At 34.7% G+C, this 144,179-nt stretch overlaps 1 protein-coding gene across 1 annotated transcript; it reads left to right on the top strand.

Annotated features, from left to right (window-relative positions):
• The first annotated feature begins 80,088 nt into the window (after positions 1-80,088).
• Positions 80,089-82,461, top strand: LOC131039255 (G-type lectin S-receptor-like serine/threonine-protein kinase At2g19130). The gene is made up of 2 exons (XM_059212844.1): positions 80,089-81,610; positions 81,755-82,461. The coding sequence occupies exons 1-2, from the start codon at positions 80,089-80,091 to the stop codon at positions 82,459-82,461; spliced, it is 2,229 nt and encodes a 742-aa protein (XP_059068827.1).
• Positions 82,462-144,179: the final 61,718 nt, after the last annotated feature.

Genomic DNA, 144,179 nt, shown 5'->3' with positions numbered 1-144,179 from the left:
TTAGAAAAAGAGGAATTAGGAAAATTAGGAATTAATAAATGATGAAATTAGGAATTAGGTAAATTAATTAATAATCTTTCATTTATTAATTAATTCACAAAGAGGAATAATTAGCCAATTAAATGAACATTTAATTGTGACACAAAGACTTAGGATAAATAATTAATTATTTAATCCTAGAGGAAGAAATGACAGACAAGGTTAAATGATTAAATCATGAAACCCTAGAAGATGAATTAGCAATGAGAATGACAATTAGGTCTTGATTGAAGATAATTGATTCGATCATGATTTTGATTAAATGATTTGATTGATAAATATGCCAATTGACGAGGAACAATGACAAATTGATCCAAATTGACATAATTGAGACAGACAATGATCGATGACAAATCGATCGCAAAAATGACAAGATTGACAAAAGGACAAGGATCGATGACAAAATAGATTGCAAGATGACAAGAGTAAAAATGACCATGATCGATGACAAATCGATCGCAAAATGACAAGATCGAACATGACAACGATCGATGACAAATCGATCGCAAAACGACAAGATTGAAAAATGATAAGGATTAATGACAAATCGATCGCCAGATGATAAGATTGATAAGAGGACAACGATCAATGACAAATTGATTGCAAGATTGATAGGAGGACAAAACCCTAATTAGGATTGACGATGTCCAAAATGATGACAAATGAGCACGCACATTGATGCGATAGGATAAAATCGATCAAAATCATGACTGGATAATGTTGTCGACAAGACCAAATTTGAGAGCAAGACGAATGAGGAATACAGAAGAATGACTCGATGCTTGCAAATGATAAAGATCAAGTGCAAATCATAGGAGAAAATGTTAATGCGACGCAAAAACCTAAAATGAGGCAATGCGCAAATGTTAAAGTATGACTCCGCAAGCGTTGACCATTTTTAGGTGTCTACATTTTGCCCCTCTTTGAGACAATGCGATTTTGTGATTTTAAGCGTTGTTTCAAAGAACAATAATGAAAATGCCCCAGACAATGACAATGACATATGAAAATTCCCCAGACAATAACAATGACATATGCATGCCCCCTCGAGGAATTGGCTGGAAACATGCAGAAAAGAGGCCAATTGATCGATAAGAATGATAGGAGCGAACGGACTGACAATCGGGGATCGGATGCACAAAGGACAAGCAATTGAAGACACAAAAGACCATGACCAACATAAGATGAAGAGGGTGCATGTCCATCTATGCACTGACAAAGAGCTATAAATGAGACCAAGAGGTTGAAAATGGCTCATTTGCACTAGACAAAGAGGAGAAATTGTTGCTCTGGACAAGGACACTTGCAGAGAGATGGTGAACATTCCAATGGCAGATAACCTTGGGGAATGCGTATGCACATTCAGATGGCCGGATGATGCAAGAGCAGCGGTATGGATCTCAAAAACCCATTGCGAGGCCCACAGAGGATGCAGAAACTGACTTATGCGCTTGTGTAGGGTGAATCTTGTGCTTGTGTGAGGTCTTCTGCACTTGTGTAGGGAGACATAGGTGCAGGTTACCTGAGACAGGTGCAGGTTCCTTGACACAGATGCAAGAGTGCATGGAAAACCCTAATTTTGGTCAAAATGACATGCAAATGATCCGAAATAGAGGGAAAAGGGTAGGATAGATCAGATTAGATGAAAAAAACCTTGATTTGAACAAGAAAATGAGGAAATGCAACCCGTAGGAGCAAACCCTAAAACTGACAAAAATGTGCCCCAATTGTGATGCAGAGTCGACAGTATCCATTGATCACGCGGGAGAACCGACCAGATTGCTTCATGCTACGACATAGACTCAGGAGCACAGAGAGAGATACATTAGCAGGACTTGGGATACACTATATCACATTCATGCCTGAGATTAGGGCAATCACAGGACTGCTTACCGCACTAGCTGAGCGATGGCATTCGGAGACTTCCTCATTCCATCTGGCAATTGGAGAGGCGACGGTGACACTGGAGGACGTATGGCGTATCCTCTGCATTCCGATTCATGGAGAGATGATAGAGTATGACCCAGTGACAGGGAGAGACACATTGTGCAGATTGTTTGAGTGCGATGCAGATGCTCTGGATATCATCGAGAGGGAGATTGGCTGGGAGACGATGGCATCAGAGTATGATCGACGATATGTGGTGATAGCTGTGGTGATAGCATGTCTACTAGTAGGAGATAGACGAGGTCATCGATTCCCTATTGGATGGAGAAGAGTGCTAGAGCGGATGGCAACAGAGGGGACAGTGTATGCATGGGGACCATGTGTACTGGCTATGCTGTATTTCTAGCTGCATCAGATAGCATATCAGGGAGTTCAGACTTTGAGCTGTGGAGTCACATTACTAGAGGTATAGGCATTTGAGCACATAGCTATATGTCGACCGATTACAGATAGACAGGTAGTACCACACTGACCATATGTGTATTGCTATGGTGGAGCACTGAGACAGGGTCCTTTTGGATACATATTATATTGGCGACATGAGCTAGACAGACTGAGAGAGTTCATATGGAGGCCATATTGTGATTGCCCTGGATGGTCAGATGATAGTGAGGAGCTACCATATTGCAGACAGGAGAGGTACTTGATAGGGCAACCAGTGAATCACCAAAGAGTGATTGAGATGTACCTACCAGAGAGAGTCAGACGATAGTTTGGAGAGAGGCAGGATGTACCTAGGAGGACTGCACACTTTGCCCGATCTCATAGAGAGATGAGTCAGTGGGGTAGTATGATTTAGCCACATATAGCATATGCTGACTTTGCACAGCTACACCAGAGACTGTGGGAGTGGGGATCAGATGTGCAGGATGCTGGGATGACAGATGAGTATGATAGATGGTTTGCACAATGACGACCAGTGCCATTGATAGATCCGGATATTCCAATACCGAGGTGACAGGAGGACTTCCCACTCACAGGAGAGGAGGAGGGAGATGATGAGGACGGGGAGGATGAGGGTGAGGATGAGGACGATGGTGATGATGAGGACAGAGATGAGGATGGTGGGGATGATGAGGATGAAGATGAGGATGATGGCGAGGATGGAGATGAGGATGGGGAGCAGGAGGCATTACAGGACATACCCATAGAGCCAGAGACAGCTAGGACAGAGGAGATGGACATGTGCAGGGCTACCATAGCGAGTCAGCAGGATTATATTGCGACTTTAGAGAGACAGAATGAGCAGTTCAGAGTGGAGATAGCCAGACTCACAGCGGCTCGAGACACAGTAGTAGCTCAGGCATAGCGAGAAGGACAAAGAGTCACTGAGTATATTGGGTCGATTCAGGATGCCAGTGTACGGGAGCTAGGACAGATGCTGGTAGAGACCGGAGAGGAGATACACCATTGGAGGACACTATATGAGAGTGCAGTTCCACCAGAGCAGAGAGCACCTTCATATCGGGCACTATCGAGGATGGAGAGCAGGGCACGCTCTCGAAGGTCATTGAGCAGCATGGGGGTGAGTGGACCTATGAGACCACCACAGCCAGGACCAGGGGCAGGAGGGACATCATCCATGAGACATGGCAGGAATGAGGAGGATAGAGGGAGCACCCAGTGATAGAGGCACGTGCTCCTTAGGATAGATAGATGACATATGTAGTTTGACATTATGTAGTCAGCCTGCGGGCCACACTTAGGACAGACAGTCCAATTTTGTACTCTGATATTATGTGGATATATGATATGATGGGATGCAATATGTTATGACTTATGTTATTTTGCATGTATGGATGACTTATGCATTGTTTATGTACCATTGTGGAACATGTATGGATGTATTTTTTGATGTGTTTTTGATGCATTTATAATATGAAATGGATAAAATGCTTGATATGATGCTTGATATAATGCAGATGTACTAACCAAATGGATGCAGGATGTAGCATGTATGTTTGGAGATCGGAGCACTAGACTGAACTGACTATCCGACCGGACGGAAGAAGTGTTAGTAAGAAGAAAATGAAACAAAGGACAATTAGAGATGAAGAAAAACTTGCTTTTAGTAATGCACTTTGTAGGTGAGAACCTTTATTTTTATGTAGCAAAATGGATGCATAGCATCATGGCATTGAAGGCCAGAGCTGAAATGCAACCCGATTTGCGAAAGACAGACACATCATAGACAAGCAACAATCACAATCAAAAAAGAAAAGGATCATGACCATCCCAGCCACTCTAAATCACTCAGTGACATCATCGAGGAACATAGGAACATGATCAAAGCCAAACATAAATCAATAAAAAGATAAGATGCACAAATTCCAACAAATCAAACAAACATCTTGATCTTCATTGTCAAAAGTTGAAAGCGTTGATTGGACGATCATGCTATCTAGTTTCAGGGAATGCGGTTCCCCGTCTAAGACAGGACACAGTCTGGTTTCGAGTATACCACACCCTGTATAAGACCCATGATAGTAGAAACAAGGACAAATGATTTTGAGGTTGATTGATATGACAACTTTTGATCAGTTTGAATGTTTGAGTGAAAAAGTTCATCTATTTAAGCGTGATTTCATTAAAGCACAGCGTGTGATTGCGAGTCATTGGATGTATACTCAGTGATCTATCTATGCATAGAGGATATTTATTGCAGAATGCGTGTTTTTGGATTTTAATGTTTTTGAAATGTTTTTACAATTTTTTTGTTTTCATTTTTTCAGGACTTTATATGACTTTTTTGGATTACTTCAGGATGTTATATGATTTTTATTTTTATTTTTAATTTTTTCAGGACATTTTTCAATTTCTTTGACTTATTTCAAGACATTTTTCAATTTTTATGATTTTTTCAGGACATTTTTCAAAAAAATTTTTTTTACGATTTTTGCCCCCAGTGTCTAGCAAGGCAAGGAATATGATAGGGGAATAAATGGGCTTGCTGAAATGATGGTGGATAGAGGGAAGACAAAGGCCTTTTAGTATGGAGACAATACGAATGCAATTTTCAAGGGCTATTGCATGATGGGACAAGAGACTGGATATGACAATGTCAAGTAGTGACATGGCATGAGGGACATGTCAAGAGGTTTTTGAAACCATGTTTAAATTTTGCGTCCTTATGTCAAATCAAGATCAAGGAATGAAAAAGAGTGTATGGATAGTGATAAGATATGGATAGAATAAGCGAGACCAAGAATGGATAAGGGACATGGACTGAAGGTTGGGATTGGCTAAGGGATAGTGGCAAAAAGTTGCAATAAGACAGGGAATATGGATAAAAGGATGTAATAAGCAAATGGATAAATGACCAAAAGCTATGATAGACTAAAAGCTGCAAACAAGATGCATGATGCCCATGATGATCCTTAGCCTTGTCAAGATCAAAGGTGGAAAGGGAAACTAGACATGAGGGAAAATAGGATAATGGAGGGTAATGACAGGGGTTTGATAGGATAATGGAACAATGAAGGACACAAGGATATGAAGGAGGAAACCTGCCCCCATGTGTGGTGTGCAAGAAGTTCATAAATTACGCATGATGCCTATTTGCCAGGTTTTCATCACGGTACTTGCCCAAGGCACCTGTTTGCCAGGTTTTCACCAGAGGGTGAATCATTTTTTTTTTACTTTTTTTTTTTTTTGCCTTTTTTTTTGGCACTTTTTTTTTTTTTTTTTTTTGTATTTTTGACATTTTCAATAGAAGATGGACAGATGATAGGGGATCGAAGAAGGAATCAAGCGTCTTTTTTTTTGGATAGTAGCTTTGAAAAAAAAATGGACCATGACCTTTAAAAGTATGCTCAAAGATGTTGGTAGGATAAGGACATGGAAAATGACATGAAACTAAGGCAAGGATTTATGCAAAGGATGGGATCAAAGGGATCGAAGGATGGAAAATATGCATTGGATAATGGATAGGGTATTGGAAGAATTGGGCTTCAGTGGATGGAAATGAAGGAAAGATCAACATTGGCACACACCTTGAGGGGTGATGGACTGATGGAGAAAAGACGTATTTTGGATATTGAGATTTGGATGGAGGAATAGCTATGGATTTTGGGACATAAGGGCCCAAAATGGAAGAAGGAGGTGATGGAGGAACAAATTTGAGAGGTTTGGATGGAGGAATAGCAACTTTGGATGCCAAGTTGGATGTTTCTTTAGGCTTTTGTGCTTCAAGGAGCTGCTTAGGGATCCACATGGTTTTTGATTTTTCATGCTTTTGTGGTTCCTTGGAGTGCATTGCTTGCACAAGGGATTTAGGAACCCATATATATTTTGACTTTGCTTTATTTTGCTCAGTGGGCCTTTGTGGCCTTTTGGATATTTCTTATTCTTTATAGATCATATTGTTCTTTGTTTTGACATGTCGATTATATTGGACATGTTGATCCTTGAATACATGTGGATTGCTAGACTTATGACTTTTATACTTGGCATCCAAATTGCTTGGAGGGGGAAAGGAATGCATGGATGGACATGGATGAAATGGAGTTCTTTTGAATGACTGAAATTTACTCAAGGATGTGTGCCTTTGCTGACCTTGCATAGAGAACGAAGGAATATAAGGAACTAAGATGGATGGAAAGTATGATGGGGAAGGTGTATGTTTTGATTTTGAAGGGGTGTTGGATTTAGTAGGGGTACTCACATCTTGAGGAATTTCACTGAGGCCATGACCCTTAATATTTTCTTTAATATGGAGGGGTTCTTTCTCATGAAGGTCTACTCCTTTGCCTTTATGAATATATTGACTTGTAGGATACTCTTTTCTTTCAGAAGAAGACGCGAGTCCATTATGAGGTGGATATGATATGAGAGAAATAATGAGATCTTGAAGTGGATCAGATTGGACCAAAGAGGAAGAACCCATTATGCATGTCGAGGGTTCATGAACATCTTGCACTGACATGTTAGAATCATGAGGGGGATTAGGATCATGAAGGGCACTAGGATTGTGTAGTGGACATGGTTCAATGACAGGCTCTTTAAGAGATGGAATGGGAGAAATAATGGGATCATCAAAAGAAATGCGATCTTGGAGTGTATATGGAGCATTAGGACATGGAGATGGAGGAACAAGTGGATCTTGTGGAGGATCTGAAGGAATAATTTGATCTTGACAAGGAGGAAGATCATTGGAATCCTCTTTAAAGGTGCTTTTCTCTTGACTTTCAATGGGATCATCGGAAAGGATGGAAGGGATATCTTGAATGTCAATGGGATTTGAAAGGACATTTTTTTCATGAAATGGAAGGGGATCGTTTGGGATTGGATGAACTGGGATATCTTGATCTTGCCCAGGGAATGGAGTGTCAATAAGACTTTGTATAGGATGGACAAGAATATGGGAATCATCATGAGTGTCTGGGAACATGGGGTCCTGGTCAACAATTGGATGGGATGATAAGGTTTTAGGATCTTGATCTATTTTAAGACACGTTTCTTCATGCTCTAAATTATCCTCTTGACATGGGGTTGGACTTTGGATATGCATGGGGGATTCTGACAAGGAATCAATGTTTTGGCATGAAGGAGATGCACTTTGAACATTTGTGATGGATTCTGGCAAGGAATCAATGCTTGAACATGAGGAAGAAGGACTTTGAATGGGGTCCTCTAAAACAGGTAATGGCAATAAAGTGCATGGTGGCATTGGGTCTTGTATTTCTGAAACATGACAAGGATGTGCATCATGAATTGGATTATCATGGCAATCAATTATGGATAGCTCTTGGATAATTGCATCCTTGGGTGTATTGTTTCATGAGGACAATATGGAAGGTTCTTGTGAAACTTCTAGAGGTGTAGGGATAGATGCCATTGGAGAGTCAATTTGCTTGTGGGGGGATGAGGCATTACTAGACATAATTGTATTATCTTGATCTTTCTCAAAGAACTCACTTGGTAATTTCCTTAAGATCATTGCAATAAAGCCACCTTTCTTTCGAGGTTTTGACATAGTTGAATCTGGAATTTGAACTTGTTTGGCAAGGATTTGGCTTGATTTCATGTTTTGATATTGGACTTGGTTCAATTGTTTCGACATGTTTGAAACTTGGCTTGGTGTGGGTTGCAACCTTTGTTTTTGAATGTTTGGTTGTTGTTGTTGACATTGATATTCCATCATTGGTTGAACCATTTGTTGACATTGTATAGCTGGTTGGACATATTGTTGAAATTGGACCATTGGTTGTGTCTGTTGGAAATGTTGGAGCTGTTGAACAATTGGTTGTGATGGTTGAAAATCTGATTGATAGTAAACACCTTCTTGTTCTTGTTGTGGAGGCACATAATGTTGAAACTGTTGTTGTCTCCTTTCTTGAAATTGTTTCATCATCTCTAGTTGGGAGAGGAGAGCTGGTATGTCTGATCGTTCAAGAAGAGATCTTACATCAATTGGCTCAATCTTTGGATTTCGACTTGGAATTTTTCAAAACATTTTGGACATTTGTGATCTATTCTTCTAAATGTTTCTCACTCTTTGTTCCAATATCTCTTGTTCTTGAGCTAGCTTCTCCTCTAGTTTTTGTATTTGGAGACTTGTTTCATCATAAAGAGTTTGATCAATATAGCCTTGTTGTTGGGTTGGATAGAAGTGTGATTGCATTGTCGGTTGATATGTCAAACTTTGTTCCATCATTGGTGCTTGGAACCTTGTTTCAATAGACATGTCACTATGCAAATGCAATATTTTTTTGGAATTTTTTCAAGGATAATATATGATATGCAACTAAATGCAAACTAAATAGGTGAAAATGCAATCTATGGCAGGAATGCAACCTATGTTTTTGTTGTTTTTGAAGATTTTGACAAACTTTTGAATGCAAATCTAAAAGAGAGACCCTTAGGAAATTGAAATGATGTCTAGACCTCAAAGGACAAAAGGACCAAGTGACGGAAGGACAAAATGACAGTGTCTCCCCTATATGCTTGGATACTAAGCTAGGTTTGACCAAATGACATTGATGACAAAAAGACAAAAGTTTGACAAGGTCTAGACTTCCTAACAATGACTTAGGGTTTATCAAAGATTTGAATTACTCAAGTATGACAAAACCTAGTTTTGACTATATATGCAAAGGGACAATTGCTATGATATGATAATGACATAAGCTTAATGAAGAGACTTAGGGTATACAAATGCAAATGTATGACATCGGTATGACTTTAATGCAAAAGGGCATATGCAAATGGATGACTCTTATTGACATGCAAAGGAATATGACCTAAATGAAACTTAACCTTGATAGTTGACAATGAACTTGCAAAATGCAAACCTAAGATGGTCCTAAATCTAAGTGACATGCATGTTGAGACAAGATTTTGAAGAATGTTTGACAACCATGTTTGAAGGTGTTTTGAACTTTGTTGAATGAAATACACTTGGGTTCAACCTTCTTTTGAATCAATTTGTCTTGTTTTTAAATGAGATGCAATTCAACTTTTGACAAGCAAAGAATACAAGATATTTCAACTTAGACTCAAGACAATCATGCTCATTGACACATTTCTTATGATAGGCAAGGACAGTAGGTACTTGAGAGGTAGACTCATTATGGGATTCAAGGAGAATACATAGATTCTTGACCCCACGGGCTCCCCTCCACAACACTCACTTCTCAGGGCAGCCAAGCATCAGTCCCCATGGAAATCTCCCCATGGCGAACTTAGTATCTCTTCCAAGTATCCGAACTTGTCCTTCTCAAGCAACTAGAAGGGTTTTTGGCCTCTAAAAACAAGGTGTTTAGTCAGGATTTCTGTTAAGTGTTACTCCTTGATGTCACGCAAGCGTGATTGAGACATTAAGCCCATCAAGATACCAAACAAATGTAGTCGCGCAAGCACGATTTAGACCATGAGGCCCTACTTAGATGTTGATATGAGAAAGAGTTCAAGGGTCATCACTTCCATAGTAACTGCAATTCCCACGTAACCCTTCCTTCAAAGCTTTGGCTCATCACGTATTTGTTTATAGTGAGTTAGAATGCCAAGGTATTCTAGCCGTACTCACTTTGGGCCATTCCCTTCTCACAATTATCACTTGCTTGCAAAAGCAAAGTGGTCGGGAAGGCAGGCCCTCTAAAGGAGACACACAATCAAAGACACGAGCATGGTATCGAAGATTTGGATTTCTGATCACCCTAAGAAGGATGAGAGCATACTCTCCTACTCCAATATCACACTCAACAATCAAAGTACAAACACGTTTATTCCAACCTATTTAGAAATCACTAAGTGCCTAATTAAAAAACACAAACACAAAGTTTGGTTGTTTCTCCAAGGCAACCTGCAAAACCCAAGTTAGAAGTTTGATTTGTTGTCTTTGACTATCGATTCTGCGAAAAACATGTTAGTAGTTTGATTTATTATCTTTTCCATGTGTATGCCAAGATTCTACATAGATAATTAGTACCAAAATCCAAAGCATAGAAAACAGAATGCAAAAACTAAACAAATTTCAAGTAAAACACTACATTTTAACCCCTGTTCTGGACTTTACACAAGTGCAGAATTCATGACACAGGCATAGAAGTCATGACACAGGCATAGAATGTCTTCAACACAGGCACAAAATTCTCAACACAGGTGCAGGTTGCTTCACACAGGCGCAGAAGTCTCCAGAAAACCCTGCATGACCCTGTTTTTGGGTTTTTTGGCCTGCAAATCAACTTGAAAGAACTCAAAAACATAGTAAAGGGATTAGAAGGTTAGTGTTCACATCGGGTTCACCAATTAATGTAGCATAGGAAATTAGGAATCATCACAAGCATATATAAACGTAATAGCTCAATCACAAATGCATTCATTGCAATGATTTATCCTAAACAACACTCAATAGAGACATGAAATAAAAACATTCAAAAGCAAAGATTATGCAAACCAAAGATGTGATTTGAATGCTCCTTCATGCAGCTCCATTGTTCTTCTTTCCTCTTCAAATGGTTTGGTTGTGGATCTCACCTACAAGTGCACACACATAATTGAAAGCAAGATTGACATTGATTATTGATCAAGAGTACTAGAAGCGTAAATTCGATAGTCTGATTAAGGATTAAGAATCAAGGGGTTTGATTGAATAAATTCATCCAATTTATAGAAGAATTGGAGAGATGACAAGATTAGCATGATTAAATTCAAATGGAAATTGCAAATCAATTATGTCAATTATGACAAATTATGACAAATTATGCACTTTCTATGCAAAATTTGTTGATTGATAATTTATGACAAATTATGACAACTTCTATGTCAAAATTGATTGATTGTCAATTATGACAAATTTATGACAAATTATGACAAATTTCTATGTCATTCCCATGAATTTAGGAGAAAAATAGGAGGAAATTGAAATTAGGAATTAATAAATTAGAAAAATTAGAAAAAGAGGAATTAGGAAAATTAGGAATTAATAAATGATGAAATTAGGAATTAGGTAAATTAATTAATAATCTTTCATTTATTAATTAATTCACAAAGAGGAATAATTAGCCAATTAAATGAACATTTAATTGTGACACAAAGACTTAGGATAAATAATTAATTATTTAATCCTAGAGGAAGAAATGACAGACAAGGTTAAATGATTAAATCATGAAACCCTAGAAGATGAATTAGCAATGAGAATGACAATTAGGTCTTTATTGACGATAATTGATTCGATCATGATTTTGATTAAATGATTTGATTGATAAATATGCCAATTGACGAGGAACAATGACAAATTGATCCAAATTGACATAATTGAGACAGACAACGATCGATGACAAATCGATCGCAAAAATGACAAGATTGACAAAAGGACAAGGATCGATGACAAAATAGATTGCAAGACGACAAGATTAAAAATGACCACGATTGATGACAAATCGATCACAAAATGACAAGATCAAACATGACAATGATCGATGACAAATCGATCGCAAAACGACAAGATTGAAAAATGATAAGGATTAATGACAAATCGATCACCAGATGATAAAATTGATAAGAGGACAACAATCAATGACAAATTGATCACAAGATTGACAGGAGGACAAAACCCTAATTAGGATTGACGATGTCCAAAATGATGACAAATGAGCACGCACATTGATGCGATAGGATAAAATCGATCAAAATCATGACTGGATAATGTTGTCGACAAGACCAAATTTGAGAGCAAGACGAATGAGGAATATAGAAGAATGACTCGATGCTCGCAAATGATAAAGATCAAGTGCAAATCATAGGAGAAAATGTTAATGCGATGCAAAAACCTAAAATGAGGCAATGCGCAAATGTTAAAGTATGACTCCACAAGCGTTGACCATTTTTAGGTGTCTACAAAAGGTACTGATATATTTTCCACTCCTACTGCCAAGATATTCTACGTCTACCAGTAAAGTCTTTTGTGCCGGTGGAGATGGGCATGGTCGGATGAACATGATGAATTCGCAATAGTCCAGTGTTTTCTTAAAAGAGTAACAGCTAATTCTAATGGAAGGAAGATGAAAAGGATTGTCATGCTTAAATGTAATTTCTATTCTGTTGTCTAATTCCTTTAAAAAGTATACCCCGAGTAATTAAGAAAATAGAAAAGAAATCATACGTTTAAGGTAGAGTGCAATATAGAGTTTTCCTTAGCGTTCTCTTGATGTACAATTACATTTGTACTTGCCTATTTTTATCTTGTTTATAATATACATCAAGAGTTACAGTAGAGTTCTTATCCTTTTTTATTGTAGAAAGGTGGTTTTATTGATCTTTGATTCAGTTTGATCTAGTTTATATTATTGATTAGTGTCTATCATTCATATAAAGCAGATGTAGGACTATCATATCTTCTATAATAGAAGTTGAAAGCGGAATCTAAATGATGAAAACAAATTAAGCTGCAAATATGGACATTGATAGTAAGAGAAATATTTTAATATCTTTTGAATGAAAATGAAAGAGAATTCAAAATGAAAATAAAAAAAAATCTTTTACATTATAATTTAAAAATGAATATCACAATCACAATCTATTTTAAAGATTATTTTAGTAACAAAATATGTTGAATCAAATAATGCAAGAATGACGGAATTACAAACTAATATCACTCACACACACTCATACACACTCTTACTCACTCACTTGCGCGCATGCGCACACATACACACACGTTCTTCAATATAACAAATACAAGTACTTTCTATTAGATTTCAATCTACATTCTCAAAGAATAGACATATAGACAAAACAAACAATGCTTTATTTAAAAAAAAAAAAAAACTAAACAAAGACATATAACTAATTTACCTTCAATATAGAAATGTTGAAAACACATTTTTTTCATTAATTTAAATGAATTATATGAAATCTTAAAACCTATGAAAACACATTTATTTTCTGTAAGATCTATTATTTAAGTGAAACATTAAAAAAATGTCATCCCTAAACATAAAAATACAGCTCATGCTCAACAGATTGAAAAATATATATTTTTGAAATATTAATATAATTTTCTTATTGGAAATCCATGTTTATTGTCTACACGTATATACCATTTCTTTTCTTTAATAAATCTTATGTGTACCTTTTGGTGGTAGATATTACATCAATAAATTAGTTTAGATAATAAATAAATATAAATGAAAATAAAAATAAATCTTTTTATAATCCACGATCGCCTTGTTCTTGAAGCATGGGTGCACATCTCAACTGCAACACGGCAGGAAGAAGCTCAAAACAAAATAAGATTCCATAGCTTGAAGACCCCAATCCACCAAATCTGATATTGATGGATAGCTATTGATATTATTGCCTCTCAGACTTTTACCATAAGACAAATGTATGCCTGTAAATAAGTCAAGTCTTTTGTGCATGGTTTGACAAAAGACATGGATATCAATAAGATTCCATAGCGTGCAGAGCCCACCATCAAATCTGCACCTTTTTCTGATATCGATGGATAGCTGCTGATATTATTGGCTCTCAGACTTTTAAGATAGGACAAACGTATGCCTGTAGGTAATTCAAGTCTTTTGTGCATGGCTTGAAAAAAGAAATGGATATCAATCCCAGTGTAAGAGAACCGTCGTGTCGAAGTAAATAAAAAGTCTTCTATGACTGTAATTAAGTCAAGTCTTTTGTGAATGGTTTGACAAAACGCATTTAAGATAGTTACTGATATGTTTTCCACTTACACTGCCAAGACATTCTACGTCTACCAGTAAAGTCTTTTGTGCCGGTGGAGATGGGCATGGCCGAATGAACAATGATGAATTCGCAATAGTCCGGGGTTTTCATAAAAGAGTAACAGATAGTTCCAACGGAAGGAAGAAGAAAAGGATTGTCGTGCTTAAACGTAATTTCTATTCTGTTGTCTAATTTCTTTAAAAAGTATACCCCAAGTAATTAAGAAAATAGAAAAGAAATCATAAGTTTAAGGTAGAGTGCAATATAGAGTCGTCTTTAGTGTTCTCTTGATGTATAATTTCATTTGTTCTTGTCTATTTTTATCTTTTTTATAGTATACATCAAGAGTTACAGTAGAGTTCTTATCTTTTTTATTGTAGAATGGTGGTTTTATTGATCTTTGATTCAGTTTATATTATTGATCAGTGTCTATCATTCATATAAAGCAGATTTAGGACTATCGTATCTTCTATAGTAGAAGTGGAAAGAAAGCGGAAAACAAATTAGGCTGCAAATATGCACATTGATAGCTAAGAGAAATATTTTAATACCTTTTGAATGAAAATGAAAGAGTTTTTAATTTATGTTTTGGGTAAATATCTTGTTTTTTAAATATATTATTTTTTAACATATAAAATCTATTATTAAGATATCAATAATTTAAAATGAATACAAAATTAATTTTTTTATTATAATTTTAAAAGTATGAGTATCAGAATCACAATCTATTTTAATATTTATTTTAGTAACAGGAAATATTGTATCAAACTACACAAGAATAATGGAATTACAAACTAAGATTTAACACATATATGCTTTAATATAGCAAATAAAATTACTCTCTATTAGGTTGCAATCTACATGTTCCCAAAGGGTATACATATAGACAAAACAATCAATGCATCATTTTTTTCTTTAAATTAAAACTAAAAAAAGACATATCCTTTCTTGACATTAGTTAGGATTTCAAATCCTTGAAACAATCTCTAAACATAACAATACATTTCATGTTCAAATGATTGAAAAATATATTTGTTTTAAATATTAATATAATTTTCTTCATAAGACTTAGAAGAAACTGGAAATCCATGTTTATTGTCTACACTTTCTAGCCTTCTAAAATTGCCCCCCCTTACAATTTTTTATCATATTTGGGTCTTCACCTTAGTGTTTCTGCCCCTCAGCTTGATCAGAGACCTGATTATGCTCATACATGTCAAAGACAACATCGTAGCTCAAAGGTGTACCCCAAAGACAACATCGTAGCTCAAAGGTGCACCCCATGCCACCTTGATCCTGCCCCAAGATAGAGAAGGACCAGGGCATGGCACCATGGTCATCCTTAATGGGGACCTATTTTGGAACCCTTGATCCATCTCAAATTTGAGCATGAAAAAACCCCTTCATGTTGACTATGTCGTAAAATTAGTCAATTAACCCAATAGGCAAGTTTATAAGTTGGATTTCCTCTCTCATTTTGATATATGTGCATACAAGGGAAAATTATAATCAAGCATCAATCATTCAAGAGATCAAGCATTCAAGCATTCAAGAGCAATGGAGCATTTTCAGCCTTCCATCAAGCTCTAGAGCAGCAATAGAGTCAAGATTTCAAGAATTGAAGAGGAGATCATCATTCTAAATCATGATGTCCTAATTCCATATGGAGGTAAGAAAAAATTCACAAGGAGGAAATGGGTGCATAGTTGTACCTCTAGAATTAAGCTTTATTTGTAGAGACGAAAATACCCTTTTCGATGCACAAAAAGTTTGGAGGACCAAGATGGTGGGCATCCTAGTCCGAACACACGGTCCCTACTACTTTTGTCAGATTTCGCAGAGCAACTCTAAATCATCTCCTATTTCTCAGATCTAGGTGCACGATGAAATCCCGCATTTACAACTCATTGTTTTCTCATATTTGTCTTCATTTATAGCACTTAGCCTCAATTCAACTAATTTAATTTACAAAAGAGGGTCAAACACTTTCTATCTCAATCAATCTACTTAGTATTCAGTCCTAATTTAATTAGTGACCCAATCTAGTGGATTTACCCCCTCTTTTGGATGTAAAGGATATCTCTCATCCCAAGCGAAAGTAGGTGATTTGGTGATTTCTCCTTCATTGTTGCAATTTGCTAAGTCACCTAATTTTCTCCTTTACATTTTGGTGAACCCGGCATGCCTTATGCTTACTTCTGATTTTCATTTTCAGATGTGATTCATATGTAATTAATTAATTCATATTTGCAATCATTTTTTAATAGTATAGTGTATGCACTTAATTATTACATCACTTTCATAGCTAGTGTTCACCTTTACATTTTGGTGAATCTAACTCCTTACACCCTTAATTGTGATTTTTGTTTTCAGATTTGACTACATGCAATTCAAATTTTCATTTACAAGTTTGGTTTCCCTATAATTTTTTAAAATTTAGAGGTTAAATTCACAACAACCCTAATTTTTAGATTCAAAATTGAGCTTGTGATTTGTCTAAATTGGATTGTTTGTTTTAGATCAGAGAACTCTTCAATTTTAAAATTCAAGTTTTCATTTATATGTCCAATTTCCAAAAAATTTAAAACTAAGTGGTTAGATTTTAAAAACCTAGTTTTTAATTTTCAAATTGAACTTGTGGATTGTGTAGATCTTGAATTAATTTTCAAATTTGAGTCTTTGCTTCAATTTCAAAATTCACTTTCCCACCTTACAACATTCAAATTTTCAAAATTAGGTGGTTTATGCCACAAACCCTAATTTTTAAATTTAAATCAATCTTATGCAATTTCAAATTTTCCTCTAAGCATTTAATCAATTTAAGTGGATCTCAACCTCACAAAAGTTGGCCCTTAACCTTAAGTGTGTCTTTTTGTTTCTTTCTTTCAATTAGTCATTTTATTGAACATCCTAAGCATCAGGGATAACTTTAAGAAACCCCCCCCCCCTTGGGTAAAGGTGTAAAATCCTAGCGAATCTTTCAATATTTTGGGTGAAAATATTAATTTTTTTGGTGATTTTTTTTTTAATAGGGGAAAATTATTAAATTCCGTTGGCAAATTTTTCTCAGTTGCATAAGAATTGTATGAAAATTAAGTCAAATTTTTCATTCTTTTTGGGAAAAAATATTAATTTTATTTGCGAATCTTTTTCTTTTACATGAAATTTTTTGAAAAATTAAGGCGAATATTTCATTATTTTTGGGGAAAAATAATAATTGTATTGGCGATTTTGTTCATATTGCATGAAAAATGTGAAAAAATTAAGGTGAATCATTCATCATTTTTGGGAGAAAATAATAATTACATTGGCGAATGTTTTTCAATCACATAAAAATTGTAGAATAATTAAGTCTAATCTTCCATTACTAATTGGAGAAAAAAACTAATATAGCAAACACATCACATATTAGCTGTAAGTGTCTTGCATATCCATATGAAATCTTTTAGAAAGCTAGTTTTTGGCACTTATGAAATCTTGATCAAGGATTCTGTGTTATCCTTTTGCATAGAAAACTCAAAACACTACATGTGTTAGAGGAAGCAAAATATGGAGGATAGCACTTATTTAATATTCAATGAGAAGCTACTAGTATTGATCTGTGTTGAGGTTTGTGAGTCATGTATAGGTGTCAAGACTATTGGAATGAAAGATTTCTTGTGGAATGAGAGAAAAGTACATCTCACATAGATTAATATAGTATGTGGAATAATCCAAAGTATAGACCTGACACTCAATTGCTGCCACTTTACAAATTAAGAAATAGGGTCATTATTTGCATGTTGCATTTCAGAATGTAGAAGATAATTTTTTAGGAAGTGTTGTTGTTTTTCTTTCAAAGGTTTTAAAATGAAATGCATAGAAGGTGCAGCTAAATCTGGCATAAGGATATATGGCTGAAGGTTTGGAGATGCCATGAAATAAAAAAAACTGATGACTTACTTTGTAGCCAAACGGTTATTAAAATAGCCAAAGATAACCAAAGGGTTATTAAAAGGCTCGAGTGCAACTGAAGGCTTCCCCTGCAGTTGCAAATAATTTCGATCTCTCTGGAAACCACCATGTCCCGCTTATAATGGGTAGAATGCAAAGAGAAAGCTGGGTGAAGACATAGGAGATTTTGTTTTGGAGTCAAGCATCCCTATTTGATCAAAACTCTCAAAGTTTTCCCCTACCAAGAAATGCAATCAAAATCTTGTATCCTAGTATTCTCTAGAGAGCTCATAAGGTAGTTCACATTCATGGAAGCTTTTGTGTCTCTAAACTAAATCTTTCATGAATACTGGCCTGGAGGTTTTACGACATTGGAATACATGTTACACATTCTTGTAAAAATCTGGTAGCTTGTTGCATTCCTTATGATTATAAAAGGAATATCAAGGTCATAAAGAAGGATTCTATAATTTTCTCATCTCCAAGGAGAGCAGAACTAGAAACGGGGCTTTATCTTGTCTAGTGTGTAGGATGGTTTCATCCAGTGAAAGAATGTACACTTTCTTTGAGTAGTTTTTCAATTAGTTGATGAATAGACTACTATATTTATTATTTTTGCTAACACTGTCTTCATTTGTAATTTCAAATATTACGTGAATGGTGAATCATAATATTAAGGATATTTTGATTTGTCTTGGAAATTTCATTGTCAATGTTTGACTATGTAGTGTGAATGTGGATTTCCTTCAAGGAAGGAATTACATTCTATTTGCCAGTTACTGTAAGTCTGGAATAATGTAATGGATCTATAAGAATAATTTGTGCAACTACAAATGAAGTTGTGTTAACGCTAGGCATTAATGCTCAAGTGACTCACTATTATGAGATTATCTGTTGCTTGGGTTTGCATTCTTGATCTTATATTCGACTCCGAGATCTGTTTCAAAAATACATCAAAATCAAAGTGCAATTTTCTTTGTTTCAAAAATACATCAAAATCAAAGTCCAATTAAATGTAGAATAATTAAGGCGCATATTTCACATTTTTTTGGGAAAATAACCCATATAGAAAGTGTACTACATATCCATTAGAATTAGAAATGTACTTTTTAGCACATATGAAATCTTCATCTCAAATTCTAAGTGATATTTTCGCAAAGAAAACACTCCTATCAGAGGACTTTATGCTTGTCATTTTGATAAAGAGTTGTATGGGTATAGATGTTAGCTTGTTCTTGAAGAAAATATTCAATTGGCGGTTAAATGATTATAGCACATTGATGAGGTTTGATCCTTTTATTAGGTAGAGTTCCATTTCTTTGGAAAGGAAAAAAGGTGAAAAGGAATATTTAGAACTTCTAAATTTAGATATTTGAGGTTTTTTATAAATTGGTAGCATTTGAGTTGATCAAGGAGAATTATAAATATTTCTCTCTACACTTGTTCAAGAACAGTATCATAAATGGAATGCCCAAATGTAGATGTTTTTTGTATGTTCATAAGATATAGGTTTAATGACACTGGGTGGAGAATAATTCAAGAAGGCTATGTTTATAGTAGCATAACAGATTTCTTTGTAGCTAAAGGGACTTTCAAATCAGAGGAGGTGGCTAAAGGGGTTTTCAAATGGCATTCGTAGTAGCAGATGGACTTTCTCTGGCTTCCTACATTCGCTCCCTTGTTTCCTAAAGCCTAAGAGAAAGTGGGAGCGGGGAGGAGAACAATGAGGACAGGGATGAGTCGGCTCTAGCAAAGAGCCTATTTAGTTAAAATTGATAAGTAAAGCCAGAATCTCTGGAGCTCATCAAGTAGTTTTTGTGGAGCCCATCCAGTAGTGTTTATAGCTAGAATCTTGCATCTGTAAAACTACTCCTCTAGTTTTTATAGTTAGAATCTTGCATCCATAAAGTTATCTGCAATGCAATGGTGGCACAACTCAAGCAGTTGAATTTCAATAGTATTTTATTCTTCACCGTGGTCCATGATAGTTTCATGATAGTTCTAGTCATATGGTTTGATAAGTTATCTTATTCTATTTTAGGTTTCATATTAATAATATATCATTTCCATGCGTATAAAACAAACATATGTCAAATGAGAACATGGCAATTGTATACTTTGAATTTGAATTTGAACTCAGGATAGGGCGGGAAACCCTGTAATGGAACGACGAACCAAGGAGTGGGTGGAAAGGACGAATCTTAGGACTACCCTGACTCTTCAAAGCCAAATGGAAAGAATTTGGTGGTTGGGGACCCACAAGGTGGTGATAGTCATCTCAATCTCAGTGGGGGTGGGGGGGAGAATTACGTGCTGGAGGTAACCAAAGGCAGGGACCTAGTCGTAGGGACATCGATCGGCCATGGACTTCTCTGTTCGGGGTCATATCGAGTGGAAAATCTTTGCTCCCTATAGTGTGTAATATCTCATAACCGGAAAAGGGTACATTTTCTAATTAAGTTAGAGACCCACTGATTGAGCAAAACATCAACCTTATGGCTTTGACTCTGGTTGGCAAATTTTTGGGCCCTAGACCGAATATTGATGTTCATGTCAAGATGTTTGCTAAATGTAAATGGGCACTCAAAGGCTAGGTGGAGATCACAGCCATGTCCAAAGGTGTACTATCTATGTCCTTTTCATGTCAGGAAGACATGTCGAGGGTGTTATGTGATGGCCCTTGGTTGATTGGAAAATCTGTATTGGCTCTACAAAAATGGTCACCTATGATGGACCTAAATGAATTTTTTTTATTCAAGCTCCAGTTTGGATCAGACTCCCGAGTCTCCCACTGGAGTTCTAGGTTGAAGATGTTTTCAAAGGAATCTCTAGTTCCTTTGAGGAGCTCTTATCTATGGACCCTATCACAATGATTTGAAGAAGACTCACCTTTGCAAGGATTTGTGTGGGAGTCATGCAAGGAACGGATATGCCTTTATCTATTGAGATTAACTCCAGAGTGGGGAAGTGGGTCCAACCATTGCAATATGAATGTGTTCTTTTTGCATGTTTTCACTAAAAAAAAATAAAGGCATATTGCTAAAAAGTGCCCCTACAGGCTCCCAAAGAGAAAGAGAAGAAATACAAGACAACACAATGGAGAGCCAAAAATCCTGTTAAACAACCTGTGGTTGCTGAAGAAAAGAAAATGGTAGAAGAAGCCCAGTGTGTCATCATCCCTGACACTTTTGAGGAATAGGGGAACATCAATATGGAAAACCTAGAAAACCATGTGTCTGAAGGTGGAAAAGAGGATCAAATACGCAAAGGTGAGAGAGGACGATAAGACCTCAATCGGGATGAACAACAAAGTGATAACCTGGAAAATGGAGAAATACAAGTGGTTTTACAAAACAAGGAGGAGGCAGCTTTGAACTACACCATGAAAAAAACTAACAGGGATTGCCCTAGATCTGACTATGAGGATGCCAGGAGGTGTTTGATTCTTGGAGGGATCTCATCATTAGAATCACAACAGTCAGTTAATATGGTGAAATCTACTTTCTAGTTGTCTCCCACAACTTCATTGCTTAACATAAGTTCTAAGTGGGTTGAGGATGATGCTTTCAAGAAGAAGGCATCCACCCAGAACAACCAAGAGGATGATATCCAGAATAATGAAGCTGCAGAATGGAAGAAAGGTGGAAAAAAGGGGTCGAAGTAAACCCTCCAGGCTACCCCCATCAAGAAAAGAAACATGACTAAGGCCGATACGAGATTTAACCCCTCTCCCCTTCGAAGAAGATTATAAATCCAGATCAGAGATTAAGAGGCAAGCAAGAATATAGTAGATGGAACTCAGATGACCATCCTTGAGATATGTTCCCTAAAAAGAACATAAAAATTATTTCATGGAATATTTGTGGATTGAATAGTCCACATAAATAGGATGTTCTAAGAAATTTCGTTAGAGAACATAAACCGGATATTGTTCTTATCCAAGAAACCAAAATGACTAAAGAGAAAGTTGAGAAGATTAAGCTTTTTAAGGATGGTGGGGTTTTAGGAGGTAGCTCAAATGGTGCTTCAGAGGGCAATGCCATTTTCTAGAATATTAGGCATGTCACTGGGGTGCATATTAAGAAGGATAGTAATGTGTCTTTTGTTAGATTTCATCATTTAGGGGATGGTACCTCATGGCTCCTGAGTAATATTTATGCTCCTAATAATAGACTAGGTAGATGCAAATTTTGGAAGAAGCTAGAGGCTATTAGGTCTCCTCTTAAGGATGAATGGTAGTTAGTGATGGGGGACTTCAATACCCCTCTTCGTGACAATGAGAAATTTGGGGGCATCCCATATCAATTAGAAAGTAGAATGGACCTACTGAACTTTATTAATAACCAAGCTCTACATTATATCGATCTTCAAGGAGACAATTTTACCTAGACTAATCGAAGGACAAGGGGGTGGGGGATCTTATTCAAGTTAGATTATATAGGGCCCTAATCTCAAATAATTGGTTTAGCCATTATCAGAACTCCCTATTGGCTATCTCATGGATTGGTTCAAACCACTTTCCAGTGGTTTTTGTTGCAGAGAATATAAGTGGAAAAAGAAATTTCCCTTTTAGATTTGAAAGGATGTGGCTAGATCATCCTAATCTTGAGATGGCCATTGAGGAGTGGTGGTTGATTGATGTCAAAGGTACTGCAATGTATAGAATGGCGAAAAAATTATGGCATGTGAAAGATAATATTAAGAAATCCAAGCCAATGGATATACTGAGTTCTCTATCAGAGAGGAAAATGAAGTGCTTGTAAAGTATCATGAGATCATCAAAAGGGAAGAAGAATTTTGGAAATAACAGTCCTAATCTCTTTGGCTTAAAGCTGGGGACATAAATACCAGGTTCTTCCATATGACTACTATGAAACATAAGGCTACTAACAAGATCTCTAAGTTGATAATTGGTGGAATTGAAACAAGGAAGGACGATGAGATTAGGAATGAAGCCAGGAAATTTTTCAACTCTCTTCTCTCTGTGGATAGCAGGCTGGATGATCATTCTCAGAGGTCCCTCTTGGAGGGCATTCCTTCCCTCATTAATAATGATCGGAACAATGTCCTAGTTTTCATTCCTTCTGAAGGGTAAGTTAAGAAAGCAGTGTTCTCCTTTGATGGCAATAAAGCCCCAAGATCTATTGGGTTCAAGTTGTTCTTCTTTCAAACCTTTTGGAACATTCTCAAAAAAGATTTGGTTAAGGGAGTGCAAGAATTTTTTGGGGCTAGGTTTATCTTAAAGGAACTCAATGCCACTTTTCTAGTTTTGATTACTGAATATCCAATGGCTAACTCGATGGATCAATTCAAACTGATTAGTTTGTGCAATTGCTTCTATAAGATTATCTCGAAGGTGGTTACTGGCAGATTGCTCACGGTTCTCCCTTCCATTATCTCACCCCAACACAGTGGCTTCATGCCTGGTAGATAAATCCTAGACTCTATCATCACTATTCATGAAAATATTCACTCGCTGGCTGGTGGAATCGAAGAAACAAGGTTTCTTGATGAAATCGGATTTGCCTAAAGCCCATGATCGGGTGGACTGGGGGTTTTTGGGCAAGGTGCTTAGAGCTTTTGGTTTTTGTGAAAAGTTTATTCAGCTAGTTGGCCAACTCCTTTCGCCCCTTCATTCTCTGTCATTGTGAATGGTGTGCCCTGCCCTTTCTTTAAAACTTCTAGGGGCATCAAGAATGGGGATCCCATCTCCACTATTCTCTTCATTTCTTGGCAGAATGGCTAGATAGATATACAAGAAAATTTATTTCTCAAGGACTTTTGTTGGGATTTTCTCCCTCTTTTGGATTCAAAGCCTATTCCCACCAACAATTTTTTGATGATACCATTTTAATGGGTACTTCATCAATCGATTAACTAGGAGAAAAGATCTTTATTCTTTGGGACAATCAATTAACTGGGAGAAAATCTCTTTATTCTTCTTCAACACCCCGGAGGACAGATAGACCAGGATGGCCTGGATCTTGAGATGCCAAATTGGCCAGCCTCCTATTTACTTGGGTCTTTCATTAGGTACGAAACCTATGGATATTTTCTGAAACAATATTGTTGATAAATTCTCTCCAGAGTCTTCTGGCTTATGCCTTAAGTCTCTTCAAAATAACTGGTAGATTTGCAGATGCAAAACAGAAAATTCAGAAATCTTTCCTTTGTTCCAAGGTTGCGGAGAAGAAGAGAGTTTCCCTCATTGCTTGGGATAAAGTTTGCAAACCAAAGAAGGTGAGAGGGGCTTGTCCTAAGAAATATTAAAACCTTGAATAAAACCCTCCTGGCCAAACAAATATGGAGAATCTATCAAGGAACACGTGAATGGAATAAAATTTGGAAGGCTAAATACTTACGTGCAAACCCTATAATGGAAGATTTCCTTGCCTCAGATTAGATCTCGAGTGGCTCTACCATATGGAACAGTGTTACTCATGCAAAAGATATTATGAGTCTTGGAAAACTGTGGGCTATTAGCAATGGTAGAAAGGTTGATTTATGGAATGATTCCTAGATTAGAAATGCTCCTCTTAATGATCAATTTGTTTCTCAGTTGATCATCCGAGCTTGCAAGAACAGGTTTGGTATCAAAGTTGCTGATAACTAGAGAGATCAGAAGTGGGTGGACCTGAGCTCTATTGATCCTAACTTAAAGCATGTTAATATAAAACTCAACCAAGTTGTCATTAATCCAAGAAGGCAAGACCACCTGGTGTGGGGAGGTACCCCTTCAGGGATTTATTCAATGGTATTTGTTGTCCTTATTCTAGCTCAGTCTTAAGACTCTATCCCCTACTAGGTCAAAGCCTGGTGTTTAGGTTTGACTCCTATAATTAATACATTTTATGGATTCTTTTGCAAAATAAAATTCTAACCACAAAAAACCTAAGAAAGAGGGGATTCTGCATCCCCAACAAATGCTACTTATGACTCAATGATGAAGAATTCATGAACCATATTTTGATTCACTGTCCTTTTGTCCAACCTATTTGGTCAATGCTTTTCCATCTTTGGGGTTTATATTGGGTGTTCCCTGAGGAGATTCAAGATTGTTTCAAGAGTTGGTCTTGCAGAAAAAAAAATACGAATATAAGGAATTAGTGGGATTTTTCCTTTCCATATATCCTATGGGGAATCTAAAAAGAAAGGACCAACAAAATTTTTAGGAATTCCATTAACTCCCCTGAAGTGGTGTGGGCTAAGATAAAACACAATTTTGTTGAGAATGTGATGGATATTGGATCTCATTATGCAATAATAAGGAAGAGTATGATGTTTTAAGGAGCTAGAATATCCCAGCCTCCATGGACAATAGTACTAATCAACTCAAAAGAAGGATGTGATGTTGGTCTTCTCCTCTTAATGATTGGATTAAGGCTAACTTCAATGGGGCTTCTAAAGGGAACCCAGGGCCTACTGGCTATGGTGGAGTCATCTGAAATAGTGTTGGCTTTTGCATGGGGGTGGTGGCCTTTCCCTTGAGGAACCAAACAAATCACTTGGCTGAAGCAATGGGCACCCTCCAAGCCATAAATTTAGTGCATCAACTAGGAGCCAAATATTTATGGCTGGAGGGTTATTCTAAAAATATAATCAATTGCCTCCTTGGTAAGCGACAACCATTGTGGACGATTAAATAAGTTATTGACATGGCCAAGGAGTTGCTTGAGGGATTCGACCATTATCACATTTCTCATGATTATAGAGAGTCCAACAAGAGTGTTGATTGGGCTACCAATGAGGTAGTACGAAGTGGGCAAATAAATATTTGGTATGGAGAGGGGCAGCTCCCTCAAGTGGCAGGTGACATTTTAAATTATGAAAGATATCATGGAATATAAGGAAGGATTTGATATCATTTCTCGAAATGGTAGGGGTGGTCATGGCATTATGAAATAGTATCATAATCAACCGAGAGGGAGGTACACTATTAATTTCCATAACATCTCGCATGCTTTGTGGGTACTTCTTTCCATTTGGAGTGGAATCTTGAGAAATATCTATTTGCTTCTAGAGGCTACTTCTTTGCTTCTTAAAAAAACAAAGTTTGCAGAGAAGAGCGGTATTTGCTGGAATTTACATTCTTCTAATACTGATAAGAAGATGGGGGGAAATTGTAAGCGCATAGAGGCTACAAAAATTGATAAATGATGGGACCATCCCCAAGTTTGGGTTATGCTGCAAGTAGCAAAAATATCAGATTGCATGGAAAGAATGCAAGAAAGAAGACCTAAAATCACTAGGATTTTCAAAAAGGGGTCGAATAAGGGCACCCTGGCCATTGGCAGTAGGAAGGTTAAGGTTAATGAAACCATGATCACTGAGGCTATTGTTTTGTTGATGAATGGAATCAAATTCTATAGGGGCTGGAAGCTATCGGATGCTATTGTGAAGAAATTCCCCAAGGACGAGGTGGAGAAAGCGAAACTATTAAAGAGAAGCCATACTTACTTCTCCCCTAAGGTAATCAAGTTGCTCTAGTGATGGATTTTGTTTTCTATCATGAAATTCATAACTTTAGATGGTAGATATACCAGAGTTTATAGCTACCACTTTGTTATTCTTAATGATTTCTGACACAAGGAGAAAATTTTCCTACCCTACTACCTATTATGTTCTCTAAATATCGAGATTATGGATGCTATCTCTAATTCCAAGACCAACCCAACTTTACATGAGGGTCGTATGGTGGTTCTATAAAACCATATCAAGAATACCACTGTTCAACAGGCTAAATCAGAGGTTTCCAAGTAAGATGAGGATTTGGGTGATTCAAATGATGAAGATGATGAAGGATATGACACAGAGGCAGATGTTGAGATGAACCCCCATACCACCAAGTCGAGAAAACGTAAAAGGAAAACAAGGCAAGAGGAATAGGGTAAAGGGTCAATTAGTTAGAAACATAAGGGGGAGCCCAATGAGAATTATACAAGGAAGAAGATGAGAGTGGAGATGACATGGAGACAAATAGTGAGGAGGTTCAAATTATCTCAAGCTAGAAGAAAAAGGGGAAGACCCTAAGAGGTGAGGAGTTGGGAGCTAAGAATCGTTCACTTCTTCCTACTGACTCCAAGCATTAGAGTAAGGGCTTGGTTGGGGAGAATACCCCCAATAAAAAAATTAAGAATAGAAAAGTGGAAGAAGATGGGTCTGGAGGTGAACTTGGACCCTGTGGGAGATGAGGCTCAGGATGGCTCCCCTCGGGACTTTGACCTCTGTATCAAAAATGGTATGGACTACTTCAATAAGGTCTTCTTTTGGGTTCAAAAGGAAATAGAAAGAATAAAATCCAAACAAGTCCAGGAAGCTAGCATACTTGAAGCTCTAGAAGCTATTGGCATCGGTAAATTCATCTCTGTATATGACTACTTAACTGAGCTAACTAAAGCTATCAACAATGTGGAGGAAATTACAAATGCCCAGCTCAATAGCTTTCAAACCTTGGAAGATAGAGTTGGGGCAACAAAAAAGAAGATGGAAGGGATAGAGAAGACCCTCAAAAAGATTGGGTAGCAGAGTTACAATATTTTAAAGGCTGCTTCTAATAGTATCAAGGTCCTTATCAGCAAACTTGAACATGTCCATGGGGAAAAGGCCCTTGGGGACACCATTGAGAAGGATGGAACCCCTGAAGATAAGGAACTGGGTCCTCGAAAAAGAACACACGCAAGTACCAGAAAGAAGCAAAACCAAAGCAAGGACATTGAACATATCAAGAAGACTGTAGACACTCAAAATTGTCATGTCTAATTAAATAAATATTTTATTTATTTAATTATCTAAGCCTAATTCTTCTATTAATTAAATAAATTTGTATTTATTTAATTAATTCATTTATCCTCTTCTAGCCTTATTTCTCATTTAAATAAATACATTTATTTATTTAAATTATCCCTTTCTTAAATTAAATAAATATTTTATTTATTTAATTGTCCTACTTCTTCTATTAATTAAATAAATCTTTATTTATTTAATTAATTCATTATCTTTTTCTACACATGACACATGTCATTCATCTCTTAATTCATACACTACCTACCCCTTTCATTATTTTATTATTTCTTTTACCTACCCTCTAATCCTAGCCGACCTCTCTTTTTACACCTCTCAATCTTAACCCTCCATATCTTATTGTGTCTTCTATTTAAGGAGATGCTTTCTTCATTGTCAAACCCTAATGACACATCCTAATGACTGATTTTGGAGTACTTGGCTACACTACAATACCACTTGCAACCACATTCCGTTCTTTGTTGAGCTCTTGTGCATATAAAAATCTGAGAGCAAATATATCAAGCAAGATCAATGGAGATAGGAAGAATGGAGATCAAAACCCTATTGGACATGTGATGGTATAATCTTTGTGATTTTGAGTTATTTGCATTGTCTTAGGTTATCTTCATATGTTATGGTGGATCTTTGTTCATTGTTAGGCTAGGGTTTTGTGGTTGAATTCATTTAGCCTTTCAATATTGTTATCATTGTTATCCATTTTCACCATAAACATTTTTGCCCCTCTTTGAGACAATGTGGCTTGTCACGTTGTTTCAAAGAAGATAAGATGAACTGATACAGAGTTGCCCCAAGATGGGAATTATATGCCCCCTCGAGAGATTGGATGAAAATGTCTGAAAAGATTGCAGACAATCTCTCGATAAGAAAGACAGGATAGAATGGACTGATCAGATAAAGTGACAAAGTCACGGGATAAGGAAGACTGACTCGGGAAATGAGAGCTAGGGCAATCTATAAAATAGACCACGGGGGAAAATACATCCTCATTTTCATCTACACCGTCACAAGAGCTTAGTGCAAAGCAAAAATAAAGCAGCAACAGTCAGGAGCGATGGCTTTTGTTCACAGATTCAACCGTGTTCGCTGATTCTAGAGGCCAACGGAGGTAGGAGAGCCAGTGAGTACCACAAAACCTCCTCGTACTTTGATGCATTTATTATTATCATTAATGCATACTAGGTAATGTAATAAATGCGCATTTATGTCAAGAAAATGTGTTTGTGTCCAAAAATGCGAATTTGTGTCTTCCAGGTCAAATCGGCAGTTCTGTGATGAACATACGCTGTCGATTGGATAAGCTGCTAAGAGGATACACTCAAGAAGGTCCTCTAGGGAAGACTAAGATAGATCAAGGCACTTTGTGATGAACAAAGAGTGCAAATGTGAGTAACACTTTGTGATGAACAGGGAATGTCACACACGTAGTACTTTGTGATGAACAGGGAGTACTACTAGGATAGATAGCAACACTTTGTGATGAACAGTGAGTGTCACTAGGATAGATAACCATATGCATTTAGATAGCAAGTAGCATTTTGTGATAAACAGTGAATGCCACTATAACTGACATGATTGAGTTGCTTGACTGCAGGAGTATTTGCCGATGCTAGAGTCAAGGGAGAGATTATCGTCGACACAGAGATTGCGACCTAAGTTGACACTTGAGGACCGAGCCGCGATTGAGGCTATGGGATTGAGATACATTTTGTATGTGCCTGAGTTTCGGGTGAACATGGGATTGTTGACTGCACTGGCTGAGAGATGGCACTCAGAGACTTGTAGTTTGCATTTGTCGATGGGTGAGATGATAGTCACCTTGGAGGATGTATATAGGATTCTACGGATACCGATCGATGGGGAGTTAGTACCCTATGATCGAGACGGAGATAGGGATGCACTGAGACGAGTGTTCTAGGATCCAGGACTAGGGATGAGGGTGGGACATGTGGCATGGGATACCATGACATGGACAGGATTAGCACTACCAATAGTGTTGACAGGAGTTATCAGTGGGTTCCACTGTCTGGATAGGACGACACGAGGGGTGACTGCAGGGGACACAGGGGCCAGGAGAGTTGATCTTGGGGTGGGTCCTTCTAGGGCTCAAACTCCGTCGAGGCCAGGCGGCTCCGAGGGAGGGAGTTCATCATAGCCTTAGAGGGCTCCCTATGTATCAGTATTGTACCATTTTTGTATTGTAGACACCTGCAGGTGATTTTGTAGCCATATGATTCTTTTAACATCATTGTATCATGACACTTTTGATTATATATGAGAGATGATCCATTTTTGCGGCAGCTATATGCATGCATACCTATGTGATGAAATGTTCTTATGTGATACATGTTTTATGATATGGATGCTTATATGATGCAATGCAATATATTTTTGTTCTTTTATGTTGTATATGTGATGCATGATGCAAATGTGAATGTATGTAATGTAAATGAATATGATAATGCAAATGATTATTTACATAATGAAAATGTGAGATGTGCTAACATGTGTTGTATGCAGGAGGTGATGCAATTGTGATATATATATGTATGTATGAAATGCTTATATGTGGTGATGTAGGTGTAACTATATGAAATGCAAATGTTTTTGGTGTGTCATTATACTCAGTCATGTGATAGCGGGCTACGTGGACTCGAGAAGGACAATGGAAGTCAATCAAGAAAGGGGGATGGAAGACAGAAGATATGAACGTGAAAGAGCTTCTTGTGTGTTATCATCATTGAGCTTTATTATGGCAGAATAGGTTATGACAATCGAGGCATTTGTTCGGCCCAGAAAGTCATTGTACCTGTTTGCATGGAGATAAGATAGTCACAAACAAGGAATGCCCCAGTTCATACTAGACTCACAGTGTCCTCATATCCTTGGACAAGTCATAGCATTACTAAAAGACAATCCACAGATAGCAAATGCAAATAGGTGACGATACCCCATCCTCGCCTTTCTAGTCAAAGACATCCTAGAGATAGAATCTCTAGTCAAAGACATCCTGGAAAAGCTAAAAGACATGTCACCAAAAAGATAAAATCAAAAGAAAACTAAGACTCGACACCAACATCCACTGTAGTCCTCAAGTTTAGTGTCTCTTGTCACTTGTTTAAGTCTTATTCGATTGTGGTCACAATGTTCACTTTCACAAAAAGGATAGATAGCACTGAACCATATGTTGTCTGAGTCTGTTGAAAGATTTGATTTTGTTGAAGCTCATTGTTGCTGCTGTGTCTCATTTGAAACTGACTGAATCCATGAAACTGATACTTTATTGTGGACTAGCGATGCAGATGTTGCTTTATTGCGGATTGTGCGTGGATAGACTTGAAGGAAGCTGAAAGAAACTGTACTCCTCGAAACATGTGATGTTCTCAGTTCCACACCCATCACTAGACGTAGGAATTGCCTTAGTCACAGATAGGATCTGATTTATTATGGATGGAAAGGGAGTGAAAAGGGAGGGTTATGGATGGCTAACCAATCTTAGGTAGATCAATAACAAGCCATAATGGGAATGGGTAAGTTTATTGTGAGTGAATAGGTTGTGAGTGTGTGCAAAGTGAAAGGATGAAGAGAATCCTGAAGGAGGGAGGAGCAATGTCTCTACACATGGCGCTGGTGACCTAGTTTTCACCATGGTACTTGCCCAGGGCACCACCGAAGTGGTTTTCACCGTTGGACGAAATTATTTCTCTTTACTTTTCTTGATTTTCAATTTTTTTGTTGTCACAAGGCGCCTGTTTGCCAGGTTTTCACCAAGTAACGATTTTTTTGTTTTATAATTTTTTTTGTATTTTTGAAAATTTTTGATTTTTTTTGTATTTTTGAATTAGGATGTTCCGAAGAGCTTATGTGTAGAACCTGCGAAGGTGCATGCTATTGATAGGATTCTCCAAGGGTTCACCTTCTGTAGTTGAGAGCTGATATGCCCCAGATCCATATACCGCTGTGATGATGTAAGGACCAAGCCAGTTTGGTTCGAACTTGCCCTTCTTATCTCTGTCTTGCTGATTCTTGGGGTTCTCTCTGAGGACTAAGTCACCTACCTCAAATGTGCAAGGCTTGACCTTGTGATTGTAACTGTGACTCATTCTTTGTTGGTAAGCCTTAATAGTGATTTGGTTTGTAGAATTCACAGCCTTGTCAGAATATCCCAATTGTCTGATGGTGCTCAAGGTACAAATGTTAAGACCTGCTCCTCCATCTATCAAGACTCGCTTTATTCGGTGTTTATGTATGAAGGCTTCAATGTGTAAAGGTGCATTATGAGGCTGACTTATGGAGGCATCATCGGGTTCTGCGAATGTGGAGTGTGGAACGGATAGGTATCCCACCATGGCTTGAAACTGGTCCACGTTCAGATCAGTAGGGACAGCAGTGTCTCTCAAGATTTTGTCAAGGATGGCTTTATGTGCAGGGGATATACGTAAGAGCTCAAGAATGGAGATGAGCACGGGTGTCTTCCCTAACTGTTCTACAAGGTCGTACTCAGGCTTGGTTGATGAAAGATTGGTATTCTTAGTGGAGCATCCTGGCAATGTGATCTTACCTCGACGGGTTGTAACATGACATTCGGAGGTAGCTTCGGATGAAGATCCCACACCCTTTAGGACAATTTTAGGTCACTGAGGAGGATTCTCGGGATTTTTATTTTTGATAGTAATGGTATAGATATGATTGTCCATTGAGATGTGATTGATGGTAGAATCATAATTGTAAGGTGCTTTGGTGTAATTGGCTTGATCATCTGTGACTTTGCCTTTTCCTTTGTCATGTTTTGGGAATGGTTCCTTAAACACCTCATGCTCTTGGTTAGATGAATGTCCCTTAATCTCTATATCTCCTCTGTCAATGAGATCTTGCACAATGTTTTTCAATCGATGGCAATTACCTATCTTGTGACCCTTGCTCTTATGAAACTCACAAAACTCATCATCATTCCACCAATTCGGTTTTACCTTTGGTTCATATGGAGGAAAATCTGGGACTGTGATCACTTTGTTTGCTACAAGCTTTTTGAATACTGATTCAAGTGGTTCTCCCAATGGAGTGTACTTCCTTCGTGGTTTTGAAGTTGTTTGATTGTTCACTTGATTGTTGGTAGAATTTGATCCAGAAAATACGAACTTTGGTCTCACTGTGTTGGCATCAACCACACCATCATTAACTGTATTCTTGTTCTTGTTCCAAAATTTTGGTTTGTCCTTTCCTTTGAAGTCCTCTTTGTTTTCTTTGAATAGTTTGATAACTCCTTGTTCAATTAAGACTCTTTCTGTTGCTAGGCCCTTTTCAATGACATCCTTGAATGTAGACAAACAAGCTTTCCTGAGATCATAGCCAATAGCCTTGTTAACATTTTGTGTGAACATCTCCACCATTTGTTTCTGCGGGATTTCACAAGAGCATCTGCTAGCTAAATTTCTCCATCTTTGTAAAAATGTTGCGAAAGATTCTCCTTCCTTTTGTTTCGTATTGCACAAGGTAGTAACTGAGACATCTGTTTCAATGTTGTAAGAGAAATGCTGAATGAATGCCTCTGCTAAGTCACCCCATGACTTAATACCGGGAGGTAATTGAGAAAACCATTCCATAGCTTGGTCACCTAAGCTCTGTGGGAATAACTTCATCAAGTATGTTTCTTCTGCCGCTACCTCAATGCAAGCTGTGAAGAATTGTCTTATGTGTGCCTTGGGGTCTCCTCTCCCTCTATATTTGTCGAACTTTGGTGTTACAAAGTGTGGAGGAAATGGAGGCATTGGAATGCTCTTATCGAAGGGATAAGGGCATATATCTCTCATAGTGTATGTAGGTTTGGATGTACTCATGTCCTCCACTTTCTTTTGTAGATCTCTAATTTGTTGCTCCAAATTATTTTTGGGAGGAGATTGATTTCTTGTAGCATACCCCATGTTTGTAACACCCATTTGAGGAGGAACTTGTTGCATGTATGGATGATACTGATCGTAGACATGTCCATATGGAGGTCTATATTGATGTGGCATATATGGAGCACTTGGCATAACTTCTTGTTGAGGGACCCCATATCTGTTTTGTGTATATAAACCATATTCAATAGGCCTTTCATTTTCCATTGTGTTGCCCCCAATTTTGACATGAGGTCTCCTTGTGTCAAAATTTTGAGGATGTCCTTGAGTATCCACTTGTCTTGATTGATCCATACCTTGAGCATGTGTTTGAGCATAAGGCCTCCATGATGGTCTTTGAATGTAAGTATCATATGTTTGAGCTTGTGTATGTGGGATTGCTGGTTTTTGAAGCAAAACTGATGGTGACTCGGGCATCATATTCAGTCCTCTATTTCCTCCACTATTTGGTCTCCTTTGATCCATGTTGGATTGAGTTTGTTGTGAGGGTCGACTTTCCATAAGTTGAGATAAGTCAAAATCATGTGGTATTTTAGCTCCACTTTGTGCCATCGTGTTTAAAAAGTATTGACGATCTCTCATTATCTCTTCAACCAATCTATTGAATTGAGGATCCATTATGGATTCTTGTATGTCTACTGATAGTATTGAAGAGTTGTCAACATTGTCATTGTGTGTAGTATTGTTGTTTATAGCGTTTGCGCTTTCCACATTTGGATTGTTTCTATAAACATTCATGTCTGGTAATGTAGTGTGCTCAGGATTGTAGAATAGATCATTGTCATACCCATAAGAACTCATGTTTGCGGATTCTTGAGCTTCTTTAGCTATTCTCCTAGATTTTTGAAGGCGGGTTTCAACCATGAACTAGGTGTTTAGCAATATGTGAGAGACTAGACGAAGAATGAAAAGAGTATGAAAGACCAAGAGTTGTATGGAGTGTAAATGAATCTCGAGGTGTACTTGCAATGTCCAAAGTGTAAGACCAAGTATGTAAGTAGTAGAGTAGGTGTGACTTCCAAAGAGAGGATAGTTTCTCTTGATGAGGTAAGCTGACCTTGACTCTAAGTAAGACCAAATGAGACCCAAAGGTAAGAAACCTTGATGAGGGACCACTTAGCAAAGTGTAGTAGTATGTAGTGTGTTGACAAAGTATGATGAGGACAAGCAAGTGACCTTTTGACTCAAGTTTAGACAAGTATGAATGTAAAATGAGATGTGAAGCAATGATGGACTATGTGAGACCTTAGAACAGGCTAAATGCTAGATGAAATCTGAAGAGAAAACCTAAGAAGCTCAAGTATGCCGAAACTGATTTTCTTTGTTTGTTGGACTGTGAAATTTTTCCAATTTGTGAAGTTTTTGGTTGTGACCAAATCTGAATGTTTGACTATTTTTCATGACAAGAGGACACAATGTTGATGAGGACTCAGTGTTTGCAAGTGTTTAGACTCCAAAATGACTCCAAGAAAAGTGTGTTGTTTGATGTAAAATTGTTTTGCATACACTTGAAGACACAAAAGACACAATGTTTTGCTGTTTGGTCTTGATTGTTTGAATGTTTAACATAAGTCAAGCAAAATTCTTATGGCTGGCCAAGACAATAGTTGTTGATCCCACATGGGGTTTTACCCCCGAGGCTACGCTATTCAGAGCGGATACTTAGATGCTTGACCTCACTGGCTCCACCCTCGGCACTCACTTCTCGGGTTAGCCAAGCATCAGTCCCCATGAAAACTCCCCATGGCGAACTTTGTATCTCTACTAAGAACCGTATGTGTGTGGGCCGCTACCAGAGGTCCGACCTCCTGCCTCAACAACTAGAAGGATTTGGGCTTCTAAAACAAAAAGGTGCTAGTAAGGGCATCCGCTCGTGTGGCCATACATGCGGCACTTTCAGCTCTATAAATACAGAAGGCTCCCAGCCGGTAGGGGTTACGCCCTACAAATGATCAAATAAATTTGATCAAACAGGTTTATGGGGAGACATAGTGTCGGTATGAACTAATCAGCACACGTTATTCATAGTTTTCACCATGAATACATTTGATTATAGTGGTTCGGATGAGGTGGGTTTTCCTCGCTACCACTTGGGTCGTTCTCTTCTCACTAGTAGTCCTAATGACCACATGGGAAGACAGGCCCTCTAAAGATTAAACAAAAAGAGCCTATTGCTCAAGACACAAAAGACAATGATTCAATTTTAGTGCACCAACTGAAGTGTTTGCTAGTCTATGAAAACAAGGCACACAATAAAAATCCAAAAAACCTTGCCAAGGACCTGCAACAAAGATTTATTAGTAGTTTGGATTGTTTCAAATGATCACCCCTTCCTGCAAGCACACAAGTTAGGTAAATTTTAGATCCAAAAGACTTTATGAAATAGGGGCCTTCAATAATGCGTTTTATTGACCAATTCAAAGACCTGATTCATCATAAAAAAAGACCACCTATAAAATTTCAAGATATTTCCAGAAATGTAAGAAAATCCAAAAAAATTGTTAATTTGCTCCAAAAATTAATTTTTTATGAAAAATCATAAAAAATTCATATAAAATGCAAACTCGATCCAAAAAATCTGAAATTTTTATTGGAGATTTTTTATGGTCTTCCAAACTTTCACAAAAAATTTTCTGCAACAAATCTAAGAATTTTGTGAGATATGAGTAAAATAATGCAAAACCCTAATTTTCAAAGATCTAATTTTTGAAGAATGATTTTGCATCAAATTTAAAATCACAAAGAACAGATCCTATGTATAATTCTGAGAGATTTCCAAAAATGTAAGAAAATCCAAAAAATTCACTAATTTTCTCTCAAAATTAATTTTTTATGAAAAATCATAAAAAATTCATATAAAATGCAAAATCGATCCAAAAAATCTGAAATTTTTACTGAATCTTTTTTATACTGTTCCCAACCTACAAAAAAAAAATTTATGGAAAAATGTGAATCCGTTTGTGAGATATGATCAAAATAAATAAAAACCCTAATTTTTAAAGATCTGATTTTTAGGGAAATATTTTGCATCAAAATTAAATTAAAAAAGAACATATCCTGTGTATAATTATGAGAGATTTCCAAAAATGTAAGAAAATCCAAAAAATTCTCTCATTTGCTCTCAAAATAATTTTTTTATGAAAAATCATAAAAAATTCCTAAAAATTGAAAATTTGCTCCAAAAATTCTGAATTTTGGATTGAGATCTCCTGATACTTTCTTCAACCTACAAAAAAAATTTGGTACAAAATTTTTTAGCCGTTTATGAGATATGATCGAATCTCTCCAAGATCTTGATTTTGTGTCCAAAACCCTAGCTGCACAAGGTTATTCTCCAAATTGTTTTACAAAATAGCAATATAGGGTTAGAAAAATATGCAAAAAAAACATAGATCTAAGAAAAATCCATGTCCCATTGGGCGTGCCAATCGACAGCGTATGTTCATCACAGAACTGCCGATTTGACCTAAAAGACTTAAACCATGCATTTTGACACACACGCGCCTGGCACTGACACAGATGCGGTTGCGCGTTTTTGCATTTTTCAACTACCCTATTCCTAGCGCATTTATTGCTACTAAACATGCATTTATGACAAAAACTTGAAATGCGTGAAACTACGAGGAGGTTTTCGGGTACTTACCAGCTCTCCTGCATCTGCTGGTCGCTGGAATCGGCGAACACGGTCAAATCTATGAACCAAAGCCATCGCTGCTGACTGCTGCTGCTCTTTTCTCGCTCTACACTGTGATCTCATAAGGGTGTGGATGACAATGAGGATGTCTTTTGCCTGTGGTCTATCTTATAGACTACCCCTAGCTCTCATTTCCCGAGTCAGTCTTCCTTATCCCGTGACTTTGTCACTTTATCTGCTCAATCCATTCTATCCCGTCTTTCTTATCGAGAGATTGTCTGCAATTTTTTCAGACATTTTCATCCAATCTCTCGAGGGGGCATATAATTCCCATCCTGGGGCAACTCTGTATCAGTTCATCTTATCTTCTTTGAAACAACGCGACAAGCCGCATTGTCTAAAAGAGGGGCAAAATGTAGACACTCAAAATTGTCATGTCTAATTAAATAAATATTTTATTTATTTAATTATCTAAGCCTAATTCTTCTATTAATTAAATAAATTTTTATTTATTTAATTAATTCATTTATCCTCTTCTAGCCTTATTTCTCATTTAAATAAATACATTTATTTATTTAAATTATCCCTTTCCTAAATTAAATAAATATTTTATTTATTTAATTGTCCTATTTCCTCTATTAATTAAATAAATCTTTATTTATTTAATTAATTCATTATCCTTTTCCACCTATGACACATGTCATTCATCTCTTAATTCATACACTACCTACCTCTTTCATTATTTTATTATTTCTTTTACCTACCCTCTAATCCTAGCCGACCTCTCTTTTTACACCTCTCAATCTTAACCCTCCATTTCTCATTGTGTCTTCTATTTAAGGAGATGCTTTCTTCATTGTCAAACCCTAATGACATACCCTAATGACTGATTTTGGAGTACTTGGCTACACTACAATTCCACTTGCAACCACATTCTGTTCTTTGTTGAGCTCTTGTGCATATAAAAATCTGAGAGCAAGTATATCAAGCAAGATCAATGGAGATAGGAATAATGGAGATCAAAACCCTATTGGACATGTGATGGTATAATCTTTGTGATTTTGAGTTATTTGCATTGTCTTAGGTTATCTTCATATGTTATGGTGGATCTTTGTTCATTGTTAGGCTAGGGTTTTGTGGTTGAATTCATTTAGCCTTTCAATATTGTTATCATTGTTATCCATTTTCACCATACACAAAGACTACTGAGACTATGGAGCAATTGGAGCTGGAACTACCGAATTGCTAAAGAACTTCACCTAGGCTTGGTTGTTCTTCTCTTCTTTTTTTGATGTCAGGAGTTTAGTTTCTTTGTGTTGTGTCTTTCTATTGTTGGCTTTTTGTTTTCGGCTAGCTATCTTTTCTATGGCTATTGTCTTTTTCTTTTCTGGTGAAGTCTAATGGCTATCTTTCAAATTTTTGATGTAATGGATTTTAGGGGCCCTTTAAAACTTGTTTTCCCCTAATCAAATAATGGCAGTTGTATACAACCTGAAGCTTGTTGCATTCCTTACTCTTATAAAAGAAATTCCAAGGCTGTAATTAAGAGAATTTTTTGGAGAGAATCTTGGTCTCTTTGGAAAAGGGTATAGTAGTAGTGTCTAAGTTAGAATGTGGATTCTTGCACATTGAAGAATGTATATACTCTTTTAGCAATATTAATTAGTTTATGATATGTCATGACAATTACTACAGATATAGTTTGTAGAATGTACTTCTTGATCTCACATGAATAATAATATCAATGGTTTTGTTATTTGTCTTTACAAATCTCCTGTGAAAGTGAAATTTTATTTGTGGGTTTATATACTTATATCAAAAATTAGAAAAAATTTAAAAAGATATATATGCTATTAATATATATGGCACAAGGCAACTTATGGTAAATGCACATTTAATGAGACATTAATACTGAAGATGATTGAATGCCTTTAAATTGGGAATTGGGGTATTACCGTATTTTCACATTATATGTTTAAGTTGGAAACACTGAGGTGGGAGTGATGGACATGCCAATTATGATTAGGGAAATGAAATCACGGACAATGTTTTTAGGTGAAGTCACAGATAAACGGTTAGGGGGGTCTTGGTGAATGGCCACCTGGACATAATGCATGCGGTCAAGACAGTGCTAGGATTGGAGTTTCTGATGGCATATCATAGGCATAGGGTCAGTTTGGACATTCTGGTCTTTTTTCTTGTCATGTTGTTATATGTCAGGGTTTACAAGGAGTGGGAAAAAAAACTCACACAGATGGTGTTCAAGCATGCATATTTGCGTGACATTGATGCAATAATCAAAAATTTGGATGAGAACCTCCTCATTCCCCTCCCACAAAAATATTACATTGGAAGGGTTTTTAAATTTTTTATCATGCAAATACAAGATGCATAATTCTTGCAGGCACGAAGGAGTGATATACTATGTAGTATCAATTTCCTCATGTATGTAGCCAAAATAAAGGAACTTGAGGAGGAGGATTAGCATTGGGACTAGCTGACCATTGAAGGGTTGGTAGATGAAGATGAAATTGATGAGGAGGATGTGGTTGTGATTGTAGGGGCATTGGAGCTAGGGAGTGGAGAGGAATGGATTGAGGATGATAGATGTCGTGTGGAGGAAATTGCAGCAGGTGAAGCTCATGCTAATTGTGGACAGGATTGCCTGCTCATCTTATAAGCCAAGAAAGTCAGGAAGGAACATGAAGCTACGGAGGCGGCAAGGTAGACTGAGAATGTCTCCTAGCCCTAAAGTATGGTGTAGATGCTTCATTCTATTTTGATGCTTGAATTTTGTATTGTGGGTTATGGGTTGTTATGGGTCAATTGTCTTATGAAAGCAAATAGTTTTCAAGAATAAATTCAAGATAGCTTACAAGATGCCACAATTTTCCTTCTCTAGTTGAGTTCTCCTTGTGGACCATCATTAAGGTTTCTTAAATTACTTGAGAACCTCATACCATATGTCTATTCTATGATTTAGACTTGGGAATTTCCTTGGAATGATTTCTTCACTTTTTATAGGATTTTTAACAAACTTTCAATTCCTTTAGTGGTAGCTCCATCCCATTTAATTCAAGTACCTTGTTTTAAATCAATAGCTTATTTTTCATAGATTTAATCATGGAAATATTTAATCTTCATTCCAATAATTATAAATGGTTAATAATGGTTATTTAATGAATAATACAATTCATTTCATTTTGTCATAAGTGTTGTTTGTATAATGAACAATACAATTCATTTAATGAGCAATACAATTCATGAACAATATAATTCATTTAATGAATAATACAATACAATTTATTTAATGAACAATACTTTATACAATTCATTATTAACCTATGCATGCTCCTATTTTCCCCCCACTCAGTCAAACGCTCAAGGTCATACCCTACCAGCGTCGTCCCTTGAGAACCCTAAGTGCTAAAAAATGTCAAACTTTCACGGGCCCTAACTCAGAATCCATGGCACCTGCAAAAAAACCTATGGGACCATGAGAGGGGTCCCTAAAATATCCTATCTAGGTTTTTCAAGTTTCCCTACATTTTTATTAGGGCAGCATTTTTTTGGTTGGTGAAAAAAACGTCAGCCTCATTCAATCGAATGTTGTCGCGTGGCTAATTTCTCATTCTACTCATCGTGATAACAAACCGTCAGCTTTGAAATATCTAGCTAGGCATTATTACCCTATGCATGCTCCTATTTTTTCCTCCCATTCAATTGAACGCTCAGGGTCATACCCTACCGTCGTCGTTCCTTGAGCACCCTAAGTGCTAAAAATTATCAAACTTTGACGGGCCATAACTTGGAATCCATGTCACCTGCAAACAATTCGTTTGAACCTATGGGTCCATGAGAGGGGTCCCTACAAAATCCTATCTCATTTTTTCAAGTTTCCCTACAGTTTTATTAGGGAAACATTTTTTTGGTTGGCGAAAAAATCGTCAATCTCATTCAATCGAATGTTGTCGCTTGGCCAATTTATCGTTCTTCTTGTCATGATAATGAATCATCAACTCTGACCTATTGAGTTAGGCATTATTACCCTATGCATTCTCCTAGTTTTCCCTCACACTCGGTCAAACACTCAGGGTCATACCCTATTGGTGTCATCCCTTGAGCACCCTAAGTGCTAAAATTTTCAAACTTTGACGGGCCCTAACTCGGAGTCCGTGGCACCTGCAAACAATTCATTTGAACCTATGGGTCCACTAGAGGGGTCCCTAAAAAATCCTATCTCAGTTTTTCAAGTTTCCCTATGGTTTTATTAGGGCAACATTTTTTGGTTGGTGAAAAAATTGGCAGTCTCATTCAATCGAATGTTGTCGCGTGGCCAATTTCTTGTTCTTCTCATCATGATAACAAACTGTCAGCTCTGACATGTCCTGTTAGGCATTATTACCCTATGCATACTCCTATTTTCCCTCCCACTCAGTCGAACGCTCGGGGTCATACCCTATCGGCGTCATCCCTTGAGCACCCTAAGTGCTAAAAATTGTCAAACTTTGACGGGCCCTAACTCAGAATCCATGGCACCTATGAATGATAATCAATAGACCTACATTTTGAACACATCCTTAATATACATGTAACAAACTTGAATATTAAGGTTTAATGATCATTGTTTGAAATGAAATGCATGATAAAAAAAATAAGGCACCATTAAAGACCTGCTACTCAAGTATGCCTGTTAGGGTCATCTCTTTGCTTAAGACTATCCAGTATTAGTCACTGTCCATAGATCTTTGGTCTTTGGTTTTTCTTGATGCTTCAACAACTTGACATTTGTAGCTATAATAAGGTGTGAATACATTAGAATGGTTTTGTGTCTCGCAACCAAGTTCCCACAACAACAACTGAAACTGTAGGATATCTGAACTCGTCATCATTTGTCACCGGTTGTGTTAGCTTTTGTTTTCCCTGTACACATTGTGCCAACCAATATTCTAATCTCTCTTCATTCCCTTGTGGTGCAACAACTGCAAAAACATGTCCTGGTTGTATAAGATCTAATAGACAGTCATGCTCAAGTGAACCTTCCTCTTCGATGATCATGGGTGAAGCATGAGAATCCTATGGATAGTGCAATCTTGAATCACCCAAAAAGCATTTAAATTTTCCACAGGCACAGGTAGGTAGGAGAAAGTGAGTCCTCTTTAATGAAAGATCATGTTGAGCATGAATGAGACAGAGTCAGTCTGAACATGAAAAGAGAAAAATGTAAAGAGTCAACCCATATGTGGAAAGCCAAGAAATAAAGTATTTGAAAAGCAATATTTCAATTGGTTTCGGAATAATGAAAAAGGTGACCTCTTTAAAGGAAAAGACTAGGTAGACTCTTGGTAAGGAAAACAAAGGGGTGGTATTCTTTTTTAGTAGAGCGAGATTCATGGAAAAAAAGGAAAAACTGATTTTAGATTTTGCAAAGAGAGATCAAATGATGGCATGCAACTTTTTGAAGATTTGTAATAAATTTCTCAATCTGTCTTGCTGCTCATGATTTCTATGTTTGCAAATCTAGATTAAAACTATGGGTTTTTGTGTCTTTATCATGCATCAAGGATATGTGTATTAAATCTGGATTTTGGCTGCAAGGTTGAGGCTTCCATTAATTTTTCTCCCTATTTTTCACTACATCATCTGTTGATCAATGTGCTTAAAGGCCTTCAGAACAAGCTTATGTTGCTAATTTTGTAATGTACAAAGGTATATCATTTAACATTCTGTTTGTTCTTTTAATTTCCAAAAGCATGATAAATGTCATAGGCAGTACTGGCCCGCAAGTTGAGATAGAAATTGAGATATTTTGTAAACAATCAGAAACCTTTAATGATAATCGAGTTGAAGCCTTGAGATTTATGCAATGTGGTTCAAGTCCAAAACTATACCCTGAAGCCACACACTCTTCCCTCTCCCAACATACACTAATGAGTCACAAGTTAACATAGCATCTGGTAGGATTTGATGAGAGAATTTTGATTTTACTTATGTCTTGTGTATTATAATAAAGACCAATTTGCCAATGCGACATCTTCATATGAGCGAAAAGCTTCATTTTATCTCAATACAGTTGTACCTATTTCATTATTAGAAAAAATAAATAAGTTCAGCACTATACTGCAGTCTAATTTAATATCTATCAGTTGCCAAAATAACCCAAGGCCATAATAACAACATACTAACAATAATAAATATCAAATCTACTTGTTTGTAAGCAAATTAAAGCTATACTATCCCTATCATCTACATAGGAAGGAAGAATTTGCAAACAAATCTAAAATAAAATGATATTAATTCAATTAGGTTCTTTTCAATCTTTCCAAAAATATGATGGTAGCATCCCCTTGTAATTATTATTTTCAGTCTTCCCTATATCTCTTATTCTTCAGACTAATATGACCTAGATTTTCTTCAAGGAAAACAATTTCGTACTTTCCTGGAAATTCTTAACAACAATTTTTCTTGTTTTTTTTCTTATCTTATTAAATTTAAATTGTTTTTCTATAGATATTGTGCATGAGTAAGTCATGACACATTGTTATAAGTGGATTAAAGTATAATATATGTAATAAAACCATAAAGTCTTACAAAAAAGCCATATAGACGTATAATGTCATATATCTAGAAATATATATGCAAAAATACCATATAGGCATACAACAAAGGACCTTAATCACTTACCGCAAACTAATAATCTCTCTTAATCAATTTTTGCAACAATTCATTTGTAATAGGGGGCACACTCACAATCTGAAGTTGCAAAGCCCTGTGGCAAGCATCAAAATAGAAATTAAACTACAAATGAATATCATTCAATATTTCAATGAATAGATAAATAAGACAAATATAATTTAAAATTTACTAGTCTAACTCATACTACTGTCAAAGGCATCAAAGATGCTACTACTAGAGAACACCATGCTCCGTTGTGGAGCGAATATTAGGTGCATCTGATGTCAGCATCTGAAAATGAAACAATGTTATTCAATTGCCAAAATCTATTTGACTTTATTTTATAAACCATTAATGATTAAAAATAGACAAGGTTACCTGAGTGAAAGTTCGATGACCACCTTGACTAGTAGTTGTTGATGTTGAAGGCCCAACATTAACCTATTCAACATCTAATGTGAATTATAAGTGTAGACACTCAAAATTGTCTAGTCTAATTAAATAAATATTTTATTTATTTAATTATCTAAGCCTAATTCTTCTATTAATTAAATAAATTTTTAATTTATTTAATTAATTCATTTATCCTCTTCTAGCCTTATTTCTCATTTAAATAAATACATTTATTTATTTAAATTATCCCTTTCCTAAATTAAATAAATATTTTATTTATTTAATTGTCCTACTTCTTCTATTAATTAAATAAATCTTTATTTATTTAATTAATTCATTAACCTTTTCCACCTATGACACATGTCATTCATCTCTTAATTCCTACACTACCTACCTCTTTCATTATTTTGGTATTTCTTTTACCTACCCTCTAATCCTAGCCGACCTCTCTTTTTACACCTCTCAATCTTAACCCTACATTTCTTATTGTGTCTTCTATTTAAGGAGATACTTTCTTCATTGTCAAACCCTAACTACTTGATCAATTGACTACACTACGATCCTACTTGCAACCACATTCTGTTCTTTGTTGAGCTCTTGTGCATACAAAAATCTGAGAGCAAATATATCAAGCAAGATCAATGGAGATAGGAAGAATGGAGATCAAAACCCTATTGGAGATGTGATGGTATAATCTTTGTGATTTTGAGTTATTTGCATTGTCTTAGGTTATCTTCATATGTTATGGTCGATCTTTGTTCATTGTTAGGCTAGGGTTTAGTGGTTGAATTCATTTTAGCCTTTCAATATTGTTATTATTGTTATCCATTTTCACCATACACAATAAGATTACCACTCATATAAGGTTAAGCTACTCAGATGTATTATATTTATAATTTCTTTACTAGTTACAAACCTGTGGATTTGACATCATCGTGCAATCAAAAGGCGAAGGGTCGCTAGACTGAGGGTGAACACTCTGACCCTAAAATTTTATTATAATCACTCTAGTAAGTTAGTTAATATTATATTTCAAAATAAAATCATTCTAGTAATTTACTTAATATTATGTTGTAAAATAAAATTTAATAAATTGAATTTGAGCTTGTTCAAATTTAACTGACTATCAATGTCAAATGTTTGATTCAATAGATCATCTGTCATGACAATTTGATCCACTGCAAATGTGTACTAGCCATGTGCATTTGAATCATCTTCATGATCATAAAAACAACGCGACCCACAATTTTGACATAAGTGAGGTCGAACTCGATTCCCAGAAGACTCAACCACATCACCCTGTACTAGAGGCCTAGTGTGATATATAAGACTTTGAGTCAGTGAGTTAATGGACTCTAAGGTCTCTACCTCAACACCATCCTTTACAATAGAAGGGATAGTGATATGTGCAATATTTGGTTTACCTAGGGGTCTTGGTGCTAAATTTTTAGTATGTTGTGCCCCTACTCTATCCTGTGTGAATCCCCCACCTCTATCCTAGAACTCAGACCCTATGTTACTACATGGCGAATAGTTAAATTCACACTAGAGTTTCCTCAAAAATTATTGCGGGACCTCATTGTTACTGCATGGAGGATAGTTAAAAACCATCCACCACCTATCCCAAAAATTATCCCTTATCCCTTGGTGATGGCACCAATGGATAGGTAACCTCTTGGAAGAACCTTGTAGAGGTTGATTAGTTCTTGGGTCAATAAATGGTGCATACAAATCAGATTTCAAATTATTGTTTTGTTCATGAGTGATCATCAACAGAAAATGGAATGTGAAGACTGTGGGCCGTTCGAATCCACAAAATGGCCCACAAGGCTCTTTTTTATTTACAAAAATTGGATATCTAATAAAATCGGATATCCGATAAAATAGGATATCGGATTATATCGGATATCCAATTTTAATGTATAAATTTGTGGTCCCAAAATTTTTTCCCATTGCCACCTCTTTTTTACTGTTACCACATTAATGGCAATGATAGAAATTGAATATCTGATATCTACTTTTATTACTCATATTTTAGAGAGAGAGAGAGAGAGAGATTATGGGAGAGAGAGAGAGAGAGAGAGAGAGAGAGAGAGAGAAATAGACAGATAGAGAGATTAGGGGAGAGGGGGAGAGAGAGATTAGGGGAGAGAGGGAGAGTGGAGAGAGAGAGAGAGTGAGTGAGATAGAGAGAGAGAAGGAGAGGGAGAGAGAGAGAGGGGGGTTGAGAGAGAGAGAGAGAGACCATAAGGGGTCGTATGTTGTCCTTAGGGTTCATATTGTGTCCCATGACCCATTCGCACACAATATGACCCATAACGACACAATTTGGTGTCTTAAGGGGTCATATGGTGTCCTAAGGGGTCGTAGGACACAATATGACCCCATAGGACACCATAGGACCCATAACAACCCAATATTGTGTCTTAAGGGGTCATATGGTGTCCTAAGGGATCGTAGGACACAATGTGACCCCTTAGGACACCATAGGACCCATAATGACCCAATATGGTGTCATAAGGGGTTGTATGTTGTCCTTAGGGGTAATATGGTGTCCCATGACCCCTTAGGGCACAATATGACCCATAACAACACAATTTGGTGTCTTAAGGGGTCATATGGTATCCTAAGGGGTCGTACCCTTTATGACACCATATGACCCATAACGACACAATTTGGTGTCTTAAGGGGTCATATAGTGTCCTAAGGGGTCATAGGACACAATATGACCCCTTAGGACACCATATGACCCCTTAAGACACCAAATTGTGTTGTTAGGGGTCATATAGTGTCCTAAGGGGTTGTAGGACACAATAAGATTCCTTAGGACACCATAAGACCCATAACAACCCAATATGGTGTCATAAGGGGTCGTATATTGTCCTTAGGGGTCATATTATGTCCTACGACCCCTTAGGACACCATATGACCCCTAACGACACAATTTGGTGTCTTAAGGTGTCATATGATTTCCTAAGAGGTCGTAGGACACAATATGACCCCTATGGATACCATAGGACCCATAACGACCCAATATGGTGTCATAAGAGCTTGTATGTTGTCCTTAGGGGTCATATAGTGTCCTACAACCCCTTAGGACACCATATGACCCCTAAGGACACAATTTGGTATCTTAAGGGGTCATATGGTGTCCTAAGGGGTTGTAGGACACAATATGACCCTTTAGGACACCATATGACCCCTAACGACACTATAGTCTGTCATAAGAGGTTGTATGTTGTCCTTAGGGGTCATATGGTGTCCCATGACCCCTTAGGACACCATATGACCCATACCAACACAATTTGGTGTCTTAAGGGGTCATATGGTGTCCTAAAGGGTTGTAGGACATAATATGACCCCTTAGGATACCATATGACCCCGTAAGACACCAAATTGTGTCGTTAGGGGTCATATAGTGTCCTATGGGGTCGTAGGACACAATATGACCCCTTTCGACACCATAGGACCCATAAATACCCAATATGGTGTCATAAGGGGTCATATGTTGTCCTTTGGGGTCATATTGTGTCCTACGACCCCTTAGGACACCATATGACCCCTAAGGACACAATTTGGTGTCTTCAAGGGTTATATGGTGTCCTAAGGGGTTGTAGGACATAATATGACCCCTATGGATAGCATAGGACCCATAACGACCCAATATGGTGTCATAAGAGGTTGTATGTTGTTCTTAGGGGTCATATTATGTCCTATGACCCCTTAGGATACCATATGAGCCCTAACGACACAATTTGGTATCTTAAGGGGTCATATGGTGTCCTAAGGGGTCGTAGGACACAATATGACCCCTATGGACACCATAGGACCCATAACAACCCAATATGGTGTCATAAGAGGTCGTATGTTGTCCTTAGGCGTCATATGGTGTCCCATGATCCCTTAGGACACAATGTGACCCATAATGACACAATTTGGTGTATTAATGGTTCATATGGTGTCCTTAGGGGTCGTAGGACACAATATGACCCCTTAGGACACCATAGGACCCATAACAACCCAATATGGTGTCATAAGGGGTCGTATGTTGTCAATAGGGGTCATATGGAGTCCCATGACCCCTTAGGACACAATATGACCCATAACGACACAATTTGGTGTCTTAAGGGGTCATATGGTGTCCTAAGGGGTCGTAGGACACAATATGACCCCTTAGGACACCATAGGACTCATAACGAGCCAATATGGTGTCTTAAGGGGTCATATGGTGTCCTAAGGGGTTGTAGGACACAATATGACCCTTTAGGACACCATATGACCCCTAACAACACAATATGACCCCTAACGACACTATATGACCCCTAACGACACCATATGGTGTCATAAGGAGTTATATGACCCATAACGACACTGTATAGAGTTGTAAAGGGATCATATTATGTCCTAAGGGGTCATATGTTGTCATAAAGGGGTCATATGACACAATATGACCCCTTAGAATACAATATGAGCCATAACGACATAATTTGGTGTCTTAAGGGGTTATATGGTGTCATAAGGGGTTGTAGGACACAATATGACCCCTTAGGACACCATAGGACCCATAATCTTTCTCTACCTCTCTCTCTCTCTCTCTCTCTCTCTCTCTCTCTCCCCACTCCCCCTTCTCCCTAATATTATATACTAATTTATTTATAAATCAATATATTAAAATATTATATATTAATAAACAATAGATTAATTATGTGCGAATTTAGTTAGTGAATTTACTTATTAAAATCGGATATTCGATTTTTGTTGTACAATTTTCAAATTTCAAATTTTAGCTCGGGAATGCTTTGGGATTTGGCTTGGAAGTGACAAGCTTGGAAAGTCAACTGAAAAAACGTGCTTTTCAGTATTCCTTGATTTTCCAAACTTTACACTGGTGGCTAACGACTTTTTTTGTAGCCAAAATTGATAAAACGAAAAGGATTTTTTAAGGACGTTCTTAGCTTTCCAACAATATAAGGCTTTTCTTATTTCGACTTCAATAAATAATTATTATTTATTTTCTAATTGAATTATGACAATACTCCTGATTGATAGACTGATTGAAAAACACTCATAACTTTCAAACAGTGTAACATTTTTTGAATCCAAAACATGAATCACATCCTATGCTTCATCTACTATAGGGAAAAAAATTTTAAAAAATTAAATTTCATAAGGTTTTGACCAAGTTAAGGTGGTCAGACGTAGGATGAATTTCTGAAAATCTATAGTAAACAATTCATAAATAATTATTTACTTTATAAAAAATTATAAAAAAATATGTGTCACATCCGGACATGAGTCTAATACTCATATTATAAATATTATAAAAAAAATGTTATGATTTTATTGTGATTAGGGTGGTCATACATACGTCTACTTCTTATCTTTTTCCTAAAATTTTAGTACCACTGCATTGAAATTTGAAATTTTCATCAAATAGGATTTTTTTTTTCAAAAAACAACTAGTAGCTTAGAAACTACATTCAATGTTATATAGATTCTCTTCTTACATATTTTAAAAATAATGTTCACAACTTATTCAAATTTTCATGTCAAGTTGCATAACTCTGATTTTTTGAAATTTCATTGCCACTTAAGGGCCTGTTTTGGGACACCATGATCCTGCACATACCCCTATCTTTTCATATTCTAAATTTATTGATCCAAAAAATGTCAATTTTAAAGGCTAATTATTTCCCATCATTATTTATTGTAAACCAATATAGATCTAGCATTTAAGATTTTGTGTTCAATGACAAGTTCAAAAGTCATTGGTAATTATTCAAATTTGATTGAAAAGAAGAATGAACCAATTATTTTTTATTACATCCACGTCAATAGATACAAAATTATCATAAGAATTTATATATATGTCATGTGTATCTTTAATTATATGTATATTAGAAAACAGATTTGGCTTAATGTCAACAATGTGCCATGATTTTTCTACACATAATAAATTCCCAATAAATAGTTGAGTATTCCTTATCTATCGCATTTCCAATTATCATTCTCATCTCTTTTAATAAGTTTAGAGTTTATATTTCATTGTTTGTTCTATTATTTTATTATACAAAATTGATGATATTTATGTGAACATGCAAGATTTAAAACTACCTATCACATTGTTCTAGGTTAACTTTTTCTCCACCCATAGTTAATTGAATTTTATTTCATTTCTATTAAATTTAATAACTATTATATTTTTCATCAACCTATGCTTCTAGTTAATATTACAATTTCTTTTCATAATTAGTAGTTTTATCTTTGACCTTTAATAATGCCATATCATGTACATGTGTGAGCCTCTAGAATGGAATATGATATTGGAGAATATGTGCATGTCATATAATCTTTGTCTTTAATAGTTTAGAATGCCATATCATGTGCATGTGTTAAAAATTTTAGTATGATTATTTTCTACGTAGGATGCATGTGTGAGCCTAGAATGACAACACAACACACAAATGTCTTGTACAAGTAAAGTACAAAAAATTCATACTGGAGGACACCAAATCACATAACAACTGATGATATATATAATCACATAACAAGTCCTGATATCATAATAACAAGGAAATGACATAATAACAACTCCTAGTCCAAATAACTTGTTACTACTTATCAATTTGCCATTAGTTTTATGTCAAAGTTATACTATATACTCCAGTCGGTTACTATTACCAAAATATTCAATCGGTATACACAGTCTAGTCGGTTACAAAAGAAAGTAGTCATAGAACGCAGTATACACCAAGCTGTCTACCGAGTATCTTTTCATGTCTACCGAGCAAAAAAGATGACACACTGAGTTGATATACACTGAGTGAAACATGTTACCAGATTCATTGAACTTGGATATGCATATGAAAATGTGTTACAAGATCGAGGCACATCTAACCATTATCACATTGGAAATTACACTAGAAGATTGTGTATGATTTTGAGGTCATCTAACCAATGAAATCTTTTGTATAATTATTCATTCAATAAATCATGTTTGTAAGATCGAAGTAATGAATTGGATCACCATCATAAGAGATCTATTTATACAGCATGAGTTAAGGGTGTAAGCATGAATAAAAGAAGACTGTTACAAAGACACAGAGGTCACCGAGAAGGTTTTAAGAGAATAGTCAAAGAACAGAGTAAACATAAGGGTTTACTGAGTTACTATATGGGTTACCAAGGTATGCTATAAGCAAGGTAATCTTATTCTGAGCACATAGAATCTGCTATAACATTTCAGATACAAAGTTGCAAATATTTGTAATGATTTTATTGTAATATTGTGATGTTGAAAGAGATACCTTTAATAGGGTAAAAGACTCTAATCAAGTCTATAAATTGTAACACCTCTAACCAGGTGTATCATTTAGATTAAGTGTTGTAAAATCCTTTAGCAAGGTAGATCTAATAGATCTTGTTACTCCTAATAGGGTAAGCTATCAGAAATAGCTAAATATGTAGCTCTAATCGAGCACTCTTTATTATTATAGTAGTGAAGTTGTGGGTGCCATCCCCACCGCAGTTTTTCTCGCTAACCAAGAGTTTTTGTGTAACCAAAATATATGTGTTATGGAATGAATCATGTATGATTTTTATCTATTTGTTTTAGCTTTATTTCATGTTACTACACTATTCGGTTTATGCATAACTATAAAGTTATTATTCAAGAAAAGTTTTGGAGTAATGATTCACCCCTCCCCTCTTAGTACATTAGCTTTCCATATTGGGCCTAACAATTGGTATCAAAGCTCAAATCTTGGAAAAGGGTTTAACTTCTTAAAGGGAAAGATCTTATCAATGGAAGGCTATAAACAATCTCAGAGGATTGTGTATCTACAAGAAGAGCTGGATCATGCTAATGAAGTGATTGCAGACATGCAAAGGCAAATGCAAAAATCTCTGAAAGTGAGAAGAAGATTATCTGATGATTTGCAAGACTCTCAAGAGTTAGTGGAAAAAATTGAGACATCATAGATGAGAATAGTATATCTGAAGAAACTGAAGAAATGATTGGAGTATTGAAAGAAAAGAACAAAGTACTGGCTGATCAACTAAAAGCAATGAAAAGAGAACATGAACATTTCAGCACACAGATGACTGAAAATCTAAATGCATTGAGGACAGTTGAGGATATAGCAAGAGATCTACAAAGAGAGAGACAACAACTTGAAGTCTTTGTATCTGATAAAAATGATGAAATATCAACGTTGACTGGAATTCAACAAAACCTATCAGATCAACTAGGTTATGCACATCATGAAGCAATTTTGAAGAATGATGAGAACCAAGCATTGAGACTTGAAGTATCAAGGTTGACAAATGAACTTGAAATAGAGAAGAAATCCAAAGAAACACTAAAGAAGAGCTATGAAGCATCAAAGATGTTGGATGAGCAACTGAATACAAGAAGACCTAACAAAGATGCAGGACTTGATTACAAAGGAAAAGACTCTACCGAGAAAGGAATTCATACTACCAAGAGAGGAGAATCATCAAAGCAAGCTGGAAATAGGAATAACATCAAAAGAAAGAAGCATATTTGCAGCTACTATGGAAATCAAGGTCACACTACCAACATATGTCAAATCAGAAAAGGTAAGCAACCGAATGTCACTAAGTCCAATGGTTATTGTTACAATTGCAATAAATATGGTCACACATCTAATCAATGTAGGACAAATTCTGTTAACAATTATCAGAAGGCAAAATTCAAAGGGTTTTGTAAAAACTGCAATAGATATGGACATAGTACCAAGAAGTGTTGGTTTAAGCAAAAGAACTACGTGTGGTCTGCACACCGAGCAAACACTAGAGGTTACCGAAATTATACAGATCCTTACCGACAATATGCAGCAGTACCATGGGATTACAATACAAGGATATGGTGTGAATGTTGTGGAAGATATGGACATATTAGTGCTAACTGTTTTATAAGGTTTGGAATGAACAACCGAAGATCATGGAGAAATCCTGGTATGGCATGTTTTCATTGTCACAAACTTGGACACTTGGCTGGAGATTGTAGAGATCAACCTAGAAAAGACACTAAAGAAATAAAAGAAAAATTATAGATGATTTGGAAAAAGAAGGAAATTGTGTCAAATAAAGAAAGCACCTTACCTACCGAGTTAGGTGCACCTATTCCAAATTAATCGATAAAGGTATGAAGGGACTGCATTCTCTGAAGGTTAAAATCATAACAATTCCTACTTCATTATGTACTAATTTAAAATCTGCATAGTTAAGATGCAATAGTAACTTTGAAATTCTATCAAAGTCTTTTGAAGCACTTTACAGGAAACCTATCAAGTCGATGAATGCAGGAAGCCTATCGGTAAATGAAGGAAGCTTGGTTACCCAGTTAAAACAGAAAAAGAGAGTAAATTGGTTAAAGAGGAACTGAGAGCATTTAATGTTTTTGACCTAACCCTCACGGAGCCCGATAATGTATTTTGTGTACTTAAAAGAATTTTCACAGTCATTTACAGTTACCAAGTTTTCGAGAGAGCAGAGCAAGCGATTCCAAGGTGATGAAAACCTCATTCAAAGCAAATCCATGGTATTTACATCAAATCTTAACACATTGTTAAGCTAATTTACCGAGTGTATCAAATTGCCATTATCTGCTAAGTTTAAAGCATTTGTCATTTGAAATTATGAAACCCTAAGGACTCTTTATTAGCTTTTTACCTAAAATCTTAAATGGTGCCCAAGATCCAAGATCCCATAGTTGTCAACAATGTAGAGAAACCCTTGCTAAAATACTCTTTGACTCCCAAAGTTGCTTCTGAACCAGATGACAAAACTGCCTTTTCACTAATCTCGAATAGAGTGTTGTTAGTCGAAGATGTGAGATTCTTCACCAATTGTCATGTCGAAGAACTCGATCATGTTAAAATCAAAGACACCTATGATGAGCTATGTACCAATGGTGTATTGAATAGCAAGTATGAACACATCAAAATTAAAGGATTGACTGAAGCCCTAACCTATCCTCGTGTGTTCAAACCCTAGTGGGTCAAGTTTGTTTTGAGCAGAGTTCATGATGATTTCATGTGGCTAGAAGAGAAACCATTTAAAATCACCAAGGAAATCATTCATGTGATCACCGGTTATCTTATCTATGACCATGCTCGAGCTTAGAAGATGATATCACAAAAGGAATTGATTAGTTTAACTGGAGTAGAATCTGATTACAGAGGACTGAAACTGAACAATGTCACTAATGCAGAACTTAAGTTTTCTATTAGAGTAATTGGTTACTACTTCTTCCAATCAGCAAGGAAAAATAGTGTACCCTATGTAGTAGTTGACATAGCTTATAAAATTGTGAAAAAGGGGATGAAAATTGACTTATGTGAGGTGTTATTGAAGAACCTGTTTGAAAATCTGAACACAATTAGGAAGTTGAAGAGGAACAACTCGGCTAATACTCTAAAGTTTGGATCGCTACTGGTATGCATGTTTTCTACTTTGAAAATTATTTCCATCAATTGGTAAAGTAGTTTGGGAGCTACACCGACCAATCACCCATTAGATTAATGACTTCATCAAGAAGTTAGGAGATAATTTCAATGATATCATGGATGATTACTTCAGTAAATTTCAAGAGAAAATGCATAACAGGTACCAAATTCTACCCCAGCTAGTGGAGAAATATAAAGATGATATATGTTTTGAAGTTGACACCGATTACTGTTATGTGAATGTTGTGGAACCAAGGACTCAATCTTTGCCACCTATGGGTTACGAGATTGACTTTGACATCACAAAATAGTAAATTGATGCATTTCTTACATTACCAAGGCATGCTACCGAGCTAGGATATGGAACCTATGAAGAAGTAAAGGAAAAGGTAAAAATGAGCATTGGAGTACCCAAAGCTACAAGAAAGGAAACAAAGATGATTAAGGCATTCTCAGAAAAAATTGGAGAAGACTCTTCCTCTACACCTATCAAAGGCACTCTTGCCATCACCGAAGAGGAATCAGAAGCTCAAGAGGTAGCTATAACACTGAGCACTGAATTACCTAAGGGTAAAGTGTTAAAAAGAAAGAAACATGACACTTCAATGGCCCTACTGACTCCTCCAACAAAGAGACCCAACACAAGAGCATTTGCAGCATCACCGAGTAAGAAACAAAAGAGTGTTACTGCTCCCAAGGTAACAAAGACATACAAGAAATCTACTCAGAGACTCATTTTGGCAAAAGCGTCTAGTGATATAGAATCTGAGGATGCTAACGAATTCCAGATTGTCAAGAGAAAGAAGGTAAATATACATAGTGTTGAAAACTTATGTGCTAATCTTAAAGAATATGGTGGATTTGGTTCATTTAGATATGTCAAGTGTGAAACTAGAAATAATGATGAGAAGAGACAAATTGAAGAAGCTGTCATCTACACACTTCTAAAGTTTCGGTTAGCTCCATTAGAACTAGTAAAGTCACTTCCAAATGAACTTTACTTGCATATTGATAATAGGTGGAAGTATGCAATGGACTCAGAGAAACAAATCAGAGAAAGAAGTCTAGTCCATCTCTTTCCTGATATGTCAATAGCTGAAATAAAGGAAAATATGACAACCTATAGTTAAAAGTTTCTTGTCAAATAGATAGCCTTAAAACTGATGAATGGGCCATATATTGACATAGAAAATGAGACAAAAGCAAAGTGGCAGAAAATCTTCAAAATCAAAGATGTCAGTGAACAATCTATAGTTGAAATCATTGATGTCACCGAGCACGATCCTGATGTCACCAAGCAAGGTCCTGATGCTACCAAACAAGACCCTACTGACACTATTCAAATAGATGAAGGTGTCGTGGATACAGAGGAACCAGAGCAGGAAATGATAGAAGGCACTACATATGCAAAACTTGTATCTAGTGAATCTATTTTAGAACAAGTTCAGCCTTATCCATTGGTCAATCAACCTATCTCTACCGAAGCTCCTCAAGATACAACACAAGGCACCAAAGGTCATAAGTCTATAGCAGGAGTAGATACTACTCTAGAATAGACCTCACAAGCACCTTCGAGCACTGAAAATGTTGCAGCTGAGACACCCAGTACCGAGACACCCAAAAACACCACAGAGGCTACAAGAATCAACCAAAGTGTTGCCTCTACTTAGCAACCTACCAAGGGTCAGCAAGCCTCCCAAGCTATTGTCTTGGTCCAACCGGACAAAGGTAAAGAAAAGAAAATGAAAAAGCATAGTTTCAAAGTTGATTTTTCTAAACCAATAGTGTTGCCCAATGTGGATATATCAAAATTAAAGGGGTAAGCACTCATTGATTTTGGTGAACTGTGCAAAGCAAAGGCCAAACAAGAAAAATAGATGGCCATACAAAAGAAGAATAAAGTACTTCAGAAGGTGAAGACACTGCTATCAGATATGCTACCTATAGCTACAGTATCAACCGATCTAGCCATCCACATTCAACTGGATGAACTCCTTAATCAAATAGAAACATCTGGAGTTGATGCATCTGAGTATTTGAGCAAGCTAAAAGACAAGGAGCTTACTGCAAAAATGATAGAAGAGGTATAGAAAGCTCTAGCCATTGGCAAAGTCAAACTTGTAAAATTTATTGTTGAGTTGACTCCTTAACTCAAGCACATTCATTATTTATTTTAGAAACTCTGCACATTTTCTTTATTCATTAAAGACATTAAGAATAAAACAGAGACAATTGAGAAAGAGATCACCAATCTCTCAAGCAAGTTGAACACAGAGTCAAATTCAATTCAGAATTTTTATACAAGGTTACAACAGCTCATGGCTCAACAATTGGACTTACAAAATGAAGAACACAAGATCCGGATGGACATAATGACACTTCAGACATTATTCCATCCTCATCTTTTATCTGTCCAAGAATAGATCAACCGCGCTAAATACTTGTCTACTACAGAAGAGGGAAGCACTCTTGATGGCTTAATATCACTATTGGCTGATATTCAAGCGCAAAATTCTTTAATGGACAATGTAAAGGATGCACTCTCTGTCGCTCTCACCGACACCCAAAACAAGTACAAATCCATTTTTGACCAGTTACCGCCCCCGAATGGAAATTAAGTTTTTGATGTTTGTCAAAAAGGGGGAATGATACAATATATTTGGGGAGTGATACAATATATTTGGGGAGTGATACAGTTTTGATACAGTATTGAGAGAATGATATAGTAAACAGAGTATAGTATACAGGGGGAGTATACCGAGCAGAATAAGTAGAGTATCCCAGAGTAGTATATAGGATAGTAGGTAGAACACACAAGAACAGAACCGAGCATGCAAAATCAGAGTTTTGTACAGTATAATGATAAGGGGAGTATATCTAAATATACTATTTCATTGACTATTGTATATACTGTCAGTATAGTCATTTTGCAAAGTATATAGATTTTTGAGTTATAACTTTGAAAGTAGTTTTTGTCAAACATCTCAACTAATGTCAAAAGGGGAGATTGTTACTACTTATCAAATTGCCATTAGTTTTATGTCAAAGTTATACTATATACTCTAGTAGGTTATTGTTACCGAAATATTCAGTCGGTATGCACAGTCTAGTCGGTTACAGAAGAAAGCAGTAACAGAATGTAGTATACACTGAGCTATCTACCGAGTATCTTTGCATTTGTACCGAGCAGCAAAGATGACACACCAAGTTGATATACATCGAGTGAAACGTGTTACCAGATTCATTGAACCTAGACATGCATATTAAAACGTGTTACAAGATCGAGGCACATCTAACCATTATCACATTGGAAATTACACTAGAAGATTATGTATGATTTTGAGGCTATCTATCCAATGAAATCTTTTGTATAATTATTCATTCAATAAATCATGTTTGTAAGATCGAAGCGATGAATTGGATCACCATCATAAGAGATCTATTTATACAGCATGAGTTAAGGGTGTAAGCATTAATAAAAGAAGACTGTTACAGAGACACAGAGGTCACCAAGAAGGTTTTCAGAGAACAGTCAAAGAACAGAATACACAGAAGGGTTTACCGAGTTACTATATGGGTTAACGAGGTATGCTATAAGCAAGGTAGTCTTATTCTGAGCACATAGAATCTGCTATAACATTTCAGATGTAAAGTTGCAAATATTTGTAATGATTTTATTGCAATATTATGAAGTTGAAAGAGAAACCTTTAACAGGGTAAAAGACTCTAATCAAGTCTATAAATTGTAAATCCTCTAACCAGGTGCAACGTTTAGATTAAGCATTGTAAAATCCTTTAGCAAGGTAGATCTAACAGATCTTGTTACTCCTAATAGGGTAAGCTATCAGAAATAGCTAAATATGTAGCTCTAATTGAGCACTCTTTATTATTGCAGTAGTGAAGTTGTGGGTGCCATCCCCACCGCAATTTTTCTCTCTAACCAAGAGTTTTTGCGTAACCAAAATATATGTGTCATGGAGTGAATCATGTATGATTTTTATCTATTTGTTTTAGCTTTATTTCATGTTACTACACTATTCGGTTTATGCATAACTGTAAAGTTATTATTCAAGAAAAGTTTTGGAGTACTGATTCACCCCTCCCCTCTCAGTACATTAGCTTTCCATATTGGGCCTAACAATAACAAGTCCTAATAACATAATAACAAGTCATGATAAAATAATAACAAGGAAATGACACAATAACAAGTCTTGATAACATAACAAGTGTCATCATAAAAAGTCCATAATATAATGACATAACATGTTCTAACATATGTAATCTAAGAGCTCTCGTACATCTAATCTGCAATCCTCTTCACTCCTCATGAAGATGACTGAGGTGCATCATCTTGTTGGGTGTGGTCCTAAGATGCACCATCCCATGTGTCTACAATATCAGTGCTTGCGCCCTCCTATACATTATTAAAAGATAACACGAGAAGAAGTTGTGTGTGTTTAATTCAAATTATTTACATAATTCATTTATAAAGTAACTAAATAATTAATATTTAAAATAAATTACCATACGACCATGCTCTGTAATGCCCTCAATGGTATGAGGAGGTCCACTCTCTTGAACAAAGAAAGTGGTTGCAGTCAAGTCCTATACAAAAAAACATTACATCAATTTCGATAATCCCTATAAAAGACATTTACACAATAGACAAATTTGAATTTATATTTTTAATCATGACCTCAAATGACAATGTCAATGGTTGCATTTGGCCCAATCCCATAGCCATACCAAGAGTGATAGTGGTGTCGACCTGAACAACATTTATAAAGCACGAATCAAACTTGTATATACATAAATTATAAAGTATATAATGAGAAGAATTTTATGGAAGAAAAGCATACATATGGTGTCTGATGTGTAGCCAAAGTCACTGATGGGTGAGGATGTATACGTGATGCATCATCAGACAAACCAAAAGCCTACAATTACAAAAAATAGGCATGAATCAAAGTTGTACATAACTTAGTAAACATATAAACACTCAAAATTAATGGATAAAAAATATACTAGGGGTATATGAGGCTGAGCCTCAGTGATCGATGGGCCAAGGTGAAAAGAACTGCCAACCTCAGTGTTAACCGAAACACCCTACAAAATTGAAAAAAAAATTCTATATGCATTATTAAATTCAAGTTTTAATTGTTTATTTTAAATGTACTGAATGTATCTAGATGAAATTGCATACCATAAATGGGGCACCAACATCTTGAGGTATGGAGGTAAGATGATGAGTCTCCCACCATGACATGGTATGAACCCTCCTCTATTAAGAAAAATTGACTCGTGTTATGGTTCATATGTGTATATATATTGAATTTAATATTGTACTGTAATTATATAAATAAATTTGTACCTTTGTAGGATGATCATCGTCTGCGCACAGGAGATTAACATATGAAGAGATGACATCATCATCTACACCCTCGCTAGCATCATCATATCCACCATGGTCCGCATCATCATCGAGAGAATCACCATCTCCTCCATGGGTAGCATCACTCTAGGGACTTGTACATATACCCTCGCAACTCGTGCAAACCTATGCTATGCTGGGGGAAACCCTCACCTGGTGCAACTGCTTTAACGAATTGCTCAAAAGGGCACTCAATGAACCAAGAGAAGATTCAACTGCTCGATGATGAATGGGTACAGGAGTAATTGGTGCGGGAAGAAGAACAAGGGGATCATCGCGCACATGATTTCTAACTCTATCAATCAATTTGGCCCCTATCATGTCCTATGGCATGCCTCAGCCAATCCCTTGAAATGATCTGATGTTAAAGTAATTGGGTTTTTTACCCAATTCAAATTTTGCCCATAAGTTTTTCAAAAAATACATCGGCACCTCATGATTAGAGTGCAACGCTCCAAAAAGTGTGTAGCTATTTGTGGGTGCCTACACCATCTAATAGATATACGTTACTTTTTTGAGTCTATCTCCTCACCTATTTTCGGGTTCACAAAATAATGTTTCAAATCTTTTTTTGTTATTTTCAACTCATTGGCCTGTTTATAAGACAGGCCATCAAAATGATAATCACACATGGAATCTCTCAATGTGTGATATCTATACAACTCCCCATCCAAATTGTGTACAGAATGGACAACGCCTTGTATACTATCTGCAAGGCATAGTAGATGTGGAGGATGATGAGGATCATGTCTAATGGTACTAATATCTCTCAAGAGAGAAGGAATATTCCTCCTCATTCTCTCCCTCAACTCCTCGGAAGTAGGTGGAGGTGGAGGTGGAGGCAAAGGTGGAGGGGGTCAAGGTGGAGGTGGAGGGGGTCGAGGTGGCATTTGACCTAACAACTCATCTATGTCAAACTCATCCATTATGTGAATATAATCTACATATATATACAAACATGAAAATTTACAATTACTATTTAACTTACATTTCACCTTCAAAATAAAAACTTATAATTAAATACAACATTTAGAAATATAAATTTAAACATTCAAACTTTATAATTAAATACAACATTTACAAATATAAATTTAAACATTCAAACTTTATAATTAAATACAACATTTACAAATATAAATTTAAACATTTAAAATTTTACGCATGATTAAAATAAAGAGAGCTAGAGAGAGAGGGAGAGTAGTAATTTGAGAGACAATTAGTGAGAGAGTGAATGAGGGAGAGAGAAAAGAGGATAGATTTCATAAAGGGAGAGAGAGAGAGAGAGAGAGAGAGAGAGAGAGAGAGAGAGTAGCTAATGAGAGAGAGTGAGTGAGATAGAGAGAGAGTGAGCAAGATAGAGAGAAAGTGTGAGTGAGAGAGAGAGAGAGAGAGAGAGAGTAGCTGATGAGAGAGAGAGTGAGATTGAGAGAGAGTGTGTAGGTAATGAGTGAGAGTGAGTGAGATAGATAGAGAGAGAGAGTATGTGTGTGTGTGAGAGAGAGAGAGTAGCTAATGAGATAGAGTGAGTGAGAGAGAGAGAGAGAGAGAGAGAGTCTACAAGTAATGAGAGAGAGTGATCGAGATAGAGAGAGTGTGAGTGAGAGAGAGATAGAGAGAGGGTAGCTAATGAGAGAGAGTGAGTGAGATAGAGAGAGAGTGAGAGAGATCTAGAGAGAGAGTGAGTGAGATATATATATATATAGAGAGAGAGAGAGAGAGAGAGTTTAACATATAAACATCTAACTATACATGTATAACATTCAAATATATGTAGCATTGTGGTGAAAATGGGTCTAAGGAATCTTATGTCAGAAAAGGTCCTACTAAGGGGTCCTAGGTATCTTAAAAGGTCCTAGGTTATACTAAGTGGTCCTAGGATATCATTTTAACTTCTAACTATACATGTTTAACATTTATACATAACATTAGAAACATATAGAATGTAACATTTCAACATATCAAAAAGAAATTTAAACATCTAAACATCTAACTATACACATGTATAAGATTTAAATATATGTAGCATTTGGGTGAAAAAGGGTCTAAGGTTTTAGTAGGATGTATTAAAAGGTTCTCGGTTTCTTACATGGTCAAAAGATGTCCTAGGATGTATTAAGGCATCCTATAATGTCTTAAGAGGTCCTAAGACATGTACTAAACAAGCCCTAGAGAGAGAGAGAGAAAGAGGGTAATGAGAGAGAGAGAGAGATAGAGAGTATGTAATGTGAGAGAGAGAGAGGGTTATTGTTCATTTTCTATCTATAGTTTATTGTTTGTTTTTTGTCTAGGGTTTATTGTTTAGTTTTTTTAGGGTTTATTGTTCGTTTGTTTTCTATCTAGGGTTTATTGTTCATTTGTTTTCTATCTAGGGTTTATTGTTCATTTGTTTTATGTCTAGGGTTTATTGTTCATTTACGTTTTTTTTTTGTTTTCTACCTAGGGTTTTAAGTTTTAACTATTTTTTTTTTTTCAGGTTCTCTACAATATTTGAAAACTAAAACCAACTATTTTAAACATAAAATTAAATTATTTTTTTACACTACTAAACAAAACATTTTTCAAACTTTAAAATTTTAACCTACTCACTACAAATAAAAAATGGCATAAATTAACATGTTTTTAGAAAAATAATAATAAAAAATTAAATAAAATATTTTAAAATAAAGGTACGTACTTGGAATGAGGAAAAAAATGGTTTGGGGGATTGGCTCGCAAGCTAAAAACGGGCTCCCATGCTTCTTCAAATCACCTACCTGTTTTGTGAATAGTAAAAATGAGGAAAAAACGCATTTAAAAAAATTTAAAAATTTTACAAAACGGGCACCCATTTTTTACAAAAGGGGTGCACGTTTCTAAAAACCTGCACTCATTTATTCATGGCTCGGGTGCTCGATTTGTAAAAATCAGGCACTCGTTTCTAGTCGGTAATTTTCCCAACCCATGGACTTCCGTGGGATTGGGACCCATCTTTGAACTCCAGCCCTGGTGTAAAGACCAATAATAGATAAAGAGTTGAGTGTGGTTTAGAAACAAGGAGTGGGTAGACCCCCAACTCTATTTAATAGAGATAAGCAAAGCAAGGCTGAGGTTGTTGATGGCTTTCAGAGGACCTTACAGGATATGGGGATTAGGTCCCCGAGTAATACTAAATAAATATCATTTCCTAGAATATAAGGGGCTAAACTACCCCCATAAGCATGATCTCCTTTCTAATTTGGTTAGGGATCATACACCTAAGATTTGCCTTGTTCAAGAGACTAAAATGTCGTCTGACAAAGTTTTGAAAACAAAGCTAGTAGTTTTTAAATATTGTGGTGTTTATTGTTGTGATGCAGATGGAGCTTCATGAGGTATTGCTACTTTTTGGAATCCCAAGTTGGTTTAAGAATCGGTTGTGGTTACCAGTTCTGACCATATTGCTACTAGATTTTCCAACATTATGGATGGTTCTTCTTGGATTTTTCTAATATTTATGCTCCTAATAGTAAGAATGTTAGAAAGATTCTTTGGGCTGCTTTGGTGAATTCTAGATGTGAAGTGGATCCTGATGGGGACTTTAACACCCCTGTTTCATGTCAAGAAAAAAATAGGGGGGGCTTTGATTTCTGAAGAGAGAAAACAAGACCTACTAGATATGATTAATTATTTGGTTTACTTGATCTGGATCTGGGTGGTTCCAACTTTACTTGGTCTAATAGATGTAGTGGCTCAGAGCTGATCCAAGTTAGATTGGATAGGGGTCTCCTTTCTCTTGATTGGTTGACTGACTCCTCCTTAATTTATCTTCTTTGTCTAGGATTAATCTCTAACCACTTTCCAATTATTTTGGGTACCTCCTCTTTAGGTAAGAAAAAGGCTTTCCCTTTTAAATTTGAAAAAATGTGGACTCATAACCTTGAGTTTTATGATAAAATTATAGAATGGTGGGATATCAATGTCCAAGGCACAACTATGTACAGAGTGGCCAAAAAATTGGCTAGTGTTAAAGCTAATATTCAAAAATGGAACAAGTTGTCATTTTGGAATATTTTTCAGATGAAAGATACGTTGAAGAGGGAGCTTGATGATATTCAACAATAGATTCAAATCTATGGCTATTGCCCCCAAATCATGGATAGAGAAGTGGAAATTACTACAAAATTTCATGATATTATTTTCAAAGAGGAAGAATACTGAAAACAGAATCTAGACCTATTTGGCTCAAAAATGGGGATCGAAATACCAAATTCTTCCATATGACCACTCTTAAATATGGAGCTTCAAATACAATTAAGAGGATTTCTGTTAATAATCATTGGATTGAAAAGTAAGAGGGGATGAGTTTGGAAGTTGTGCACTTGTTTTATTTTCTCTTGACTGATGAACGCCCCCTAGATTTGGTAGCACGGGATGAGATTCTTCGAAAAATCCTGACTAGAATCTCCCAAGCCATGAAAAAAGATCTCGCTAGAATTCCTTCTATGGAAGGGGTCAAAGAGGCGGTGTTTTCCTTCGAAGGAAATAAAGTCCCAGGATCGGATGGGTTTCCTATGTTTTTCTTCAAATTGTTCTGGAATATTGTGGGGGAGGATGTTTGAATGTGGCTAAGAAATATTTTGGTTCCTTATCCCTCCAGTGAAATTTTTAGTGACTAATATTCACCAATTAGCTATTTTTCAAAATTTAGGAATTAAAATTTGGCTAATAAGTTAAACTTTTAAGGTGACTCAAATTGCCGCATTTTTAAAAAAATTATTTTACTGTCATTTAAATTTCCAGAGAATTTATTTCTATTGGATTCCCCCTCTTCTGAATGTAATGGTCATCCCAAGAAAAAAATATTCGTTTTCTCCTTCTAAAGGTCAAAAACCTGAATTTTTCACCCTTACAAGGACGACTTAGAATTAATAAAAATTGACATAAAGCGAGATTTGAACATTATAATACCACCAAATTAAGCTCTCGAAATTCAAGGAAAAAGGTATAGAACTAGAATACTACCACCATAGTCTTGTTGACATTTTTCCAATTTTCTAGGGATATGAGATATCATGATTATAAAGTCAAATCAACATGGTACGTCAATTCAATATGTGCATATATGTGAAAATGTGCCTTGAAGATTTAAATCAAGATATTATTAGGAATAATTTAAAATAAAATGAAAAGGGGAACACCTAGGGTTAGGGGCCCAATTTTTATGATGTGTGAATTATTGAAAGATGACTTTAGATTTAATTAAATTAATAATTGAATTCCTAAAGAAGCCTTATAAATGCAAGATGCAATGGGACACGCTAGCATTGTTGTTAACCTAAGTTTGCAATTGGACATTCCTAATTAGGGGTGTACAATTTATGATGCTACACAAGTTATATACATTTACATATGTGTGTGGCGAGGCATATGTGAGATAAAAGGGAGAGGATGATAGGTGGAAGATATTTTGATTATCTATATAACTTAAATATCTAAAATTATCATCATAATTTTTTTTATTTGAGATATCATTATTTAATTTAATAGTATAATTATATGAATAGAAATAATTTATATATAAATTAATAATATTTGATAATTTTTACAAATAGATAATATTCAAAAAAATGTTATACAAATTTAATTGATCAACTAACTTGATTGCTCATTAAAACTTTAATTTCTAGGAAAAAAATCAAATCATCAAAAAAAAAACCTTATCATATCTTTATAATAAAATTTAAGTAATTAAAACTAATATCAATTAAATCAAAAATATTTATTGTATTATTGTTATCAAATTTAATAAAATTATTCACATTTAGAAGATAAGTTTTAACTAATATAAAAAACTTAAATTAAAATCTACTGAAAAACTTAAATTAAAACATACTATAAATAATCTTTTATATTTTAACATATTAAAAATAATTAGAACATTTAAAAAAATAAAAATTTAACATTACTAATAAGTAAATTTAAACTAATTATCAATTAATTAAATATATAAAAAATAAAAAATTCTATTTATATAAAATATATTAAATTCAAACCATATAAAAAAAATTAATACTTTTAAACTAGCATAGATATATTAAATGCATCTATTTAAAAATTGTGTAAAGATATCAATTTTAAACAACCTATATTTAAATTGTTATGAAAAAAAATATGTATATTGAGACTTTTAAATAGATGTGTTTATGATATCTATACTAATATATATATATTTAATATTTATATTAAATCATATCATATAAATATTAAATATATAAATTATATTTTGTTTTGGAAGGAATTTATACATTATTAGTGTTATTCAAATGATAGCATAGAAGTTTAGAAGAATATAACCATAAGATCATATGATGAAGCAATAAGAGAAATCCTTAAGCATAAGCTAGCTTATTTTTAAAGTTGGACCAGATATATAAGATACTATGATACATGTTCTTGACCTTGAATTTCCATATAACATCCCATATTTTCACTAATGGATCCATTCCATGCAATCATCACCCTTCACCTATAATTAGTGTATCAATTTTTTACATAATAATATAGAATAAAAATTCCAAGCAAATTTTAATCCCTTTTAATATTGTAGGTTATGGGAAATTTCTTACACCAATTTAGATCATTGTACTAGTGTAAAATTAGACTACCTTGAAACTTTGCATTGCATGCATCTAACAACTTTTGCGTCAACCAAAAAGTTGATGCCTTGGGAAAATTATTCCAAGTCTTGAAAATATAATATAGGTTATTGTACAAGCCCCCCACATGACCTTATAGGTTCAAATAGATTGTTTGTAAGTGCCTTGGATTCCTAGAAACAACTTGTTAAAGTTGGATAGTTTTTTTAACTCAAGACACTTAAGAGACAATGTTGCTATGGTATGACCTTGAACATTTGAGCAAGTTGGGAATTAAAATAGGAGCATGCCTAGCATCAAAATTCTTACTCATATGAATTCATGCTCATGGTGCATGCCCATGACAAACATAAAAAAAATTTGCATGCATTGTATCCCCGTATCTCAACCCAACACCCAACCTACCTGACCTTGGACCTACATATTTCCAAGTTTGGGTTCAAGAAGGATCAAGCTGAGGTGAGACTATTCCCCTAAGGATGCACACCATAATCCATGAACCATGTGCATCGGGTAAGCCTAAGCCTCGCAGTCAATCCCAAAACCAATAGGGAGCAAACCCATGGCCCAAGCCAACTCTGCTACCTGTCAATAAAAAAATTCTTACCCTAGGAAAATGGTTTTAAGTCTTGAAAATATGAGATAGGTTATTGTAGAGGTTCTTCACATGGCCTCTTAGGTTCAAATGGATCATTTGTATGTGCCCCAAATTTCAAGAAATAGCCCATGAAAGTTTGACAATTTTTTAAGCTCTAAACTATGATATGAACTTGAGCATTTGAGCGATTTGGGAAGAAAGATAGGAGCATTGGATGGGTGCAAGAAGTTGGGTCCCAATTCCGCAGAAGTCTGGGAGAAAAAAAGTTTTCCGCTAGAAACAAGTGCCCATTTTTTAAGAAACAAGCACCCGTTTAGCTTCGGCGCCCTGACCCATAAAAAATAAAATGGGTGCACGTTTTGAAAAATGAGTGTCTGTTTAGGATTGGACCACTGTAGAGAAACAGGTGCACAATTTTTAGAAATGGCACATGTTTCTAGAAACGGGCACCCGTTTCTAAAAATGTGCACCCATTTCTAAAAACGGGCACACATTTCTTAAAGTACTATAAATTTCAAAATGGGTGCCTGTTTTTTGAATTTTAAATAACGAGCGCCCGTTTCATAAAAGATGGAGCGGAAAACACACCTATGCCTCAGTTTTGGCTTTGGGTTAGGCTTGGCGAGACCAAGCCTATGCTTGGACCTCCAAAAAAATGGCTAAGGGACTAGAATACCAGATTTCTGTCTTGCCGTAATTTTTTTAAGGTCTTCCTCATCGTATTTTTTGATGAAACAAAAACCCATTAGATTTCTCATTGTCCTAATTTCAAAAATGTAAATTTCATAATGATATTATTATTTTTACTATTTTTGCATTATTTATTAATCAAAAGTGGTACCTAAATGTAAAATAGTGAGGTTTAGTAAAACTTTAATAACTTTTTTGTTTTTACGCTTTTTTGAAAATAAATTATATGTCATCAATCTACATACAACTCTTTTGATGATTAAAAAAAATATGAAATTTTCATCAAAATATGGTGCTCGTACACCAGATGTTTTCAAAATGTACTTTATAGTCAATTAAAAATTAATTAAAAAATATATATTCAATAAAAAAATAAGAAAAATATTCCCATCAATATTTGGTGTATTAGGTATCTTTTCCCAGAAGTATTTGCAAATATTCTTTTATTTACATCAAAATATGGTGGCCATACACATGTGTGGTATGGTCCTGAAACAGTCATTTTGAAAAGGTGGTTTTTAAATATGCCTACCAAAAAGAAATTTCTACCATGTGGGTATTGAAATAAATTACATATGTGAAAATTAGACTCCGAACACTATATTTTCTATTACTTATTTTTTTTCAGATTCAAACTCTAAGTACCTCAAATTTTGATATTAATCGACAAAAAAATTGAAAAATAGGGAAAACACTTCCAGTTTTTGCCCAAAAGTGGGACTCAACTTCTTGCACCCACCCCATTCCTAGCATAAAAATGACTACCTAGATGTGTTCATATTGATAGTTTATTCCCATGATGAACAAAATAAAAATTAGGCTACCTTGCAACTATGCATGCATGTATTTGATAATTTTTGCATCAATAAAAAAAGTGTTTCACTAGTAAAATGGTTCTAAGTATTGAAAAATTGAGATAGGTTATTATAGAGGGTCCTCGTGTGACCTTGTAGGTTCAAGTGGATCATTTGTATGTGCTCTAAATTTTGAGAAACATTCCATCAGATTTCAACAGTTTTTTTAACTCGGGGCACTTAAGAGACAACACCACTATAGTATGGCCCTAAACATTTGAGCGAGTTGGGAAGAAAAATAGGAGTATGTCTAGAATAAACTTGACTATCCAGACATGTATTTTTTATGTCTTATTATTCCCATACATTCTCCAAAGACAATGAGGGCATTCTTTTGACCTAGCAAATGAGAAATATTATAGGGGGAAAGAGAATGCATAGCTCACTTAGAAGAAGATAGTATGAGATGCATGTTCAATAGTTAGGTGATCGTAGGCAAATTAAGTAATCTATTTAATCATAGGCATACTAAGTAATTTGTTTAATAATATCATAAAAAATTAGAAAGAGTTAAGGAAGTAGAACATTAAATTGAATCCAAATTTGATTACTTGTTATTTGTCATTACTAAGAATCCATGTTGTGATTGATAATGTTAGAAAGATAGCCATCAAATTTGGTGAAGTTTCCCAAGGCAATCAAATTTAAAACTTAGAATATACAGATGGATTACCAATTGTAATTCACAAGTTGTATCCAATTGCAATATCATTAAGATTCTATAACAAAGTTATTGTTCATAACTAAACCATTATAAACTGATTATACATTCAAAATATAAGTTTCAAAGTAGGAAGGCTTGCACATGAGGAACAAATTAGATTGAATATCAACTTTTATATATCAAAATGCATAATAATTGTGTATGTATGTATACAAAAATGGTATATATGCCTACTCAATAAAAGTTATTAAAAATATGGCATATCCCATATAGAGAAATAAATACAAAATGTTGCATATGCCATATAGATCCAAAAGTGATGCTATACATCTCTAGCAAATCCTAAATGCTAGTGGATCATCAACTCTTCAAAATACTTTGTGTCTCTATAGATGACTACACAATAACAATACAAACTACAAATAAAACTAATTATGAACTATATAATTTATAATTGGTCCAAATTAACATAAAAATCATTATGTATGTTGAATTATATATTTTCTAAAATTGAATTTTGATTACCTCATATCTTATTATTTTCTCTAAAAGAAGATCAACATATGATGCTCCTCTATGTCTTTCCCTAGAATATATTACTGGTAGATGCTCCACTACAATGTCAACTTGGGTTAAAGACTATAACATGAACAAAATAAAATTTATACAGATTAGTATATAATTTGACTAACAATGAAGCTAAATGTCACAACCCTCCTTTATCACTTTTGATTTGATATAGTTTCTATAATATTTTTCTATTGAAAATGATTGAATAAATATTATAAAAGAATAAATAATTGACCCACATACACACTTGGAGAATATAATATAAATAGGCATTATTTATTTATTCTTTTTCTCATTCACAATTATGGCACGTGTTGTAGGAGAAATTAGAAGCTTCTAGAGGAATCTTCTTTCTTTAATACCTTGCATGTAACTCCCCCACTAGGATATTAATCAATTTTGCATGGGTCCAATATTGGAAAAAGAATCTCATTCTTAATTAATTTCTCTAGATAGTGGAATTAATGGATTTTCCCTATATATTGTATGCAAGTTTTTAAAAGAGGGAGTTGGTTATTCTTTGAAGAAAGTTTTCTCAAATCGTTTGTTTTTAGTAGTCATATTTTTATTTGGAGAATAGTTAAGGTCGTTTTCAAGAAATTTTTTGAAGCTTGCAAGGAAGTATCAAGGAAGGCTAGGCTTGAAGATTTGGAGAGGATTCAACATCAAAAGGCTTCTCGAGGTTCCCTCTTTGCATTTGTTGATTCCTTATGTAAATTTTCATATTTTCAAAGGAAATATCTCCTCTTAGATTATTTAGTTGAATATAACTTTCTGAAGGAAATCATTTCTTAATTTCTAGATAGATTAATTGGAAAGGAAATCTATTTTTCATTAAAGAAATACATTGATAAAAGTTTCTTTTCTTTTTAAAATACAAATGCAGATTTCTCTTTTATTTGTTAATCTATTTATTTAATCTATTTAAAAGAAAGAAATTAGATTCTACTTTTCTATTTTTTTAGAAATCTAGAGAAAATCTCAAATCTAAAAATAAAAATAAATAAATCATGTTTTTTCAACATCTCTACCTGTTTTTTTGAAAAAACTCAAATTCTTTTATCTTTGTAGATAATTTCTCTCTATATGCATAAAATCACCTATATGGAGAAATCTCGCTATGAGAAATAGTATATCGAATATGAATTCTTCTCATTATTGTTTTGTTATTTATTTATTCCAAAAATCTCTCTCTCTATGAATATTAATTTCCTGAAAATCTCTCAAAGAAAGTTTTGTTTATCTCAACATAAGGGCAAAATTGTTGGATATGATCACTGTGAAATCAAAATTTAAACATTTACCTATCTCTGTGATAATTTAGTTATCTGTTATATTGCTGAAACAAATTTCTCTATTTTATTTCATTCTTGTGATTAAATTCATATTCTCACTTTTATAATAACATTATATATATATATATATATATATATATATATATATATAATTAAAATTTATACAAAAAGAATATGTAAAATAGTACGAAGAAGTCCAAAGAATAAATTTTGTCTTTTTTTGTTGCATAGAATAATGGGCCAATGTAGAGGGTGGAGATATTACTACCACCGGGGAGTGGTATCCACCACTACCCTGTGGTCACTGTTACGGCAGTGGCCGCAGGGGAGTGGTACCCTCCACTACCCTGTGGTCATTATTATGGTAGTGGCCGCAGTGAAGTGGAGGGGACCATGGTTGTCCCCTTATCACTGTGGGCCTGTATCCACAGGTCTGCAATGGTGATGGGACCCGTGGCCCCACTCCCACTTGGCTATAAAAGCCACTACATAACATTAAATTCTTGGCAATTGGATTTTGTTAAAAAAAAATTAATTTTAGTTTAATTAAATTGAACTTAGGTAAATTTATAATTAACTTTAGTGAATTTATAATTAATTTATCTTTAATAAATTTATAATTGTAAATTAAATTATATCAATTTTATAATTAAAATATTTCAATCTATTTAAGATTCAATGGGTCACTTAGTTGGCATTTTAGATTCATTAAAAACAATTAATTCATATTAATATGATTTGAACCAAAATTGTTAAATGTCTAAACTAATTGCTATTTTTGAACAAGTGACTCTATAAGTGATTATTCTCATGGTAGAAATAAAACATTTCTTAACCTTGCATGTAACTTACACTATCCTTGCTTCATGCGAATTACTTATACATTAATTGCATTTATCGATGAGCGAGTTACATTTTCATCATCTTCACGCAAGTTACACGTTTTAATATGTGAGTTCATAATTGTCATTATCATGCAATTATATTTCAATATTAAATAGTTTAGTTGTAGAAGGATGGTATTTTTATCAAGTGGTACATGAATGCCATCAAAGTAGTTATTTAAATTAACTAAACTTTGCAATGTCCAATTATGTACATTAATTTCATAATTGTTTCAAGCATGATGTTTTTCATAGCTTCTTAGTTAGAAAAATAAATAAAGGAAGTCGAGAAACCAAAACCTAGTAGCATTCGGTATTTATGGTGCCTCTAGGTCACGCTTACAGATGATTTCATCATGTTGAACTACTGCACTTAACATCTAATAAAGATGCATCAACAACGGCTGTGGCATTGTCCCTATAAATCGTCGGGGAGTAATAAGGGACACTTGGAAGTTAAAATCCAAGGGGCAGGTAATCCCCCTTGGATCGATAATATAATAAGATAATCCTTAAATGATTTTACATCCGTTGAGTTAAACCATGGTAAACCCCCTTTAGGGTTGATTGAGTGAAATGCTTTTATGAAATTGATTTAATCTCAAAGAGTTGTTGACAATTAGTAATTGGGTGAAAGGTGACACTTATGATAGGTATTAGGATCTAGTTGTTTTAGGCCACAAACAATAGGCCATCTTGAGCCTTTGTTTAAGTGCTACCACCGTGGGTAGCAACCATAGAGAAACTATCTGGAACATTGACCCTAGAAAGGGTTGCATACCCACCAAATAGTTTACATCAAACCATAGATTAGAAAATAGAACTACATACTTTACGCCTTGATCCCGTGCCAAAACGAGTATGTAGGCAGTCTAGGGATGGAGTTGTCCCTAGTACTTAGGTGTTCGTGGATGGGGTCTAGGTTTTGGTAAGAAGAAGGATTGCGAAGAATCCTAATTTGAAAGATAAGTGTAAAATAAAGAAAAAAGTAATTCAATGCATACTCAGAAGGAATCCCGTATGGATTCGCTTGACTTCCCGAGGCTTTAAGCCAAATCCTGAGGTGGAATTCAAGCTTGTACTATGTTATTTTGTTTTCTCCTAAGGACAATGGCCTCGGTGCACTCCTATTAGAGGAGTGTAGTACTTAGTGAGTGACTCAAGATCTGGATGGTCCCGATGAGTCTAAGTCTCTGGCTAGAGAACCTCCTATCCCAATTGGATAGATGCCTACCCTATTTGGGTAGATCCCTATCTCGTATTGGATAGCTGAAACCTATTGTTCCGTATGGATAGATGCCTAATCTGTATGGTTAGATGCTCATCCTGGATGGATGAATGCCTAATCCAAATGGATGGATGCCTAGAGTATGCAATTGAATCAAACACAAATGATTAAATTAAGAATTAAACACACACAAAAAAAGAGTGGTCAAGTTTTGTTGGGTTAAGTAAAGTGGGTTATTACACTAAACATATATCTAGACACTTATATCTACACATATCAAGAATATAAAAATAAACACATACCTCTTGCATTCTGAAGTCAACTATGTCAAGAGCATTCAGCAATGTAAAGTCAATTAGTTGTTGTATAAAAATGAGAATAATGTGAGAAAATCAATATATCCACATGTATAATCATTTAATAGAATTGAAAAGTTAAAATCTACATTCAATGCTACAATAAATTATGTAAATTACATGTAAGCTCTTGAAACTAATAATTCAACAAAAGCTATGTTTAATTACCTTTTCTCAGTCAATAACTTTGTTGCTAGAGGATGAGAAATGTAGTAGGTGGTTATGTTTTTCATCTCAATTAAGGTCTTGTCACATGGAGTAGCAATACAAACAACTATATCATTGTCTTCATGTGAAGCATAGTATAGAGTAGCAAAACAGGTAGGAAATGAAGTAGTTTGGAGTCTTAATATTTTCTTTGAGCATTTTTTTCCAAAAAAAAATTATACTACTTTGCATTGTGAAAATAAAATTACTATCAAAGCTATATATAAATAATCCAATTCACCATATCAAAATAAAGCATATTGAGCTTGACATTCACTATCTACAATAACTTTCTCAAGCAACTATTTTTACCATTCAGGTTTTTCCAAGTGAAGAACAAATAGTGGATACATTTACTAAGATTGTGAGAGAAGAAGTTTTTAAATTATAAGGAATTATTGGTATGTTAGCTATGATCATTAAGGGGGAATAGTGGTATAATGTTCCTCTATTCTTTGTATCTTATAGAAACTAGAGTCCTATTGAATGCTAGGATCTTCTAGAAATTGGAAGAAACTTAAAGATGTCCAAGAAAATGAACATTTAAATTTTAGAGGTCTCTAGAATACTAGAATTTTCCAAATTTTAGAAGCTTCAACTACAAATATATGGTTGTTCATCAGAAATAGAACTATTGTAGTACATCATTTAGATTCAATACAATACAAGATAGATATTTCTAATCTTTTTACCTCTATCTGTCCTATTTTATTTTATTGTTGCTATTTTATTTAATTATTATTTATTTGGGAAAATAATTGGGAAAACCTTTGTAGAGGATCTAGAAGATCAAGAGCTCGTGAAAGAAACAAACTATAACTCATTTGAATAGAGGAAGATCATTAAGAAATCTCCAACAAACAAAAAGCATAACCATTTTCAAAGAATAAAATATTACAACTTTAAAAATAATTAATCCTAAACAAAAGAATATCATATAATTTGGTTTAGTGCTACTACAAGGAACCATTGAAGTATAATTTTTCATATTCATAGGGCCAAGGTTACCAGCACAAATCAAAGGGTATCACAATTCATAGAAAATAAAAGGATATTGATTGAGGAAATCATGCCAAAATAAAGTTGTAGCTATTTTGAAAGATGCACTGAAATGCTATCAATTCTCACTTTTGATTAAATCTATGAAAATAAGCTATTGATTTAAAACAAGGTACTCCAATTAAATGGGATGGAGCTACCACTAAAGTAAGGAATTGGAAGTTTGTTAAAAATCCTATAAAAAGTGAAGAAATCATTCCAAGGCAATTGCCCAAGTCTAAATTATAGAATCGACATATGGTATGAGGTTCTCAAGTAATTTAAGGAACCTTAATGATGGTCCACAAGGAGAACTCAACTAGAGAAGGAAAATTGTGGTATCTTGTAAGCTATCTTGAATTTATTCTTGAAAACTATTTGCTTTCATAAGACAATTCAACTTTTCATTTAATTTTTCATTTTTATTTTTTATTTTCATCAAATCTTCTTTCTTTTTCACATACAAAATTGTATTTTATTTCTTGAATTTTTCACTAGTCTTTCCTATTTTATCCTTATGTAATCAAATTTACTTGGTGCTAATACATTGCACTTTAGCTATGATCCTCTTCACTACACCAATCAAATTGCATTATCTTCATTCTAGATAATCATTAAAATAGAAATAAATGTAACAATGCACAAATTTGTTATAAAAATATTTTAAACTCTTATTCAACTGAAGAATTATTTACATAATATTGCACCTCAATATATCGGTTTTGAAAATAATTCTCAACTCTCAATATAGATCATGTTTCAAATAGTAACAGAAACTCTTCATCGATCTTACAACTTCCAAATAAATATTTTTCAACTTTAAAAATATATTAGTACAGAATAATAAGTTTAATTACATTTCCATGTATCTATTCATACAAATTATGAACTTTTGGTGTTCATTATGTTTCATGAAATTGTACACTAGCATCACTTGTCAACAATGAGTTAACAAAATTTAAAAATCGAAATAGATATCTTGTCATTGCAATATCCTTTATGTTAGGTAAAGTGGAATATACTTTTACACTTATATGTAAACTTTCCTTGGTTTCACACTAATTCTAAAATCAATTATGAATGAACCAATTGTATGTTTTTTAATATGGATTTCATATAAAGGGTGAAGATGTAATTAAAAAAAAAATAGATTATAATTTTTTTTACAAAATTATATTAATAAAAATAATAATTATATACATATATATAAAAAAAATTGTTATTCACAACAAACTCTTAATTACTTAAGGGATCTGAGTTTTGAAATTCTATCTAACATCATGAAATATTTTATCATTTTGTTTTATGTCTTCTCTTTAGGAAAGTAGATTAATTTTTAGAATAGGTTGTGATTATGATATTCATATTTTGAAAATTATAATGGAATAAAAAATTTAAAAAATTTATATATTTTTTGAATTAGTGTAAACTCCTCTAAATAATAGGTTTATATACTTAAGGGTAAAATGTCAAAATAAACTTTTTTACACAAACTAAATTTGAAAACTCTTTTAATTTCACTTAAAAAATATTAAAATATTCCTCTTAATAATTAATGTCCATATTTTCACCTTAATTTGTTGTCATCATTCACATTCCATTTATTTCTCCTATTATGTAGGATATGATAGCCCTACATCTATCTTTCTCTTTAAGGATAATAGACATTAATCCATAATACTAGCATACTTATTTTTTCAAAAACCTATGTAAAATATGCTCATAGAAAACAAATTTTGAAAATAAATTAAATAAAGAAAGTAATTTTTATGTAGGCACCTATTTGCTCTTTTTCTTAGAAAATCAAGATAAAGATCACATAAACAGCAAATCTCATAAAGATAAAATAAATTACCTACCTTCCAAAAAATTGAGAAAATAATAATAATAATAATTGTATGCCTCGAAGTGTGGAATCCTGCAAGTGAGAAACAATTTAAGTACACCAATGAAACATTATGTTAGAGGTTAGAATCATAAACAAGTTAGTGAAATGGAATCTCTAAAGTCGTCTCATTGTTCTCTATCTCCAAGGATCCTTCAAATCAAGGTGGCTCTTAGCTTGGAAGAGCACTTGATCTCTAGGATGACTACCTTGAGAACAAGGGATATATGATAAAAGATCTAAATGCAAATACAACTAAGATCTTAGCATGATATTGATATGAAACTAGCTAATGATATATTGCAAAATAACAAGATTAGTGTGATAGTAAACTAGCATGAGAGTGAGTGATTTGAAGATTAATCTAACATGATATGCTTTCATAACATGATGATGCTATGATAATACTTAAGATATGATAAAGAAACTAAAATGTTATGACTATCTAAAATTATTAATCTTATGAGAGAGGCAAATGTAAATTCTTAATAACCTGGATGCATAAAAACTTGGATGCTTAAAATGGAGGAAATGGAGCTCTATTTATAGAAGAAATAGGGAAATGGATGGTTAAGATTGATAAATCTTAACAAGGGCTAGGATTGAAAGTTATCAATCCTTTTGAGGTTTTCAATCCATCCTAGGTTGACAAATGTCACCCTGAGGAGGCTTGAGAGGGGATGTAAGAGGCATTAAATGTCTGAGAAGACATGGTGGTTACCTTAGGAGGTAAGCTTATGGTTGAGTTACTAGATAACTAGTGGATAAAGATTTTACCCAAAGGGTAAACTCTTTTGCAAGGGTTAATAGAATGACTAGGGTCAAAGCAATGAGTGCTTGATGAGACCCCTAGGTTAGATGAGGATTGAGTTAGAGAGAAAGTCTCTAATCATGTGGTAAGGTTGAGTTAACCATTAATGGTTTGGGAGACTTTGAGGGTTAACTTGTTGGAGACACCAAGCCTTCAATGCATTTCAAAGACTTTGAGGCTTTTCCGAGAAGTGACCTTTCTTAATGATGTGCAAATGATTAAGGGTGGATTAGGCTAATTAGGATGATTAGAAGAATCTAGAAGGCTCTAGAAGAGGTTTAGTCATGAATCCAATTGGGAGATATTACGATTTTAATTCAAATAAAATGTTTTATTTCAACTAAAATGGATGCAACTTGCATTTGTAGGAAAGTGCAAGTGGTGGACGGTTTTATAAATAAATTTGATTTATTTATATGCAAGAAATTATTTTAAATAAATGTAAATTTAATTAAAATGCGGAAAGAGAAATTTAATTAAATAAATAGAATTTATTCAATTAATGGAAGAAGGGGGATTTTATCAAATGTTGTATTTAATTAATGGCTAGATAGAAGAAAAGGGGATATTAATTAAACCTTAGTTTAAATAATTGGTGAATAAATGATAATTAAATAAATTAAATTCATTTAATTAAGTGTACAAGCTTTAGGCATCTACAATAATAATAATAATAATAATAATAATAATGCTTTACCATGTACTTTTTTGCCTCAAATCATTGTAGAGTTACATCTATTGACTTAACTATCACATATGAAACTAAATCAAATTGGACCATAATGATAGTTGTTGTGTGATTTTAAATTTATTTAATAAAGAATAGAACAATGTCACATCACACCATTCTGTTTGCTAGATAGCCATTTTCATAACAACAGACCTAAATAAACCCTCCTTGTAAACTGGACTATAATAAAAAATTCAATTAAACTATTCTTGCTCCACTCCAACTAAACCAAAAGAATATGAACAAGAATAAATAGAATTATCATACAAAGGGCCAAGCTACCAGTCGATATATATGAGAAAATTGTACATTTAATGGGTTGTGGCCTGCACGCTGTAGAATCTTACTTTGTTTTGAGCCCAGTGAATACTAATAGCAATCAGTCGAATATTTTGTCTACTACAGAAAACTTGACTGATAAACAAGACTATTTATTCAATTTGATACACGGATCTCTTCCACTCATACTCATACCCATGTCTTTTCTCAAACCATTTATTTTAAGTCATACGATTGTTCTATCTCAAAAAGAGTGAATGGAAAGCATATAAATGATTCGGTCAACATTTTAGAAAAATCAATTATTAAATTTCATAAACTCTTCAACAACATACTAATTACTGAGATTGCAGTCAAACGCATATTAAATTCTATGGAGACAATGGAGACTGGAGAGGAGTTTGCTGCCGACAGTGGCTGGACCATAATTAATTTATCTTCTAAAAATTACTCAATCCAATTTCATTTTCATTGCAAACATTCAAAACAGATGTTGCCTTGACGGTATTACAAGTAATATGTCCGTATTTCGTCCGGCACTAAAGACCAGATTTACATTCTACCTTCAACCGTAGGGGAAAAATAGATTTTTGTTTAGACTTGACCATATTAAGCGTATGACAGAATCAAATTGCGCGTCTGACGGAGTGGCGTCTGTGCGCGGCAAATCATTTGTTCGTTTGATTCACGGTTTAGATATCTTTCAGATAGATTTTTGTTTAGACTTGACCAAATTATGCGTATGACAGAATCGAATTGCGCGTCTGACGGAGTGGCGTCTGTGCGCGGCAAATCATTTGTTCGTTTGATTCACGATTTAGATATCTTTCAGCGTCGATTATTGGGAAGGATGAAATGGGTGCTACGCCATTCAAAGTACTGAATTCATTTACGTGGGATGCATGGCACCATTTCGGCCATACTCTTCGCTCATTCCGTAGCCTGTGTTCGTTTTCTATTTAAACCCGAAAAATAGTAATACAGCTGCTATGGTTATCAAAAAGGCGATGAAGTATTTACTCCTGGCAATTTCTATGATTATTGCAGTGAATAATTGCATTTCATTAGGATTAGGTGGTGGGGATACGCTTCTACCGGGGGACTTGCTGGCTGGAAATCAGGCCATAACGTCAAAGAATGGCACGTTTGCATTGGGATTTTTCAGTCCGAAAGGAACGAATAACTGGTACATTGGCATCTGGTACGCACGAATGTCTCCGAAGACCATAGTTTGGGTGGCAAACAGAGATAAACCTGTCAGAAGCATGCCTGGCGTCCTGAAATTTTCAAGCCACGCTCGTCTCGGACTGTTTGATAGAGAGGGCCGGTCAGTGTGGTCGCCTGATCCTGTTCTGAAAGGATCGCGGGCAATTATAAGCGAATCTGGTAATTTCATCATGCTGGGTGATGGGCAAAACAAGTCCGAGATTGTTTGGGAGAGTTTCACTCATCCGGGAGATACATGGTTGCCTGGCATGAAGATGTGGAAAGGCATGAAGTTAACTTCGTGGAAGAGCTCTGTGGATCCTGCAACTGGGCTTTTCTCTATGGGAATGGACATCTCTCCAGGAAAGACGCAGATGTTGATGGTCTATAACAACAGTAATCCATATTGGTACAGTGGAGAATGGACTGGCAATTCCTTTGCCAACGCTCCAGAGGCGTATATTCCTAACAAATTCGTAGTATCCTGTGTGACGGTTTCTCCTTCAAGCATATACGTTAGTTATAGCATATTCCCGTCAGTACACATCCTGACAGGGAAGTTGCAGGTAGATGAGAAGGGCCACATAGGTCTTTACTTCGGGATGGATGATTGTACCTGGAGTCAGGTACGGTCGTCATACGGAGGTCAGTGCAATAAGTATGATATCTGCGGGCCGTATGGACTGTGTAATGGGAATGATACGTGTGGTTGTATTGAGGGTTTCACACCCAAGAATTACACTCAAGATGTCTTTTCAAGTGGGTGTGCTCGGCGAAAACCCCTGCACTGCTCTGTCACAGCGGGCACCACCGACGGCTTCTTGGAATCCAAGAACCGATACTTGCCCAAAGAAAAAGCTGTCTCATACAACAACGAGTCAACACTGCAAGGCTGCAGGACTGCTTGTCTCAAAAATTGCTCCTGTACAGCTTTCGTTTTCTTTATTTCTGATCTACCTATCTGCAGAATGTGGTTTAGTGAACTTTTCAAAATGGGCGTTTCATCTGACAGCCAATCTGTCTTCATTAGGCTGGCTGCTTCTGAGTTGCCGCTCTTGACATCAGAGAGGCGGAGGAAAGCCCCTGCACTTCACATTTTACTTCCTGCTGCCGCGGCTTCCTCTTCTCTTTTAGGTATCGTCTTGGCCGCATTTATTCTCTGGAAACGTCGAAGACTGTGGAAGAAGAGCGCGGAAGAGGATGTGCCGACCTCTCTCAAAGCGTTCACTTACAAAGAGCTGCGAATTGCAACCGAAAATTTCAAGCATAAGCTGGGAAGCGGTGCATTCGGCTCTGTGTTCAAAGGTACCCTGTGAGACAAGATTCTTGTGGCGGTTAAAAGATTAGAAGGTTCTACAAGAGCAGAAAAACAATTCCGTGCGGAAATAAATACCATTGGGAAAATACAGCATGTGAATTTGGTAAGGCTCTATGGATTCTGTGTCGAAGGCTCTCGAAGGCTACCGGTGTATGCCTACATGCCCAATGGCTCTCTAAATTCTTCTCTTTTCTATGAAGAGGGAGAAGCAGGTAAGGTGTTAGATTGGAAGACCCGTTTTGAGATCGCACTGGGCACTGCACGAGGATTAGTTTATCTCCACGAGGAATGCAAGGATCGTATCATTCACTGTGATATAAAGCCTGAAAACATTCTTTTGGACGGTGACTTCAGCCCGCAGATAGCTGATTTTGGTTTGGCAAAGTTGGTGGGCAGAGATTTCAGTCGTGTATTGACGACCACAAGAGGAACTCGAGGGTACTTGGCCCCCGAGTGGATCTCCGCCCTTCCTATCACTTCCAAGGTGGACGTATACAGTTTTGGCATGACGTTCCTGGAAATTTTATCGGGTCGCAGAAATCTGGACTTGAAGGTGGAGGAGAGCAGATTGTACTTTCCTACCTGGGCTTCATCACAAATTGGGAGAGGAAACATAATAGGTGTTGTGGATGTAAGAATAGCTAGCGAGGCGAATATCGAAGAGTTGAGAAGAGCCGCGGTGGTGGCGACGCTGTGCATTCAAGATGATGAAGATAGGAGGCCAAGCATGGGTGAAGTGGTGAGAATATTAGAGGGGACGATCGAGGCTCCTGCGCCAGAAATTCCGAGGTCCCTACAGGTGCTGGTAGATCAAGTAGAAGACAGGGACACTGCTTAAAGTCCTTGGATATTAACTAGTTCTATTCCCACGTAACAATGGTTTAAGAGAGTTGTAATTGTAATAATGAACTATTCAACGAAACTTTGAGGATAGATATAGTGTAAAAGGGTGTTGCTGTCATGTGTGAACACGTCTTTATTTGATAATTTAAAAACATATTTTTCTATAATTTTCTTCTTTCACATTTCTCGTAGAGTTAACGTTAGACTTACTATGAGTAATTTCATTTCTACATTAATAGTTAGTAGCTTAACCTTTTTTTTTAAATATTCATATAATATATTTTTTTAATTTATAACATAAGATGTTTTTTAATTTTTAATTTTATTATTTCATAACATATTTAAATAAAAGAATGTGGATTATAATGTATAAAACTTAATAAAAAGTTTTAAGTTTTTCATACAATTAAAATTATAAAAATAATAGTAAATTTTGTTAAGATAATAAATTTTTCATATAATATTATTGAAATAATTATTAATTTTTAACAATTATTGTAGGTTAAAGAATTTATGGCACATTTAATTTATGAATAACTTTTTCGAAATGGCGTCAAGAAGAAGATTAGGGTTGCAGCTGAAGAGAGATTTCAGAGATTTTTGACAAAAGGGAAATGAGTGGAACCAACAGCCAAATCGCTTCTCATCTTGGAAGCGACTTAGTTGGGTATGGGAGGATCAGAATACAAGACTAAGAAATGGAGGGTTTTGTGTTAGAAGTTAGTTGTGTGCATCGAATGTGGGGCAGGGGTAGAAGTAATGCTACTCACGTTCTTTAGGAGGTATGAGCATCTTACGGAGGGGCCAAGCAACGTGTGGGAGAAGGTGAGTGCGAACGAATGGAGGCCAAAGAAAGTTCAAAAAACAAATGACATGCGAAAGGTAAGTAACCCTTCAGAAGACGGTCGAGTCATTTCTTTTTTCCTTGATAGTCAAGATTGAAATGATTTGGTAGCCATGTTGAAAGAAACAACTTTTTTATTAAATGGGTGGGTAACTAGGTGACCTTTAGTAGAGTTAAGAAGTGGTGCAAGGATAACTAGAAGTTCAAGTTTGACATTAAAAAGGGGGGGTTGATAAAAACTAGGTATTGAACAATGGACTTTTCTTTATAGGAGGCATACATTTATTCATCAAAGATTGGAATTGAACTTCAATCTGTTGTAGGACAACATGGAGGAGACCCCCACCTGAATTAGACTATATAATCTACCTAGGAAATACTGGAATGAAGACACTCTCACAAAAGTATTGGAAACAAGTTGCAAATGAAGTGGTAAAAGCAAAGGACATTAGCATGTATGCTCAGATTTGTATCTGTGAGATTTTGCCAAGATTAAGAGCTCAATGAAAAGTACAAAATAGAGAGGCAAAGTATAGGACAAGAATGAATTGTATTCTCATCAATAGATAAATGATCAAAAGATCAATAATTGTTCATACAATGAATATGAGCCTGCTTATATAGGCAAGGCTATATGGATATGTGATCACACAAACATGACATGTGACTCAATAAGAAACAAGGGTAGGTAGGAAATAGGTGTGGTAGGTAGGAGAAACAATATAATATTCCACATGAGGTGGATCACCCATTGAAGGTGGAATTATCACTCCACAATAAGTGGATATGATTAAGTAGTAACAAGATCACACCATAAAACATGGAAATTCTCCTACACACACTATCCCAATGTGGCACAAACACCCAAGTGTCTCATACCCAAACTACTATGAAATGCATTTCCTAAGTAAACTTAAGTAAGGTGTAATAATATCCAACATGAATAATTATTTACACCAACACCCCCCTTAAGTGCAAATTAGGGGAATGCACTTAAGTCTACAATGCAACTAACAAATGCAAGATGGGTCCTGGATACAAGGCCATGTTAGGTACCCATGTACAAATGCAAATGAAAAGAAAACCAATGCAATGGAATCTCTCACAAAGCAGGGAAAAAGAGAAAACCCCAATGGGAAAAAACCCTCCCCCAAAAGAGAGATGAAAGATATACAAGAGAAATCTCATAGAAGTATGTGAGGAACAAAACCCCATGTGAGGAAAAAGTTCCCCTCATATGAGAGAAGAAGAGAATCTAGGAAGCCCCCCATTAATGTAGAAAATGCACCAATAATAAAAGCTTGATGATGTATGAATAAACTACTCCATGAATGTCGAACAACATTCCTCCCTTTAGGAAGAAACAAAACCAAATGTGTATCCATGAAGTCTCCCCGATCATGAAGGGAAGATGTAGGAAAAAAACTTGTGATGAATGAAGTCTCTAAAAAATGCTCAAATGTCCCCATGTCAATGATGAAAGATACCCCATCCAAAGGTGGTGAACTGCTCGACACTGCTGAAAAAGGTACTCCAAGATCTAGTGGAGATGAATGTAGAACATGATCAAAAGACTCACATGTCTCCTCTAAGGATAAAGAGACCTCCTCCAACTATTATACATAAGTATCCACAATCATATCAACCACGAAAGAATGATCATGTAAAGAATGAACAAGAGGGTCAGAGTGCTCCCTCACAACAATCAAAGAAGGATCATCTTCATCAAAGAGAAGATGAATATCATCAATGATGTCTCCCAAATTTGCAATGTAGGATTCCACAAACAAACCTGCAATGTCTGTCAAGTACTCATTCTATGAAACTAAAGCTGTAAGACATGAAATATCCTGGTGCACTGAATCGCATGAAGGAAAAACTGTCGTACTATCTACATCATAGTGTGCAATAGGTGATGTGATATCAATAAGAGGAGATGAAACACAAGGCTCAAGAACGGGGTCACATGTGAGAATCCCCATGTTCAAGTACCCAAAGTTCTCCTCAAAATCTTAATCATCATATGTAGAATCATCATGTGTAGAATCATATGTGAAATCATCCTCATCAATAAAATCTGAAAAGGAGTATAACCGAGATGCATTATCAACCACCCCAGTCGCAATGATATATCTAGTCTCCAAGTCTCTAATGAAAACTAACTTAGGTGTGAACTCCGCAATTCTCTTAGTTACACCATGTGTGATTTGATAGATGGAAAGGAGATTGTTTGTAAATTGGGGTACACACAACACATCATTGAAGGAGTTATCCCCAATGGTAATAGATCCTTTCCCAATCACATTCATGTATGTATGATTGCCCATCAAAATCTATGGGATGGTGCACCCTATTCAAATGAAGAAAGCATAGACTGTGAAGATGCCATTTGATGAGAAGCCCCTGAATGAGGTTAAATTTGATGGTCATCTAGCCATCGCAAAAACTTCACATCCCTACTGACTGGTTGTCAGTATGGTACAGACAGCTGGATGGGCCAACCAAATTATGCCATGTGTCATACGAAATGATGACAGGGATGCCACATGGCGATGAGGTGTACTACAACTGGGCATACAGCTAGGTGATGTGGCATTGCATGTGGCGAGTATGGCTTGACTGACTGGGCAACACCTACTGATGTGGTGCCCGAGAGGTGACTGGTCTACCACATGGTGGCCTGCTGATGTGGCGGGGCCACAGGGCCAGAGTGCAAGGTGTTGGCGGGAGGAAGGGTTGTCGTCGCTAGTTGGAGAAGTCTCACCAGTAGGCGACGGGACCACCAAACGACGGCGGTGGAGTCAATGGTCGGCCCGATACACAGGTTAGTGGCGACAGTTGTTGGGTGATCATTGACGCAAGGATGGCGGTGGAGAGCAAGCCCGATGGTGGTGACCAGAGGTGCGGACTATGAGTGAAAGAAGAAGTCATCGTTGGAACAAGCCCAACCAGGAAGAAACACCGTTCTTGGCAAGAACAAACCACGACCATCGAGGGAAGCTGTCGAAAAAGCTAGATACTAGGAGATGCGGGCGACAGGCTGGTAGGACCCTACTGGAGGAGCCTGCAAAACTTGTAGTATACAGATCAGGGCGTGGGGTCAACATACAATAAAAAATTTTGAAACAATAAAAAACTGCGAAAACAAAATAAATATGGAAAAAAAAAATTTCCACACAAATTAAATTTTTTTAAAAAATAAATCCGTACGATAGCCAAATTGGCAAAAATTTTCCTCCAAGATCCAAAATTAACTTTCACCCAATATAGGCAAAATTATAGTCAAAATTTATGGAAACGACCACTCGGGCGCAATGGCGAGGTTGGATCTAGTCTAGGACACCTCCAAAAGATGTTGCTCCTCAAATCTGCCTCTTGACATCGCAATAATGCCTCTCAAAGATGAATCAATGATGCTCTAATGGCTCTGATACCATGTGATATTTTTCCAAGATCAAGAGGTCAATGAAAGGTACAAAATAGAGAGACAAAATATATGACAAGAATAAACTATATTCTCATCAATAGATAAATGATCAAAAGATCAATAATTGTTCATACAATGAATGTTAGACTGCTTATATAGGCAAGGCTATATGGATATGTGAGCACACAAACATGACATATGGCTCAATAAGAAACAAGGGTAGGTAGGAAATAGGTGTTGTAGGTAGGAGAAACAATATAATATTCCACATGAGGTGGATCACCCACTGAAGGTGGAATTATCACTCCATAATAAGTGGATATGATAAAGTAGTAACAAGATCACACCATAAAAGGTGGAAATTCTCCTACACACACTATCCCAATGTGGCACAAACACCCAAGTGTCTCATACCCAAACTACTATGAAATCCATTTCCTAAGTAAACTTAAGTAAGGTGTAATAATATCCAACATGAATAATTATTTACACCAACAGTATCAGGTGGAAACCTCATTCCATTTAATTGAAGTGGAAGAAAACATGGTACATTGCAAAAAATGTAAAAGAGAGGGTCATGTAGAGGATGAGCGTACTGTGGGTGACAAGAGGAAAGCTTTAGCTAAGGAAGTTTTAGCAAATAAATTGCTATGGCTTTCAGACAACCTTAGTGGGAAAGGAAATGTTGATAATATATCCCAATTGAAGAGGAAAGAACAGGGGAAGAGGCAGATGGTGTTAGAGTCTAGGCCATCAAAGAAGTGCAGGAAACCTATTAGGACCACATAAAGGTTACACCCTCAAGAGAGAATAGGGCAGGATATTTGGAATTTGATGTAAATGTCATGGAACAAGTCTTGGTGAAGAGAGCGAGCATTTTATTAAAGAGTTCAATGAGTGATATGTCTTTCAGTTAGGAGGAGGTAAATGTCACTCACAAGGACCATATCTCATAGTCATATAACACTAATGGGAAAATAATATCTTTGGTGGCTGAAGCAATTGTGGAAGTAATTGGTGGAGGTGGTTCAAGCAAAGGAAAGGAAGGTCTGGTTGATCCTTCGTATCAACTAGATGAAGGTGTAGAGATTGGAGAAACTCAAGGGCTGATGGAACCAAATAATTTGGGTAAAGAGATGCAATGCCCCCAACAGAAGGCGATTTATCGAGAGATTTCTTGATCAACTACATCTAGATTTGGTTCTTTTACAAGAAACGAAACTTAGAAGTGATGAGATAGAAAACTTACCTAGAAGTTGGCATTTCTGGAAGGCCCCTTTTATTAATTTGTAGGGAAAATGGGTGGTTTAGTATTTTTGTGGAATCCAATCACTATTGGTCTCAAAAATTGGCTCTCACCTAAACACTGCATAGTTGTAAAAATACACTCTTTTAGCCTCAACTATGATTTTTTTGTGTTGAATATATATGGTCCCAAAGAAGTTAGAAAGAAAATTGAGTTGTGGAATTAGATTTCAAATGTGTTGAAGGAGTTAGAGGATTCACTAGTTATTTTGGGAGACCTAATTTTAATTCTACTTTAAAGTTGGTTGAATATCAGGGGGATACTAGAAATAGGTAGTTTGTGGATCGCCTTCTAAAATTTTGTTACCAGTAATGGTTTGTGGGAGACTAAGACAAACAACGGTTCTTACACATGATTGAATAGAAGATGGGGAACTTCCCATATTGTAGAAAATCTAGATAGACTCTTTATGGGAGGTCAATGAGCAGCTAAACCACTCACATTTGAGGCTTTTTTTCTATCTCTACCTACATCAGACCATTTCCCAATGGAGCTCCTAATATAGATGAATAATGTTCTAGCATGACGTCCCTTCAAATTTGAGAAAATGTGGTTGAGGGATAACAATGTTAGAAAATTAATTTTTCAATGGTGGTATGAGGCACAGCCTCTAGAAAGCACAAAAGCCTTCATATTATTCAAAAGTATCCAATACATTAAGGTTAAATTGAAGGAATGGAACAAGTTAAAGTTTGGAAAAAACATTTGAAAGAAAATTGAAAGTGGAAAAGGAATTGAAAGTAGTCCAAGAGAGGATTATGAGTATGAGAATGATAGAAGAGACAAACTAGGAGGAAAAAGCTCTAAAATCTAAATATGGTAAAATCTTAGCTCGTCAAGAAATTTACTAGAGGTATAAATCCAAGGAATGTTGGCTAAAAGAGGGAGATAGAAATACAAAGTATTTCCATAATTCAATAAAGGCTAAAATATCTTGGAAAAAAATTACTAAGATTAGAGATGATAGTGATAATTAGTTGGTATCTATAAAAGATATAAATAAGAAGGTTGTTGAGTATTTCAAGAAAGTATGATTGAGCTCAAATGTGGATACTAGGCCTTTGTGAAATGATTTACTCTAGAACATCCCAAAAATGATTACTAAAAAGAATAATCATGCTTCATGCAAATGTGTATACTTGGAAGAAGTTAGGAAAGTAGCCTTTTCAATGGAGGGGGACAAGGATCTGGGGACAAATGGCTTCCCATCTTTTTTCTTTCAAATTTACTGGGACTTAATCAATCATGATCTATGACAAGTGTTGGAAGAATCTATGGAGGAAACAGTTGTGGCTAAAGAATTAAACTAGACATTGATTTTGTTGATCTCCAAAGCGGAAATTTTGAAGCCCTTCAGAGATTTTTATCAAATCTTGTTGTGTAACACAATATACAAGGTGTAATGGTACATAGAATGAAGAAGATTTTAGGCAAACTCATTTCAAAAGAGAAAAGTAGGTTTGTCCCAAATAGATCAATTGTGGAAAGTATAATCATAGCCCATGAGCCCATTCAAACTATCAGAAAGTCTAAAGTGGATCAAATTCTAACTAAATTGGACATTCGAAAGGCATATGATATGGTGGATAGACAATTCTTGTTTCAAATTATGGACAAGTTTGGATTTTACACTAAATGGTAGATTGGGTGAAGAGTTGTGTATCGTCCCCTTGTTTTAAAATTCTAGTTAATGGAAACCCACAAGGCTTCTTTCAAGCTTCTCAAGTTCTAAGGAAAGGGGACCCATTGTCAACCTTTGTTTTTATAATTCTAGTTGATATTTTGGGGAGAATTATTCAGAATTTGAGTAGAGAAGGCAAGTGAAAGGGAATTGAAATAGTTGCTAGAATGGAGGCCACAACATACACAATTTGTAAATGACACCGTTATATTTGGTGAATCATCTTTAAGAGAGGCAAGATGCATTAAAAAGGATTTACATAGTTATTGTGAACCTTCGGGTCAACATATAAATTTGCTGAAATCAGAATTTTTTTTCTTCAACACAACTTTGGACAAGCAAACAAAGATATCAAGAATATTATAAATAAAGGCATGCAATTTACCAAGGAGATTACTTGGTACCCCTCTCTTTGTAGGAGCATGCTAATTGAATCTATGGAAAAATTCGGTGGATAGTTGTGTGGGCAAACTAGAGGATTGGAAGAGTAAGTGGCTCACATTAGCAAGAAGATTACTTATACTCAAAATAGTGATCTCAATTATTCTAATTTTTCTATGATGTGCTTGCAAATTCCAGAGAATGTTATCCATATAATCAACTAAAGAATGAGGAAGTTTTTTTGGAATAGTAAAAATGAACAAGACAAGATTTTGTTGTTGGCTTTGGACAACATCTATAAACCAAAAACAACGGGAGGTGTTGGTTTGAGAAATTAGAGTATTTTAAATGAGGTCGTGGGTGCTAAGTTCATATGGAGTATGTATGTTAATCTTCATAAAAAATGGGTCAAGATATTAAAACATAACTACTTGGATACTCAAGAAAGAGAATGAATTCTAACCATCCAAAACCCACCAAAAGGTTCAACAATCTGGAATTTTTTGCTTTCTTGTAGAAGTGCCTCATCACTTACCATATTACTTGGCAAGCGGGAGATGGTGAAAAAGAAAAAAATTATGGGGATTCCTGAGAAGGACACACACCTCTAGGTAATTAGGTTTGATTAGAGGAATTCGAGAAAATAGAAGAAGAGAGATAGAGCTAGAAGCTAACAAACTATGTGTAAAAAGTGAGGGAAAACGAGGCAGAAGTTTGCAAATGGAAGGATATTCAAGAGTTAAATTTAAGCTAGCCTTAGAAAGAGATTTTCCAAAAGATTTTATAGTCTCAACTTTTTTTTATGTTAGGATTCTTAGATGAATTTAAATGATCACGTGCAAACATGGGGAAGTATTTGGTTAAAGTGGGATACCAGATTATTGAGAGAGAATTTAAGGATGAGTCACGGCCACACAAACTTTGTTGGAATAAATACTATTTACTTAAGGCCAGTACCTTTGCCTATCTTGGGCCTTAAAGGGGAAAACTTTAATAGGAGATAGATTAAATAGACAAGGGTTTCATGGCCCCTACAGATGTTGTGTTTGCAAGAAGAAAGATGAAATTTTGGACCATCTTTTTTTAAATTGTAGTTTTGCAGGACAATGTTGGAAATTTCTTGTGCAAAAGTAAAATTGGTCTCTTCCATTCTCAATCAAACTAATTTCTTTCTTCCAAAGTTGGCACCTTGAGAGTACAAAATCAATATATTCCAAAAATTGTTCATTTCCCCATCCATTTTGATCTAGGAGATTTGGAGGAGAGAACATGCTATTTTAGAGAAAGTGAATGTGACCACCACCAATCATAACTACCAAAAACATCTTTTCGATATGACAGATAAATTACTATAGTCAAAATGGTCTTTTCTAAAATTTTGGCCCATTAATGGGCCTAGTAGGATTAATCCTACTCAAGATTCAAAGTGTAGAGTAACATGGGAAAAACCAGAGATGAGATGGACAAAGATTAATTTTGATGGTGCATCAAAGGGGAATCCAAGATTCTTAGGTGCAGGATGCATTGTGAGTGTAGACACCTAAAATTGTCCTGTCTAATTAAATAAATATTTTTGCTTCTTTAATTATTTTAGTCTAATTCTTCTATTAACTAAATAAATCTTTATTTATTTAATTAATTCATTTATCTTCTTCTAGCCTTATTTTTCATTTAAATAAATACTATTATTTATTTAAATTACCCTTTTCCTAAATTAAATAAATATCTTATTTATTTAATTCATACCACTTCTTCTATTTATTAAATAAATATTTATTTATTTAATTAATTCATTATCCTTTTCTACCCATGACACATGTCATTCATCTCTTAATTCCTACACTACCTACCCCTCTCATTATTTTCTTATTTCCTCTACCTACCCTCTAATCTTAACCAACCATTTATCTTTTACACCTCTTAATCTTATCCCTCTATTTCTTACAGTTTCTTCTATATAAGGATATGCTTCCTTCATTATCAAGGATCTCCTAAGCATTCTAAGCTCTCCCAAGCATTCTAGCATTTGAACTTTCATATGCGATCAAGCCTACTTGCAACTGCATCTCCGTTCTTTGTTGATATCTTGTGCACACATAAAATCTGAGAGAAAATATACCAAGCAAAATCAATGGAGATAGGAAGAATGGAGATCCAAACCCTATTGGACATGTGATGGTATATTCTTTGTGATTTTATTGATTTGCATTGTCTTAGGTAATCTTCATATGTTATGGTGGATCTTTGTTGTTGTTAGGCTTAGAGGGTTTTGTGGTTAAATCTATTTTAGTCTTTCAATATTGTTGTTATTCCATTTTTACCATAAATATTTTGGCATGACCGGTGGGACTCTTGTCCTTTTGCACTTAACATCTTGGTTGTAGATTTTATGCTTTTGAAGATGCAAATCTGACATTTCCGACAACATTTTGACATTTTCATGTCTGCACATACCGGAATCATTTTTTTAATTTTATGCCGTGTCTGTGACCCCTGGAATCGTGTTTGTGTCTTTGATATTATTTTACATTTTTTAGATTGTAGGATCATGTCTGTGTTCGTGAATCGCATCTGTGCACCTTTCAACTGCATCTGTGTTGCAAACCTACATCTGTGTTGCCAAAACGCATCTGTGAGGGTTGAAGGCCCGTTTGTGCCTTGTAACTACATCTGCGTGAGATTCAATTGCATCTGTGTTTTTGATTTTGCAATTTTCATTTTTTGTTCTAGTTTTTTGGGCTTTATTTCATCATTTTGATTTCAGATTTGGTTTATTCGGGCTAACATCTTGTGATCTAGCTAACAAATTGGTGCAGCTTGTCTTTGAAGCAACACGTCTTGTTGAATTCCCCCTTTTCACAAAGTCTTTTGGATCTAAAATTTACCTAACTTGTGTGCTTGCAGGAGGGGTATTATTGCAAAAACTACTAACAAATATTTATTCCAGAATTTTGGCAAGGGTTTTTATCTTTATTGTGTACCTTGTTTTTATAGATTACCAAACACTTCAATTGGTACACTAAAATTGAACTAGTGTCTTGAGCAGTAGGCTCTTTTTGTTTAATATCTAGAGGGCATGTATCCCCGTGTGGTCATTAGCACTACTAGTGCGGAGAGAATGACCCAAGTGGTAGCGAGGAAAACTCACCTCTTGCAAACCACAATAAATAATTGTATCCATGGTGAAAGCCATGGGTAACGTGTGTTGATTAGTTCATACTGACACTATGTCTCCCCATAAACCCGTTTGATCAAATTTATTTGATCAGTAGCAGGGCATAACCCCTACCGGTTGGGAGCCTTCTGTATTTATGGAGCTGAAAGTGTTGCATGTATGGCCACATGAGAGGATGCCCTTACTAGAACCTTTTTGTTTTAGAAAGACAAAATCCATCTAGTTGTTGGGGCAGGAGGTCGGACCTCTGGAGCGGCCCACACACATACAGTTCTTAGTAGAGATATGTTCGCCATGGGGAGTTTTTGTGGGGACTGGTGCTTGGCTGCCCTAGAGAAGTGAGTGTTGAGGGTGGAGCCAATGGGGTCAAGCATCTAGGTATCTACTTTGAATAGCATAGCCTCGGGGGAAACCCCGTGTGGGATCAACAACTATTGTCCTGGCCAACCATAAGAATTATTCTTGTCTTCTTTGAAAAATTCAAACTTTCAAGATGAAACATCAAAATATTATGTCTTTTGTGTCTTCAAGTGTATGCAAAACATTTATACATCAAACAACACACTTTTCTTTTGAGTCATTTTGAGTCTAAACACTTGCAAACATTGAGTCCTCATCAACATTGTGTCCTCTTGTCATGAACAACGGTCAAAAATTCAGATTTGGTCACAACAACTACTTTACAAATTGGAAAAATTGCACTCAATTTTTGGAAACACATCTATGTAGTGTTCAAATAAATCTCTGTCATTTAACCACATCTGTGCAGGACAAAAATGCATCTATGTTCTGATAAGCAAAATTGTATTCACAAAATATCATAAACATGTTTGTGTAGTGTTTAATCATGTCTGTGTCATTTAACCACATACCACATCTGTGAAGTATACAGGCACATCTGTGTTCAGTATTGAAAAATACTTCCAGTCCAGAAAACAAGAGCAATCAGTTTCAAATTTCTTGAGCTTCCTAGGTTATTTCTTTGGGTTTTCATCTGGCATTCAGCCTATTTCTGGGTTTCACATAGTCCATCATTGCTTTACATCTTGCATTGCATTCACATTTGTTTAAACTTGATTCAAAAGGTCACTTGCTTGTCCTCGTCTTGCTTTGTCAACACAATACAAACAACAAGATTTTGCTAAGTGGTCCCTCATCAAGGTCTATCACCTTTGGGTCTCATTTGGTCTTACTTGGAGTCAAGGTCAACTTACCTCATCAAGAGAAACTATCATCTCTTTGGAAGCCACACCAACTCTACTACATACATACTTGGTCTTACACTTTGGGCATTGCAAGTACACCTTAGATTCATTTGCATCCCATCCAACTCTTGGTCTTCTATACTCTTTCCATTTTTATCTAGTCTCACACATCTTGGTCAAGACCTAGTTCATGGTTGAAACTCATTCCCAAAAATCTAGGAGAGAAGCTAAAGAGGCTCAAGAGTCTACAAACATGATTGGCTATGAGTACAAAAATGATATCTTTTTCAATTCTGATCATACCACATTACCTGACATGGACATTTATAGAAACATTCAAAATTTTGAGAACATGAATAACACAAACAATAATGATACACACAATGACAATATGGACAACTTTTCAGTACATTCAACAAAAGTGGAAGACTCCACCATGGATCCCCATTTTAATAGATTGGTTGAAGAGATCATGAGAAGAGATAAACAATATTTCTTACAAGTGATGGTACAAAGTGGAGCTAAGATACCTCATGATTTTGACATGTCTCAAATAGTGGAAAATTGACCTATGCAAGAAACTCAACTCAACATGGATCAAAGGAGGCCTAATAGTGGGGGTACTAGAGGACCATGTTTCGTGCCTAAGTAACCATCATCCTTGTTTCAAAAACCTGAGGTCCCAAATACACATGGTCAACCTTATGATACTCATGAAGGAGCATCTCATGAACAACTCTGTCTATGCAGACCATTATGGAAATCTTATGCAGAAAAAATACACTCAACTGCATACCAATGCTAAGGACCAACCTCAAAAGCAATTGGATATCCAAAGGCATGCTCAAAATTTGGACACAAGGAAACCTCATGTTGAATTTTGGGGCAACACACAAGAGAAAACTCATGACATGCTTGTAGAGTATGATATACATGGACAAAGAAGACATTACATTCCTCATTATGACTCTATACCAGGTGGTTCTCATATGCAGTATCATTATAGACCCCCTCTATATGAAAATGTTTATGATAAATACCATCCATATATGCAGTATCCTCTTCCTCCACCCAGTGGCTCAAGCATGGGATATGGTCCAAGAATTCAGTCTCCACCCAAGAACAATTTGGAACAGCAAATAAAGGACTTACAAAAGAAAATGGAGGACATTAATACACCAAAGCCATCTTACACAATGAGAGACATATGTCCCTATCCATTTGACAAAAGCATTCCAATGCCTCCTTTCCCTACACATTTTGTAACACCAAAGTTTGATAAATACAGAGGAAAAGGAGACCCTAAGGCACATATAAGACAATTTTTTACATCTTCCATTGAGGTAGCAGCGGAAGAAACATACTTGATGAGATTGTTCCCACAAAGCTTAGGTAATCAAGCTATGGAATGGTTCTCCCAACTTCCACCTGGAATTAATTCATGGGGTGATTTAGCAGAAGCTTTCATCCAACATTTCTCATACAACATAGAGACAACCATATCAGTTACCACTTTGTGCAACACCAAGCAAAAGGGTGGGGAGTCATTTTCATCATTCTTATAAAGATGGAGGAATCTAGCCAGTCGACGCTCTTGCAAAATTCCAAAAAAACAAATGGTAGAGATGTTCACACAGAATGTCAATAAAGACATTGGTTATGACTTGAGGAAAGCTTGTTTGTCCACTTTCAAGGATGTCATTGAGAAAGGCTTAGCAATAGAGAAGGTCTTAATTTAGCAAGGATTCATTAAGATATTCAGAGAAAACAAAGAGGACTTTAAAGGAAAGGACAAGCCATGATTTTGGAACAAGAACAAAAACACAGTGAATGATGGTGTTGTCGATGCTAACACAGTAAGACCCAAAATCATTCTTTCTAGATCAATTTCTACAAACAACCAAGTGAATACTCAAAAAACTTCAAAACCATGAAGGAAATACACTCCATTGGGAGAACCACTTGAGTTAGCTTTCAAGAAGCTAGTGGAAAACAAGATAATAACAATTCCAGAAAATCCTCCATATGAGCCAAAGGTCAAACCAAATTGGTGGAATGATGATGATTATTGCGAATATCACAAAAGCAAGGGACATAAAATAGGAAACTGTCATTGCTTGAAGAACATTATACAAGATCTTATTGATAGAAGTGACATTGAGATTGAAGGACATTCATCCAATCAAGAACGTGAGATATTTAAGGAATCATTCGCTAAACATGACAAGGGAAAAGCCAAATCCACAAATGACCAGGCCAACTATACAAGAGCATCCTATAACTATGATTCAATTGTTAATCACATTTCAATTCACAATTATATCTCTACCATTATCATAAAAGACAAAATGCCTGAAAGTTATACCCAAAGAACCAGAGTTGTCCTAAAAGGCATTGGACCTTGTTCTCAGTCTACCTCTGATTGTAATGTCACAACTCATCAAGGTAAGGTCACCTTGCAAGGTGCTCCCGCTAAAATCACCGCTTCGTCATCAGCCAAACCTGAGTACGACCTAGTAGAATAGTTAGGGAAGACACCCGCACTTATCTCCATCCTTGAAATTTTATGAATATCCCCCGCACATAAAGCCATCCTTGATAAAAATTTGAGAGAAACCTTTGTCCCCACTGATCTAAACATGGACCAGTTTCAAGCCATGGTGGGATACCTTTCCATTCCATATTCTCTCACATTCACTGAAGCTGACGATGCCTCTGTAAGCCAACCATATAATGCACCTTTACACATTGAAGCCTTCCTACACAAACATCGAATAAAATTAGTCCTAATAGATGGAAGAGTTGGTCTCAATATATGTACTTTGAACATAATAATACAATTGGGATATTGAGATAAAGCTGTGAATGCTACAAACAAAATTACCATCAAGGCATATGATGATGAAGAGCATTCATCCAAGGGCACAGTCACCTTACCTCTCAGAGTTGGACTGGTCACGAAGGATGTAGTTTGTCAGGTCCTTGATCTAGATCTCACATGCAATATACTCTTGGGACACCCATGGATTCATGAAATGAGATTTATTCCATCAACATATAATCAATGTATCAAGTTCCCACATAATGGAGTTGAAGTGACCATAATAGATTATCCAAACCCATTTATATATTGTAACAATCTATGCCCTAGATCAGAAATAACAATCCCAGTCAATCGAGAGGTTGTTCCTTCATCAACATATGTTGATCTAGAATCCTTGGAAGCTTCTACATCAAAACAAGCAGAGATCAAAGAAAAATTCAAGGTTAAAGACATGGGATGTGGTGAGTATATCTCTCATGTTGATCAACTCCCACTATCTCCTAAGGCATTTAGTCAACATGTTCAACCTACAAACAATTTGCAATATCAAGGAATTGGGTGTGAACCACCTAGTGTTGTGGCTACTAAGTCTGAATGTAAATATCCTCTAGTGGTGCAAGCATTTTTTGATATCAATAGTCCTAAGAGTGGTTCCAATGAATAATCTATTGAATATATCGCCAACCCTCTTGAGAAATCACATAGCTTTACCATTTCATCCACTCATTCCATTTCCACTCCTCTCCTAGACTTGGATCAATAAGAATCAGAAAAGCCTTTATTCATTAGGGATGAAAAATCAAGCTTTGAAAAGAAAAATCTAAGTGTCAAAAATAAATAAAAGTCCTTTAGTTCAAATCAAAATCAAAATCTATTGGACTTTGCAAAAATCAAGGTCAATGATAAAAATCCTATGAAAGAAAAAGAGGAAGAGATGATCTCCCCTAATATCAAAATAACTAGGAGAAAAAGTTCTACAATTTTAAGTCAGAAAGAATACTTGTCGATCCTAAGTCTCCATCATGCTATCCTACTTTCACTTCTTTTTGCAATCATAAGCCTTCATAACTCATCCACTTGTTCTACACATCCTTTCTCTTTTGGTGATACATCACATCAGGGTAAGTGCAAGAATTTGTGTCCACTAAATGTGGAAGTTTTGGACTTAGTTAAAAAGTGGAAATCGGGTGGAAAGAATAGGAGAAATATTGGGATCTCGTTTACTCTCGGTATCCCGAGTCTAAAATCAAATGGGATCCCGAGCCTAGAACTCCAAACGGGATCCCGTGTTGAATATATAATTATTTTCTTTTAACGAAATGGGGTTCATTTTTTCCATACGAGATCCCGATTGAAGGACTGGAGCCCTCCCAGGAATTGCCACCAACCCACCTTCAAGTCTTCCAAGTGTGCCCAACACCCATTTTTATTCAATAATTCATGTTTAGATTTATTTTTTAGTTAAAAAATTAGATTTGTAGTTTAAAATTATTTTTAGTTTTAAATTTATTTTTTTGTTAGAAAAAACATGTTTTTTAGCTTAATAATTTATTTTTTCATTAGAAAAGTATGTTTTTATTTCAAAAATTAATTAAACTTAGTTTGAATTTTTTTTATGAATTGATTAGATTAGGATTTTTTTTAAACGAATAAATTTAATTAAAATGTTGAAAACCTTGAAATGAAACCAAAACCCCAAAAAAAATCAAAACCAAAACATTTAATTTACAAGATCAAAACAACAATGAAAATGAAAACCAAAACCAAAAAATTACAAGAAAAATGAAACTATTTGAAACATCTAAATTGTATACAACATACCCCTTATAACCACATAGGATCACATCACGTCCAACCCCTTACGACCACATATGACCCCATAGGATCAGCCATAGTGTCCAAAGGGGTCATGTATATGGTCTTAAGGGGTCATGCATGCACATTATAATGCACATGTTTGACCTCTTAGGACCATATACATAACCCCTTAGGACACTATGCACGATCCCATGGGGTCATACATGTACATGGTCCTAAGGGGTTGAACGCATGTGTGACGGGCCTTTACAACCACATTGTGTTCTAAGGAGACATATATGTGATCCTAAGGGATCACAAATGTGTTAGAACACATGCGTGACCCCTTAGGACCACATATGCGCCATATTAATATCCTAACTTAGTTGGGGTATACAATTATACCCCAACTACTAGGATGTTAATTTAGCCCGCTCATATCTAGTTCTAATGGGTCACACATGTGTTCTAACACATGCGTACTAGATCCCTTAGGATCACATATATGACTATCCCTTAGAACACATTGTGGTCCTAGAAAGGCCTATCACACATGCATGCATGAACTAACTCATTCTTTCAACCCCTTCTATGACCATGTATATGTGTAATATGACCTCATAGGATCACACTGTTCACCCTAAGGGGTCATATATGGTCATATGTGGTCTTTGTACATTTTAGAACACATGCGTGTATGCCCTTAAGCCATCTCTAATTTTTAAATTCATTCCCCTTTTAAGCCACATTTGTCCTATAATTTAGTTTGAGCCATGCCTATATTATACCAAGAGTTAGAATGTGTGCATGTGTGTGACGAACCTTTACTAGGACCACATTATGTTCTAATGGGTCATAATCTGGTCCTAAGGGGTCACGCATGTGTGACCCCTTAGGACCACATATGACCCCTTTTACCATCCTAGTAGTTGGGGTATATTGTATACACTAAGTATAGGATGTTAAAAGGGCTCATATGTGGTCCTAAGGGGCCATGCATGTGTTAGAACACATGCGTGACCCCTTACAACACAATGTGGTCCTAAAGGCCCATCACACACATGCCACCTTTTTAACATTTATGTACACAACATGTACCCCTTATGACCCAATTTGACCACATAAGATCTAATATATTGTGTATATACATCCATCCCCTTAAGTCAGGTGTCTTAAATGATTAATTACAAAATTTGTAGATGTTAAATTTAAAATTACTATTCTAAGTACATGAAATTAATGAATTAACTAATTATGACTATATCCCTCTTAAAACATACTATTACAATCATACCCATTTTAATGTATACTAGGACCTATTAACTATATATATATATATATATATATATATATATATATATATATATATATATATATATATATATATATATATATATATATATATATATATATATATATATATATATTATTAAATGCCATATATTAAATAGTATAATAGGTCCTACTAACTATATATGAAATTAAGTAATTACGATCAAATTAAATAGAATTACTTGACCAAGTCTTAAGGGGATCCCATTAAGACACATGTAAAATTAGGACATGCCCATGTCTTAAGGGGATCCTAGTCGCAATTACTTATTTAAAATGATCCCCTTAAGCCACATGTGTGTCCTATATTTAAAGTAGTTCTTCTTTTGTTTACTTGCCACATACATCCTATAATCTAGGCAGATGGTATTAAGCCACATACATCCTAATTAGGCCAATCCCTTTAAGTCATGTGTCTTAAATGATTAATTATAAAATTTGCAGATGCGAAATTTGAAACTCCTATTCTAAGTACATGAAATTAACTAATCACAACCATACTAGCCTCTTAAATAGCATGTAATAGGTCCTATTAACTATATATTCAATTTATTAAACTTAATTATGATTAAATTTAATTTAATTTCGACCATGTCCCCTTAAGCCACATACATCCTAGAATTTGTAGATGCTAAATTTGAAATTCCTATTCGAAGTACATTAAATTAACTATTTACAACCATACAGGCATCTTAACATACTATTACGACAATTCCCCTTTTAACATACTAGGACCTATTAACCATATATTATTAAATACCATATATATTAAATAGAATGTAATAGGTCATATTAACTATATATTCAATTTATTAAAATTTATTATGATCAAATTTAATTTAACTTCGACCATGTCCCCTTAAGACACATGTAACTAGGAAATGCACATAAATCCTATAATTTAGGGTTGTCCCCTTAAGCCACATACATCCTATAATTTGTAGATGCTAAATTTTAAATTCCTATTCTAAGTACATTAAATTAACTATTTACAACCATACGGGCCTCTTAACATACTATTACGATAATTCCCCTTTTAACATACTAGGACCTATTAACTATATATATTATTAAATGCTATATATATTAAATAGAATGTAATAGGTCCTATTAACTATATATTCAATTTATTAACATACATCCTAATCAGGCCTATCCCCTTAAGCCAATTGTCCTAGTTAAGCCAATCCCTTTAAGTGTGTGTCTTAAATGATTAATTACAAAATTTGTAGATGCTAAATTTAATTACGACCTATTTAGGCCTATCCCCTTAAGCCACATGTCCTAACTTTAGGGAAATCCCCTTAAGTCATGTGTGTCACTTGATGATTGATTACATACATTTTTGAATAGATGTTAAATTTAAAATTCTTATACATGACATATTATATGTAAAAACGTGCATGTTCTTGATTTCATATGTACACATTAAATTTTTTATCATTTATCTATCCCCCTCCTCCACCTCCACCCCCACCCGATCATCATCCTCCACCTCCTGATTCTACTAAGGATTGATTTCGAGCCATTATTGATGAGAATGTTGTTTTCATACAGGGAAAAGTTCATGAGATCCTTAGAGAACCACATATATCCCCACACATGCATTGTTTTGCATCTAAGATGTAAAACATTACTGATGTAATTAGGTCTATAGATGCAGAGCTCGATTCACATCGTGCATGGAGAGAGGAGAGATGCCATTTTTATTCTGATGGCCTCTCCTATAAGGATATTTTGAACCTAAGAATAGGCAAATTTCACCTTGTTCCATATTTTTCAAACCCCATCATAGGTGAACCCATTCCACCAAACATATCCTGCATATCCATGGGCTGGTGTACATATTGAAGCATGGCCAATAATTTTTGGGATCGATGGGAGATGGTATTTGACACCCCACCACATGCCAACTTAGAGTGCCCTTTATACTTCTTGAGAAATTATATGCAGAGTTTGTTTTGGGTTTAAAGCCCAATTATTTTGATATTAGAGCATTCCGAGGTGTTGGTGGTGGCATGCCATAGGATAGGTTGGGGGTATGTATTGACCTCAATAGACCTACCCATCGCTAGACCATTATGGCTCCTATGCATGTTATACCTATGACTCCTCATCAGCATTCTGTTATCTCCACATTGGTCTCTTTCACCACACTCACTAGTAGCCTTAGTCAGCAAACAGCTGATTTGTTGGACTATGGCAACATTGACACTGGTGAGGATGATGTTGACATGAGCACACCCATTCCACATACATCAACACCTCATTTTTGTATGAGTTACCATCGACTATGCTATGGGCCTTATGATGGTCTAGACCTTTCTTTGAGTTCACATCATGGTCCATCCTCTCTAGATACACGGGGAGAATCCACTAATCATGATAATATTGGTTCATATGTCAATTTTCTTTGTGTCGATGATCATCCCATAGATCATGAATTACATGGTAAACAGGTATGGGGATCTATCCAGTACATACAATGGGGATCTATTCAGTACATACATACAGTTTGTACACACACACACACACACACACACACACACACTATATATATATATATATATATATATATATATATTTAAATTTACATAATTTATATAGATCTCTCTATCTATTTGTCTTCACTATTTACACATGTACATGCCTCCAGCCCATGTTTGGGGCCACTACGACACCAACTTCCACGTTGGATTACCCACTTGCCACTGTGGTGAGTGCAACTCCTCTAGCATCGGTTGTTGTGGATGAGCAGAGAGATTCAGTGCGTTGACACTGAATCTTAATTTATATATATATTTAGAGATTTAATTAATTTTGTTCATCAAACTTACATGATATTTTAAATAAATAAATAGACATCATGTTTACATTTGATTTAATATCTAGATTTAATTAATTTTTTTGTATAGGTGGACACGACCATCGAGATGAGTTTACATTCAGATGGGCCATATGATCATCCTAGTCCTCTTGTTTGTTTTCTGTAGGCATCATCTGCATTTCAGGTATATAATGTTGATTTAAATTTTAAAAAATTGATACAAGTTTTAGATATTTTATTTAAAAATTAAATAATTTGTATATTATATAATAAATGTACATGTGTGCATATAATTGACATGTGCAACTCTTTTTTAAATATCTTGTAGGATCTTTTTGATAGTGGATTTTTTGTTGATGTCACCCCAGATACTGTAATGCGTAGAGGAGATGATCTGAGTCAGGTACATGCGTATGAACATTAAATTATCTCTAGTTCAAAATGAATATTTTAAATATAAATTTAATTTAAATTTCTATTTTAAATCATTGATATTGATCTATATATATGTGTACACATGTACTATATAGCATGAGATACCAGTGTCATTGACTGCCCCTATAGCACCTAGAGATGCAGAGCCCTTAGTAGAGTCTAGAGGAGATGAGCCTACTCATGTACACGTATGTGTTACATATATATATATATATATATATTAACATGAACTACATAGAACTCTCACAAACTTGAACATTTTTGTCTTGGAGAGTGGATCTTCTCCTCTTCGTCCACATGGCTTGAAGAGGAATCTAGATCATATTTAGGGCATACAGTCGTCTTCATTTAAGGGCTAGATTTGTTACATGTTTCATGCAGTTTACTGACATTTAATCATTTCATCCCATGGGACTTGTTTATTTTGTGCACTTTGATTATGTATTTCATTTTGAACATGGACTTTATGTACAAGTGTACATGTGTACACACTGGGACTTGTTTATTTTGCGCGCACACTTTGATTATATTTCATGTTGACCACATGCGGACTTGTTGAACATCACACATCTAGACTTGATATACATGTATGTAGTGCATGTACATGTGATATATCTGTGTATGTGTGTGTGTGTGTGTGTGTGTGTGTGTGTGTGTGTGTGTGTGTGTGTGTGTGTGTGTGTGTGTTTGTGTGTGTGTGTGTGTGCGTGCTTGTGTGTTTTACATTCGAGTGTTCACTTCTAGTACACATACATACATGTGTTTCATGGACATTATATTTATACATATATTTATTTATTTATAATCATCTTGAGCTATGTAAATTTCATTTATTTTTAATCTAAATCTATATACATGTGTATGTGTATGTACATGATACTAAAACTAAATAAATAGATAAAAAATAAATGAAGCAAGTGCAATTGAACACATATACACATGAGAAATTGATATTTATAAAAATAGTACACTTGTACACATGTACATATATATACATTAAAAATAAAACACTTGCAATTTTGATATTTTTCCAAATAACACATTTGTACACACACAAATGTTGTATACATTAAAAATTTAATTCAAAGCAATTGATAATTTCTAAAATAACCATGTACATGCACACATATATGCATACTAAAAGATTAAATATAAAAAAGTTTAATCCAGGTGCATCTCTTTAATATATAATAATTTAGCTTCATCCACATCTCAAATTTAAAATTTTCAAGATCCACACGTCTTAAATCTATATATTAAAGTCTAACTCAATATTCTGAAATCTAAATATTATATAAGTTTGATCCCATCAAAGATATTAAAAGCAATTTCAAAAGCGATCTAGAGATTTTAAATTATATCTCCACAATTAAAAGCCTGGTTACAAGATGTACCTACATGTACACAAAAAAAAAATTAATCAAAACTTAATGAAAAGAAATTATATATGTACAATATATACATACATACATTTAAAATGTATACATACCTCTTTATTTAAATACTTATTCCATTGTACCATCTACATCCTCTCTTTTTTCCAAAGCATCTATAATTGTTGCGTGATCTTCCATAGAAATTGTCCACAACTTTTTATTACTAGGTCTACCGCGATCTCTCACTAGTTGTATATTTGTTGCAACAATCAAATGTGAGTAGTGTATTACATTCTTATGTGTTTCATAATCTTCAAAAGCAGGCAAGCCATTCTTTCTTGTCAAATATTTCCTTAGCCAAGTTCCAACAACTACCACTGAACCAGTCGGATAATGAAAACCATCGTCATCTTCTCGAGGATTAACTAGTTTGTGTTTAGTCTCAACACATCGAGCCAAACAATATTCTATTTCCTCTTCATTGTCCTCAGGTGCAACAACAACATACACATGTCTTAGACAAACAAAAAATTAATAAATTATCACAATTTAGAATTAAAAAATACCATTTTTAATTTACACTAAATATAAAAAAGTTTGAAGCTAATTTTATTAAATGGCCAACAAAATAATAAAAAATGATTACCTTTCTGTACAAGGTCTAAAACATGATCATAATCATCTGATGCAAACAGTTCATCATTATCTTCAATTGTGTTAATCTGATCTTGTGCTTGAGTAGGAGTCAACGATCTTTGATTTCAATATTCAACGCATTCAGTATTGTCACATACATCAGAATCACTTGAAATATAAAACTGACAAAAACATGCAAGTTCCCTTATCCATATAGTCCATGTGCTTGTATTTGAACTCTTAAATGAATGCCATTTTGCCGATCTGCTAATTGTCTCATAATCAAGTTTTGGCACAATGTTTTCCTCTTCAACTAACCAAAAGAAATGTTGAATTGTAGAGTTCACACTTGATCCAGTAGATAAGGTTGTGTTGCACCAATGTACAATTGCACGTGCATCTTAAAATTTTATAGTATCTTCAAATTTTAATTGCTCTCTAGCAAGAATTATTTTAACACATGCACCAACTCCATCATGTTCTCCTTTAACATGTCCAGCTTAAAAAAAACTCCATATATGTTGGATATTGTATTCCTTGTGAGCCTTGCTTAACCAAGAAAACATTTGAGCATTCTTGAATTGTCTAGTACAATTATCTGACCATATAAGATGTTCGGTCATCTAGATTCCTCTTTCTCTTATATTTCTATAAAATATCCTGAAACAATATTGAACAAACTCTAACGAGTGCATCCTATTATCACTCATATAGAAATGATACTCCCTTAGGATTTTTCTATCATCCTCTGTGCTATCATTTGCATGTCTATAAACAATATGAACAAAAATAGCAACTTGAGTGGAATTGTAATATTGAGATTGAATTTCCTCTTGTGGCTTAAGAGTATAGTTTACTGAAAATTCCACCACTGATAGTATACTTCCAACTGGAAATGTCTTTCTACATGTGCAAAATTGAGAATCAAGCCATCTATCATGTTGAGAGTGTGTCACATATTCTAGTACAATCTTAGTTTTAAATTCTGACATGAATGGATGTACACTAACATTCTCTGGGATTAAATCGACATGCTTTCCTATTTTCTGATCCTTTGAGGGATACTCAACATTCTTAAATCTTCTAACATCCACTATTTGTCATCCAAAATCAATTTCACTACTCTCATGCATACATTCTACTAGTGATGAAAAATTGCCACAACTAGAACATTGTCGAGAGATACATGAATGTAAATAAAATAATTGTCCATCATTTCTTTGACAAAATAAACTTGCTACAAGTTCTTTGATTGATTCAGGTGGCATATCAATACCACATTCTTGGATAAGCATGTTACTATTCAAAACACAACGTATGTATCTGTTGAAATGTGGCGACAAATCAGCAAAGTACTTTACACTCAGCACATATCCTCACCGAGGTCCTGGGCTGGGCTGGGCCCCGAGCAAGGGTTCGGGGGTAGCAGCCCCCAAGAAAAGCGAGGATTTGGGGGCGGGAGCCCTCAAGAAAAAAATTTTTGTCATTTTTCGTTGATGAAAACCGACATTGTAATAAAACCCTAAAATGGCCAACTTTGTTTGTTGCCCTTAAAACACATGTTATAAGCAGCTAGGATGCTTAAGGCATTGTAAGGTTGATGTACTATTTTTGCTGGATAATAAGAAAGATTGGATGGCTGTGTATGGTGGACGTAACCCATTTTGGGTGAACCACATTAAATCTCTATGTTATCTATGTCCTATTTTATTTCTTTATCTTTTGTATTTAAATTTGCATATAATTATTAGTTCATATTTGCTTCAGATCTGCTTGAAACCCTAACAGTATCGAAAAATATCATAATAGTAATGAAATTGTACGTGCATTTTACAATAACAAGAGACTCTTTGCTTGTTAATTTTAACATTCCAAGGCTTGAATTTTTAAAATGATCTTTGACTTATAGTAATATTTCCAGGTAACAAAACTTCATCCAAAAGTTTTCTATAAGATTTAGTTTGAGTTGTGTCTAATAGGTGTTTTGGATGAGGGTCATAAATTTTACACCCCACTCTGAACTTTAGAACATCTCTAGCATTAGATGATACCCTTCTATTATCATGCCAAAACTTTTCAACCAAATATTTCACTTCAATATTCAATTTCATATCTGACCTGCAAAGTCTACCACTAAAACTCCAACTTTGGTTGATTGGATCACTTTCAATACTTTCTCTTATTTGAGTTGCTCTAACCAATGTTTTAGGATGCATCTTTAAAATTCCACTAATGTTGCTTACAATCCTTTTATTCAAGGTTTCTTTATTCACTATGGCAGTTGTTATAGCTCATCACGCCGCATTCTTATCTTTAGATCGACTCATTGTACCAATAGATTCAATGGCACTTGCAACAGTAGACATAGCATGCTTAACGGATTCATCTTTTTTTTATGGTATCACATAGATGCCTATTTTTTTCATCACTTTTCTCATTTTCTGCATTCTCATCAATTGTATCATAAGTTGACATTGAATTGCAAGTTTTTTTCGATAAAAATATTCTTTGTATATTCTATTGGCATATATTCTTATTTGTCTCCAAGAAATCTTACCAGGAAGATTATCCAAAACATTTTTTTCAATTTTAATAAAAAAGTTTCCCCGATCTTCAACAATTGGAGGATTTTCATTTTCACCATGTTCAAAAGGATTTTCAGTTTCAACATTCAAAAGAATTTCATCTTTACCAACATGAAGGTTTTTATTTTCATGGACAATTCTATCAATCTCAACATTCGTATATCCAACTTGTACTAAATCATCAATATGAATATCACCTATAATCACATTATCCATGTCTTGCAGAGAAGGATTTGAAGATGTACCTGGATAATTTGAAGATGTACTTGGATTTGAGGATGTTGTACCTATAATATTCTTTGAAATTATTTCATTCACATCATCATCATCCATAATTGCATCATCTATGTCGATATGATCCCCCAAGGCATCATCTTGAATGTTTTTCTCTTCCATAATTGTGGATCCAGAAGAATCAGGATTATTCATTTGTTGAATCGTCATTCTTCTATCCTTTGACGTTTGGCCTCCTTCTCTTGTTCTTCTTGAATTTCCTCGACAGTCCATTTCCTCCTTTGTTTCTTCTTGTAACGTTGTTTAGACCCCATGACTAAAAACTTATGCAATAAATGCCACCTTAAAAAAATGGATCTAAAATTGCAAAAAAAGAGCATCCAAAGGACAACTAAATCATAATATATCATGTAAAAACTTGCACATTTGAAGACATATTTTATTATGTTAAATGATCATATACTTATACAATTCCGAAAAAAAAATTAATGGAAAAAAAAACAAGATCCCGTTTTCAACATAGGATCTCGTTTTCAACACAGGATCCTGGTTTAATTCAAAATGAGATCCTGTGTTGTTTTTTTTAAATAATTTGCAATATAGAATGAGATCCTATTTTCAACACGGGATCTTATTCTCAACACGAGATCCCATTTGTAAAAAGATTTTTTTGGGGCCCGCTTGTAGGTTTGGAATTAGGCTTGGTAAATGGTTCGAAAAGCCGAACCTGAGGCTCGGAACTAGTTTGACCTGCAACTTCAAGCCCAAATCAAGCTTCATACAAAAAAATGACTTCAAAAATATATTTGAACACCTAATTTTCAAAATTCTTTTAAACCAAAAAAACCCATTATAGTGCATACTGTCTAGATTCCAAATATATAACTTTTTAAGAGAATCGATCAACATTTTTAATTTCAAAGTAATTTATAATGAAAGAGATCCATAAACTTGAAATAACATGGTTTTTTAAAATTTAAATAACATTTTTGTCTTTAAGTTTTTTGAAAAAAAAAAATTATATGGCATCAAACTACAAACAAATCTATACAGTTTAAAAAAAAAATTAAAAAATTTAAAGTTTAGGTTAAATTATGCTTGCCGTACACACAGATTTTTTAAAATAGTGATTATGCCCAATTAAAAAATAACAAAAAAAAAATTGGAAAAAACCTACAAAAAAATATCCTCATTAAATGTGAGTGAGTTATAGATCTTTTCCCAAAAGGATAAACAAAAATACTTTCATTTAGGTCAAATTATGCTTGTCATACATAGGCATGGTATGATCCTAAAAAGTGACTTTTAAACTATAGGTTTTACTGATGCCTATTCAAAATTCCTTTTTAAGATCTAGGTATTAAAAAAATTACATATTTGGAAAGTAGACTTCGAGCACTACATTTTATATTTCTAAATTTTTTCAAGAATCATCCTTTAAGTGCCCCAAATATTTAGGTCAAACAGGATGAAATTGAAAAAAAGGGAAAAAACTTCCACTTTTTGGCCAAAAAGTGGACACAACTTCTTGAACTTACCCAAAACGAAGGTAAGACACCAGTCTAACAATCCATGACCCTATTTTGGGATTCTCAATCCGTACAAGTCGTACAAACTTGCAAAGAGCAACAAAAACTCGAAAGAACACACCAAATGGGAAACCAAAACTTGTCTATTTGCTTCAGTTCTTCAACAACCGATTATCATCGGTCTTTCAAAGCCTTATACTAGCCTTGGATTAGTTACATATGCTCACAACCGATTGTGTCAACCAACTAGTTTTTTATGTATGAAAATATTGCAAAGTTACTATGAGCAACTTTTGCAACTTTTGCAATTTGTTGCATTGGTGAGCAACTTTGCTCAAACCCAAACCTGGTCACTTTAAAATAGCTCATATGACCTTAACAACCTCAAAATAACAGAAACCCACCTACATTAACCCAGAAACCACTTATCCTATTAAGAGCTCTACTTGGCACCCTTAAGAGCTCAAACAAAGACTCTTAGGGCCCTTACAATCATTTGAGAACACACTCAACGGCCTCTTATCCTTATTACAAAACTAAAAACATGATTCCAATATCCTAGAAACAAAGTTACTAAATTTGCTAAGTGCCCCTATACCAAAGGCCCAACAAGGATAGAAATATTCAAAACCACCCATACAAAGGTTGTACCAAATAATACCCAAGGGAATACAACGAAGGGCTCCAAAAAAGGAAGATAAGAAGGATAACCCATATTGGAGAAAAGGTTAGCATCCCTTGCCAAATACATCCAGGAAGGATGAGGAGAGAACAACCACCTTGAGCATAGAAGCGATACAAGCAAGAGAAACCCTTCTAGGAAAGGAAAATTAGAGGAGAGAAAGGGAAAGGGAAAGACCTCAACACATCCCGCATAACCCTCAACCCCATCAAAATATTTGGCAACCCCTTTGCCAACAAAATCCTCCCGAGTCACAACCTTAGGCATCCCCATCCAAACACTCCAACTGCAAAATGGCCAGATCGTAGAGCACAGCCCAACATCCAAGTGCAAACTGAGAGAAATGATTCCATGATTACCATCATCATCCACTTCATCATCTCCACCATTAAAATCCCTTGAAACCCTCACTCTTGCCTCACCTCCCACTCTTCTCATTTCAAAATTTATCAATGTTAATGAATAGATCTATTTTCTTAAAGCTTCTTATATTGGAATCAAAAGTTATGACCTTGAGAATTTAAATTATTAGAATTAAAATTTCTAGTTTCCAATAAAGTAACTTCTTAACTAAAAAAATGGATGGTTGGAATTTTGGTGCCTAAAATGGGTTATAGTTTCCAAAACATTAAAAGGTGGCTACACTTTCTAGGAGAAAAGGGTAAATAGGGGTTATAGGGAATAGTTAAGTAGCATAAATTGTGGCTCTAGCTTGCAAATTTATTTTGGATAGAATTAAGTTTCTTCATAATAAGAAATCCCATGTGGTTGTAGCCAATAACTTATGAGTATTGTAATTTATTTTTTTGAAGTTAATAGAAACTAGTTGTTTTCTCATTTGCATTTGTTTTGTTCATCTCTTTTGTAGTTCCATATGTATATGTTGGGTGGAGTATCCTTTCATCATGGCATAGATTCAAACTTATCTAATCTCAAATGGATGTCCACCATCATGTAAAAAAATTTCTACCTAAATTATTGCTTTATCACTTTCTATACAACTAGCCTCTTTAATGAAATCTTCATTCTCTTATTCTCCATACTCACACTTTATTATTTTTTTAATTTCAATTCCTTTAACTTCTCTTTACACAATTTCCTTACTCTAATATGAATTGATACAATCAAGATTGGGGAGTCTTATAAAAAAAACTCTTATAACATTAACATGTTATCTAAAACCTCTATATGGAAACAAAATCTAATTTAGCATGTCTTTATTTCAACTTTCACTTATAAATTCATACAAAATATACATCATGAATAATTACATACATCGAGGATGTCAAAATCAAATAAAATTCAAAAAATTTACCATCTTTATAGGTACTTCAAATCTTCAAATCTTCAAAATATACATCATGAATAATTACATACATCGAGGATGTCAACATCAAATAAAATTCAAAAAATTTACCATCTTTATAGGTACTTCATATCTTTAAATCTTCAAACCTTCATCCCCTCACATATTCATGTCTTCATTCCTCATCAAAAATTTGATTTTCACTTCATTATATAGATGTTATGTCTACTTTTGAATACTACCAACAAACATGTAAATTCATTCTTTTGTTTCGTATATTCCTCTCTTCACAATTTGATTTCTTATGCATTTCTAAAGAAATCGTGTCCAGCTACCTACAAATTATTTTTTCAAACTTGGTGTTGTTAATTGATAATTCTTAAAGTTATTAAATGATTTATATTATAGAATTTAAAACCCTTATGAGGCCCAAAAAAGTGGCACCCAAATTTTCTCTTCATTTCCTTCAACTTGACATCTAAAATGCCTTCAAAGCATGAAATCAAACATAATTTTGCTTCCATAATGTGGTGTCAATATTTCTACACCATATACAACACCTTTCTACTATAAATTTATGTTATAGATGAATAGAATCATAAACCTAGTCATGATCCTTTAGAAATTAAAGAGTCATTAATTATTATCCCAAATTTCACTAGTTATTCTCTCTATTTTAGGTGCCCAAATTGAAAGAATAAGACAAGAATGGAATTTAAAAAGTCACTTGTCTTATTCATAAACACAAAAATGTGCGATATATTATTAAATCCACAACCTGCACAAAATGTAAGAAAAATTAAACATGAAAAGAACACATATTTTTCTAGTGATGTATATGTTGGAATCAAGGAACATTGAGAGGGGGGGTGAATCAGTGTTCTATAATCTTTAATATTATAAAACTTATTCTTCAACCATCCAATTCAAGTCAAAAAAAGAAAAATACAAACACATTAAGAAAATATCCACAACACCATAACACCAAGTTTTTTTTACATGGAAACCCGATTAACGGAGGAAAACATGGTGGGGACCTTCCCACAATGTGATAATACCCTATTAGAAGTATGTGAAATGTTACAATGAGGAATGCACATGCACTCAACAACACTAGCTAGAGCTCATTGCTCAAAAACAAGAAAGGGCTACAACCTTGGAAGGCTCATTGCCTTACAAAATGATTACAAAAGATAATTGGAATGTTTGACTTGAAAAAAAACATCTACAAATGCCAAAGTATAGTTTTGGTTAAGCAAAAAATATACACTGCTCTATTATATTACCATTCAATATTATAGAGCACAAATCCTTCACTTGTGCACGTGAAACTATGCACAATTAATCAAAAACACTTTCCACACATCAACCAATATCAAAAATGATCATATCCATAAGTCTTTTATATCCTCAACAACAAATTAGATCTTCTACATGTATGTCGGCTTCAAGAATACTATACAAATGATGAAACATGAACACTAAGTCAGCTCAATCCGAACTCCAATGCATATGCAGACCAAAAAGAGTTGTCCATGCACTTCCCACATATCGGCTAAGTATCCTCAAGCATAGAAATGGTCAACAAAACTGATCCACATAATCTGCACAATGATTTCTCACATATGTCGGTCATACCATACTATTCATCCTGAAAACCTATACACCAAATCTTCCAACTCACTCAAGAATCAACTTCGGAGGCTGTGAACCTAGAATATGGTAGATAACACATCCATAATGCTTCCTTGAGATCTACAACATAAGATATAAATATGTATTAAAGTACGAATCGATCAACCTATTCTCTATCAAATACTTTCTTTTCTATCTGTTGGACTTAACCAAAATCAATCACTCTTCCCCAATGAAAAAAATGAGCTATATGGATGAGTGCATTAGCATTAGTTTCCATCAATTATAATATTGGATCATTTATGCAGTGTCTCTTGCGAACAATCTCCCCCTCTGGCATTGATGACAACACTTAGTGAAAAATGGTTGTGTCAAACCAGCTAGGAATATACATTGCAATACTCCAGAAATCCAAAATTACAATACTCCAAAAGACTCCCCCTTAGCTTATTACAACATTTGTCACTCTACTACACTCCTCCTTTGACATTAATGGAAAAGGTAGGGTTCCAAAAACCAAAAGTTTACACAAAATTCTATGCACAAGCGTATATACACAAAGACTTTACTTACAAAAACTTGAAGATATATACAAAAGTGTTCTTTAATGAATCCAAATGGTTATCCCAACCCTTCTTGAGACTCACCAAGATATATATGAGGCCACTAAACAAATATGCTTGCATCTCTACTGATTTTGGATTTGATGGTTCACTAGCAGCATCAACATCCTGAGCATCTTTTAGGGAACTAAGCATAGTGTCTAACTTGGAACTGATATGACTTTGAAGTTCACTAACTCTACCGATAATCCTTTCCTTGTCATAGCTCATGCTCCTAATTTTTTCAAGGATATTACTTGATCTTCATGACTACTCATAGAAGCTGACAAAGGATCAAGGCACTGAGATATCCAAGCTAATTGATCCTCATGCTCCTTGGATTTCTTCTTAATATCCTTGGTGAAATTAGACAGTGATAGGTATGTTTTGTAAATGTTGTCACCTTCATATAGTCCATCTTGCATGCTCTTGACACAAGTATCCAATGTAACTCTAACATCAACAATCATTCTCTCTAGTTTCCTGAGCCTCTAGGCATTGAATTCATTATGGACCTTTACCTCAACTGAGTTCTCCAATGACTCAAAATGAGTATCGACCGGATTGATGAAACTCTTCAGCTGTCTAGATGGAGTATCTAATGTGTTCTTCTAAAATGCAGGCGTTAAATTTTCAAGAACAATGGATGCCAAACTAAGTAATTCACTGTCTTCCATGTGAGATTTTAGGAGATCTTCACTTTCCTTGGCCTATGAAAATGAATCTAATTTAAGCTTTTGAATGGGGGACAAAGAGGCAAGGTTGATTGGTCCTTGAATAAATTATGTATCATCCATAATCTGCTTGCCTTTCACTACCCCTACAATGTCTCTTGCTTGAGTACTCTTGCCTTCAATATCTACTTTATTTTTAACCTCAACGTTCTCCTTCTCGACTACCTTCTTTGCATCATCCTTCTCCTTAGAAGGATTATCAATGTCAAATGGAGGATTTTGAGTATCCTCAGCCTCATTTCCTTTCCATGCTTCTCCTTCACCCTTATTTATCACATCATCATCTCTAGCCTTTTCTGGAATGTTCACCTCTACCTAATCAGATATTTGCACTTCTAAAATAGGACGTTCAACCTTTGTTTGACCTTCTTGAGATGGCATGCTCTGAGTTGCTAGAACAACATCATCTTTAATTTTCCTAAGGCTAACCTCATACTGATTTTGAGCAATAATCTCCTCAAAATTGTTTCAGTGTCCTTTATGACTTCATTTGTTTTGCCAATCATTATCTTATTGAGTCTGGTTTTTCTCCTGAACTCATTCTTAGCTTCCTTAATAATTTTGTTAATTTATTTCTTAGATATCACACAGCATATATTGATGAGCACATATTCTCTTAATATTTATTCTTCCTTATTTGCAGTTTGTCTGCTCATTTCTAAAAAATCATACAAACTTTTGGGGATTTCTGACATTATTTCTATTAAAGCCCAACTGTAGTCATTCAAATACTTAATAGTAGCTTCCTCTAAAGTCCTTTTTACCATTCTCATCAAAATTGTCATACCATTTAGACATTGGCTTTAAATATCCATTTTTAACAACCTCATTCACAATTTCACCTAGTGACATAGGAGGTTTGACTATGAATATTACTTTCTTTATTATCTTGTCAATCCAGGTGGATTTTATTTTCTTGCATGACTTTTCTCCATGAGATAGTTTCTCCTTGGTGACTTTGGTGGCCTTGGTTGCTTTGGCCTTTACCTCCTTAACAACATCATCAGATTATGTCTCTTCATCGTCCTCCATAGTCACAAATCTTACTTTTATCCTCTTTTCTTCACCAGTGGATGACTTGACTAGAGATTTAGTAGTGCTTGCAACCTTTTATGGACTGAAGGAGGGTGCAGAGCTCCTTGATTGTCTAGGCTTGAGAGAAGATACTTCCGGTTTATCTTTCTTTTCCTTGACATCCTCCTCAATAAGTAAATTATTTCACTTCCTCGCCTCCTAGACAACCTCTTTAGTGATCCTAATACTTTTTGCATATCCTTCTACTTCCTTCCTCACTTTCCTATGAATTTATGGCTACTTGAATTGCTAATGCAACTTCAAGATTTTCTCAGCATAGGTTCCAAATCTCTCCTCAAAGGGATCTACCAGCTTTCTTAACAAATGTTGTGCATATAGATCCAATATTTTATCATCAACCTCATACCCCATGGACATCATCCATACAATTCTAGGTTCAACTACTTCAATCAGATATTTGTTTGTATCCACAAAGAATCAAATTGCATCTTGGTACTTTTCTACAACTGACTTGGGGATCCTCTCCCTATCATGGATTTCACTCTAAAATTTCTTGAAGTAATCCCATAGAGTATCATTCTGGACCTTAGCATCACCAATTTAATACAAATACTCTCTAATATGCACTCCCACAACTCTGTCAAAAGCCCCATTAGACTTGGCCAACTCCCAAAACTTTATTCATGAAGTAAAAAAATAAGCACAGGATCAAAGTTTCATATTTGAATGGATGTTTCTTTTTTTCCTTGATATTATTCAAAATCCTAATCATCTCACTCTGGAGAAGTTCATACATGTAATATTTTTTATTCTCCTTAACCATTTCATATGCAACATAGATTGCTATTCCATATACATAGTTATCTCTATTGGATTAGTGTACCTTATACCAAATCACCATTAAAGAAAAATTAACATCATACTCCAGAATTTTGTTGATTTTTATGACCCTTCAGTTTATTTTTGATCTGGTTGCATCTGTGATGATTTGGTTCTTCCCAGCCTTCAACGGTGGCAGTTCACCAGATGAACACAACCCTATTATGGCCCTAATGGCATTCTTTATGATCTTGACTAGTTTATTTAGCCACATAGACTCATCATGAAATCTACTAAGTACATATTGGACCCATTTGAGTTCATCAAACATCATAAATCTAACATACTATGCAAAACCCTTTTCCTCCAATACTTGAAATTTTGGTTTCAACTTGGAATTCCCATCAGTCAACTATTTATTGTAGAGATTCAATAGATGAGAGCTTCCCAACTCATCAATGTTACAGTGAGTATACATCCTAATATACTTGATATGTAAAAAATCATGTTGAACCAATGAAAATGCGCTCTTCGGATCACCTTCCATGGAAATAAATGGGTGTTTCTTGAAATCTAGCTAAGCTCTCTCACTAATATCTACGACTAGTGGGGTTGTCGTTCCATAGGAAGCTATCTCATAAATTTTAAACTACAAACTTGAAAGGTTTCACCAAAAAAATACCTTGATAATGGAATTAGGTTTTTGCCTAAGAAATCTCTTTCACACTTCAAACTCTTGGTTGATCTTCTTGTAGTGCACTTCAAACTACTTCTCTTTGAATTCAAAGTGAGAATAAAGTTATTAAATCACCTTTTATCTTCCACATACCTAACTTTTACGTGTAATAAATGCACTTTTCCTTAATACTTCCAAATATTTTGTATCACATACTTCCTTCAACAAAACTCTTATGTGCATCTTCAAATCCGCTCATACTCTTTTGGAACTCCTTCCAAAAGATCTGTAAGTATCAAATACAACTTTTGCAACCTGCTGAAATCAGGAACAAATTTCAAATAGGGGGTTTATAAAATTTTCATGAAAACTCCCCCAAGGTTGGATGCCTTAGCTTAGTTATCGGATGAAGTTCCAACACCAAAATTAGGTACTGATCCACTCCCTGCATTATTATTTCTCTTCTTCACCCATGTCTTCTTTATTTGATCTTTGATCTCCTCTACTCTTGCTTTGTTGTTCTCATTTGCCTTCACATTCTTGTTATTTTCTGTCAGACCCTTCTTATTCACATTCCTGATTCTGCAATATCTTTCAATGTGACCTAATTTATTGCAATTGTAGCAAACAACATTTCTCTGACTAGGCTTGAAATTCCCTTGATTTCCTCTTGATCTGCATTGATTAGCAACATCTCCAAATCTACCACATGGATAACATCTAACATTTCTTCTATTTTGAAAGTTATTCATCACACTTTTGCATTCACTTGATTTATGTCCATGCTTGTTACATTTAAAACATTGACCAAACAAAGATGGACCATTTTTATTCATCCTATTTCTACATTGAATAGCCATGTAACCAAATTTATTGCAAAAACAATAGTTACCATTAAACTTACAAGCATTATGTTGCCTTACCAGAGGCCTTATAGAATTGTTCTTCTGATGTGCTGATTTTGGATTGCCTTGACTAGATCCAGAGCTTTTACCTTTCTCAAATCCAAGACCTCTTGTGTCATTAGAATCCTTTTAGATTTCAAGCATCTCATTAACTCTAGCTGAACTAATCCCAAACTTTTCCTTGTACTCATTTGTAGCTTCAAGATAATATTTAAGAAGAAGAATCTTCTTTCCAAGATCCTCACGTTCTCTAGATTCTTGCAGGTCAAGATTCAATTATCCATTCTCACAATCAAGTCTACAACATTCTTCAGATTTATGTTTCGGGGATTGAACAAGATTCTTCTCATTCTTTATCCTTTCCTCAATATCCTTTGTCAATCTCATCACTGTAGATTCCATCTCATTCTTTTAGACTACATTATCTCTAGCAAGTTTCTCATACTCTTATGTCTTTTCCTTCAAGGCTTGGTCATCAATGCTTTGACTTTCTTTCTCTTTTCTCTTGACTTTTTCAACTAATCTTTTAAAGACTGGATGATTTTCTCAACATCCTTAAATTTTTCCTTTCATTTGTCGAACATCATCTTGGGATTGATCAAGATCTTTTGGTGTCATAATAAGATGATGTTGAAGACTACCAAAATCCATTTATTCACCCTCTTGAATCCTCCTCAAGCTATTAGGCTTCTTCCGAGGGGCTAGGCTCTGATACCAATTGTTGAAATCAAGGAACACTAAGAGGGGGGTGAATCAGTATTCTGCAATCTTTAATATTATAAAACTGATTCTTCAACCATGTAATGCAAGTCAACAAAATAAAAATACAAACATGTAAAGAAAATATCCGTAACACCATAACACTGAGATTTTTGTACGTGGAAACCTGGTTAAGGGAGAAAACCATGGCGAGAACCTACCCATAATATGTTAATACCATGTTAGAAGTATGTGAAATATTACAATGAGGAATGCACATGCATTTAGGATCACTGCCTAGAGCTCACTACTCAAAAACAAGAAAGGCTTACGACCTTGAAAGGCTCACCACCTTACAAAATGATTACAAAATATAATTAGAATCTCTAAACTGAAAAGAAGCATCCACAAATGCCAAAGTATAGTTATAGTTAAACACAAAATAGTTAATCTTACACTTCTCGACTACATTGCTCTGTTATATTATTCTTCAATATTCTGGAGCACAAATTTGTCACTTGTGCATGTGAAATTGTGCACAGTTAATCACAAACACTTTCCACACATCCATCAAATTCAAAATAATTATATCTATCATTGTTTTATATCCACAAAAACAAATTAGATCTTCTACATGTTGTTTCAAGAATATTATACAAATGATGACACGTGCATACTTAGTTAGCTCAATTCAAACTCCAATGCATATGTGGACAGAATAGAGTCATCCACATGCTTCCCACATGTTAGCTAAGTATCCTCAAGCATATAAATGATCACCAAAATTGATCCACATAATCCACACAATGATTTCTCACACATGTCAGCCATCCCACATTGATCATCCTAAAAACCTATACATTGAATCTTCCAACTCACTCAAGAATCAACATCGAAGGCCACAAAATATGATTCCCTGAGATCCACAACACAAGATATAAACCTATATTGAAGTATGGATCGATCAACCTATTCTCTATCAAATACTTTGTTTTCAGTCTGTCGGACTTACCAAAATCAATCACTCTTCCAGTATGAAGAAACTGAGCTATGCGGATGGGTGCATTAGCATTATTTTCCATCAATGACAACATTGGATCATTTATGTAGTGTATCTTGCCAACAATAGAATTTTTTGTGAGCTTGGATGCCCCTATATCACCATGGCCTCATCCATATTGTAACTATAGAAAAATATACCATATTTATAGGTGAGATTGAGAGGGTTTTTATTCAATGTAGACCGCAATCAATTAGACATGAACTTAATATAGTATTGTGAGGTTTCCATGTGAGATAATTGTATGGCAAAAGATATTTTTTTAAATTAGTATCTATTATGTGTTATTAGGTTTTTTGTTTCCAAAAATAGTTAATTTTCTATAAATAATTTTGGTAATAAAATAAACGCCCCCCATAGCCAAAAATAAGAACCATTTTTATATTTACAACTATGAGAAAAAATATAGACTTCACTTTAGATTGAATTTCTATGTACTTGGTAAAAATTCTAAAAAAATATAAGTTGAGTACTATATAGTTTGTAGATATATCTCTTCGAGACTACAAAACTTAGAAGAGATGGATATATGAGAAAAAATATATGAGCCTAAAATATTAGAAAGGAACTTGTAACATTAATAGTTGATAAAATGAACCAACTTAAAAATATAGAAAAAGTGCCAACACCACTAGAATATTCTCTAAACTAACTTTATGATAAATATTTATTTTTAAGAACCTAAAGTTGAATGTTTAAATTTATGCCAAAAACAACATATATCTTTTAGGGAATGATAAAGTAGGGACGGTGGCTATTGGGTACCAAAAATATGGTTATATAGGTGTTGACTTGGTTAACCCTTAGTGGTTCAATAAAATACTGGTTGAGTGAGTGACTACATGGTGGTCAAATAGTGTTTAAATAGTAGTCATATGATAGATAGATCCTAGTGCCAACAATTATGGTCGTGACTTCAAGTTTCACAACTACATGGAGATGGAGTAGTTGATCGAAGGTTTTATCCTGCAAATTGAGGCTCTTGATTGCTAAAGGAACTACAAATAAAATCCTTTAAAATAACTTAACTATTGATATGTCTTTAGTAGATGAAGAACATTAAAAGTCACCATATTTTCTAGTTTTCACCATTGAATGGAAAAAAATTGCCCAAAATTTGTATAGATTCTTTAAAAAGTAACATAATCTTATGAGAAAAAATCATGCATAAAATCTTAAGGAATAAATATAATGCAAAGATCAAAGGTATACAATAAGACTACAAAAGATATATCTTATGAAAAATTTCAAGTGGAATAAACTTTGCCGCTAAAAATATCTATGGTCAATGTATTATTTATCAATAGAATGATAAATTTGTACAAATGTACTAAAATAAATATTTAATTTGGTTAAACACATCTCCTAACGATGTACCACAAATAAGTAAAATAATTATATACTAAAAGTAATTATTTTCTTGTACAAGGTGTTCAACAACCTTTTCCAAAAAATATATTTGTGGAATAATTATTATGAAAGACTTGAACTTCATGTATGATTTATCAAAAATTATGACATCTAGTGTCTAACTTGACCTATGTCAGATTGAGATTAAGCTAATTACCTATCTCGTTAGATGGTTGAATCTTTCTTCAATTATGACTTCATATGATTCTACCAAATCAATATGTTCATATTTCCCTAGATCGAGCACCTAAATTTTCAATTGTCAAATAAACTTAACAGGTACTACCATAGTGTTGGAAAGTAGTAGAATAACCCTGTAAGTTTGCCTTTAAGTTTGTAACCTATTTTGCATCACATTGTTAGTTCTTGCCTACAGGAAACTATAGTGAAGGCATAGCTTTTTAAATAGTGATCAATCTTTCTTTCCACAACCAATCAAATTGCGAGAAATTTATGCATAGATTTATTTTTTGCTATATGATATAAGAAGTTGTATTTTTTTTTAACTAAATTTTTATGGAAGTTATTTTGGCCACCTCTGATTGGCAATGCAGATGGTTGGCAGTTGCTTTCTCGTATATCAAGAAGAGAGAACACACTCCTTCCTAGATAGGGTCTACAAAATAGATCTTGGGATTCTTGGGCCTGCAAATCTTTTGAATCTCCAAAATTTCTAGAGATCACCATAGGTGTAGTGACAAATAATAATTAGGACAAACACTTGGTGATTGGGGCTTAATTTATTTTGCATTCTTTACCAAGGAGCATGTATTTTCTGAATGTGAACTGTTAGTTTGTTAGGGTATATTTGGTACAAAACTTTTTAAAATGCAAATACAAAGAATTTTCATGGCTGGTTTGTGGAGAGGTTTTAGACAGACTTTGAGAAGTAGAGCATCGATTCTTCATTGTGGTGATTTTGCTATGGGTGTTGCGAGTCTTGCTCATAGACGCACTATAGATTTGGAATTAGCTATTCTGAAACCAAGATTTGAATCCCCATCGATCTTGGAGAGCTATCTTTTGTGGAAGAACATCAATCATCAAATTCACTTAGAGAATGCCTATCCTTCTCTTCCAAAGGAAAATTCTTCCATGCAAGACATGGCTCCAGTGTCGAGATTTGTAAATTTTAATGTTATGAAAAGAAAGTTGTCCTGCATTTCATACCAGCAATTGGTCAAGTTGTGCTTGGATTGTATAAAGAGATTGCTTGACGATGGGGGAAGAGAAATTGATAAAATTCCTCAAGATTGGGTAGAATGCGTATCCTCATTCTCAGCAGGTACCCATTTCAATTCATTTCAATTTATTGTTATAGTGTTGCAAATAGGTTGGAATAATGATATTCTCTAAAAAGATAATATTTGGAGTTGTTAAATTTGAGATCCATTCATATTGTCTTTTATTTTCCCGTTTTCTTATGTTCACCTTTTTCAATTTGCATATATTTACTCTAAATATTTATGACAATTTTTTTGGCATGTCCATATTGGAGTTTCTAGCGACTTGCAGAGGCTTTCTTCATTTTCCACGATTGTTAGGGCTTGATCTCTTATTTCAATAAGAGAGAACACATGATTCGTGAGGTGTGGTAGAAGTGAGAAAACTAATGTGGTAGTTATGAATCGGGTAGAATGCCTTTGGAAAGGCATCCAACGTGGTGTCATGCATGTAAACCTTTTTGAAAGCAAATAATGTAAACAAGTTTTACAGTCCAGATATTAAAGGAGGAAAATAATAGGTATTCTAAAGTCCTGAATGATGAATCCTCCTGCCTGAATATTCATATCTCTTGAACATATTTTCTCCAAGGTCGATTTTAGCTGATGTTCGGATCATCTCACTTCAGGAAATTCCAATTCCTTCAGCCAACCAGGATAAGTGTTGAGTATTTGCATTCATGTCATGAACATGCTATGGTGCTTGCATTTCCATTTCATTTTATAAATTCTTCCCATGCTGGAGTACTCTTGTGAGCTGTAGAAGAATTCCCTTCTAAGCCGGAAGTCAAAAAGTTTCCTTTCTATTTCAAATCCCATAGTTGAATTCACCATTTCCGACAAAGAGGTGATTGCGCATTTACTAGTGGCAATGCTTTTGTTAGACTCATAGCATTTCCTTTAGGGCAAATTAATATTCATTGCCTATGCAAACCAGCAATTTGATCATAAGGGAGAAACCGCTCGTATCTTTTTCAAATTAGATTTTCTGATCATTTATAAGTAATTTCTATATTAATGACTATCTTATGTTCCATTTCGAATCAGTCTTCAATGGAAGATACACTGCCTCCATTTACAATATTTTTCATTCTAAGTCTTGAACTATTTGAGAGTTAAAAGTTGCCTATTTACAACATTATTTCAACATATTGTTGCTGACAATCTTTGGCGATTCTCTACTTTCTTTTATGTTGGCGAAGTGAAAGAGCTAATTCAAAATTCTAATTTTGGGGCTTTGAACATATTTCCAGGTTCAAGAGCTGGAGCAATTCGAACAATTCCATGAAAATTTGGTCGAAGCTATTGTGCACCAAATGTGAATGGAGAACTACCCAACAAAATTAAAGAGGAAAATATTTTGTGTTTTTGAAGATGTTTCATAAAAAGACTTGCACTTTGAAAAGAATTCATAAATCTTTGGTCCTCCACCAAAGATTCCATCTTGATCAGATTCCTTGGTAAAAATAGCTATAATATATTGCTTGGCATAGGAACATAGCTCGTTTTATCCTTTTGTGTTTTATTTCTTTTCTTTCTTAGGAAAATATGCTTCCAAAGAGAGTTGGGTTCCCAAGTATTTGTAAATCAGGCTTCTACCTTGAAGAGTAAAGACATTTTTTTTGGAATTCTAGTGCATCCATCCTTGTATACTTCTGTGAGGTGATTCTATTTGCTGCAAAATTATTTTCAGAGGATTATTTTTCTAGTCTTGTTCAGAAACAACCAGACAAGGTGTTTCACAGTGTGGTTGGTAATTATAAGCTAAGATTTTCTTGAGGCAAGATTTTCTGGTTTCTCTGTAAAGTTTTTCATGTAGATTAGGATTCAGCCACTATTCAGCGAACATACTGATCTTTATTAAATAATTTTATTCTATATGTTGGAATGTTGAGTTTCAAGTAAAGGTTCATTTGTTCAACTTACTGGTTCTGCCAGTTTGTTCGGACTTGATATTATAAATTATTAGAATTTAGAAATTGTCAATGGAAATTTTCTTTATTATTATTTTTTGAGTTGAAAGTGGGCTAAACTGTACATTGAATACTGGATTACTTGAAAAAGAAAAAATAACTTCTACTGAAAATTCCCCAGCAACATTGCCACTCACCACCTTGTTATCTAGGTTCACTATACTTTTTTAATGACATTATATTGTAGATCCTTTTTAAAGTCGAATTGTATTGTAAAACCATGAACAAATTATAGACTAATGTATTCAATTCTTTAGATTAAAATGAACATTATTATGCCATCTTGGAAGCCATAGACAATTTATAGGTTTGCTGAATTTTAATTTTTAATCTATAGATTGGTAATCTTGATTAATTATTCTTGGGAGAAGACACTATCTTTTAGGATCTTAATGATACCCAATTCTATAGAAATCACGTGAATCTCTACTTTTGTAACTTTTATGTTGCTGAAAAGCTAAAAAGCCATGCATCATTTTTCTTTGTAATATATTTTTATGATAGAAAAAAAGATTGAAAAAATGACCTTTATCCCCCATACATAAACATGAAACTTTTACAACATAAGAATTCTGGTCTAGAGAACCAGCCTCTGGCCTCCGCCTTATCCTATTATCATAGCTTCTAACCTAGCCGAAGCAGCCTCGTTTGGCTTTCATCCTTCAGCCCAAGCATCCTAGATGTCAGGTATTCAGATTGTGGATCTTTCTACATGTTTCTAGAAACAGATCAGAAAAAAGAAAAATTATTCTTGCAGTCTTTGGCAGAAACTTCGTTGTCTTGCAGCCCTTGTTCTATAAGATTCCACATCTCAACTGTAACACTGCAAGAGGTAGCTGGTGCCATCATTCAAAACAAAACAAGATTCCACAGCGTGTAGACCCATAACTATTTTTAAATGTGCAATTTTCTTTGATATAGATTCATACCTATTAATATGTTGCACACAGACTTTAAGATAGACCGAACAAACATATGATTGTAGATAAGTCAAGTCTTTTGCGCATGGCCTAACAAAAATTATGGAAAACCCATCATATCAAAGTGAATAGAAAGTCTTAGCGGTGAATTGGAAATGGTTTATGGGAATCAAATCTGATATGTTTGCGACTCAGACTTTCAAGATATTCTACGTTTATCAGTCAAGTCTTTTGTGCCGGTGGAGATAAGCGTGGGCAGACAAAAAAATAGATATCCGTTTGACTGGAAGATAATTGAATGAATAAGAAGTCTTTTATGTTTGATGAGCATGAAATTCCAAAAAAAATTATAGGATATTTATCCATTCATGCAGGTCAATTTTCTAATTATTTTAACCAATCTGTATAAAAATTTAAAATATTTAGACAAGAAAATTATAAAACAAATTTAATTTTTTATCTGTATTCTTATCAATTTGAATGGATAAAAATATTATTTATCTTTTTACAAAACATAACTTTTTAAAATTCATTAAATTTAAGTCAAAATGACATTTAAAACCAAAAGTACATGACTTAATATTTTAATATAAATTTCCCATACCATTAATCACTGAACTTGCATCTGCAGCATATACGTCCACCACTTTAATTGTACGTGGGTAGAAGTGACCATCTACAGAACATATCATTGATCGATTTAAAGCTTTGTCAAATCAAGGCTAGACGATGCGCACCAGTTTAGAGTTCAACATTGCTAGCTTGATGATTTCATAGCAAGTACAAATGAGTAAAATTGGGGGTGGAATTACTAATATCTTTTTTTATTATTATTTTAATGGAATTTTTTAAAGTGGATAGGTTAAATTCTCTTATTACTATCTTTACTTAGATAACTATCTCTAGAAAGATAATTATGGTGTATATATATATATATATAAAGGTAGCATTTAAATGTTTTTTTCAATTTTTTAATGAATGATTTATTTATTTATCTTTTTATTAATTTTTTTAGGGGGAGAGATAAATAATCAATATGTTTTTATAATTTATGGGATAAAAAAATATTATTTTCTATTTCAATATTGAATTTAAAGGGTGTTTATTTTATCAAATATATTAAGATTTTGTAGTTTTATCATTTCTTATAATATTGTTTTGTGGACAACATTTATAATGTTAAAGTTTCATTCAAAATATTTTCTTATAAATAAAATATTTTAACCCATAAATTAACAATTATTTGTTATAATATAACTTTTTTACTTTTTACATGTATACAAAATGATTTTGATATTTTTTGTTTAATTTAACTTTCAATCAAATAATTTTTATATTATAGCATATCAGGGTCTTTACTAGAATCAAGGTTGGGAGTTGAGCCTTCACTCAATTTTAAGTAATATCTAAGTGATTGATTCACTTTTGCAAAATTCCAATTTACTAACAAGTACAATTTGATTCTCCTCTAACTAACTATAAGTCACTAAGTTTGGCATCAAAATTTTCTAATTGTAAGCCTAAGATATTTAAAAAAAGAAATCACCTTAGGATATTTTAATACAAAAAAGAATCATGCCCATCCATCATTTTAAGACAACTTAACTATTACAAACATCACTCGAGTTCAGAATTCATATTTTATAGGTCATATTGGCTCTTACATCAACAACCTAGTTCTTGTACTAGGTTAGTTTGACACCTATTGTCTTGCATTGTGTTGTATGAAGTCTCAAGTCTCAAGCACTTAAGATAATCATAATTTCATCGTTGTCATATGTATTTGTTATTTGTCACCTCTCCCTCTTCCTATATACTTATATGTTTCTTTATCTCTCTCTACCTTTATCTCTCCCTCCACCTCTTCCTCTCTATTTTTATATCTCCTTATATTTATCTCTTCCTCTCCCTCTATCTATCTCTATCTATTTCTTTTATCTTCTCTAAACAAGACATACTATTGGTAGGAACTTTGACGCATTGCGTCGCTTTTTTTTTATGCTAATGAATTTTCTATCTAAATTTGAATTATTATAGAAAATAGTATTATTTTATGAATATTTCATTTTTAATTAATATAAATAATTTAATTATACATCTAACCATTGTTAAACATTTATATAATTTTTTTATGATATTTGAAAATATTATCGATTCTTAATATTTTCATACAACAAATCATGTAACAAATGTTAAATAAATTTGATTCAATACTACAAAATCAAAACATTATTTTTAAATATGCGTTACATACAATTTAAATTTCACAGTCAATCTAGAACTTAACCTATGAACATCATAAAAATTGTATTTCTACATTAACATGACAAAGTTTATATTAACAAGACAAAGTTTATATTTCAATTTCCAAAATAATTCTTTGGGCTTCGACTATGTGGGTGGGTATGAGTTGCCTTAGTGAATATTTTTCCCTTAACACCTTTTAGTTAGATTAAAAAAAAAAATTAAAATTTTATAATGTTTAAATATTATATGTAAATTTTAATGTGATAATGGAATAAAGATTATTTTAATCATTATATTATATTTTTTAACAAACATTTAGTTATCCTACACATTCATTTCACACACTAATATTGTCAAATTGAATACATAATATATTTTTATACCTTCTTTCAATATTTGTATTTCAAATATTTTGAATATTTATGTGGAAATTATAAATAAAATATTATATCAAAATTAGCATTGTAATTGGTTGATAGGATTCTTATGTGAACTTTGTTCCCAAAAAATTGCATCACACCAACAAACAAGTTTTATAATAATCTAACATAACAATGAATTAAACCTAATATTATTATAAATTATGTTTTTTAATATTGACTATTAAATAGAAATATAATAGAGTATAATTATTGTATATAATAACTATTTTATTTATAATGTGAATTAAAATATTAACATTGTATCTTCTTATATCTCCATCTCTCTATTACTCTATATCACCATTTATATTTCTTTATATATTTCCCTCTCACTCTATCTCTATATCTCTCTATCTCTCACAGTCTCTATTTGTCCCTATATCTTCTCTCTCCTCTATCTCTAGACATGTCTCCCCAATCTCCCTCTCCCAATCTCCTTTGCTAAACTTCTATATCTATATATTTTTCCCTCTCTATCTATACTTACATATTTCTTCTTCCTTCTTTTCTATTTTTTTTTCTAAACCAGCTAAACTATTGACAAGAACTTGAACCAAACAAGAGGTTGAGGTTTTCATAAAAGAGTAACTAATAACTCTAATGGTAGAAAGAAGAAAATGATTGTCGCATGTCTATATGTAATTTAATTTTAATTTTATTTAAAAGTATAGTCTAACTAATTAAGAAAAAAATCATCTTTTTAAAGTATAGTCCAAATAATTGAACTAGAATAATTAATTTTTTGAGGTTTGTTCGAATTTAAATTCTCTCAAATAATAAAAATTTTATTGCTAATATCAATAATCAAAACTTTGTTGGAATTTAAGTGAGACCCATTAAAAATAATTTCTAATATATATTTGAAAGTACCAACTAAATCATTTGATCATTATATATTTGACAATAATTGATCGTTATATATTTGACATAACTTATTTACAATATAAGTTAATAACAATATAAAATGATGTCATATGTAAACATAACAATATAAATTCATGCTTAAATGATAACAACAATTTTTTTTATAAAATATTAATATGATAAAAAAACCAATTTTATAGCTTACACTCATACACAATTTGTTTGCATTACTATGATTTATATGTATGTTTTTGACAATGGATTCATAATTTTTTATCTTAAGTGATATCACTAATTGTGAAAGGCCAAATATATCTAATCCTATGATTCATAAAGTGAAAAAGTGTAGAGAAGAAAAATATAATACCAATATAAAGTTTTAGATTGCAAATAAAATTAAAAAGATATTATATTATTAACATTTGGCTCAAAAATTACATCCATTGAATTGATTTTATAAAGTTGTTATTTTCTCATACAAAATTAACTTACAGGAATGAACTTTCCAACTAACCTAGCTACAAACTAATTAGATTATTGAATCTAAATCTTATTTCCTAGCAAGGCCCCTTAAGATTTACATTATGAAGAAAAACAAGAAAAAAAATGGTATCAACAGTGGCCTAATTATCTAATTTTCAATTGCATTAACACAAACTCCTCTTGTCTTGCAAATGTTCCAACTCTACATCAATATCAACCTAAACTTTTCTATCTAGGCAAATTTATTGATTCTCCAACTCTTCGTCAGCATCAACCCAAACTCCTCATGTCTGAGTAAATGTTCTGATTATCCAACAATACTTGTAAATAAAGACATACTCCATTCTCCACAAACATACCACTCCTCCTATGAATTGAGATAAACTCTCTCATCCATAGTAACACATATGCAAAACTATGAACCAAAAGAAACTCAATGATCCATAGAGACCTCAAGAGTTGTGATGCAACTTCGTCCCTTCCAATATCTTCACCACTTCACCCATGCTTGACCTCATATCTTCATCATCTTGAATGCATAGTTTCTTTTAATATTTGTTATTATTATAATTATAGCAACACCAATTAAAACTTGCTCGTGACTCACTTGTTTTGCTTACTGAAGTGAACTTGAAGCTATTGTTGTCATCATCATCTAGTTGATCTACCTGCACCTCTACACCCCTTGGGATTTGTTGCACAAGAGCCTCCATCGTCCCTTCCAATATCTTCAACACTTCACCCATGCTCAACTTCTAATTCTCATCAGCCACCACAACGACTCTTCTCACCTCTTCGATATTCATCTCACTTGCTATTCTTGCATCCATGACACCTATTACATTTCTATTAGAAGATTAATTTCTCCACTCCTCATATGCATGTATGCAATCAGATAAAACTCAATTGCATGTCTCCTTCATAGTCTGTATGAAAAACTTATCCTAATAATATTCTTGGTTGCATGAGAGTTAGGTGGAAATCTTGGTCAGTTTAATGCATGATCTAAATGCATGATTCACGTTTAGATCAGTGCTTTATTTCATAGCAATAATATCATCAGTTATGAGCGATTATTATGTAGACCATTGCATGTAGACAATAATTAGTTTTTTGTTTTTATCTTCTCATGCACTGTAAAATCTGTTATGTTAAACAATCAGTTTTAGCTTCTATTCGGTGATGTTAATCCTCTATAAATAAGAGGATATTGTAATGAATTTAGAATATGATTAATAAAAGTCTAATTTTATCTCATTGTAGTAGCAATCTATTTTTATGCTAAAGCATGGATTTATTGTTTTTTTTTCTGTTTCTATTTTGATCTCTCCCATCAAATTGGTATCAGACCTAAGGTTAAAAGTTTTTTGAAGATCTAAATTATTTTTTGGGTGCAGAATTTTATGATAGAGAAAGGAGATTGTTGTAGCAAGTCATGGCAACAAATAATACTCAAATTTAGCCTCAAATTCCAATCTTCAATGGTAAGAATTATGATTTTTGGGCAATTAAAATGAAGACTTTGTTTTGCTCACAAGATATTTGGAATTTGGTAGAGAAAGGTTTTGCAGAACCACAGGATGATGCATCTTATCAGAGATTACAACAAGCAGAAAAAGATTAGCTTAAAGATAATAGAAAAAAGGATGCAAAAGCCCTATTTTTAATTCAGCAAGCAATGGATGAGTCAATCTTTCCTAAGGTTTCGACAGCAACAAGATCCAAGAAAGCATGGGAGACTCTAGAGACAGCCTATCAAGGTAATACAAAGGTGAAAGTGGCTAAATTACAATCTCTTAGGAGAAATTTTGAAAATTTGCAAATGAAAGAAGTCTGTAGACCAATTTATGAATCAAGTATTGAATGTTGTGAATCAAATTAGATCTAATGGAGAATAATTAAAATATCAAAAGGTGATTGAAAAACTTCTCCAGAGTTTTCCTAATAAATTTGACTCTATAGTTGTAGCAATTGAAGAATCAAAAGGTTTGTCACAGTTATCAGTAGATGATGTAATGGGCTCTTTATTAACACATGAATCAAGATTGAATAGAAACAATAATACCTCTTTTGAGAGTGCTTTCAGAGCACAAGGTTCACTAGGAAAAGGAAGAGGATGATCAAATTCTAGAGGAAGAGGAAGAGGAAAAGGCAGAGGTGGACAGATGAATATAGATCAAGGAGAAAGGACCAATCAGTCCAATCGTAGTTTCTATAATAGAGGATGAGGTAGAAACCAATTTCAAGAATAATCATCAAGGTTTGATAAATCCAATATTCAATGTTATTATTGTAAGAAATATGGTCATTTTGCAAATGAATGTAGAAAGAAACAAGCAAAATTTGAGAAACCTGGAGCAAATTATTCAGATGTATCTGATAATAATTCAGGTAGTTTATTTGTAACATGCAATGTGGCACAAGAAAGCTCTAAGGATGTATGGTGTTTAGATAGTGGCTGTAGTAACCACATGACTGGTAATAGAGAACTATTTTCTAATTTGGATGATTCTGTGAAATTTGAAATAAAATTGGGAAATGATACTATAGTATCTGTAATGGGGAAAGGTGTCATAAATGTGTCAACTAAAAATGGAGAAAAAAGGTTCATTCCTGTTGTTTATTATGTACCTCAATTAAAACACAATCTAGTGAGTGTTTGTCAATTAATTGAAAAAGCATATAGAGTTCTCTTTAAGAATGATGTTTGCACAATCTTGGATAGAAATCCTAGTAACAAGCTAATTGCCAAGGTCCAAATGACCAAGAACATGATGTGTTCCCCTTCAGATGTATGGAATAGAGGAGGCTAATTTCAAGGTAGAAATTTTAGACCAAACATGGCTCTAGCATTTGAGGTATAAACACCTTAATTTTGATGGATTGAGTTTATTGCAGAAGAAGAATATGGTAAAAGGTTTGCCACCTATCATGCAACCTACTAATTCTTGTGAAATTCGTATAATGGAAAAACAACATAGAGAAAGATTTCCCATAGGAAGTTCAAATAGAGCAAGAGTGCCTTTGGAGCTAGTCCACATTGATATATGTGGCCCAATGCAAACCCCATCTTTAGGAGGAATTCTATATTTTCTGACATTTATTGATGATTTCAGTAGGAAAACTTGGATCTATTTTATGAAGGAGAAGTTTGATGCATTCTATAAATTTAAGGAGTTCAAATCAATGGTGGAAAAACAAAGTGGACTCTTCATCAAGGTACTCAGATCTAATAGAGGTGGTGAATATAGTTCTAATGAATTTTTGGATTTTTACAGAGACTGGGGGATCAAGAAACAATTCACAACAAGGAACACACCAAAACAGAATGGTTTAGTAGAGAGAAAGAACATAACCATAATGAAGATGACAAGGAGTATGCTAAAAGCTAAAAATTTATCTAATAATTTCTGGGCTGAAGCAGTAGCATGTGTTGTATACATTTTGAATAGAAGTCCCATGAAGAGTGTTAAAGATAGAATCCCTCAGCAAGCATGGAGTGGTAAGAAACATTTTGTATCTCATCTTAGAATCTTTGGATGTGTTGCAAATGTTTTAGTTCTAGCTCAAATAAGGAGAAAATTGGATGATAAGAGTGAAAAATGTATTTTTATTGGTTATGGTGAGCAATCAAAAGCTTATAGATTATATAACCTAGTTTCAAAGAAGATGATTACAATCAGGGATGTCATATTTAAGGAGGAAGAAGCATGGGATGGAAATATTGATAGATCAGTCACAATTGGAGCACCAATACCAAATAATGAAGAAGAACAAGAAGAACATGTTGATCACCCAAATCAAGGAGGACCAAGCACTCCACCAAGAAATTTTGTGCAAGGTCAATCATCAAAATATGCAGAGCATCCCACTCCAAAAGAAGGTAATGAGACAACTCCTACATTTGCTAAATCAAAAGGTAAGAGGTTTGAAAGAGATATATGAACAAGGTGAAGAATGCTTGGATTTTAGTTCAAATTTTTCTTTATTCTCTTGTGATCTTATGTGTTTTGAAGAAGCAGTTAAGGAGGAACATTGGATCAAGTCCATGGATGAAGAAATTGATTCTATCGAAATAAATCATACGTGGGAGCTCATGGATCTACCAGAAGGTAAAGATTGCATTAGTGTCAAATGGGTTTATAAAACCAAATTCAATGTAGAAGGTGAAATTGATAAACATAAGGCTAGATTAGTAGCAAAAGGTTATGCAAAACAACATGGAATTGATTATACTAAAACATTTGCACCAGTTGCTAGGCTTGATATAGTTAGATTGGTTTTAGCAATAGCTGCTCAAAATAATTGAAATTTTTTTCATATGGATGTTAAATATGCATTTTTGAATGGTATTCTAGAAGAAGAAGTGTATGTGAAACAACCACCAGGTTATGAAGTGCATGGACATGAAGACAGGGTGTATATATTGAAGAAGGCACTCTATGGTCTCAAACAAGCACCTAGAGCATGGTATAGTAGGATTAATTCATACATGATTAGCAATGGTTTCAGCAGAAGCAGTAATGAGCCGACTCTATACACAAGATTAACAAATAAGGTCAGATTTTGATTGTGTGCTTATATGTAGATGATTTGATTTTCACTAGAAATTTGTCTGTATACACTTTAAAATCAGCAATGATGAAGGAATTTGAAATGACAGATTTGGGGTTGATGAGATATTTCTTAGGTATTGAAGTTGTTCAATCTAATAAAGGAATTTTTATTTGTCAATCTAAGTATGCCAAGGATGTATTGAAGAAGTTTAATATGTTGAACTCTAAATCAGCACCCAGAGAGGACAATGGGTCAAATGTTGATCCAACTTTGTTTAAGAGGCTTGTTGGAAGTCTTGTGTATCTCACAGCTACAAGACCACACATCATGTATGGTGTTAGCTTAATCTCAAGATTCATGGAGTCACCAAAAGACTCACATTGGCAAGTTGGAAAGAAGATATTGAGATATGTTGCAGGAACCAAGGGATATGGAATTTTATATTCCACCACTAATGAGTTTGACTTGGTTGGTTATACTGACAGTGATTTTGTAGGTGATATTGATGATAGGAAGAGTACTTCCAAATATATCTTTCATTCGGGTATAGGTGCAATCTCATGGGCATCAAAGAAGCAGCCTATAGTAACCCTTTCATCAGCTGAAGTTGAATATGTAGCAACAACATCAGCGGCATGTCAAGCAATCTGGATGAGGATAATATTGAAGGATCTATTACAAGCACAAGAGGAGCCTACACCAGTGTTCTGTGACAACAAATCAGCAATTGTATTATCAAATAATCACGTTTTTAACCAGAGGAGCAAGCACATTGATATGAGATATCACTTCATCAGAGAATTAGACAACAATGGAGAAATCTATCTTGAATTTTGCAGATTTGAAGATCAGTTAGCTGATATTTTTACTAAAGCACTACCTAGAGAAAGCTTTTAATATCTATGGAAAAAATTTGGGAATGAGTGAAGTTAAAATTGTTAGTAAAAGAAATTAAGGAGGAATGTTAGAAGATTAATTTCTTCACTCCTCATATGCATGTATGCAATCAAATAAAACTCAATTGCATGTCTCCTCCATAGTCTGTATAGACTATGAAAAACTTATCCTAATAATATTCTTGGTTGCATGAGAGTTCGGTGGAAGTCCTAGTTAGTTTAATGCATGATCTAAATACACGATTCACGTTTAGAACACTGCTTTATTTCATAGCAATAAGCTCATCAGTTATGAGCGATTATTATAAAGACCATTGCATGTAGAGAATAGTTAGCTTTTTGTTTTTATCTCCTCATGCACCGTAAAATATGTTATGTTAAACAGTCAGTTTTAGCTTCTATTCGGTGATGTTAATCCTCTATAAATAAGAGGATATTGTAATGAATTTAGAATATGATTAATAAAAGTCTGATTTTAGCTCATTGCAGTAGCAATCTGTTTTTGTGCTGAAGCATGGATTTATTGTTTTGTTTTCTGTTTCTATTCTGATCTCTTCCTTCAGTTTCCTCTCCGAATTCACAATGAAGCCCAAGTAGGAAAGTAGAACCTACTCTCCTCCACCTTTAAGTCTAGATTTCTTCGACCGGATATAATTTCAAGCAATGTCATACCAGAACTGTACACGTCTACCTTGGGAGTGATATAAAGGCCGGAGATCCACTCGGGAGCCAAGTACCCTCGAGTTCCTTTTGTGGTCGTCAATACATGGCTGAAATCTCTGCCCACCAGCTTTGCCAACCCAAAATCAGCAATCTTCGGGCTTAATATCACAGTGAATTATACGATCCCTGCATTCCTCATGGAGATAAACTAGTCCTGGTGCAGTGCCCAGTGCGATCTCAAAACGGGTCTTCCACTCCAACACCTTCTTTTCTTCTTCTTCTTTGCAGAAGAGAGAAGAATTTAGAGAGTCGTTGGGCATGTAGGCATACACCAATAGCCTTCGAGAGCCTTCAACGCATAATCCACAAAACCTTACGAAATTCACGTGCTGTATTCCTCCGATGGTGCTTATTTCTGCACGGAATTGCTTTTCTTCTCTTGCAGAGCCCTTTAATCTTTTAACCGCCACAAGGGTGCCGTCTGGCAGGGTTCCTTTGAACACAGAACCGAATGCTCCGTCCCGCAGTTCTTTGTAAGTGAACGTTTTGAGCATGGTTGGCACGTCCTCTTCTACACTTTTCTTAAGCAGTCTCCGCCGTTTCCACAGAATAAATGCGGCCAAGAGAAGACCTAAAACAACAGAGAAAGCCGCGGCGGAAGGAAGTAAAATAAAAAGTGCAGGGGTTTTTCTGCTTCTCTCTGTTGTCGAGATTGGCAACTGCGAAGCAGCCAGCTTGATGAAGATGGATTGACTCTCTGATGAAACGCTCATTCCGAATAAATTCCCAAACCACAGTCTACAGACTGGTAGATTAGAATTAATGAAAGCAAAGGCTGTACAGGAGCAATTGTTTAGAAAAACAGTCCTGTAGCCTTCCATTGTTGGCTCGTTGTTGTATGAAACAGCTTCTTCCTTGGGCAAGTATCAAACGCGCCGTTCTTTGAAATTATGGTCTGATTTACAGCGAGTGAATCCCCCAGTAGAAGCGTATCCCCACCATCTAGTGCAAATGATGTGCAATTATTCAGTGCAATAATCAAAGTAAATGCTAGGACCAAACACTTCATCGCCATTTGGATAACCATACTAGCTGTATTTTTCGAATTTAAAAAGAACAAAAACAGGCTACGCACTGAACAAACATGGCCGATCCCAGGGAAATGAATGGAGAATATCTTTGTCTTCCTTGTTCCCCCTTAAAACTAACTCAAACATACACCTATTATTATAAATATTAATCCCATTTAAAGAACTCTATTCTAATTTCTTTTATGACTCCCAAATGTTTCATTTGTCACTAACTTCCTTAAACATTGACCACAATATGATATTATTTCCTAATATTTAAATATAAAATATTTTACTACTAACAATTTTGAACTAGTATTTAGAAATAGCATAATAACTAAATATTGAAAGATAGAAAGTGCAGTTGGGACTCTTTAGGCATCTCTATAATTAGCAACATCAAGGAAAATATGGGATGCTTTGAGAAAAAACAAACACTCTCTCTTGCCCACTTCCTTGGATTAACAAATTGCTATAAACTGGAGTTTGGGTGAGTCCCTATCCAATTTCATCTCCCCTCCTATTGGTTTTAGGAATGCAATCATGGTCCCCTCCTGACACTTGTTGGTGAAATTGAATTTCAATGACCCTTCAAAAGGTAACTGGGGTTGGGCAGTGGGCGTGAGGTCTTACATGACTCAAGTGGCAATATGATCCTAACCTATGAATAACAATCACAAAAGATAGAGGGTATGGATGAATCATTATTAAAGGTGTTTAAAAAAATACCATTTTGATGCTTAAAAAAGAAGCTAAACCTGATTGGAAATGTGGACACCTCATCACCAAATGTCTCAACCTCCTCCCTAGGCTTGGCCATGTAAAAATAAGTCATACAACAAGAGAGGAAAATAAATCAGTGAGTAGGCTGACTAATCTTGGCCTATTTTCCAATCATATTAAAATATGGCTGAATTTGCAAGAAATTCTTGATGAGATTTGTGTCACTATCCTTGCTAACATAAGGCCTAATGATGCAGAATAATCCTAAGATCATCTTTCTATTTCTTTTCGTAGCCACCTTATCTATATATCATTTACTGTTTAGTTGGTGAATATTTAATTCTAGTATTAGATGCACCTTCCCCAATCCTGACCCATGTTGTCCCTTTCATACTCCTAGTTTTTGAATTTCTTCTCTAGTTTTGGCTTGTGCTTTTACTATGATAGCTATGCGGGGAGACCTTATTTAGATAGAGCCAAACCATTGAGATGATTAAAAAAAAAATGCTAATTTGTGGCAGAAAGTGTTGAAGGGCAATCTTGTGAACTATGTTGAAGGCATTGATGGTTTTGACCCAACCCTTTAAACAATTTTCCCAATCATGGGAGAAAGGTCAAGTTGAAATTGGGGGAGTGGCTTTTATGGTTTCTATAGAGACTATCTTCACTGTTAGTGATCTATCTTTGGAAGGAGTGACCTTTCCCAAAATGCCAAAGGGGACCTATAAAGATGACATCAAGAGGTTCTTTAAGCCAAGCGAAGTTGTCTCAAGATTGTAAAGTGGTTATAGTAGAGAAGACATTCCTAAGGTTTAGAAGGGTGTCCTAGTCATGCTCATGAATTATTTCATATTGGATGAGAGATTCAAATGATTACACATCCAACTCTTTCCCATGATAAGCCATCTTAGGTATGGTATCAAAATGAATTTCCCATCTTGAGTATGTTCATATTTATCCCTATCAGTTGTTACAACTAAAGATAAGAGTAACCTTCCTCAACACCAAGGCTTAATAAATTTCACTTGATCTTGACCCTAACTAGTGGGACCCCTTTGATTTCCTTTGACCCCATGTTAGATTCTAACCTAGTTTTAGAGCTTTCAAGATCCCCTATTTAAAAAATTGACCCCAATTTGGCCTCGTCATCCAAGACTAGATTTGTTCCTACCCAATTCAACCCTAAATAGAAAAACCTCCTACTCCCCCTTATAAAGAAGCTGATTTGGCAAACTTTGAGGAGGAAGAGGAATCCAAGGATTTAAATACTTCCTCATTGATATGTTCAAATTGATCTCCATTTGGTTCTAAGGAAAAGCCCTCATTACCCTTCCATTAGGCTCCCCATCACTAGCCCTTGGTATTTCTACTGTCAAGCTCGATTCCTCTATTTTGGCAGATAAAGTTTTTAGATTAGGAGAGGAAGTTCATAGGCATGATCCAGTCGTCTATTGCCTCCTCTACCAAATTAGTGTTGCTAAGAAGAAAATCAACAAGTTGGAAGTGGTGGCTGAGGTGAAGGCTTGTGGTGATACTTGGGCATTGGATGAAAATGATAAGAGAGTTTGGAAAGCTGCCAATGACATGGTTAGAAAACTATTCAAAGGTGGGAGAGCGTGGAGGAGAAACTTAAGGACCATGATGTAAATATTAGTCAAAGGAATGAGAGGAAAGACATGGTTAATTTATTGGAAAATCATGAGGCTCTAGAAAGAAAAGTAGAGGAAATGAGTACTCTAAGCCAAGAAATAGTGATGAAGAATTCAACTTCTCTAAATGTGATCTAGGATGAGATTGAAAATAGGAAGATGAAGAGAAAGAGACATCTAGAACCTCCTTCTATAGTGTCAGACCCCCTCACATCTACTATCAAGGCTACTTTGGAGCTGGTTACACTAGCCTCTAGGAAAGATTCTAACAAAGAGTTCTCTTTCTCTACGAAAGTTAAAGTTTTATTCCAAGATTGGAAATATGATAATGCCACCATTTAATAGACCATTCATTTTTATCTTTGGTGGGTGGGTAGTTGTTTGGTCTAGTTTTTGTCTCTTTGTGTAGTGGTTTTGTTCAGTTTTGTTCTGGTTGTCTACTAGGTTTTTGCATTTTTTGGTCTTTGTCATAGTTTTTTTATTGATTATGCATTCATCATGTACCCCAGGTAGTTACTCTTAAGAAGTTATGTAATTTTTTTTTGCATCTCACTTTAATTAATTAGAAGAATTTTGAACTAGTTAGTTAAAATGTGAACTAGTCCTAGTGTTCCTTGCTAAGAAATATGGAAGGTGTAGGTCTAAATTACATAAGGATTCAAGGTCTATCCCTTGTATCCAAACATATTTTCAAATTACTAAAAGGAGATGAACCTTGGAAAATTCTGATTAGAAATAACTTGATAGTTCCTAATCTAAATAATGGCAACTAATAGGGTTCCTTTCATATACAAGACATACTTTTTGGCTAGTTTGAGGTTAGAGTGTTTGGCTAAACTTTTTTTTGCACTCTTTGTAAGGCATGGGGTAAAGTTAGACATTTGATTTTGAATAGAGCTGCCTTTTCAAAATCTCCTACATATTGTGTTCAAAATAGATCTATTTGGTGGAATGCAACTCCAAATGGGAAACCTTTAGAACTATCACAAGGTTATTTTAATAAGAATTTGAACTCATAATGGGTTATGGTGATGTAGGATATCCTAACCAATTGAAAATTGATAACTTGGGAGCAGATGAAGATTGACTATGATATACCCATATCTAATTAAAAAATATATTCTATGTTAAAAATTGGTTTGGGGGAATCGATTTCCTAGTAAACTTTTAAAAGATAAAAACCTAACTAGTAGGATCCAATGGAAATATGGATCAAACCTCAAGAACATGCTTGTTAATAAATTATACATGATATTGACTAGCTTAGCAAAGGTATATAAATGGCTAAATGATTCCTAAAACTTTGATTTGCCTAATTCTAAATGGTCTAATAGACTTTTCTATATTTATGACAACTTCATCATACCTATTTTTTTTCTTTTCATTGTCCTCTTATTCTCAAAAAGAATGTTGTTGGTCATGTTTTAGGTAACTATGGATTGATAACAAGAATTGGTGATATTTGTGCAAACTCTTGAGCATTTATATTTTTATTATAAATATGCACTAGCTATTTAGTATTTATTCTTTAGTCTACCTGCAGTTTGGATTGATAATATTACTTTTTAATGGGATGATGTTTTTTATGGCTAGGTCAATGTTTTTAATCTTGATTGAATAAATTTTATCTGGTTCTCACTAATAAGATTTTATAATTTATTTAGAAAAAGAATAAAGAATTCTTCTAGGTAAAAAGGAAGCATTTTACTGAGTTCTATGGTGAACTCAACTATCTCACTATTATGTTTCAGGTATCTATCAAACTAGAAATACCCAAAGATCATTTTATTATATTTTTGTAAGATTGTCTCACAGTAGTTTACAAAACAAAGATAAAGTTGTCCTACTTTTTTTCACAAGGAAGCAACAATGTGAAGAAGGAAAAATTGGAGCTACTAAAGAAGTTCATGGAGAAGAAAAAGATTGCAAAATCAGATGATGAGGAAGGTTCTAAGAAGAAAAGGGCCAATTACCAACCTATGTACAAATATGTGAACCCAGACTTGATGGTGCCTTATCTTGGCATTTATGAGTGACAAAGAAGAATTTCGTAACAATATCATAGGCTCAATGAAGTAATAATTGGATCAAAAGATTGAGGTGGCATGGTTATCAGATGTAAAAATGGTACCTTGTTATATTTTGATAGGTGATCCTTTTTATATAATTTGGTGCTAGTGATTCTCATAATGTACTCTTTATTTTGGTAAGCTATATTTAACATTAAAAAATAGTTAATCATATAAAATTTGGCTATCTTTGATCATTGAATATTTAAAAATCATTTTTTTATTATAATTTTTTGTTTATAAAACTTGAATTCAATCTTAGAGTAATAAAAAATAAATCATTCATAGTGTCTTAATTTTTTGGAAATGATAAATACATTTCTAAATTTTTTCAATAATAAAGTGCTCAATTTTTATTTTCATCTTTATTTTTTAAGTACAAATATCATAGCATTCATACTCCTCTTACATATTGTCTTTCCTCTTATAGTATGAAGGCAAAGAAGTTTTCAATTTTAAATCGAGAAACCAAGAGACTGAAAAATTGTCATCAATCTAACGTAAATGAATTAAAAAAAAATCTTTGAGCCAATGATTCTAATTTTTGAATGAACTTAATAGTTGTTACCTAAGTGTTGAGGAGCAGTGGGTAACTATTGAAGTATAGGTCAAAGTTTGCAGCCTATTTTGCATCACATTATTCTTGAAGTATATTTTATTCAATTGCACATATCAAGTACAACACAACAAGAAGTAGTGTGTACCCTCATTCAAAACAAAATAAGGTTCCATAGCATGCAAACCCTAATCCATGAAATGTTCAATTTTCTTTGATATAGATTAAGAATTATTAATATGTTTTTTATTAAAATTTTAAAATAGAACAAATGTATGACTATAGATAAGTAGATCTTTTGTACATGGCTTTACAAAAGATATAGAACTAGTCTGAGTGAAGTGACTATTGAAAGAAAGGCAAGATTGAGAGGGGGTCTAAATCCATCCAAAACAAAAATTAAATGTAGTACATAAACAATTAATCAAAAACACACATCCAACATATGAACACAAACATTACTTGTGTGGTATAATAAAAAATGGTGTTGGAAAATTTGAATCTACAACAAGCGGGAAATAGCAGAAATGGTGAAAAATGGTGAAGGGATTACGGAAAATGTCTTGGGGGAGGAGGATTCGAGCGACAATATAGATGGAGGCAAAAATGATTCCTGGGATGGCGAGACTCTTCAAATTCTAACATGCTGCAATGATGCTTCATTCGACAGACTTGATGGTTCACGTGTTTCTAAGGGCCCCAGGGAATCTTCCAATTGGGTGGACTCTTTTTCAGTCTTTGATTGCAACAGGAAATGATCAGCCTTTTTTGGTACATTCTCAAAAGGTAAGTTGGTCTCTCCTTTCTCGCACAATGCAAACCCTATTTCTAGTATATGCTTTATTTCTATTCTGGACTACATTATGGATAAAAATATGGCTAATATGACTTCTATTTTGGTTAGAAAAATTATGGGGCCTCATCCTAATTTTGAAACAGTGTGAATAGAGGTCACTCAAAATGGGAAAGCCAAGTCTAGATCGATGTGATTGCAATGGAAAATGTTTTTTTCTCCTTTTCCTTCAATTGTGATGAAGATCTAAAATCAGTGCTAGTTGAAGGATCCTGGATGCTGGGTAACTCATCTTTAGCATTAAAAAATAGGAACCTGGCTTTAATCCTAAGGACTGGGAGTGTAATGAGACTCCCAGTTGGGTTTGTCTTCCTAGCCTCCCCCATTGAATATTGGAATGAGGAATTTTTTGTGGGTTGGCTGCTTGTTTTAGAGAACTGGTATCCTTGGATCTAATGACAGTGGCTAAACAAAGACTAGTTTATACTTGGATATGTGTGAATATTAAACATTCGATGGATCTTCCTTAGAAAATCACTTTCAATTCAAAGTTGGGAACATGGATCTAGAAAGTGGAATATGAATCTATTCCCTTTTCTTGCTTTCATTGCAAGAAGGTGGGACATTGCGTTAGGGACTGTCCTGTAAGACAATCAGTGAAAAAATTTTGGAGGAAAAAATATTCTGATTCCGCCCCTTCTATAGAGATGCATGTTTCTCAGGTGCAGAATGGTCTTGCGACGCAAGTGGTGGAGGATCACAAAATTATGGAATAGAATGGCTAGCAATTGAGAGTGGATTTCATTGGTGATCACCAACCCACTGTTATTGTTAGGTGTATTCCTCATGTTGTGCAGAGTATTCCAAGCAATATTCTTGACGAGGAGTCATTGGAAAAGTCTCAATCTATTTCGGAGGACTTGAGGGAGTCGCTTGTTTCAAGTGTCATTGCTTCTCCTATTCCGGGAGAGCCGATTCTTAATCTTATTGTGGATGTGGGTAAGCAATTGGTGATCTCATCCTCAAAATTGCATTCTAAGTCCCTCACTAATCATTCTCTAGAAAATGATTCAATGCCTGAGGATTAAAATCCTTTTATTCAAGTCAAATCTTCGAATCATTGGCAAAGTCCTGCATCCCTTTTGGGATCTGAGGTGGTTGTGGGATTTGTTGGAGTAAAGACCAAGAATAGACAAAGAGTTGATTGTGGTTCAAAAACAAGGAGTGGGTAGACCCCCAACTCTATTTAATTGAGATAAGAAAAGAAAGGTTGAGGTTGTTGATAGCTTTCAGAGGACCTTACAAGATATGGGGATTAGGTCCTCAAGTAATACTAAATGAAGATCATTTCTTGGAATATAAGGGGGATAAACCAACACCATAAGAATGATCTCCTTTCTAATTTGGTTAAGGATCATAGACCTAAGATTTTCCTTGTTCAAGAGACT

This window comes from Cryptomeria japonica, chromosome 10, assembly GCF_030272615.1.
Source record: "Cryptomeria japonica chromosome 10, Sugi_1.0, whole genome shotgun sequence".
In the NCBI taxonomy this organism is placed as follows: domain Eukaryota; kingdom Viridiplantae; phylum Streptophyta; class Pinopsida; order Cupressales; family Cupressaceae; genus Cryptomeria; species Cryptomeria japonica.
The sequence above is the reverse complement of the archived record's forward strand: the minus strand, read 5'-3'. Positions and strand labels throughout refer to the sequence as shown.

Bases quoted from the DNA above. Each gene is read 5' to 3' on its own strand.
- LOC131039255 (XM_059212844.1), top strand. From the start codon at position 80,089: ATGGTTATCAAAAAGGCGATGAAGTATTTACTCCTGGCAATTTCTATG. The intron at 81,611-81,754 runs GTACCCTGTGAG...TCTGTGTCGAAG, and splicing joins ATTCGGCTCTGTGTTCAAAG to GCTCTCGAAGGCTACCGGTG.